The 135,577-nt window shown below is 45.9% G+C and overlaps 35 protein-coding genes across 35 annotated transcripts; 19 read left to right on the top strand and 16 right to left on the bottom strand.

Moving 5' to 3' along the window:
* Nucleotides 1-15,664: 15,664 nt before the first annotated feature.
* KVR01_004140 (uncharacterized protein) lies at nt 15,665-17,967 on the top strand. Its single transcript, XM_044791734.1, has 8 exons — nt 15,665-15,751; nt 15,815-15,840; nt 15,893-16,179; nt 16,250-16,349; nt 16,461-16,741; nt 16,846-16,936; nt 17,041-17,314; nt 17,416-17,967. Exons 1-8 carry the CDS (start codon nt 15,707-15,709, stop codon nt 17,776-17,778), a joined length of 1,467 nt encoding a protein of 488 aa, XP_044646304.1. The 5' UTR covers nt 15,665-15,706; the 3' UTR covers nt 17,779-17,967.
* A 123-nt stretch (nt 17,968-18,090) lies between these two features.
* On the bottom strand, nt 18,091-19,073 carry KVR01_004435 (uncharacterized protein; the record flags this gene model as incomplete). The annotated part of the gene is made up of 1 exon (XM_044782736.1): nt 18,091-19,073. One exon carries the CDS (start codon nt 19,071-19,073, stop codon nt 18,309-18,311), a length of 765 nt encoding a protein of 254 aa, XP_044646599.1. The 3' UTR covers nt 18,091-18,308.
* A 1,339-nt stretch (nt 19,074-20,412) lies between these two features.
* Nucleotides 20,413-21,769, bottom strand: KVR01_004608 (uncharacterized protein; the record flags this gene model as incomplete). The annotated part of the gene is made up of 2 exons (XM_044791036.1): nt 20,413-20,915; nt 21,016-21,769. The coding sequence occupies 2 exons, from the start codon at nt 21,767-21,769 to the stop codon at nt 20,413-20,415; spliced, it is 1,257 nt and encodes a 418-aa protein (XP_044646772.1).
* A 1,307-nt stretch (nt 21,770-23,076) lies between these two features.
* On the top strand, nt 23,077-25,255 carry KVR01_004198 (uncharacterized protein; the record flags this gene model as incomplete). Its single annotated transcript, XM_044790202.1, has 7 exons — nt 23,077-23,224; nt 23,289-23,930; nt 24,003-24,229; nt 24,503-24,619; nt 24,687-24,805; nt 24,897-25,019; nt 25,150-25,255. 7 exons carry the CDS (start codon nt 23,077-23,079, stop codon nt 25,253-25,255), a joined length of 1,482 nt encoding a protein of 493 aa, XP_044646362.1.
* A 523-nt stretch (nt 25,256-25,778) lies between these two features.
* Nucleotides 25,779-26,246, bottom strand: KVR01_004586 (uncharacterized protein; the record flags this gene model as incomplete). The annotated part of the gene is given in 2 exon segments (XM_044791556.1): nt 25,779-25,847; nt 25,866-26,246. The coding sequence occupies 2 exon segments, from the start codon at nt 26,244-26,246 to the stop codon at nt 25,779-25,781; spliced, it is 450 nt and encodes a 149-aa protein (XP_044646750.1).
* Nucleotides 26,247-26,758: 512 nt separating this feature from the next.
* Nucleotides 26,759-32,552, bottom strand: KVR01_004594 (uncharacterized protein; the record flags this gene model as incomplete). The annotated part of the gene is made up of 10 exons (XM_044783431.1): nt 26,759-27,290; nt 27,355-27,408; nt 28,253-28,822; nt 28,905-29,116; nt 29,182-29,569; nt 29,641-29,776; nt 29,858-30,162; nt 30,233-30,253; nt 30,772-32,255; nt 32,397-32,552. 10 exons carry the CDS (start codon nt 32,550-32,552, stop codon nt 26,759-26,761), a joined length of 3,858 nt encoding a protein of 1,285 aa, XP_044646758.1.
* Nucleotides 32,553-33,464: 912 nt separating this feature from the next.
* On the bottom strand, nt 33,465-34,948 carry KVR01_004059 (uncharacterized protein; the record flags this gene model as incomplete). The annotated part of the gene is made up of 5 exons (XM_044794541.1): nt 34,905-34,948; nt 34,195-34,846; nt 33,745-33,981; nt 33,653-33,675; nt 33,465-33,587 (listed from the first exon to the last, which is right to left on the bottom strand). Exons 1-5 carry the CDS (start codon nt 34,911-34,913, stop codon nt 33,465-33,467), a joined length of 1,044 nt encoding a protein of 347 aa, XP_044646223.1. The 5' UTR covers nt 34,914-34,948.
* A 13,122-nt stretch (nt 34,949-48,070) lies between these two features.
* KVR01_004303 (uncharacterized protein) lies at nt 48,071-53,506 on the top strand (the record flags this gene model as incomplete). The annotated part of the gene is made up of 4 exons (XM_044785181.1): nt 48,071-51,599; nt 51,810-52,126; nt 52,535-53,389; nt 53,450-53,506. The coding sequence occupies 4 exons, from the start codon at nt 48,071-48,073 to the stop codon at nt 53,504-53,506; spliced, it is 4,758 nt and encodes a 1,585-aa protein (XP_044646467.1).
* Nucleotides 53,507-55,231: 1,725 nt separating this feature from the next.
* On the top strand, nt 55,232-56,950 carry KVR01_004494 (uncharacterized protein; the record flags this gene model as incomplete). Its single annotated transcript, XM_044789791.1, has 5 exons — nt 55,232-55,445; nt 55,614-55,668; nt 55,955-55,991; nt 56,211-56,361; nt 56,493-56,950. The coding sequence occupies 5 exons, from the start codon at nt 55,232-55,234 to the stop codon at nt 56,948-56,950; spliced, it is 915 nt and encodes a 304-aa protein (XP_044646658.1).
* A 1,811-nt stretch (nt 56,951-58,761) lies between these two features.
* On the top strand, nt 58,762-60,655 carry KVR01_004018 (uncharacterized protein; the record flags this gene model as incomplete). Its single annotated transcript, XM_044789978.1, has 2 exons — nt 58,762-58,999; nt 59,085-60,655. 2 exons carry the CDS (start codon nt 58,762-58,764, stop codon nt 60,653-60,655), a joined length of 1,809 nt encoding a protein of 602 aa, XP_044646182.1.
* Nucleotides 60,656-60,824: 169 nt separating this feature from the next.
* Nucleotides 60,825-62,147, bottom strand: KVR01_004297 (uncharacterized protein; the record flags this gene model as incomplete). Its single annotated transcript, XM_044784460.1, has 1 exon — nt 60,825-62,147. One exon carries the CDS (start codon nt 62,145-62,147, stop codon nt 60,825-60,827), a length of 1,323 nt encoding a protein of 440 aa, XP_044646461.1.
* Nucleotides 62,148-63,803: 1,656 nt separating this feature from the next.
* On the top strand, nt 63,804-64,660 carry KVR01_004383 (uncharacterized protein; the record flags this gene model as incomplete). Its single annotated transcript, XM_044782626.1, has 4 exons — nt 63,804-63,822; nt 63,933-64,359; nt 64,435-64,522; nt 64,580-64,660. 4 exons carry the CDS (start codon nt 63,804-63,806, stop codon nt 64,658-64,660), a joined length of 615 nt encoding a protein of 204 aa, XP_044646547.1.
* Nucleotides 64,661-66,744: 2,084 nt separating this feature from the next.
* KVR01_004552 (uncharacterized protein) lies at nt 66,745-68,100 on the top strand (the record flags this gene model as incomplete). Its single annotated transcript, XM_044784126.1, has 2 exons — nt 66,745-67,291; nt 67,385-68,100. 2 exons carry the CDS (start codon nt 66,745-66,747, stop codon nt 68,098-68,100), a joined length of 1,263 nt encoding a protein of 420 aa, XP_044646716.1.
* A 572-nt stretch (nt 68,101-68,672) lies between these two features.
* KVR01_004183 (uncharacterized protein) lies at nt 68,673-70,510 on the bottom strand. Its single transcript, XM_044783669.1, has 5 exons — nt 69,790-70,510; nt 69,663-69,715; nt 69,436-69,587; nt 69,294-69,366; nt 68,673-69,196 (listed from the first exon to the last, which is right to left on the bottom strand). Exons 1-5 carry the CDS (start codon nt 70,503-70,505, stop codon nt 68,763-68,765), a joined length of 1,428 nt encoding a protein of 475 aa, XP_044646347.1. The 5' UTR covers nt 70,506-70,510; the 3' UTR covers nt 68,673-68,762.
* Nucleotides 70,511-71,079: 569 nt separating this feature from the next.
* KVR01_004716 (uncharacterized protein) lies at nt 71,080-72,970 on the top strand (the record flags this gene model as incomplete). The annotated part of the gene is made up of 3 exons (XM_044786128.1): nt 71,080-71,171; nt 71,626-72,721; nt 72,800-72,970. 3 exons carry the CDS (start codon nt 71,080-71,082, stop codon nt 72,968-72,970), a joined length of 1,359 nt encoding a protein of 452 aa, XP_044646880.1.
* Nucleotides 72,971-75,155: 2,185 nt separating this feature from the next.
* On the top strand, nt 75,156-76,649 carry KVR01_004139 (uncharacterized protein). Its single transcript, XM_044786992.1, has 4 exons — nt 75,156-75,363; nt 75,435-75,701; nt 75,800-76,201; nt 76,279-76,649. The coding sequence occupies exons 1-4, from the start codon at nt 75,283-75,285 to the stop codon at nt 76,507-76,509; spliced, it is 981 nt and encodes a 326-aa protein (XP_044646303.1). The 5' UTR covers nt 75,156-75,282; the 3' UTR covers nt 76,510-76,649.
* Nucleotides 76,626-78,806, bottom strand: KVR01_004668 (uncharacterized protein). The gene is made up of 6 exons (XM_044791529.1): nt 78,282-78,806; nt 78,007-78,223; nt 77,879-77,944; nt 77,419-77,795; nt 77,162-77,360; nt 76,626-77,109 (listed from the first exon to the last, which is right to left on the bottom strand). Exons 1-6 carry the CDS (start codon nt 78,471-78,473, stop codon nt 76,682-76,684), a joined length of 1,479 nt encoding a protein of 492 aa, XP_044646832.1. The 5' UTR covers nt 78,474-78,806; the 3' UTR covers nt 76,626-76,681.
* Nucleotides 78,807-80,049: 1,243 nt separating this feature from the next.
* Nucleotides 80,050-81,658, top strand: KVR01_004319 (uncharacterized protein). Its single transcript, XM_044781933.1, has 7 exons — nt 80,050-80,280; nt 80,341-80,377; nt 80,437-80,525; nt 80,601-80,769; nt 80,824-80,931; nt 81,019-81,204; nt 81,269-81,658. Exons 1-7 carry the CDS (start codon nt 80,134-80,136, stop codon nt 81,640-81,642), a joined length of 1,110 nt encoding a protein of 369 aa, XP_044646483.1. The 5' UTR covers nt 80,050-80,133; the 3' UTR covers nt 81,643-81,658.
* An 85-nt stretch (nt 81,659-81,743) lies between these two features.
* KVR01_004232 (uncharacterized protein) lies at nt 81,744-83,366 on the bottom strand (the record flags this gene model as incomplete). The annotated part of the gene is made up of 1 exon (XM_044794426.1): nt 81,744-83,366. One exon carries the CDS (start codon nt 83,364-83,366, stop codon nt 81,744-81,746), a length of 1,623 nt encoding a protein of 540 aa, XP_044646396.1.
* A 657-nt stretch (nt 83,367-84,023) lies between these two features.
* KVR01_004746 (uncharacterized protein) lies at nt 84,024-84,800 on the top strand (the record flags this gene model as incomplete). The annotated part of the gene is made up of 1 exon (XM_044783692.1): nt 84,024-84,800. One exon carries the CDS (start codon nt 84,024-84,026, stop codon nt 84,798-84,800), a length of 777 nt encoding a protein of 258 aa, XP_044646910.1.
* Nucleotides 84,801-87,879: 3,079 nt separating this feature from the next.
* Nucleotides 87,880-88,752, top strand: KVR01_004311 (uncharacterized protein; the record flags this gene model as incomplete). The annotated part of the gene is made up of 2 exons (XM_044781711.1): nt 87,880-88,089; nt 88,180-88,752. The coding sequence occupies 2 exons, from the start codon at nt 87,880-87,882 to the stop codon at nt 88,750-88,752; spliced, it is 783 nt and encodes a 260-aa protein (XP_044646475.1).
* Nucleotides 88,753-90,889: 2,137 nt separating this feature from the next.
* On the top strand, nt 90,890-93,594 carry KVR01_004801 (uncharacterized protein; the record flags this gene model as incomplete). The annotated part of the gene is made up of 2 exons (XM_044791690.1): nt 90,890-90,944; nt 91,895-93,594. 2 exons carry the CDS (start codon nt 90,890-90,892, stop codon nt 93,592-93,594), a joined length of 1,755 nt encoding a protein of 584 aa, XP_044646965.1.
* Nucleotides 93,595-95,340: 1,746 nt separating this feature from the next.
* Nucleotides 95,341-96,393, top strand: KVR01_004511 (uncharacterized protein; the record flags this gene model as incomplete). Its single annotated transcript, XM_044794692.1, has 1 exon — nt 95,341-96,393. One exon carries the CDS (start codon nt 95,341-95,343, stop codon nt 96,391-96,393), a length of 1,053 nt encoding a protein of 350 aa, XP_044646675.1.
* Nucleotides 96,394-96,837: 444 nt separating this feature from the next.
* Nucleotides 96,838-98,528, top strand: KVR01_004498 (uncharacterized protein; the record flags this gene model as incomplete). The annotated part of the gene is made up of 4 exons (XM_044794125.1): nt 96,838-97,468; nt 97,540-97,877; nt 97,975-98,113; nt 98,206-98,528. The coding sequence occupies 4 exons, from the start codon at nt 96,838-96,840 to the stop codon at nt 98,526-98,528; spliced, it is 1,431 nt and encodes a 476-aa protein (XP_044646662.1).
* Nucleotides 98,529-99,115: 587 nt separating this feature from the next.
* Nucleotides 99,116-100,447, bottom strand: KVR01_004397 (uncharacterized protein; the record flags this gene model as incomplete). The annotated part of the gene is made up of 2 exons (XM_044783023.1): nt 99,116-99,538; nt 99,569-100,447. 2 exons carry the CDS (start codon nt 100,445-100,447, stop codon nt 99,116-99,118), a joined length of 1,302 nt encoding a protein of 433 aa, XP_044646561.1.
* Nucleotides 100,448-101,422: 975 nt separating this feature from the next.
* KVR01_004726 (uncharacterized protein) lies at nt 101,423-102,028 on the bottom strand (the record flags this gene model as incomplete). Its single annotated transcript, XM_044782195.1, has 2 exons — nt 101,423-101,820; nt 101,881-102,028. The coding sequence occupies 2 exons, from the start codon at nt 102,026-102,028 to the stop codon at nt 101,423-101,425; spliced, it is 546 nt and encodes a 181-aa protein (XP_044646890.1).
* Nucleotides 102,029-103,456: 1,428 nt separating this feature from the next.
* KVR01_004192 (uncharacterized protein) lies at nt 103,457-104,659 on the bottom strand (the record flags this gene model as incomplete). The annotated part of the gene is made up of 1 exon (XM_044788676.1): nt 103,457-104,659. One exon carries the CDS (start codon nt 104,657-104,659, stop codon nt 103,457-103,459), a length of 1,203 nt encoding a protein of 400 aa, XP_044646356.1.
* A 1,414-nt stretch (nt 104,660-106,073) lies between these two features.
* On the top strand, nt 106,074-109,749 carry KVR01_004114 (uncharacterized protein). The gene is made up of 6 exons (XM_044788461.1): nt 106,074-106,293; nt 106,349-106,908; nt 107,013-107,303; nt 107,376-107,486; nt 107,569-107,735; nt 107,802-109,749. Exons 1-6 carry the CDS (start codon nt 106,092-106,094, stop codon nt 107,974-107,976), a joined length of 1,506 nt encoding a protein of 501 aa, XP_044646278.1. The 5' UTR covers nt 106,074-106,091; the 3' UTR covers nt 107,977-109,749.
* KVR01_004500 (uncharacterized protein) lies at nt 108,251-109,116 on the bottom strand (the record flags this gene model as incomplete). The annotated part of the gene is made up of 2 exons (XM_044793946.1): nt 108,251-109,022; nt 109,076-109,116. 2 exons carry the CDS (start codon nt 109,114-109,116, stop codon nt 108,251-108,253), a joined length of 813 nt encoding a protein of 270 aa, XP_044646664.1.
* A 1,633-nt stretch (nt 109,750-111,382) lies between the features above and the next one.
* Nucleotides 111,383-114,830, bottom strand: KVR01_004237 (uncharacterized protein). The gene is made up of 2 exons (XM_044790786.1): nt 113,501-114,830; nt 111,383-113,428 (listed from the first exon to the last, which is right to left on the bottom strand). Exons 1-2 carry the CDS (start codon nt 113,694-113,696, stop codon nt 111,540-111,542), a joined length of 2,085 nt encoding a protein of 694 aa, XP_044646401.1. The 5' UTR covers nt 113,697-114,830; the 3' UTR covers nt 111,383-111,539.
* An 827-nt stretch (nt 114,831-115,657) lies between these two features.
* Nucleotides 115,658-116,862, bottom strand: KVR01_004477 (isoamyl acetate-hydrolyzing esterase; the record flags this gene model as incomplete). The annotated part of the gene is made up of 4 exons (XM_044784347.1): nt 115,658-116,236; nt 116,467-116,591; nt 116,691-116,787; nt 116,857-116,862. 4 exons carry the CDS (start codon nt 116,860-116,862, stop codon nt 115,658-115,660), a joined length of 807 nt encoding a protein of 268 aa, XP_044646641.1.
* A 2,088-nt stretch (nt 116,863-118,950) lies between these two features.
* KVR01_004781 (uncharacterized protein) lies at nt 118,951-120,046 on the top strand (the record flags this gene model as incomplete). The annotated part of the gene is made up of 2 exons (XM_044782102.1): nt 118,951-119,533; nt 119,634-120,046. The coding sequence occupies 2 exons, from the start codon at nt 118,951-118,953 to the stop codon at nt 120,044-120,046; spliced, it is 996 nt and encodes a 331-aa protein (XP_044646945.1).
* Nucleotides 120,047-120,076: 30 nt separating this feature from the next.
* On the bottom strand, nt 120,077-120,926 carry KVR01_004486 (uncharacterized protein; the record flags this gene model as incomplete). The annotated part of the gene is made up of 2 exons (XM_044787657.1): nt 120,077-120,703; nt 120,777-120,926. The coding sequence occupies 2 exons, from the start codon at nt 120,924-120,926 to the stop codon at nt 120,077-120,079; spliced, it is 777 nt and encodes a 258-aa protein (XP_044646650.1).
* Nucleotides 120,927-122,721: 1,795 nt separating this feature from the next.
* On the top strand, nt 122,722-130,029 carry KVR01_004595 (uncharacterized protein). Its single transcript, XM_044784793.1, has 2 exons — nt 122,722-128,898; nt 128,961-130,029. Exons 1-2 carry the CDS (start codon nt 124,753-124,755, stop codon nt 129,549-129,551), a joined length of 4,737 nt encoding a protein of 1,578 aa, XP_044646759.1. The 5' UTR covers nt 122,722-124,752; the 3' UTR covers nt 129,552-130,029.
* A 290-nt stretch (nt 130,030-130,319) lies between these two features.
* KVR01_004735 (GTP-binding protein RBG1) lies at nt 130,320-134,374 on the top strand. Its single transcript, XM_044782022.1, has 6 exons — nt 130,320-130,487; nt 130,548-130,568; nt 130,713-131,524; nt 131,680-131,788; nt 131,880-132,000; nt 132,102-134,374. Exons 1-6 carry the CDS (start codon nt 130,467-130,469, stop codon nt 132,119-132,121), a joined length of 1,104 nt encoding a protein of 367 aa, XP_044646899.1. The 5' UTR covers nt 130,320-130,466; the 3' UTR covers nt 132,122-134,374.
* The last annotated feature ends 1,203 nt before the right edge of the window (nt 134,375-135,577 follow it).

Raw genomic sequence — 135,577 nt, 5'->3', positions numbered from 1 at the left:
TAATAAATTAAAGTTTTATTAAACTTAAAATAATAAGAATTTAATTTTATTTAAATATAATTAATATTAATATAAAAGTATTTAAGTTTAGAAAAGCTAAAAGTAATTACTTTCTATACTTTTAAATAGTTTAAAAGAATTTAAAGGTAATAAAATAATTTTATATATTATTATATATTTTTAAAAATTATTATATTATTTTTAAACCTAATTATTACCTTAAAATATTAAAAGTATATTTTAAATATCTTTAAAAACATTATTAATAATTATAATTATTTTTAATTATTATTTAATAACTCTATTATATTATAAAAAATAAAAAATATTTTTAAATTAGTTTATATAATAATAAGCTATATATTATTAATAGTTATTTTAGTTTTATTATAATTATATAAAATAGGTAAAACTTAAATATATTAAAATATATATAATTATTTTTAATAATATTTAAGTTATAAAATTTATATTAAGTATCTCTTTAAATACTTTTTTAATATTTAAGTAGTTAATTAATTAGTTAGTTAAATTAATAAATAGTAATAATAAATATTATAAGCTTATTAATAGAACTTTTTTATTATTTTTATATTATAGTATAATATTTATTTTATTTAAGTTAAATAGTTTTTAAATAATACTATATTATTTTTAAATAATAAAGTATTTATAATTAAGTTAATAATATATTTAAAATAATAAATATATTATTTATTATTATTAAATTTAAGGAGTTTATTAAATTCTTTTATTATTATATTATTATTATTTATATTATTTAAAGTAAAGTATTTAATTTTTTTTTTAATTTTAAACTTTTAAATAACTTTAAATATATATATTATAATATTTTTTTAATATAGTTATTAATAATTTTTAATATATTAAAAATAAACTTTTAAAAGTATATAGATTTATTAGAGCTAATGTCCACTCACCCAGCAATTGTGTCCACTCACCCAGTTTTTTTCGACCACTCACCCAGTACAAGAATTTATGTGCAGGGCCCATACAAAACTATGTACCTGACCAGGATTCTCCAAATTTTTGATACTTTCGGTACAAGCCCCTTCTGGCCCCCCTTCTGGCACCCCTTCTGGGACCCTTCGCCTTCGCCTTCTGGGACCCTTCGCCTTCGCCTTCTAGGCCTTCTGGGCTGCACGCATTCAGGTACCAACTGAGCATTCAGATGCCAACTGAACGCCAGAAGGCCAGAAGCCAAGAAGGCAAAGGCGAAGACTACACTCTTTCTGGCCTTCTGGTACCCCTTCTGGCCCTCTAGCACTCTAGACTTCTGGCCTTCTAGCGTTCAGTTGGTATCTGAATGCTCAGTTGGTACCTGAATGCGTGCAGCCCAGAAGGCCTAGAAGGCGAAGGCGAAGGGTCCCAGAAGGCGAAGGCGAAGGCGAAGGGGCGCCAGAAGGCGTGCCAGAAGGCGTGCCAGAAGGGGTGCCAGAAGGGGCTTGTACCGAAAGTATCGAAAATTGGAGAAGGAAATCGTGCCATGGGGTCTCTCGGTGCTGACTCAGAAGGTACTTATAAACGTGAGGGAGTTGCTTAGAAAAATTAGTACTGGGTGAGCGGTCGGCGGGAACTAGGTGAGTGGACACAATTGCTGGGTGAGTGGACGTTAGCTTATTTATTAAAATAAAATTATATAATATTATATATTAATAATCTATTATTTAATTATTATTTATTAAATATAATATAAATTATATTTTAAAAATTTTAAAAAACTTTTATTATTATAAATTTTAACTTTTTATATATTATAATAAGTTATAATTATAATATAATTTAATTAAATAATATATTTATTTTCTTAATTATAAGGTTTAAATATTTAAATATAAAATATAAAGTTTAAAATTTAATTAAATAAAAAAGGTTTTTAATAATAATTAAATATAATAATTTCTATTAAAAGATATTCTTATTAAAACTATTAATAAAATTATTTATAATTTTTATTTCTTTATATTATTAATATTTAAATTATAGAATTTAATAATATTTTTAATTTTAAATATAAATTTATTTTAAACTCTAACTATTAGAAAGGTTTTACTTTATATAAAGTTTTATAATACTAATATAAATAGATAATTAATAGTTAAATTCTTAAAAACTAAAAATACTTTTAAAAAAGTACTTTAAATACCTAATATATAGCTAATAAGGCTATATATTAATATTAATACTTTTATTTTTAAAAAGTAAATAAGTTTAAAAAAACTTATTACTCTTTATTTATTTAATTAAATAAATAATTCTTAAAAATAAAATATTACTTTTAATTATTTAATTAAATAAATAATTTAAAAATATTATTATTCTTTAAAATTTAATTTTAAAAGTATAGCTATCCTCTTTATTAATATAAATAGATACTACTTTTCCTACATTATATTAATAACTTTAAAGCTCTCTATACTTAGTTACTCTTTAATAAATAAATTTAAATCTTTTTAATAACTTTGTTTAAAATTTTATTTTAAAGTACTTTTAAAAATATCCTTTTAAAATTAAAGTTTAAATTATATACTTCTTTTAGTTTATTTTAAAGTATTAAATTAAACTATAACTATATTTAAAAGGAATGTTTTTATAAATTTAATAAAAGGTTAAAAAGTTATAAAAGTAAGTTTTAAAACTCTATTTTAATATTTTTCTTTAATATTTATTATTTTAATATTATTTTTAAAGAATTCTATTATTTACTATACTTACCTAATTATAAAATACTAAATAATTCTTAAAACCTTTAAAGTTAAAAATATTAAAAAGAAGTATATTATTAAAAAAAAAAAGTTTATAATATAATTATTAAATATAATATTTTTATTTAAATTATATTAATAATATTATTTTAATAAATTTATTAAAAACTATTTTAATAATAACTTAAATAAAGGTAGTTATTATATTTATTATAATTAAAGTAATAATATTTATATAAAAATTTTTAATATTTTAATTTTAATTACTTATTATTTATATACTTTTAAAAACTAAAAAAATATAATATTTTTAATATTTATATTTTAAACTAAACTATTTTAATATAAAAATTAACTATAAGCTTTATATTAATAGTATATATAATTACCTTTTATATATATTTATGAAAATAATAATTTTAAACTTATAACTATTTTAATCTTTTATAAAACCTATTAAAAGTATATTAATAAGAATATTACTTTTTAAATATTTTAATTAAATAATAAATATGTAAAAGTTATAATTAAAATAATAATTTTAAAAATAACTTTAAAAAGGTAACTTTAATATTAATTTTTAAAATATTAATTTAAATATTAAAATTAATAAAAAGTTATTAAAATTAACTTTAAAAAGTAATTTTAAAATTTTAAAAATAATTTTATAACTTAATTTTATTTTAAAATATTTTTAAAAATAAATTAATTAAAAATTAGTTTTAAAACTTATTATAAAGGTTTATTTAAAATTTAAACTTAAACTAATAAAATTAAATAATACTTTAATTAAAGTATTATTTTAAAAGTAATTATAATAGTTTATTATTTTAAAATAATCTTTTAAAAGTAAAGTTAATAATTTTTATTTTAAAATATACTTTTAAAAATAATTATAATAATTTACTATTTTAAAATAATATTTATAATAAATATAATACTTTATATTATTTAAAATATAATAATAAAGTTTTATAAAAAATTAATATACTATTTTAATTTTAAGTAAATTACTTTTTTAATATAAATTATAAGTTTATTTTTATTTATAAATTTTATAAAAGTATTATTTAATTTAACTTTTATTATTATATTAATTAAATTATTATTATTATAAATTTATTTTATTTTATTTATTTCTTATTATTTATAAAATTAATATAATATTATAATATTAATTATTAAATATTTTTAATTATAATTTTAAATTTAATTAAATATTTATATAATAATAAAAATTTATATAAATAATAAAAGAATCTTTAATAATAATAATTTTAAAATAATAAAATTAAAAGTAATCTTTAAAATAATATTAATATTAAATTTAACTATTATTTTATATATTTTAATATTAGAATATTATAAATAACTTTTATACTTTATTAAATTTTAATAAATTAAGTTAATTTATAATTTAAAGTTATTATTATTTAATTCTTTATTTTTAAATATAATAATAAAACTAATTTATAAACTTAAATTAATAATATTAATAAATGATTTATTTATAAATATATATAGTTTTAATATATTTATATTAAATAAAATATATTTTAGTTTTTAATTAATATTATTAATTTATTATTATAAATAAGTATTTAACTATTTATAGTTATCTTTTATAAAGTTTTATTATAATTATATTATTATAAATAATATAAATAAAGCTTTTAGTTAGAATATTATTATAATTTATACTATTTTAATATATTATAATTTATATTTATTTTTAATTTTAAATTTTATATTATATAGATTTAAATAGTATATTTTATTTTTAAATAAAGTTAATTATATTATTAAATTATATAATCTTATAATTATTAAAGTTTAAATTATTTTTATAAATAAAAGGTAGGCTTTTAATTTTTAACTTTATAATATATAATTAAAAATTCTTTTTTAAAATATTAAATTATAAAATATAAAAATATTATTTATTTATATTTTAATAAAATTAAAACTAATTATATTATTTATAATAATAAATAAATAAAGGTTATATAAAATATAATTATATATAACTTTTATATAAATAAAGTTAATAAATTATAAATTAATATATATTTAATTTTATAATTTTATAAAGTAATTTTAAAATTTAAATAATTATTTTATATAAATATTTATAAACTATTTTTAATAATAACTAAATAAGAATTTCTTTTAAAATTAGGTTTTTAATTATATATATATTTATATAATATTATATAAAATTAAAATTATTATTCTAAAAGTATATTTTTAAATATTAAAATTAAAATTAACTTTATATTTATATATTAAATTATTAATAATTAAATTAAAATATATATTTTATTTTTATTATTATATTTTTATATAATTATTTTATTTTTTAAATAACTTTATAAGTATACTTTAACTTTATATATAAAATATATTTTAAATATTTATATATTTTAATAAAAGTTTTATTATATTATTTAAAATTAATTATTTTTTATTAATTAATTTTATAACTTTATTATTATAAATATATTAAATAGAATATTTAATATTATAATAATATTTTATATTTTAATTTTAAAATGCTTATAATTATTAATCTTTTATATAATATAATAATTTAATTTATTCTTTAATTCTAAAGGTTTCTCTCTTCCTTACTATATAAGTAGTATTATATTACTTTAATTTTAAATATTTAAACTTATATTTATTATTTAACTTCCTAATTATTATTTTTATATTAATTTTTCTATTTATTACTTTTATATACTATTTTTTATATATTTTCTAATAATATAGTTTAATATATATTAACTTAAATACTTTAAATATATTTCTATTTAAATAATTATATTATAACCTTTTATAAAATTATTTTAAAAGTTTAATTTAATTATATTTTTCTTTTATATAAAAATATTATTTTAAAATAAAATTAAAGTATTTATATAATATTTAACTTATATAATAATTTTAAAGTATATTTTATATTCTATATATTTAATTATTATAAAGTATTTTTATAACTTTTTAAATTACTTTAATTCTTAAAGTTTTATTACTATTAAAGGTAAAGAATTAATTATTTTAGGATATATATTAAAATAAAAGTATTAATATTAATCTATTTAAGTTTATAATATTATTTACTACTTTAATAACTATTTATAAAATTATTTTTAATATAAATATATTTAATTTTATTTATAAAATCTTAAATATATATTTTAATAGTTTATAATATTTTTATTTTCTTAATTAATTAATATATTTTATTAATATTTATTTATACTTATTTTTATAATTCTAATTTTATTATAAACTTAATAAAATTAAATTAAATTTTATATTATAAATAATATAATTAAATAATTTTAAATAAATATTTACTTAAATTTATTAAAATACTTCTAAACTATTTTATAAATATATTTTAAAGAAAATATATTCTAAAAGTTTATTCTTTTATTAATAATATATAAAATTAACTTTTATTTAATAAATATATAATATTAATAATAATAATATAATTAAAATTATAATTATTTTAAATTATAAATTTAAATTATTAAAAACTTAATAAATATATTTAATATTAATAATAAAATCTTATAATAAATTTAATTATTTTTAATCTATATTTTATAATCTATCTATATAAAAGTTTATATAATTAGTTTATTAATAAATAACTAAACTATTTATATAAATATTAAAGCTTTATTTTTATTAAATAAAATATAATATATTTTAAACTATATTTTAAAAAACTATAAATATTTAAACTTTATAACTAAATATATTAAAAGCTTATCTTTAATATAAACTATTTTATTAATTATATTATAAACTTTAATATTTAATTAATTTAAATCTTTAAAAATAATAAAATAATATATTAAAATTTATAATATAAAATAAAACTATATTAAATATTATTTTAATTATTATAAATTTAATTAATATTATATAATTTTAAAAATAATTTATACTTTATTTTTATAAAATTAAATTAAATATTTAAATTTTTATTATAATACTTTAAATTATTATTTTTAATAATTAAAATTTTATTATACTTATATTTAAAATAATACTTTAAAATATTATAATAAAATAGTTTTAAATAATTATATTTATTTTTAAACTTTATTTAAATTTTAAAATATTAACTTTATTAATAAAGTAATAAATAAATATTTAATTCTTTAAATAATAAATAAAATAGTATTTATTATTATTATTTTATTAATTTTAATAGTTATTATTATTTTTAATTTCTTTTATTTTCATATTTATATCTTTTATACTAATAACCTATATTTTAAAGTATTCCTTTTAATTACTTTAACTTTATTTAGTATTTTTATTTTCTTATTAAAAGTTAAAAATTATTATTTTATAATCTCTTTTAAATTAAATAATTAATTAATTAATATCCTTACTTTTTATATATAATATATATTTTTAATTTATTATATTCTTATTATATATTAAAAATCTCTCCTTATAGTATAGCTTTTATAATTCTCTTTCTAAAATAGTTTTAAAATTATCCTTAAATCCTTCTACTTTAAAATAATAGTTAACTTTATTAAAGTAGTTAAAATAATTTATAATATTAATAATCTATATATATTATTTTTAAAATATTATAATATATATAAAACTTTATTTTAATTATCTAATTAAAGCTATATTAAAGAAAATTATATTTTATTCTATTAACTCTTTTATATTTAACTTAAATATTATTAATACTATTTTAAACTTTTATAATTTATAATATACTTTAATAAGGGTAATTTATAATTATTTATTTATATTTTATAATAACTTAAATAACTTTTAAGTTTTTATTAAAATATTAAATAAAATTTAAAGTAGCTTTTAAATATTTTATTAGTATTATTATTATTTAATTTAATAATATTAAGTATATTATTAATAATTTATTTTAATATTAAAATAAAATTAAATTTTTAAATAAATATTTTTAAATATATTACTTTTTTAATATATTAAATTTAATAATTAAATATTAATTTAAATATAATCTTTTAAAACTACTTTAAATCTTAAAAGTTAATTTTATAAACTTTATATATATAAAATATTAAATAAACCTTAATATTAAATATATTATATATTTATTTTATATAGTATTAATTTTATTATATAGTTTAATAAACTTTATTAATTTATTTAATAATATAATATTATTTTAAAACTCTTAAAAGGAAGTATATTATAATTATTTACTTTATATTAATTTATTTTAAAATATAGTTTTAATATTACTTACTTTAAAAGTAATTATAATAATAAAAGTTTTTCTAAAACTATATATATTTAGATTAATAATTAAAACTTTATTAATATTATATATTATTATTATTCCTATATTTTTAAGCTTAAAGTAGTAATTATCTCCTAATAATCCTATATAAAATTACTTTTAAAAGTACCTTTAAATTATAGCTTTTAAATAATATTATTTATCTTTATATACTATAAAGAGTAAGTTTAACTATATAATATTTATTTCTTATTTATTTAATTATTTTAAAAGGTCTTTTAAACTATAATTTCTATTAGTAATTATAATATACTTAAAATTAACTTTTAATATATATTCCACTTATCTAAATATATATTTTATTTTTATAAAATAATTTATTAATTCTTTTAAATACTTTATATTATAATTTTTAAAATTATTATTAAATTTTAAAATAAATTATAATTAAAATACTTTATTATAATATATTAATATAAATAATATATTATAAAATATTTAATTAATTAATATTAAAATTAAAATTATTAATAACTATATTAATATTAATTAATTAGTTAAATTATAATAAAGTTAAAAATTAAATTTTAATTATTTTAATAATTTAATTAAATTTATTTTATAATTAAGTTTTAATATTTAAAGGATTTATTATTTTAAATATATTTTATATTTTATAAAATATTAAAAATATAAAAGTAAAAATAGTAAAAATAAAATATTAAAAAAGTAAAAGAAAATATATATTTATTAGAATTAAAGTTTTTAAATAATAAAAATAATATTTAAATAAATAAATTACTTTTTTTTATATATATATTATAATACTTTTAAAGTTAATAAACTAATTTTATTAATTATTTAAAGGTTCCTAATTATTTTAAATAATTAATTAAATAAATTAATTAAATAAATTAATTTTATTAAGTATTTAAAGATTCCTACCTTAATAAAAATATTTTAAAAGTATTTAATTAATATACTTAAAATTAATATATAATATATAATTAATAAAGGGTAAGCTTAATATATTAAGTCCCTATAATAAATAGTTAATATTTCTTTTTTTAACAATTTATAACTATTATTAATTACTAATTAATATTAAAAACTTTACTTTATATAAAGTTTTATAGTATTAATATAAATAAATAATTAATAGTTAAATTCTTAAAAACTAAAAATACTTTAAAAAAGCACTCTAAATACCTAATATACAACTAATAAGGCTATACACTAATACTAACCTTTATAAACTTTAATATTTTTTAAATAAATCTTAAACCTTATATATAAATTAAAGGTAGATTTTAATATTTTAAAGATTATAGTTAATATAATTATATAATAAATTAAATAACTTCTTTTAAGTATAATAATAATATATCTATTTATACTTTTAACTTTTAAAGCCTTTAATATTATAATTATATTTTTAAAGTATATTTTAAAGTTTTTAATATATTAAAATTAAATATATTTAAGAAAAAGATTTAAAAAAGCTTTTAAAATATTTTTAATATAAATTATAAAAGTTTAATAAAATTATTATTTATTAATATTACTAATAATATATTTTAATAATAAAATAGAAGATTAGAATTTTAATAGAATATATAAAGTATTAAGTTTTAAATAAAATATATTATAAAGATTTATTTAAAAGTTATTTATTAAGGTTAATTAGTATATATATAATATAATTTATTATTATACTTTATAAAGTATACTTTTAATTTAAGTATATATTTTATAAGTATATAGACTTTATAATATATATAAGTAATTATATATAAAGTAAATTAAACTTTTATAATTTTTACTTTATATTATTATATAATTAATTTTTATATATTTTTAATATACTATTATTTTATATTTTATAAAATATATATATATAGTTTATAATTTATAATATACTTTATATATAAAACTATTTAATAAAGTATTAATAATAAGTAGATTTTATAAATATAGTTTTAATTTTTATAGTTTTAATATTTAATATATTATTACTTTTATACTTTATAAAGTATATATATAGTTTATAGTTTATAGTATATTTTATATATAAGATTATTTAATAAAATATTAATAATAAATAGAGTTTATAAATATAATTTTAATTTTTATAGCTTTAATCTTTTATACTTTATAAATATAATATAATAGCTTTATTTATTATATACTTTATAACTAAAATAATATAATAAATTACTATTTAATAGGTTAGAGATAGAGCTTTTTAATTAGGTTATTAAATATTAAATATTAATTATTATTAAAAGAATAATATAATATATTATATATATTAATTATAAAGTTATTATTATTTATATTATATATTTTAGTTAAAGAATTTATTTAAATTATTATTAATAAAGTATTAAGAGTTTTACTTAATTAAGTTTATATTTAATAAAGGCTTTATCTATTAATATTATTTAAATTAATAAGCTTTTATTAAAATCTATTAAAAAAGGTAATAGTAAATACTTTTAAATAAAAGTTAAGGTTTTAATTATTTAAATATAATTTTATTAGCTTTATTTATATAAAAGGTAGTTATATTACTTTTAAATATTATCTTTAAAAGTTTATTTTTAATTTTCCTTTTAGAAACCTTTAGGTTTAAGTTTATACTTATTAAAAATAATAATACTATACTTATATTAATAGAAGTTATTAGTAAAATAGTTTTTAGGTAGAGAAATTTACTTAATAAATTTAAGAGGTTTAAATTTATTAACTTTTATATTATTTATTTTAATATTATTAAAAGAATTCTTTTATAAGATTTTAGTTTTATAAGCTTTAATTTTATTATAAATTATAAAATATAATTTAAAAATATTTAAATTAAATAAATCTTATTAATATTAATATATTTAAAACTTTTAAAAGTATTTTTTATAATTAGGTAAATATTAATATAAAAGGAAAAGGGGGAAAAAGGAATAAGTAAAGAAAGAAAAAAAGGGAAGGGGGATTACTATAAAGTTAAGAATTAAAGGATTAAAAGGTATATTATTTAAATAATAAAATCTATTAAAATAAAATTAAATTAATAAGTTATTAATAATTAATAAATTTATAATTATATATATAGTTAGTATAATAATATATAAAGACTTTATATAAAGATTAATTATAATTAAATTAATTATATAACTTAATTATAAATTATAATTATTAATATAGTTTTAATATATAAATATTTTAATATAATTAATAATTTAAATTATAATTATAATAAGATTTCTTAAAGTTAGGAAAACTTATATATATCTATTTAATAGAATAAACTAACTATTAAAAGTAAATAATAAATAGGTTTTAAATATACTTAATATTTATATTATTAAATAGTATATTATTAAAATAAGTTTATTATACTTTAAGTATAATAATTTAAATAATATCTTAAATTATTTAAAACTCTATAAATATATTAATAATAATTTATAATATATATATAAAATAAGATTTATATATATTACTAAAAGCTATAATAATTATATTTTAAATAATAATAATATATTAAAATATATAAATAAATAAAGAATAATAATTATATTTAATTTTTATTTTAAAATATATAAATATAATAATAAAACTTTAAATAAAAGGTTTTAATATTTATAAAGATTATAATATAATATAATATAATATTAATTTTATAAATAAAATTTAAAATAATAAATTATAAGTTATAACTTTATTTTAATTTAAAATAGTTTATATTTATATTTAAAGAAATATATACTTTAATTAACTTTATATCTTCTTAAATATAAACTTTAGTTAATTATTTAAGTAATAATATAAAGTTATTAATACTTTAAAGTTATTAACATTTTAAAACTATACCTATATCTTAAAGTTTATTTAAAGTTCTTTATATAATAATTAATAGACTCTATTAAAGTATATAATATTAGTAAGTATATAAATATATATTTTATAAAGTATATTAATAATTTAAATATATACTTTATAAAGTATAAAGTAAGTATTATATTTAATTTTTATAAATATAATTATAGTTATTTAAAACTTTAAAAATCTAATAAATTTATACTTAAATATACTATATTATATATATTAAAATCTTTAGTGGAATGTAATGGAATTTAAAATAGTTTTAGTATAATATATATAGTGTACTTATTTATATATACTTAGTGTAATATAGTGTATTGAGTGTAGTGTATGGCTACCCTGCCTACCTAGGTACCTAGGTAATATCATCGGCTTCGAAGGTTCACACACTTGGACGAGAACAGCCAAGTACACAGCAGCTGGGCTCAACGCTGTTCCATCACAATATTCACTGCTTTCAGCTGCATGGCTGCAGCGGCGACAGAAATAAGTAGTCCAAGCCCCGACCACGGGACGCTACCACTGTGACCAAAGTCGTGTTGACCTTACCTGGGTCCAGCAAGGGACGCCCGAAGAGGAAGTGCAGCGAAACGAACCCAGCCGGCAGAGCGCTGGGTCTCCCCATGAATTCGTCTTCTCCAGGAGATTGGTCATTAGCAATCTTCTCAGACGATCACGATTCCCGAGGTCCTCAAGCGCCGTTCGTAGTCGTCCCCACAAACAATCTGGTTTCTGCTGACGTCGTGAGAGCGCTTAGTTGATTCCAAGGTTGCAATCTGACTGACCCAACATTTCTTCGCCGAAGTCAAGTATCGATCTCGTCAACCTCTCGCCATCAACCGGGAGACTTCAAGTACTAGAGGTCCGGGACCGTCGCTGATTTGGAAAAGCAGGTCAGCTGTATTTAGGGCTTGGAAGCTGTTGAAAGGAAGAATACGTGCGTCAGCCCGCCGGCAAAGGAGTGTGGATTGATAATCCGTGTGTGTCGTAGGGGGGAGAAGCTGCCCCTAAAGTGGCTAGAGAAGGCCTCCTACTTAACACCTAGCCGTCAGTCTATCGCAACCCACACTGTCCCCGTTATCATCACCTCGGTATTCACTTGGCAGCTTAGTAGCAGCAAACAAGTAGTGCAAATCAGCGTTAGGCGCACTAGTAACAAATGCAAACATCAATAGGACACAGCCCAGGGGTTTTGACAGCCGCACGGACAAGGCTAGTATTAACAAACGGTTCAAATGTTCTGCCCAGGTTGTAGATCGTTGACGCGTCTGGCCTTAACATTAATAGGCGCACATCAATCCGTTATAGTAAGGGGAGGATGGTCTAAAATAGTCTGGATAAAATCCATACCTAACCAGAAATGCTGCGAATGCAGTCCCAGCAGACACCTTGCCCCTCCCCACCCGGGCACGTCGAGCTACACCTTCTCCTCGAAAATCCGAGGCACGATCAACTCAATCGAACACTTTCTGAATTATAGTACACTGCCACCACACCTCTATTATTCCCAAAATAGCACCCCTTATCTACGATGCATTTCCCTATTTATATAGCTTGTGTACTTGTTCTTATTAGCTCCGCTATCACAAGCCCCATTGATGCAGGGATAGCCGATATTCTCACTCTAGACCATACTATACATTAGTAGATACTAGAGATAGTCATTATAACTACCTATATACCTTTAACTACCTCTTTATTACTATACTACTTTTCTCCCTTTAAAGCTATTATTATAATATTTATTTTAATTTAATAATTATAATAATCTATATTATTAAGCTTAAATAATTATTTAAAAATTATAAAGTTATTTTAAAGGTTAAAAATAATTTTAAAGAAAAAAAGGTTATAAAAGTAGAAATAGACTTATTAGAGAGGTTTCTTCCTTTTAAGTATCTCTCTCTTTATTTATTAAAAGTAGGTCTTCTACTTAAATATATTAATTAATTAAAAAATAATCCCTTCCTTTTTCTTTCTATTAGATCTTTTTTTAAGTTCTTAACTTTTATTAGCTTTTAATAGCCCTACTTTTAATAACTCTACTTTTAAATCTTTAAATATAATTAATTAATTAATTTAAAGGAGAAAGGTAGAGGAGTTAGTATTAAAGTTAAAGGAAGGAAGGAAGGAAGGGAGAAATACTCCTCTACTCTTTATATAGGGGAAGATATAAAGGCTTCTCTATAACTACTTTTTCTTTCTACAACCCTCTCTTTTATAAATCTATTTAGTTAAAAAAAATACTAAATAACTAAATAATTACCTATATTATAAGGCTACTATTCTCTTTAAATCCACTTAATATTAATCTTATAAATAAGGGATTTCTAATATAAATGATAGTTATAGTAACCATCTCTAGTACCTACTAACATACGGTATGGGACACTCTCAACCAGACCTAGGTCCTGGAAGTGAGAAACGTAGAACCAAACTGCACTTTCACGAGCAACATTCACATGTTCCCATGGTTGCGACGTCATTTCATAGCCACAATTCCCAATCTCCCAAAGGATCAATGGATCGCGGGAGTGTGCGACAAACTTTAGAAAGAACTGAGAAAGTGGGTTGTTTGTTCCGTCTCCTCGCCGCATGGTTGCGGGAAAGTGATCGGCAAAAGAGACCTCCGGTGGCACTTCAACGTCTTGGAGTGGTGTGACCCCGGAATCGTCTCGTCTGCATGCTGGGAGGCCACCGGCCAAGGAGCCATGGGAGACATTGCTCCATCCCCAACGAGTCTGTGAGGCTTCAGGCGGTGGACATGTTAGGGCAATGATGGGAGTCCTCAATGTCGAACGAAATCGACCCTCTACCTACCCTGCCTCGTACCCCATGGCATCTCAGGGCTACCAATTGGCGCTTCACAACTCCTCCTCACACTTCATCCATTGATTTAAGAGACTTACAGATTGCGGACTGAAAAAACTTGCGGAGATTGGTGTTGGCTCTGCTCCTTTGCTCCACTTTGTTTCCACGCAAAGAGCCCAAGGCCGATTTCGGAGACACATTTTTGGTTTTACATTGCAACGGAACGCGTGGAAATCGACAACAAGGGATAAAGCCAAATTTCGTACGGAAGGGCTAGGAAATATTGAAATGGTTGGTCTCGGGTCACATAGCCCCCCTCATTACACGCAATAGAGTAGTCACACTATCCTTATTTTACGTCTGGTCCAGTTTCACTTTTAGAACAAGGATCCAGCTGGCACTCAGCGTCCAAGCCCACTTCTGTCAGTTGTGCAGATGACTGTTGCTGATATTTTGTCGGGGCAACAGGTGCAGCCTAGGGGTTTCAAAATCAAAGTAATCACATTTGAGGTCACAGTTGGTCGTTAGTGTGAGGGGCTAGGCTGGCCACGAAGTTGTTAATGTGGGCTTATGTGCCAAGGGTTGGCACCAGGCATGCAGAATGTGGGTTCTCACGTCAGAACTTCTGCATGCGACGAAGATAAGGCATGTTTTGTGGGAAGAATCTGACTGCGGGGGTAATAAGATCTCCACAGGTATTTCCATGAATAGCATCAAGGATAAAGAGTGCAGGATGCATTTACTGCATTGGTCTTCGCACCGTTGGTACCCAAGTACCACACCAGGGCACCTGTGCATGCGTGAGTGAGGAGAAAGACGGCGAAACAACCTTGAGAGTGAACTTGGCAGCAGAGAAGCGAGAGGGGTTGCCGAGGTATGGATTTATGATCTGTCATCAAATTATACATAACCAGTGATATATCTAGACCTAATAGTCCGCAATTTTCCAGTTCTGCTTTTTAGTTACCTAACTCTGAACTGTACATTCCCCTGAAGCCCACACGAAGCTGTAACCATGATCGTCGAGCCACACCACACGCAGCTGTTCATTAACAATGAGGTAAGGTGGAAAGATACCGCGCCGCGTTGTGTATGACGTGAAAGGCGGCTAACGGTACCACAGTACGTGGACTGTAAGAACAGCAAGACGTGAGTCCCCACTATTCCCAGCGCACGGCACCTACTGAACAAAATATAATAGGATGTCGGTATACAATCCTGCCACTGGAGAACTTGTCAGTGACAAAATCCCTGTCGCTGGCGAGGATGATGTCAACGCTGCCGTAGACGCCGCCAACGCGGCGTTCGCTGCCGGCTCGCCCTGGCGGAAAATGACATTTGTCCAGCGGAGAGAGATCTTGTTGAAGTTCGCCGATATCCTTGAGAAGAACCTGGAGCGTCTGGCTGAGCTGACTCGGGTTGCTCTTGGTGCACCATACACGGCGATTGGCAGATATGAGGGAGAGTCGGGCATTGCGCAGTTACGATGTGAGCGACAGACTTGCGCGAGTGGAGTGGTCTACTCAAGAAACTTCACCTCTGACAGAATATGTCGCAGACTACGCCGGTTGGGTTGACAAGCACGCTGGTCAGCATTTTCCAGCCGATGACGGGTTCTACAAAATTGTCCGAAACGAGCCTTTGGGTGTCGTGGCGGCGTAAGTTGCGCTTTCCACATCATTGGAATAAAACGCCCGAAGAAGTCGGGTGAAGGTTCATCAGTCAGTGGGTGTACGACTTGAACTAATGATTCCTTTGATCAATCACAGTATCTGCCCATGGAATGGGCCACTGGCCTCGGTCGGCATGAAGGCTGGGCCGGCCTTGGCGACTGGCAATGTCTTCATCTTGAAGCCAAGCGAGAAGACTCCCTTTATGGCTGCGGAGCTGGGAAAGTTGATTCTAGAGGCCGGATTCCCACCCGGTGTCTTTCAGGTCTTGACTGGTGATGGCTCAACCGGAGCCTTGTTGTCTTCTCACATGCGAGTCGCCAAAGTCAGCTTCACCGGCAGCATTGCCACCGGAAAAATTGTCCAGACTCTGGCAGCCAGTAAGCATCACTTTTCACCTTCTACGGATCCCCGTCTTTCATGCTTTCGAATTCTCTAGAATACAACACTTTAGGACCCGTAGCAGGACTAACTTCACCATCAGAGAGCAATCTGAAGAGGGTCACGCTCGAACTGGGAGGCAAAAGCCCTGCGGTCGTATTCAACGATGCTGACCTGCAAAATGCGATCAACTGGTACGAAGACCCTTTTTAGACATAAGCACGCCCTGTGTGATGTTCATGAATTGTCTATGGTACGTGGAAAAAGACTTGTGGCTAACATCATCCTCTTCTATCAGGACAGTCAGGGCACTCCTCATGAACACTGGACAGGTCTGCATCGCGGCGACACGTGTTTACGTGCAATCTGGCATCTACGATGCTTTTCTTGAGGCTTATGCTAAAGCCATCGAAGAGAAGAAGAATAGCATTGGCGACCCAGAGAAGAGCGACACGGAAATTGGTCCGGTAGTGGACAAGGCGCAGTTCGATCGCATCATGGGCATCATCAACGCTGCCAAGGCGGAGAAGCAGGGAACCCTGCACTCCGGTGGAGGACGGATAGGCTCTGAGGTGAGGCAGAACGACTCCCTCGGTTTTCCGTGAATATTTGAGGACCATAGGGACAGGACTTCGTCTGCGAAGAAGTCGACTAACGTGCCACTGTCGCTTAGGGCTACTACATCGAGCCGACCATCTTCACCAGCACAAAAGACGACGCATCAATCTACAAGGACGAGATCTTTGGGCCGGTCGTCGCAATCAACAAATTTGAGACCGAGGAGGAAATTATAGCTAAGTCCAACGACAGCAAGTACGGCCTCATGGCAGGCGTCTTCACACAAGACATCAACCGCGCCCTGCGGCTGAGCTCCGCCTTTGACTCGGGCGTTGTTGGCGTCAACTGCATTAGTGCGCTCAGCCAAATTGCTCCCTTCGGCGGCACCAAGGAAAGTGGAATCGGTCGAGAGTGTGGGGAGCACGCTTTGCGAGCTTACACCGAGCCAAAGACGGTGCTCATCAACCTGAACTTCTAAGCATGGGACTTGGCCTTGGGGAACGAAGAGAAGTCGCTGGCAGGTGTGCCATGTTGACGAGATCTTGACTACCAGCAGCGGCACTCGGCGCTGACAAGCCATTCCTTTCGTTCCACTGGTCTGAAAGTTAGTCACCTCTCAATTGTTCGTAGTAGTTTCTGAGAATGGAAATTCCACAAGTTGACACCATCATGCAATATCGGCTATTTGTCTGCCCCTGAGGACAGATTTCCACTTTGTAATGTTTAATCTTGACATCAGATGTTGGACCTACGTAGGACATGACGAGCGGCTTCTCCCCTCCCCTTCTTTATTCCACAATCGGCCGACCAAGTCGCCATTGCCGCAGGTTCGATGGAAGCAAATGTGACCAATTGCATGTAATTTTTCTCATTAATCACACTGACCAACGGATTATCAACACACTCACTTCGATAGTGTTACATTTCATTTAATTTTGTCATGATTTATCTCAAAAGCAATTCCTTGGGGCAAATAGATGCACCCGGCATCCAAACATTGAAGGGACCTTATGTAGCCCCGGGACTAGCCCCGGTCCCTATTAGTGGCAACTCGACGGGAAGGTCGGTGGTACAAGTGGCGTTATTTTCCGCATCCCTCGTACAATGCAACGGAAACTCGGCCTGGTAGGTGGGATACACAGCAGCACCATTTTCACCCACACACGGAACGGCCGGCGCCACACGGTACCTTCCGCTAGCTCCTTCATCTTGGTTGGAATCCCCAACGAACAGCACCGGTGCGTACGACCCCGCGCCGCAGAACAAGGCCCCATTGCCAATGTCTGTGATATGCATGAAACTCGGCGTTGGATTCTGGTAGGAGCACAGGTTCGAGGTGAGGCGGTCAGGCGGTCCGAAGCCCAACGGCGCCGTCTGATCGAGGCCACCAGAGGCCGGTCCACCACATAATGGAAAACAGGCTGCGCACTCGCCTGGGCCTGGCGGTGTGCCGTAGTGGAGGTAGCGAGCGTCGGGGCCTACGCAGTTGACGACGGTGCCGGCATCTGTGACATTCCAGCACCAGACCGCGTCGGAGGGAAAATTGCGGTTGCGGCAGTCTAAATTGTGCGAAGAGTTGAACCAGCTGAAGCTGGTCAATGTCTTTGCCGGTTCGCAGGCCGAGAGGGTCGGGTCTTGAGCAGCAATAAGGGCAGCAAGGCCCAGGGGCAGCAGTAAGTTTTCCGGAGAAAGCATGATGGACGTTGTGGTCCTTGTGGAAGGGAAGCGTATCGAAACGTCCGTCTTCTTATTCTTCTTGTTCGGCTTCTGCATACTGCCATTGTATAAAACTCGTCATTGTGGCAATCTAGAAGAGGTGATAAGCTGCGAATACGACCTTGGCATATACAGGTTCTGTTAGTATGCGGGGACTATACATGAGAAGGATGCCAATAACGCATGCTCAGACGCACGTAAGGACGCTAAATGGAAGAAAGCGGATATAGCGCGTCTTACCCAATCGATGCCTTACACAAGGTCTTTCAAATTGAATCCAGAAATCCATAACGTCAAGATGCAATGGAACTGATTATATGTTACAAGTAACTAATTCGGCAATCGAATTTCCGCTTGGCCTCGTCTTTTTTTGTGCTTCGGGCAGCAGCGTGTTTTGTAGATACCTAGGTATTAACTGTATGGCATGTTCCACTGTCGCCCACTCCTTCGTATAATAATGATTGGGGAAACTTCCCCCCTTCAGCTTCCAATTGCAGGGTCATCGCATCGATAATCGGACCCTCAGAATCTGTGAAAATGGAAGACAAAGTCTACCCTCTATTCTCAAGCAGTGCACGGGTATCCTCGCACAGCTTAAGGTTTCTGGGAACAACTGATATTTGGGAGTTGATGATCTGTGCTGGAGTCACTTGGGTACTGTTATTTTCCTGGATGAGGCGTGTCTTGTATGATAGCACCCTGGTTGCCTCGGGCTGTGTATCTCGAGTGTTAGGTTGAGTCTGGTTGTGGTTGCCCTGAGCGTTATGGATGTGGGTGAGACCTGTTCTTTGGAATGTCACCAGGTAGTGATTAGTAGACTTCTGGCATATCATACAGGTAGGACTAATTAGTTTGCTTGGTGTTGTCCTTATGATGGTACTAAGGGGGTAGTGACCTGGTCGAGTGGCAGGAACTTGGAGTCCTCGCTATTAGCCCTATGTAGTAGTGTTGGTTCCTCGTTGTTGTTGATGTTTATGTTAGGTATGAAGGGATTCGAGCTTGCTATATAACTTGGAATACGGGGAGATGTATTGCGGGTATGACTACTATGGGTTGCTTGCCCGACTTGTCTTGCCTGGATGTCTACCTGCCGTCCGGTGCCCTTAGGACACCGACTTCCACATGCAATCGAGCTATTTTATGAAAAGATTCCTCTCATTGCATCCGGCTTTGGTATAGTTATCTAGATAGTATTGATCAAACTCTTTCAGATGGTAGCCAGCCGGTAAACCAGCATGGTCCCCTGCCCGTCTTGCAATACTCAGACTTAGGCTGTCTCAGCCCACCACTATTCGGTGCATGGGGCTGGTCAAAGGTCCTGAGCGTTCGCCAGTAGTGAACTGATTCCCTCAAGCCATCCTAGCATACATTAATCCAAGAAACACACTGGGCGTTATCACAATCTCCTCGCCATCACGACTTCGGCCTTGACCAACACCCTCTCTATTCCCTCATAAGATAAGGACTTCTTGGTCAGTGCCCCAAAAAGCACGTATGCAATATCATCCCCGGCCTCATCATTATTTCCCCCATCGACGGCATGTGGTTCAGCCCAGGTATCAAAATTCGATGTGGGGCGTCCCACCCTGTGTTGAATTGCATCACAACGATACTCGTCTTGAGCCTTGCGCATCATAATTGTCAATTTGAATGCATCTCTGCACAAATTCAATGCCATCGACTGCAGCCTTTCTGGCAGCGACCGGGATTGATTATTGAGTCCTTGGGCGAAGTAGGTAAATAGTTCTTTTGGCAGCGAACGGGATTGATTATTGAGTATTGGGCCGAGGAAGGTCAGCAGCTCTTCGGCGACACGGTCACTCAGCTGCTCTTGGATACCAAGTCCCTCGGCACACTCGATTGTGGCACGTCGCCAGTTGGACATCGAGACCAGTGATACTAATGCGGTTGTGAGAAGGTTAATTTCAATTGACGTGGCCGTTGATTCTTGTGGTTGTGAAAGGTGGTTCGCGATAAATCTGCTTCGCCTTGTACTCACATTTCTTTTCCTTCAACATAGCCTCAAAGCCACTGAGCCCTCGTGAGACACTTGTTACTTTTCCGTCCTGTGTGTCCGAGAGCCCTTCAATACCGAAGCATGGAGCATCAAGAATGCGGCGATAGAGTATTTCGAAAACTTTCTGGCGAACGTGGAGCTCGCGGTCCGTGTGACTCCAGGACGCCCATGTACCATCACCGTAAAATTCCCTCAGGTCATGAGGCGCATTCCTTTCCAGGGCAGGCACTTGGTCGAAACGAAGTCCTTTGAATTTGATAAGAGCAAGTGCTCTCTGCCGCATATTCAAGAAAGACTGGATGACCTCGTCGTCGCTGACCTTTTGCTTTCCAGCCTCGGCGAGAAAGATCTCACGAAACTCGTCGGCTTCCTCTTTAAACCGTAGAGCCATGGCTTGTTTCTCACCGACTTCGGCGTTCTTCTCAATCAATTGCTGTTGGAGAGTTCTTATCCTCGAATCAACATCGGTGCTGGCCTTTTGATTCCGAGTGTTGTTAGCGAGAAAAGTCTCACGGAACTCGTCAGCTTGCTTTTTGAACCGTGAAGCCATGGCTTGATTTTCAACGACTTCCGTCTGCTTCTCAATCAATTCCTCCTGAAGATCTCTGAAGGTCGAAACTAGATTGTCGCGCTCTTGTACCATACGCCGGATTTCCTCGAGCAGCAAAAGGTTCTCTCTATGACAATCATCACAGTTGGTTTTGTTTCCACACAAGAATCTGACAAACTGTGACATTTTTCAGTGAACTAGTTATAGATTATACTTGCCATATATCCAAAAACTGACATTCGGTGCGAGCTTGGCAATCACGGAAACGTTTTTCCGTGTGTTTGACTGCATCTTGGCTATCCTCCATGATTGCCATTGAGCGCTGGTCATATCGGACCGTTTTCCCTCTATGTTCGAGCCCTGCGACACTTGGTAAGCGTGGATGTCATCCCCAGTAGCTGAGTCGTACGTCGGCTCTTGGCCGGAATGCATATTATCCATCGCAGGCTCAAGTGTCAAAGTAGAAATCCGGACGCCCTCGTGAGGGGAGGGACGTGAGACTAGTTCGATGCTGGTGTGTGATATTAACGGGGAAGAAGAGCCAACAGGGTTCGAGGGCCTTCGGCTCTTTCCGTAAATTCAATATCCAAGGGATTTTGGGAGATTGACGTATTTAAGTGACATCAAGTCGAAGTTTCTCGCGGCCGCCCGCTGCTGGAAGATGCAATGCATTAATTCAATACAATATCTTTAAGGATGAAGTTCAAAAAAGGAACCACGTGGTTGAAACTTCAGCCTCTACCAGGCGAAAAACAACATCGGCGTCAGGAAGATTGATGCAAGACAAATCTTTCACAACAGCCTGAGGTTCCAATGCAAAATGGAACCACGTGTCCAGCAATTACCTTTCTTTCGCAAGACCCCTTTGGCCATAACGCCACCTTCGATTGACTTTGAGACATTGCAGACTAATGTAGTACTTGCTACTGCATTGTTTCATTCACATGGGTGGCTGCATGATCGGCTACGGTTTCGTCTGAGTTGATGTCTTTGTTCTGGTTTCGTTCTTATTCCGTATACCCATCCTGGGCAGGTATGCTTTGTTGCACTACTGTCGACTCTCCGTCAAACCGCGCTGCGCTTTTGTCTGCGGTGTTGACGACCGTCCTAGCATAGGCTGAATTCTATTCAGGCCTCAAGCTGTCTCAGCCCCGGAAGCCTCACCGTGCTGTAGGCGAACAGTGGTCACCATGTCATCTTCAATTAATGTCTTTCATGAGTTTCCAGGGTTGCCACTGCACGACACCGCTACAAACACTTTCTGTGTGTGGAGATGGAAATGAAACCACTCGTATTGATTGTTGACAGGCTATCCATTGATTTTAGCTGGAATATGAAAAGTAATATATTTCTATAACGTACATGTATCCCTAGCTTGATTTGAAACATCCATCTCTGAAATTTGGGCAACTCGACTTCTCAGCTCATTTGCTTCCAGCATTGCAGACAGTAAGACCGTCGATCAATCAGGCTCAGCCGATAATTGCAACATGATGAGTGTTTTTGGCTGGGGTTCGAGTCCGTCTGGAACGAACGAGAAGTTAATCATAGCTCTCGATTTCGGAACCACCTTTTCTGGCATTGCGTATTGTTTTGCGGGTCAGAAGGGAGCCAAAGTTGCTACAATTCAGCAATGGCCAGGTAAGATTTTGGACTCAGCGAATGCTGAAAACGCTTTGACTAACTACCTGCATTGCTTTGTTAGGAGCTCAAGGCGAGTCTGTACCAAAGGTTCCAACCCTCATCAACTACCCATCCGCAGACAAGACGCACTTCAAATGGGGTGCCGAAGTAGATCGATTCCAGGACAATATCGTCGGCGTCAAGCTGCTCCTCGACCCGTCTCAGGAGCGCCCTCAGTACTTGCCCACAGTCAACATGAAGGAGACCCTTGACAAGTTGCCAAAAGAGCCGGTATCCGTCGCTGCCGACTTTATCAGCGCACTTTACAAGCATGCGTTGTCCGAAATCTCAAAAGCTGTCCCTATCCAGTACTTTGAACGCTGCAAGAAGGAATTCGTCCTGTCGGTGCCGGCTGTGTTGTCCGATGCCGCGAAGTCTGCCACGATCAAGGCCGCTGAGAGTGCCGGCATGTTTCCGGTCACGCTCATAAAGGAGCCTGAGGCTGCAGCACTCTACACCATGCACTCGCTGGGCTTTTCCCTCAAGATCGGAGATGCTTTCGTCGTATGTGATGCGGGGGGCGGAACAGTCGACCTTATATCATATGAAGTCGTTGGCCTCGACCCGGAGTTCCAAGTCAAGGAGCTAGTGCCGGGAACTGGTAACATGGCCGGCTCTCTGGGCCTCAACCAACGCTTCGTTGAAGCCGTCAAGAAACTGGTCGGTGATAAACAGTGGGATGGACTGAAGAAGACACGGGGATTCTTGCTGGCCGAGAAACAGTTTGAGCGTGAAGTCAAGCGCTCCTTCCATGGCGATTCGGAGGAAGAGTACTTCCTCAACTTTCCAATGGCTAATCTGGAAGATAAGCCAGATCATGGACTGCAGTCCAACTGCTGGAGGATGACTGGGGAAGACCTGAAGAATATCTTTGCTCCCCTAGTCGATGACATTTTGGCCCTGATTAACGACCAAATCAAATCAGCGTACAGAAAGCGGCAGAATCACACGCGCCGTGTCACAGTAAGCCAGCAAAACTCCTCCATGGTTACAATAAACTGAAGATTGGTCTTTTAGGGTGTGTTCTTGGTCGGAGGTTTCGGTAGTAGCCAGTACCTCAAAGACTGCGTTGCAAAGGCGCACCCGCACATACAGATTCTGCAGCCCAACGAGGCTTGGGCGGCAATAGTGAAGTACGATATCCTTGGGCAACTGCTGGCACAAGAAATATTCCTGATAACAGAAATTTGTAGGGGCGCTGCACTCAGCAAACTCCCCCGGCAGGCCACGGTCAAGTCGACGTGCTCGACCAAGCATTACGGCGTGGCTTATTGGGCAGTCCACGACCCACTTGTCGACGTCGGCGTTCCTATCAGTAACCCCTGGCGTGACGGAACGAAAAGGAGCGAGAGGGTAAGCCCATCATGGTTCTTCCATGAGAACAATTATTAACCTGGCTTAGATGAGGTGGTACATCAAGATTGGGGACGACATCGGGCGTGATCAGAAGATCGAATTCCCTTTCTTCCGCGATATTGACGGGGACTATTCATCGGCTGACCTCATCTTCGTGGACGAGCTTTATCAGTGCGACACACAGTGAGTACCTTCAGTACCCAGAGTCGTCCTGGTTCTCTCGTGCATGTGCTTAGCATGCATTTCATGTACTAATCACGTATGACGCTCCTAGGGACGCCCCGTTGCACCCATCAAAGGGCCCTAAGCTTGACGTGAATTGCCGCCTTACATCTGACCTGCGTGGAGTACCGAGCCACCATTTTCAAATAAATCATGACTTGAACTGGAAGCCTTAGTGAGTTGCCCACAAACCTTGCCGGCAAACTTTTACGGTCGACCTGTATCTTCAGGGCCGATCACATCTCCCCTACCAAGCGCACAATCGGCGCGAGCACCTGTACCTCCAGCAATCTAACCCGTCCCAGTTATCGGGTCAATTACAAGCTCATCGTCTCACTCGAGTCTGCCTTGATGACCTTCTCCCTTGAAATCGGGGGCAAGCAGATGGGAAAGGTGGAGGCCAAGTTCTGAAGGCAACATGGTGTCGTAGCATTCGTACCCTGCCGCGCCATTCGAGGGGCACAGGAAGGGGGTGATTTCTCATTTCGACATCTTGTCAGTTGAGAGTTGGTCAATAATCTCACGACATTATTGTGGTCAAGGTTGCTCATATCCTAGACGAGTTTGAAAAGCCTGCATATCCACGCAGACTGCCTAGGAGGTGTGGAAACTGGAATGTCTTCATTGGAAGCAGAAGCAGGCGTCATGGGCCCAATGCAAGGGGCTGTGTAGAGAACAGCACAATGTGTATCTTCTTTCAAAGTAAAACATATCGTAGTTCTTGAGCAGTATTTGAACACACGCCTGACACTCACAAATTAGTCCTCACCATAACCAAAACACAGCGACCCCTGGCCGGAACTCAATCCTCCCCCTCGCCTTATCCCTTGTAGCTCTAAAAGCAGCAATCATGTCAAGCATCCACCAAAAAACACACAATCTCCCTCACCATCCCAACCCCCACCAGTCGCGATCCACACACCAACAACCACCCCTAGACCGTAAACTCAAGCCTATTCCCCGCGAAATCCCTGGCAAAGAACCTGCTCGGATACTCAGGCCCCTTGGCACCAGAACTAACCCCGGGCGCATCAGCCGCAGCAGGCGCGCCCCCGCCGCCCCGGACGAAATGCGCGTGCACCCTCTCCTGCAGCGCCAGCAGCGCCGCGGGCGACCCGACGCGGAAGCACGGGTGGCGCGACAGCGACAGCGACGCGTCCACGGAATCGTTCTCGTGCTTGGGCAGCGAGACGTGGACCTGCTGGCCCGAGGCGCCGATGTCGAACCAGGCCAGCTCGTGGGCCTGGGCCGCGGGCACGGGGCGCGGCGTCAGGCCGAGCGTCGAGCCGTAGAAGGCCGCCGCGTGGTGGAGGGTGCCGTGGGGCACGGTCAGGTTTATGTGGTGCAGGCCTGTTATGAGGGGCTCTTCTGTGCTGGTGGCCATGTTGTTGTTGGTCGTCATGGTTGTTGGCCCTCGGCGAAGGTTGTCTTGCGGCGGTAAGTGTCGATGCTTGGCTGGCTGGTGAGATGTGGTTGCTTGTGGTGAGGCTTGATGGACTTTTGGTGTGGGTCTGTCCCCTTTGCCAGGTATGCAAGGTATGGTCAGTTGCGGTCGTTGAATGCGGTTTGTCTGGATGACTGGGCTGTCGTTTTCTGCTGTTACAATAGTCACGTTGGTAATCCCACGGCGCTCCATCCGTGACGTGAGGGGAAGAATGAGCTTCCGCAGCGATGGCCGGAGTTGGCTCGGCCTAGGACCGGGGTGGTGTAAGTTGTGTGTGTCATCGCGGCATATTCAACCCACCTAGTATCTGGAGGAAGGGGGGTGTGAGTTGCGAGAATGCCACTGGCGTCTACAAATTCAAGACAGAATAACCATTTACATATTCATCTACAGGGCTATTCCTCGCCCTCTATCCCACTGTATCGTCTCTAGAACGTGCGAGTCGTAAACCAACCAAACCACTGGCAGACTTAAATCTTAGAAGCCCCCTGCAGAGGCGCAAGCGCCTGCAGCACCCTCTTCGTGTCAGCCGAGGTATCCTTGACAAGCCCAATAACAGCCTTGAACTCGGGCCTCCCGGCGTCCCCGACAAACTCGTACAGCCAGCTCTCGCTCGTCGTGACGACAACCCCCTCGGCCCGCAGCCGCGCCAGCGCGACGGGCACCTCCTCCCTGTTGCAGCTGCTGACCCCGTCGGCGAGGACGTACACCTCGTGCCCGGCGCGCCGCGCGTCCAGCGCCGTCTGCGTGATGCAGATGTGCGACTCGATGCCCACGAGCACGACCTGCGCCGGCGCCGGGCCGAGCGCCCCCGTCACCTCGGGCACGAACATGCTGAAGGCCGTCTTGTCGGCGTGCGCCCTGCACAGCGGGCTGCCGGGGTCGAGGTATTTGTGGAGCTCGGGGACCGTCTCGCCCAGCCGGGCGCGGTTCTGGGTCGTCGTGTAGATTGGGATGTTGAGGGCGTGGGCTGCGCGGAGGACCTTTTGGGCCGTGAGGACGCTGGTTGCGGCGGCCGTGTTAGAGGATGCCGGGGGTGTCTTTGGGGGTGGGTACGGGCACTTACACCTTGTCGAACTCGTGGATTGCGTTGCGGAACTTCTCTTGGATGTCGCATACACTGTGAGGGGGGGATTGTTATCGTCAGCGGGTTCGGTATCACGGTGGGGGTCTCGGGCGTGTCTGGGTCTACACTGACAAGATGGCGGGATTGTCTGTGACGTTTGGTGCGTATTAGCCAGTTGTGATGGTCAAAATGGGGCCAATTGGCATACTCATCCCTCGCCGCGGTGCAGCCATTTTGGAAAACGGTCGGAAGGCAGATCGCGTGAGTTGCGCCGCGGATCGTAGGGCAAGTGGCAGCTGGGATGTCGTGATACTTCGGATCGGCGCAGAGGCAATGATCATATCACAGACACGTTTGACGACCTATTCAACTATGTGCGAGAAATCGACAATGTCGTGTGCGAGCAGGCGAGAGTGCTCGGCAGCCGGGCTGTCATTGGCATTGATCGCAGGGACAGTCATAGCCGGGGCAAAGGAAGAAAGTAGGAGGGCTTCCCCGCGGGGTAGCATTGACCGAAGACGTCAGGCCGCCGATCGGAGCCCCAACTACCGGGGAGGCCCAGCGGTGGCTCAGGGGTCTGAACCGGGGAGCCGGGAGCTTTTCAGGTGGAGGTTGATAGAGGTTGGCAGCATGTGACACGATCCGTCCACTTGTTGAGCATCTAATAAGACTTCGAAGTCCCGACGAGCAACAGGAAAAGGAGAAGCATGGTCCTGGGAAGGCAAAGTGTTTGTGCAATCAACAAAAGTTTATCTCTTGGATAATAACACTCAAGTGATGTGTCAGTGATGAAGCATCTGCACCAAACACACGTGTGGTGTTCCGGAACAACTTGAAGCCCATCAAACATACGAGCCCACCAACCCCAGAGAAAACCTTCAAACTCGGGCTAGCTCACTAGACAAACTCCGCTTTCTTAGCTAGCAGCCATCCGAGATCCCCAGCAACAGTAGCCGTGCGGATGCGATACAGCGCGTCCAAGAACGCAGGCACAAACGTCCCAGGCCCCCGGACGCTGTGCTCGGCCGCCGCCTGTTCAGCCGCGATCTCGAACAGGAGGGTGCCCGCCACGACATACGCCAGCATGTCGCCACCAGGGGGACAAGCAGCCACAAAAGCCGAGATGGTCGTGCCGAGGGTGCACCCCGTGCCGGTGACCATCCCCAGGTACTCGTGCCCGTTCTGGTTGGCGACCACGCGTACGCCGTCCGAGATGACGTCCGTCTTGCCCGTCATCACCACGACGGCCTGCTCGCGCGCGGCTAAGGCCCGTACGAGATGGGCCTTGTCCTGGTCGGACAGCGTGCTGCTGCTGTCCACGCCACGCTGGCTCTCTGTGTGGCCTGCGCTGTTGTTGCCGCTCGCCCAGACTGTCTTGATCTCGCTCTCGTTGCCCTTGATCACGTCTATGTAGCCGGCTGAGAGAATGGACTTTACTGCTGCCCTGCGGACGGCTGTTGCCCCTGCGCTGTAGTCTCGTCGTCAATTTGAGCAAGGCTGAGATTCGGAGAGGGGAGGAGAGGGGGTTGGGATGGTTGCGCCAAACATACCCAACCGGGTCGAAGACCACTGGCCGGCCCGCCGCATTGTACGCCCTGAGGGCCTTCTTGTAGTTCTCGAGTCCTTCCGGCGTCACAGTCCCCATGTTGATGACCAGCGCGCCACCCAACTTCGCGAGATCGGCGGCTTCTTCCCCGTAGTTGGCCATGATGGGCGACGCCCCGATTGCGAGGGCCACGTTCGCCGCGAAGTTCTGGACCACCTAGATACATACAATATTGTTTCAGCACAGCAAGTTGCGTGCCCAGCCCAGGAAAGAACGCATACCAAGTTCGTCATGTTGTGCGACAGAGGCTTTTGGTCATGAACCGCCTTGATGGCTGCAGGAACGAGCGCCTCGAGCATGTCCTCAATTGTTGCGTACCACACCCCCCCAGTCCTCCACTTGGTGTGGCGCGACGCAGCATCCCGCACCAGCCCCAGCAGCAGGGCTGAAGCCGCCTCAGGGTCCTCGGCCGCCATGATGGCACTGACAACCGCGACGCCGTCCAGGGGGTTTTCGCATGGGCTACCGCGGAACATCACCTGTGGGATGTTGGACGCATTGATGCCCCCGATGCACACCGTTGGCACGCCGCGGTGGCCCTGGAGCAGAAGGGTGGTGAGGGTCTGACGGAGACCATCTGGTCCGATCACGTTCTTGGTGTTTGTCTTTCTGCGCGAGGGGGTCAGTGTCCAGCCTGGGGTTTGGGTCAAACAGAAAGAAAGGGGGGAGGGGCGACGTGCGTCTGAGTGGAGAAGACCGTCCCTATGCCCAGGTAGTCGGCGCCCTGCTCGCACGCCGTGACGGCCTCCTCGGCCGTGTTGGCCGTGATGCCGATGATCTTGCCGCTGCCGAGGAGCTTCCTCGCCGTCGTGATGTCTGTATGCGTGCTCGTGTCAGCCAGCCAGCGAATGCCTATCCCTGACAGCAGTGAGGTTGTATTCGGTATGTAGCACTGACCCATATCATCCTGGCCCAGATGCACGCCCTCGCACCCCACGGCGAGCGCGACGTCGACCCGGTCGTTGATGAGCAGCGGGACCCCGTGCCTCTGCGTGACGGCGTGCAGCCTCCTCGCCGTCGCCACCAGGTCGCCCGTGTCGCTCGTCTTGTCGCGGTACTGCACGATCGTGACCCCGCCCCGGATCGCCCGGTCCACCACGTCGCAGATGTCCTTGTCGCCGAGGATCGCCGGCGTCGAGTCCGTCACCAGGTACAGCGTGTAGTCAGCCATGATGCGGTCGGTGCGGGTTGGTGATGTGTACCTGGGCAGGTTGTTGCTTGGCTCACGCCGCTAGCAGGCAAGCAGCTGTTCAAAATCTGGTTATTGGGCACAACGTCCCGATCTCGCAATTTCTTGTTGCATGTCGATTTCGTCACCACACACAGGCGAGGCAGGCACTCCATGCCCAGACATGAATTACCTAGGTAATTTCAACCCGGGACCCTAACCACCATGACACATTCGTACCTTCCAATCATTTGCACCATACTTCCAGAAAGACCAAAGAACAACTTCTGAATTTACGATTAATTCGATTATTCACGACCCGATTTTCTCGATGCCGTGTTTTTTTTTTTTTTTTTAAAAAAAAAGGCTTGGGTTCCAAGCCTCTATCTCGTCACCCCAAACCGGGCAACGTCATTACTGTGACTACTCATAGGAGCGAACCTCGGAAGATCGCCACATGCATTAATACGATTTTCATATTGGAGAAATGGTATAAACATTGACTAAATTACAGCATAGTGTTGTACAAGACTAGACCTCCTACTGCCCCGACATTTTCTCATCATACAAACCGCCGTTCTTCTTGTCTTCATACAAGCTTGCATTCCGACAAGTGAACAGGTTGTCCTCGTCAACACTGCACCCAAGGCAGTATCGCCCGTAGCACTGCCACTCCTCGTTGCCAGTCGGGCCATGCCCGTCGGAGAGCGGCCTCGGCTTCTTTTCTTCAGGCTTCGCCTGGCCCATCATCTTGAGCGCAAGGGCCCGCGCCTCCGTGGCGAACTTTGCCTTTTCTCGTATCTGCTTGCCGTACCTGATGAAAAGGAACGGAAAGGGGATGCAGACGGCAGCCAGGGCCGCCGGCACGGCAGCACCGCCGTGCACGCCCAGCTTCTCGAACATGATCCTCGTGAACAGGGGGAACACGGCCCCGAATATGGAGCGGATGGCTGTTGCCGCGGCGATGGCGGAGCCGGCGTAGACGGTGTACGTGTCGACGAGGTAATTGAGCAGGCTGAGGAATATGATCACCATGCCGAAGCCGAAGGGCACTGTTGCCGCGACGGGGATGTAGAATGAGAACTCTGGGGAGTTGGTCACCGCGAAGATGGCCAGGCCAATGGGTGCCATGACTGCACCGATACGGGCTGGTCCAAGTCGGGTCTCCGGCGGCGCCCTCCCACCAGGCGATGCCTTTGCCACCTTGATATAAGCCTTGTTCTGGAAGAGAATAAAGACGAGAGCAAAGATCATCCCGATCGCGATCCCGAGGAAGGCAAGGCCGCTGAAGCCAGGTGACAGGCCGAACCCCTTCTGGAAGACGATTGGGAACTCGGCGAACATCATGTACATGGCGCCGAAGATGATAGCCATGTAGAGAGACATGATGCTGACGATGGTCTCCGAGAAGAGGAGCAGGAAGGGCCGGACCATGGACGTGCGGAGCAGCTCTGCTGTGGACTTGACCCCCTTGGCCTTGTCCATGCGCGACTGGAAGACCTTGCCCCGCGGGTCCGTCTTGGTGAGCAGCACGGCTCTCAGCCGCAGGAGCACAGGGGCATAGGTCTCGGGGACGAGGAAGTAGTACAGCATCCACAGCGCCCCCGTCAGGCCCGCGATGAGGACACCAACCCCCTTCCACCCGGAGCTCTGGCTCAGGAACCCGCCGGCGATGGGGCCCAGCACGGGGCCCAGGAACGGCGCCCCGGAGAACACGGCGCTCACCCGCCCGCGGTCCGCAAGCGAGAACATGTCCGCGACGACGGTCCCCGAGTTGACCAGCGCCGAGGACCCCAGCGCGCCGGCGACGCCGCGGAACGTGACTATGACGATGATGTTGTCCGGCAGCGCGGCGGCGACGTTGCACGCGACAAAGGCGCCGTACGTCGCCAGGAACACGGGCCGCCGGCCAAACGCCTCGCTCAGCGGCGCCCACACCAGCGGGCCCAGCGCGAACCCCAGGACGAAGAGCGAGGTCCCCAGGAAGGCCGTCTCGTTGCTGACGCCGAGCTCCTGCTGCAGGTTGGCCACGCTGCTCGTGTACGCGGAGGAGGCGAACGTCATGGCCAGGGTTGCGAAGGCGTTGAGGGCTGCGACGAGCCATCGCATGCCTGTTGGGATGTTTATCTGGGGGGGGGGGGGGGTATGTCAGTGCTACGGCATCATGATATCTCCAGTGGATAGTGCGTGAATATTGGTGGTGCAGATGAACAGCCGCGATCGACTGCCTCGCATCATGAAGAGGCTGTAGTTACTCAAATTACTCACAGGATTCCGTGGGTCATTAGGGATAAAGTCGATTAGGTATGGATCGTCAGCCGTTCCCTCACCCTTCCAGTCGTGAGTGACTATCTCGCGGGTCACCAGCGCAGGCTCGCGGACGAGCCGCCAGTGCGATACGCGGGCGGGCTGGTCATCGGCCATTGAGAATTCATAGCAGACAAGGAAAGCAAAGGCGAGCGATCCGAGAAGGAAGGGAAAAGTCCTGATTCACTGATTCAGGGGGAGACCAAGGTCCAGAGAGCCAACGTGTAAACCACGAGGGGCGAATTGTAGAGTGTGAGGGGGCCGTAATACTTGCTTCCTGTTGCCGAATGACCGACTTGGCAAATGAGCACCGTCCACCTCGACGAGGCGCAAGGCAGGGGAGGAGGACTATGAGGAGAGGCCGAAGCCCCTCCAGCAGGCCCGTAAGGCTGTCACATATCCACCCAGGCGGGGCTTTTAGGAGCGCCGACGTTGCCCAGGATCATGTGTAAGTCAACAACGGGCGGGCCAAAACGACATGGTGACCCTTGGTCAGTCATGCGGCTCTGGACAGGACAGGGGTCCCATTGAAACATGTCGATCACGAACAAATTGTGCCGTACTTGAGACCAGGGTTTCAAGCTAAGATCTACTGACACCTGTGCTCTTTCTTGCAAATCTGGAAATATTCGACTATAATTTTGAATAGTCCGGGACCAATAGGGAGCCAGCCTGCGGACTTATACGGCTGTTACACGGCCAAAGGCCGGCGGTCTCGCAGGGGTGACGAGGTGTCCAAATCCCGATGATAGGGCTTCAGCATTTGTGTATCACCTCGTGGATCTTCGCCTTGGCAAAGATCTTCATTGATCATAGATTTTATTGACCGTGCTCCATTATGCGTCGGCATGTATGAGCCGGCAGAAGCAACTAAGTCTGCCTTGGAATTCATGATATCGAAGACTGCATTTGAGGAGCACTGTATGAGTTCCACCGCAGCCAGTAGAAGACTCTGGGGATGTTGTAAAAGTTAAGGAGGAATTTTAAGGCTGCTCTATGGCACATGTATGTCATTGATTGCATATGCCATCAAGCTGAAGCTACGGCAGAATTTTCTATGGATGATTGTACGTCTAATCCCTTGTTTTGGGAATCAGGTCGTGAATCTGCAGCGTAATATTGGGTGAAGTCATGCTTCAGCTTTGTGGGAGCCTGCTCAAAATTGAATTATTAGTTAAATTGCCAGTACTGATAGGATGATAAGCTGATTCACTCACTCTCATGACATTAGCCAACATTGCTGTCTTTTCTGGGCTTTGTGCGGCCTCGCGACAGGCTCGGAGGAACTGATCCCCTTCCACGGCCTCACTCGAGTCTTGCATGATCCGCTTGAGATTGGCGGTTGTGATACCATCGACCACATCCTGGAAAATTCCCCTTCTAACGGAGTCATACTTGTCAAGTATCCCTTCATCTGTGAGGCCACGGTGAATCCCGACAAGACAATCCGCTAGCCCGCCAACATCGACCATCCCGTTCGTGAGCCCCATGCCACCCATGGGATTGCACAAGTGGGCAGCATCGGCGGCAAGCAAGACACGCCCCACTCGAAAGCTGGGTGCACAGCGCTGGTGGACTCTGTAGGGGCTCGAGGTGACCACCTCGAACTGGGATGGGTCTGATAGGTAGCCCGGCAAAATTGCCTGTAGTCGCTCCAGAGTTCTCTCCGGGGCGGCACATGCTTCTCTCGTCATGTCTCCAGGCTCGCCGTACGTGACCCGGAAAAGATTACCCGGCCCACCTACCTTAGCTACCATGCACCAGTTGGTCGGGTCGATGAGGAAGTTGACATCTGAAAACGCCTCATGGTACGCGGCAACGTCGTGTAGACGAACATTGACGGCGACCAGCCATGTGTCCCAGGTGTAGCCAGGGAACGACTTGCCAAACAGCGAATTGCGGACTGAGCTGCTTGCACCGTCACATCCAACAACGTATGATCCCTCTATACGAGAGGTCTTCTCTCCTTCGCCGTCCTTGACGATGTCAACCCACGCAGAGCCAGGATCTTGTCCGACGTCCACAACGCGGCAGCCAAACTCCACCTGAGCGGTGGGCTGAGCCCCGACAGCCTCCATGAGGATCTCAACAACGAGGTTCAGAGGAAGGCTAACAACACCATCCGGCGGTGCTGCATCACCAGTGGGGGCGGGAGGCTTGGGTAGCGCAGCCAGCAGAGACCCGTCCGCTGCACGCCATGACACACTCTTGGGCGAGAAGCTGCCCTTCTCCTGCATTGCCTCCAGTATGCCAGACCGGCGCAGCTCATGTACGGCAGCCGGGCCGTAATGCGTTGCTCGTGGTTGCCGATCTGGCTCCATTGCAGCCTCAAGGACTCGGACATTGATGCCTGCTCGTGATAGGTACAAGGCCAATAGGAGGCCAGAGGGGCCCGCGCCCACGATAATGACCTGTACATCCGCGACATTAGAACACGACTCTGGGCGGGCTCAGAGAGGTGGGACTTACGGTCTGCATGCTTGGTGCTGGGTAGCTTGAAAGTGATCGTGGGAGGGAGAACAGATCGACCGGTGCTGGCCGAAAAAACGTGGAAGATGTTCGTGATCACCTTGGACTACTTGGTTGTTGACCTCAGAGGGAAGTCCTAAACGACGTTACCCACAGCCAGGCCCCATGATCCTAGATTCTAGAGAGGGGTTGCAAGAGTCTTGTTGCATCATGGGCAAATCTGGTCGGCGGGGAAGATAATTACCAGCGCCGGATTTCCTTTCTCAGAGAGATATCCACCAAGGAGTATACGCCCAGTCGTTTCGTCTTTTGTTTTGAGACGACTTAAGCTTAACGGCCTATATCTCCGATCATACCCTCTTAAATCCTTTCCCCCCGAGGGCATCTGGAGCTAGGCAAGGTGGATCTTCCCGAACAGCTCCCTGTCGGCAGCTCCGTAGCATCAGCGGATGTCACCCTGTCCCTGGAGAGCGCCAGCTCATGTGTTTTCTGGCGTGTGGTTGGGGGCCCTCGGCCGAGCTAGGCCCAGATGGTCGTGTTGGTACCTGGGCACTGAATCATTCTGCCCGCCGCGGGAAAGAATGGAGTAGTATGGTCAAGTAACATTTATCCCTGTAGCTTACGCGATATTTAAATATAATATTTAAATGTTGCACTATTTTTTTTAATATTTAAATATTATATTACTTTTTTTAATATTTAAATAAAAAAAGAGTATTATTAATATTTAGTAGTTTTAAGTTTTTCTTTTTAATAAAATAGTTATTAGTTTAAATTTTAAAAGCTATTTTTTATAGCTCTTTTTTATTATAAAAGTACTTTAACTTTAATATTAATATTTTATATAGTTTAAATTTTTTATTTTAGGTACTTTATAGTATTTTTAAATTAAATTTTTTATTTTTAGTTAACTTATATATTAAATATATATTATTATCTTTTATTTTATAAGAGGTAATTATAACTTTAAGTATTATATTAGAACTTTTTTAATATTTTTATTATTTTAATATTATTTATAGAATTAATATTAAAAAAGGACTATATTATTATTATTTATATTTATTAACTTTTAAATATTAGTTTATTAATAATATAAAAATTTTTAAATAATATTATTAAAATATTTATATTATTTTTATTTTTATTTATATTATAAAGAATATTAAAAATATTTATATTAATAAGTTTAAGCTTAAAAGAATAAATAGTTAGGTTTTTAGAATTAGGGCCTATTTTAATAAGAAATATAATTCCTTTTTTATTTATTTTTTTAAAAATTAATTATTAAAAGAATTAAACTTAAGGTTTTATTTAAAAGGAATAAACTCTATTATTTTATTAATTATATTAATAAGGTTTTAATTAAGTAAAATATATTTAATTTAATTTATTTATATTAAAAATATAAATATATTAATATTTTTAAAATTTATATTAAAATTAATAATTATTATTATATTATATTTAAATATTATATTTTAATATATTAATTTAATATTATATAAATAAATATATAAATTTTATTATTTAATATATATTAAATAATTAACTTTAATAAATATTTTAATTAATATATTAATATAATAATATATTATTATTAATAAATTACTTATTTATATAATATATTTAAATTTAATATTTATTTTATATAGTTATATTTTAAGTTTTAAAATATAAATAAATTAAATATTATTTTTAAATATATATATTAATAAAATAAAAGGGTTTATAAATTTTATTAATAAAAGTAAAATATATTAAGATATTATAAATTATTAAAAATATACTTTAAATATTATTATTAATTAAAATTATTATTTAAATTAAATGGTAAATATAACTTTTTTTAATATTATTTTTATAACCTTTTAAGTTTTAAATTCTTTTTTTTTTTATTTAGCTTTAGCTTTTTACTTAATTTATTTAATAACTTATTTTTATAATTAAATGCTATACTTCTAGCTTTTTTTGCTTTTTATTAATAGAATATTTAAGGATTGGTAAGATAAGTTAAAACTAGTTATTATTAGTAAAGAGGAATTATAATAAGTAAAGAAGAAATAAATAAATTAAAAGGTTTTAATATTATAATAAAGTTATTATTTTTATTAATAATATTAGAAGGTAATAATTTTAATTTCTTTACTTTAAAGGATTTATTTAAAGGTTAGTATTATTTATAAAAAAATTATAAAGTTGAAGTTATTATATATTATGTTTTAAAGACTTTTAAACTTAACTTATATTTAAGCTAGTAATATATTTATTTATTTTAAGGAATATAATAGTATTAATTAGTAGTTTAAATATTATTTTTATTTTAAAATTTAATAAGGTTAATTTTTAATATTTTACTTTTAATAAAAGTTAATATAAATATATTATATTTAAATATAATATTAAAATATATATATATTTATTATATTTAGTGTTTATATTTAAAATTAGAAGTATTTAAGTATTAAGATGTAAATTGTAAATTAAATGTTTTATAATTAAAAGGAAGTAAAATTATTTTTATTTTATATATAAGAACTAAAAGTATTAAGGTATTAATATTATTATTTAAAAGACTTTATATTTTAGGTAAAAAGACTTATTTTTTAATAGCTTTTAAAAGTAATTTATAATAATTGTTAATTAGATAGCTATGTTGGTGTTATATTTTAGCTGGGTTAGATAAAGGGGATATTTTATTTTAATTATTTAGCTTAATTTTTGAATTATATTTATTAAAGTTGTATTAAATTATTGAATGCTTTTTTTGCTTTATTTATTTTAAAAGACTTTATTAAAGGTAAGGTTTAGTAGTATAAGTTTGTGTAAAATCTATTAAAAGTATTAATATAATAATTTATAGATATATTTAAGTTAAAATATATAATATATTTTGAATATGTTAATAAATCTTTAAATATTGTAATAAACTCTTTGTATTTAATAAAGCTATTATTACTTTATATAATAATTAAAGGGATTTATTTTATAAAGTTAATATTTATTAAATAAAATAAATAAATAAAATATATTTATATAATTTTGTTTTAAGATATGTTTAATATCTTTTAAAATATATTTTATAAAATTAAATAGTATATTTAATTTACTTTTATTAATTTTAATGCTTAATATTTAAGTTTAAAAGATATATTTTAAACTTTATTTTTATATAATTAGTATTAAAATATAATATTTTAATATATTTTTAAATTAAAATATTAAAAAATATAAGATTTATTTATAAGAAACTTATAGTCTTAATTAATAATAAATTTAATAAAGTTATCCTTATTTATTATACTATTAATTAAATGCTATTATTATATTTTTAATTAAATTATTTTTCTAATATATTAAAAATCTATTTAATAGATAATAATATATTAAAGGTAAATTTAAATTAGTATAAATATAAACTAATATAATATTTAAAATTATTTAATAAATTAATAAATATTAAATTTAAAAGATATAATACTTACTTTTTTAATTATTAGTTTAAGTATTATAAAAATAACCTTATTATAATTTCTAATAAAATGTTTAAAGTTTATATTAATATAATAAGAATATATTTTAGGAAAATAATTATTTAAGCTTTATTAAAGTAAATAATAAAAGAATCCTTTTAATAAAAATATTTTAAATATATTATATTATAGATTAATTTTAACCTTAAATATTAATATTATTATATAATAAATTAAGTATTTATTTATTATAGTGTATTCTTTTTTATTAAAAGTTATTATATTATAAGAAGATTTAAGTAATTTAGCTAATAAATTAATTAATGTTTATAAATAAGTAATTAAATTAAATCTTTATTAATAAAAGATAGATAAATGTTTATTAAGAATTGTACTTATTATTTTTAGCTACTTTTAATTAAAGGGTAAATATATAATATATTTAAGTAATATTAATAATTATTTAATATTTATAAATATTAGTTATTAAAATAAACTTATTATTTATTAATTTTAGTAAGTTTATTTATATAATAATTTCTTTAAGATTTTTTTAAATTATTAGTAGAATTTTTACTAGTAGGGGAATAGGGTTAGTATAAGATTTAAAAAAAATTATTAAAGCCTAGAATGGGTTAGAATAAGTATCCTAAATTATATATTAATAAGACTAGCATGTTTCTTTTAGTGGAGTAATAACTTTTAAAATTTTAAGGGTATATAATATTTATTAAAATAATATATTAAAATTTAAATATAAAAATATATAGTATAATTTACTTATTATAATTTGAAAATTAAGTTTTTATTTAAAAGACTTTTAATAATATTTTAGATTTAAAGTATAAATATTAGTTAGAATTTATAATAATATTAAGAAATTATTATAATACTTTTAAGGGATTATTATAAAATAATAGTTAATACTTTTAGTAACTTTTTATAGCTTATTTTATTAATAATATAGAGTAAATGTTAAATTTTTAGTTTATTTTATATATTATTAGTAATTTATATATATATATATTTAAATATATATTTATATATATATTTAAATATATATATTAAAATATAACTTACTTTTAATATTTTAAATTTCTAATTTATAATTATTTAAGTTAGGAAATAAGAATTAATATAATAAGGAAAACCTCTAAATATTAATATAGTAATTATACTATAAAACTATTTATATTATTAAATTAGTAAAGTATTAAACTTAAATATAATAAATTTAATTTTATTTTTAAGCTTTTAAATTAGGTTATTTTTAATTTTAATTTAATTTAACTTTAGATTTAGTTTAATATAGTATTAAGGAAAGAATATTTAGTACTATTATATAATAAACTTTTAAATTAGGATAAAGATATTTATAATATAAGGTAATTAAGTAATTAATTAATTAGTAATAAATAACCTAATTTTAAAAAATAGGTTATTACTAATAAGTTTATTATAACGTGCTTTTTATAAAGTTAAATTTCCTATAAAAGTTAATATATTATATAGTAATTAAATAAAAAATATACTTAAAAGACTATTTTTAAAGTTTTATTACTTTTAATTATTAAGTATATATAATATTATAATTTAAAGACTTTAGGTATTTAGGGAATTAATTATAATAATATATTATTTTAGTTTTAATTTTAAAGTTTTTATTTATATTAATAAAGGTAAAACTATCTTTATTATTATTTAGTGGAATATTAATTTATAATAAAATTAATTGTTAAACCTTTTAAATATATTAAAATATTATTTATAAAGATATTTTTAATTTGTATTTTTTGATTATTATTAAAGTAATTAAGAGATTTTAGTAATAAAAGACTTCCTTTAATAGAGTTTTAAATACTTTTATAATAATAGTATTTTGGTTTAAGAATAATATAAAGTTATATTTTAAGAAATTGAAAAAAACCTTATATTTAACTATATTGTGGTTTTAGAAATAATAAAGTTATATTTATAGGATTAAGGTATAATTTAATTTAAAATAAATATTTTAATATATTATTAAAATATATTAGAATTTTATTATAGTATTTTTAATAGTAGTTTAATAATATTTAGTTAATAATATTTAAATATAATATTTAAATATAATAATTAGTGGATATTTTTATAATATTTTAATTTAAATTCCTTACTTTAATAGGTATTTTTATTAAGTAGTAAGTTATTTTTAATTATATTTAAATATAGTATTTAAATATAATAATTAGTGAATATTTTTATGGTATTTTAATTTAAATTCTCTCACTTTAATAGGTACTTTTATTAAGTGGTGAGTTATTTTTAGTTATATTTAAATATAGTATTTAAATATAATAATTAGTGGATATTTTATGGTATTTTAATTTAAAATTTCTCACTTTAATGGGTACTTTTATTAAGTAGTAAGTTATTTTTAATTATATTTAAATATTACATTTAAATACTATATATTATAGATTTAGTTATATTATTTTTATAATTTGCTTATATAAATAAATTTGCTTATAAATAATTATTAAGTGGTGAAGTTTTTATCTAATAAAAGAAATTTTTATATTTAAATATAATAATTTATAAATACTTTTATAGTATTTTATTAAAATCTCTTATTTTAATAGAGATTAGTTAAATTATAACTATATAGTAGTAAATAGTTTATTTAATAATATTTAAATATAGTATTTTAATACTTATTATTATAGATTTTATTATATTCTTTCTTTTAAAATACCTTATAGTAAATTATATTTTATAATTCTTTAAATAAAATCTTAATATAATATTAAAATATAATATTTAAATTCACTTTTATTATATTTAAATATTCTTTCTTTATTTATATTATTTCTTTATTATATTCCTATTATATATTGCCTTAAATATTACTATTTATAATTCAATATGGTATTTAAGCTATAGGTAGTAAAAAACTTAATATATTTATTTATTTATTTTATTTCATATTTATTAATAAGTTATATAACTACTATATTAAACTCTTATTTAATCTAATATTCCATAACTAACTATCTTTCCATTATAGAATATTATAATAAAGTCGATAATTAGTAAGGTAAATATGCCATAATATTTACACCCTTAATGTTTAATAGTATATATTTTACTTTATATTTATATATATTTTATATTAACTTTTCATTTTAAACAATATTCTATAAGTTGATTACTACCCTTAGTAACTATATTTAACTTAAATATAAGGATTTTATAATTTTAGATAATAAAAAGCATGGTCCTACCTTAAGGTTAAAAGAAGTAAAGGCACATTATAAGTAATCTTTTTATATATTATTATTATATTTTTAATATTATATTAATTTATTAATATATAATTTAGTTGCTACTACTTCTAAACTTTTATAATTATAAAATACTAGATTTAAAATTTATAATATTAATCGACTTAAAAAGCTAAATATTTTATTTCTAGTAAATATTTTACTTTTATAAATAATACAAGTTTATTATAAAACTAAACTAATAATTACTTAAGTCCTATATTAAAGGGTATTAATAATACCCTAATATTAGATTAAATACTTTAATTTAAAATTTAAATTAAGTTATTTTAGACACTCTATTTTTATTAATAAATATATAATAATTAAAATAATGTTTTATATAATTATTAATATAAAAACTTTAATAACAATTAAAATAAAGTTCTATATAAGATTAAAATTCTATTACTAATAATTCTATTAATAATAAGGACTATAAAGATAATTAGGCTATAAGTATTTATAAAAGTAACTCTAAATTAGGTAAGTTATATTTTTTTATATTTAAATTTAAACTTAATTTAATTTTAATATTAAATATTTAAAATATTACTATTATTATTAAATAATAAAAAATAAAGAGCTATTTTTAATAATAATAGTAATAATAAATTTAAATTCCTCTTAAAATATATATATATAGTTTTATAATTATATATTATACTTTTATTATATAAACTAACTTAATATAGGTATCCTAATTTAAAGGTTAATAAAATTTTATTAATAAGGTCTTTTATTAATAAGTTTTTTATAATAAAATATTATATTAATATAATTACTAATATTTAAATAATAGTTTTAATAAAAGTTTATTATTTAATTTATACCTAAATGTTATATAGTAATTTTAAAAATAAATTAATTATTTTATTTAAAAGATAAAAGAGGTAATAAAAGTGTTAATTTAAATATAATTCTAATAAAATAATATATTAAATATTATACTAGCTTTTAAGGAATTTAATTAAAAGTATAACTAATATAAATAGTAAATTTATTTAAATTATAAATATTAATATTATAATATTAATTTATCTTTTAGATTTTAATAATATATGGAGAAGGAAAGTAATAACTTTTAAATGAAAAAATGAAAAGGGTTTAATATAATATAAGTTATAAGTTATAATTATTATTTAATATTTAAATATTAATATTTAAATATAGGTTTATATAAAATAAGGAGTAAGGTAAGGAGTAAAATAAGAAATAAAATAATAAGCTCCTTTTAAAGTAAGTTTAATTTAATAATCTTTATTTATATTTAAATATTAATATTAAAATATAGGTTCTTATAAAATAAAGAGTAAAATAAGAAGTAAAACAATAAGCTTTTTTAAAAATAAGTTTAATTTAATAATCTTTATTTATATTTAAATATTAATATTTAAATATAAGTTTCTATAAGATAAAAGTAAAATAATAAGCTTCCTTAAAAGTAAATTTAATTTAATAATCTTTATTTATATTTAAATACTAATATTTAAATATAAATTTTTATAAAATAAAAGTAAGTTAAGTTTATTTAAAAGTAAGTTTAATTTAATAATTTTTATTTATATTTAAATATTAATATTTAAATATAATATTAAAAAATTTAAAATGAAATTATAATATTTATTAGGTTATATAAAGTTAAAAATATAATAGTTTAAATAATAAATTTACTTAAAGCTTTATAAAAAATTATATTAAGCTAATTAGTATAAAGTTTTTAATTATAAAAGGTATAACTTATTTTAACTATATAAAAATATAGTTAATATTAATATAAAATTTATAATATAATAATAAAAGGCTATATAAACTTTTTATGTTTAGCTTTTAAGTTAAAAGATATATTTTAAGTATATTAGGGTTAAAAAAATATATAATTTTAAAAAGTAAATATTATTTTAATTTATTTAACTTTAATAAATATTAATTAAAAAATATAATATATTTATTAGTTTAATAGGAGGATTATTATAAAATATAGTTAAGCTTTAAGGATTTTATAATATAATTAGGGTTAAATAAATGGATAAAGTTAAGTATAAAAATGGTTTAATTTATTTTTATAGTTAGGGTAGTAATAAAATTAATTTAAAATAATAAACTAATAAGTATTTTTATAAATTATTTAATATTAAAATATTATATTTTTATATTAAATAATCTTATTATATATTAAAATATAAGTATTAAAATTAATAATATATATATAACTTATATATTATTTTATATTATATATATATAATTTATAAAATATATAATTAAAATTATAATTTTTATTTAACTTTTAATAAAGTTTTTATTTTAAAATTTATTTAACTATTTATTAAATTTTTACTTAATTTTTATTTAAGTATTTTTATTTTAATATATAATAAATATAAATATTAAAATAATTATTTTATTATTTTTAATAATTATAAAACTTAAAAACTAATAATTTTATTTTATATTTTTAACTTTATTTAATTTATTACTTTTATTTAATTTATATATATATATATTTTATAATATAATTTTATTTAAATTAATTATAAATAAAATTATTAAATAAAGAAAATTATTATTTAAATATAAGTTTTAAAATTTAACTTATAAAATATATAAATATATAAAAAATATTATATTACTTTTAATTTAATAATTTATATTTTATATTTATATTTTATATTTTATATTTTAGTATATTTATATTTATATTTATATATTTAAAGTATTATTATTAGTTTAATATTAAATATTTAAATATTTTTATTATAATATAAAAAATTTATATTAATATATATTTTAATATTTATTATAAATATATTATAAATACTATTTAAATATATTATAAGTATTATTTAAATATATTATAAATATTATTTAAATATAATATTTTAATATAAAATAATATTTTAATATAAACTTATAGAAAAAATAATAAAAGTAGTAGTAATATTAAACTTATAAAGTAAGCCTTATTTATATTTAGTATTATATTAAAATATAAAGTTTATATTTAATATTATATTAAAATATAAAGTTTAAAATAACTTAATAAATAATAACTTTATAGCTTTTAAAACTATTAGTTAATAAATAATAATATAAAATTAAAATAAATAAATAAATAAAAGGTTTTATATTTTATAATATTAAAATATTAAAGTATTAAAATAAATAAACTAATATTAAAAGTTTAAAAATATTTTAATATAAAATAAATTATTTTAAAATATTATTTATTATATATTAATATTTTATTACTCTTTTATTTAATATTATATTTAAAATTAAATTATAAAATTTAAAATATATTTATTTTTAATAATATTTAAAAGTATTATTATATAATATAAAATATAATATAAAATTAAATAATATATATATATATATAATATATTTTAAAGTATTTTATAATTTAATAAAATATTTTTATAAAAGATATTAATATTATTTAATTTTTTAATATAAATAAATTAAATTAAATATATTTTATTTAATTAAAACCTTATTAATATAATTAATAAAGATAGTAAAATTTATTTTTTTAAGTAAAAGCTTTAAGTTTAATTCTTTTAATAATTAATTTTAAAAAAGAAATATTATTTTAAATTATTGCTTTAAAGAATATAAAAATTAACTTTAATTTTAAAACCTAGCTATTTATTTTTAAGTTTAAGCTTATTAATATAAATATTTTTAATATTTTTATAATATAAATAAAAATAAAATAATATAAGTATTTTAATAATATTATTTAAAAATTTTAATATTATTAATAAATTAATATTTAAAAGTTAGTAAATATAAATAATAATAATATAGTTTTTTTTAATATTTATAAAATAATTATAAATAAAATACTTAAATTATTTATAATTTAACTTAAAATAATATTTAAAGCTATAATTACCTTTTATAGTAAAAAGATAAAGGAAATATATATAAAGTATAATAAAACTAAGTTTAAGCTAAACCTTTTTATTAGCTGCTATAAGGTACTTAAAATAGAGGATTTAGGTTATATAAGTTGTGTAATATTTAAGGATAATAGGAAATATTATAAAAAGTAGTTTTTAAAAATTAAACTAATAACTATTTTATTAAAAAGAAAAACTTAAAACTATTAAATATTAGTAATACTTTTTTTTTATTTAAATATTAAAAAAGATGGTATGATATTTAAATATTAAAAAAGGTAGTATAATATTTAAATATTATATTTAAATATTATGTAAGCTATAGGAATAAATATTACTTAACTGTATCCTATAAAAGAATGACAACCCTGCTGAGACTTGGTTGTCCAAATATATCTTGGCAAGCATAAATAAGATGACACCAACCAAACGAGCATCTAACATCTGTCAAGCGGGCTATGAGACGGCACTAGTTAGGCGAAAATTGGATGAATTAGACGCGCCTCATGTGCCGTGGGGGCCATCTAATAATACACGTCGCTGGCAGTATCTTGGGGGGGGGGGGCAATCTGCTATGTACACTCTTGCACGCATCCAACACTTGATCCAATATGGCCGCGCTTAAGTCTGTAGGTTGACGCGTGAACTTTGGGCTTGGGAAATATGCCCAGTGCAATTCGATGCATTGCTTTGGTAATGACCTAGATAGACAGCCAAGATTGATAGTACATATGAGCACCATAGGATCAGCTAAAGTTCCAAGGTTGGCCCACAGGATCATCAATCGATCAATAGCATCAGTGCAAGGTCCATCAGATCGCTATATTGAATTTGTGTCTTCTAATATAGGAGATGGGTGATCTCGGGCTCCACTGTTACACCGTTTTCTGTCACAAGTCATTCCAATACCATTTCATCCCAAAATTGAAACCAGTATCATGTCTGCCAACCGACAAAAAATAGGATGCCAACGGCGACAGACCAGGGATCCCTGACCCCGAAAAGGGACCTGACCGCAAGGCTCCAAGTCTCACAGCCTTACCTCGAGCCAGCTCATGCCCTGAAGCTATGCCTTGTTCCTGCTTTGGCGGGTGTCCACTTTTGAGTAACCCATGTTGCCTCCTGAGGAGAATTACGGCGCCGGCCATAGCATATCTATCAAGTGAACTCCCGTCGTAGATGACAGGAAGTGCAGCATCAAGCAGATCACATCGTCAGAACACCTCGCCGGCCAAGTGTTCCCGACCTCACCATGGAGACCTCATCCCAGCCCCAACGCATTGTCCTTTTCGGGGATCAGACCGAGAGCGTGCTCCCAGCCCTACAAACTCTGTACAAGCGGGCGCCATCTTCCATATACATCCAGCATTTTCTTAGAGTTTCCATTGACGCTGCGCGCCGAAGCTTGGACGAGCTGTGCTCCGGCTCAGAAAAGACACGATTTCACTTCGATTCATTTCTTTCATTGGCTGAAGAATCTTCACGTCGATCATGTCCAGACGTGGTTGTACAAACACTTCTATTATGCGTTGCACAGCTGGGGCATCTCGTGTTGTAAGTGCAGCAAGCTTTGGCAGCAGGAATTCATGAATTAATAACGTGGCAACAGGAAGCTCGAAGATGACCCAGAATGCTTGCACAACTCCGTGGCCGCAGGATGGTGTACGGGTCTTTTGCCCGCTGCCGTGGCCGCTTGTTCGCAATCCTTGGTACAGGTTCTCGAACTCTGTCCCGAAACAATCAGCATTGGAGTCCGATTAGGTATTGAGGCCTACAAGAGAGCAGAAGCGATAGAGAAGAGCGATTCCAGCTGGGCGAGGGTTGTCAGCGGGCTGACAGAGAGGGAAGTCGACGATATCTTGACACACTTTAATTCTACACATGTAAGTCTGGCTCAACTGCCCTTCTAACCGATCCCAATCAAGAGATCACACGCTAAACTCAACCTTAACCAGAATATTCCACCCCTAAAATCTGCATATATCAGCGCCGTAACTTCGACATCATGTACAATCAGCGGACCTCCTTCAACGTTAGACCATCTCTTCTCGTCTCAAGCATTCCAAAATCGAGGCCGCCGGCAACTGATCATCCCTCTTCAAATCGCTGCCCCATTCCACGCGCAGCATCTTGGCAGTGTAGCATGCACTGTTGCCAAGAGCGTACACTCAAGCCACAAGATAAGGATGCCACTACTTTCCTCAAGCTCAGGAAATGCAATGGATGGACAATGCTTTCAAGACCTGATCCCTCAAATTATCGACGATGTTTTCCAAAACAGGATCCAAGAGGGGCAGTTGCTAGAGTCTTGCAGAAAGACATTGGACAATGCACTTCCGATACAACTAGTCCCAATAATCGGAGCCGGTCTCCACCGCCGCCTCGAATCCCATCTTGGCGCGACCGGCAGCAACCTGCTCAAATCTTCTTCTCCTTCAACCCAGAGAGACGCAGCCTCACCATCTGAAGGCGTTGCTATCGTGGGGATGTCCGGAAGGTTCCCCGGCGCCGATTCTCTCGACGAGTTCTGGTCGGTCCTTGAGAACGGCGTGGACCTCTGCCGCCAGATACCCAGCGATCGCTTCGACATCAAAGCTCACAACAAAGATTCTTCCACCACGGCTGCCACAGCTCCATATGGATGCTTCATTGATAAGCCCGGCATGTTCGACGCCCGCTTGTTCAACATGTCACCTCGGGAGGCAGCCTCGACAGATCCCGGCCAGAGGCTACTGCTCATGTCGACATACGAGGCGCTCGAGATGGCAGGATACACACAGGCTCCACGCGAGGAAGAACGCGACACCAATGTGGGAACTTTCTTTGGTCAGACCATTGATGACTGGAAAGAGTACAATGCCGCCGAGAACGTGGACATGTACTACGTCACCGGTGGCATCCGGGCCTTCAGCGCGGGCCGCGTCAACTATCACTTCAAGTGGGACGGACCATCCTACAGTGTGGACAGTGCCTGTTCCTCCAGTCTTCTCGCCATTCAGCTCGCATGCAACTCTCTGCGTTCCGGTGAGACCAACATGGCCGTTGCAGGAGGGTCTAACATCCTGACTGGGTGCAACATGTACGATGGCCTCAGCAGGGGAAGCTTCCTCTCCAAGACAGGGTCGTGTAAAACCTTTGATAGCGGTGCCGATGGGTACTGCAGAGGAGAGGGTGTTGGTGTCGTTGTCCTCAAGCGTCTCTCAGATGCCGTGGCCAACCGCGACCCCATCCTCGCTGTCGTCAGGTCTTCGGCGACGAACCACTCGGCTAAGGCAGTGTCAATCACACACCCACACATCGAGACCCAGGAGCGGCTGTACCGGAATGTGCTTTCCCAGGCAGGGTTTGAGCCGGCTGAGGTTGACTATGTGGAGTGCCATGGCACGGGCACACAGGCTGGCGATGGTGCCGAGTCCATGTCTGTGTACAACTCCTTGTGCAAGACAACACGCTCACAGCCACTGGTGTTGGGGTCAATCAAGCCTAATGTCGGCCATGGTGAAGCCGCAGCAGGGGTATCATCCCTGATCAAGAGCATTATGATGCTGCAACGCGACACTTACCTACCGCATGTCGGCGTCAAGGGCGAGATCAACCCCAAGTTACCTCCATTTGAGGACAAGTATCGCATTGCCACACTCTCCCCATTCCTGCGCCAACAAGGCCGGACCAGGAAGCTTATGGTCAACAACTTCAGCGCCGCCGGCGGGAACACCAGCATTGTCCTCGAGGATGCGCCTCTCGCAGCAGGAGAAAAGTTGCTTGAAGGCATCCAAGACCTGCGCACCTCCCATGTGGTCACAGTATCTGCCAAGACTCCTGCATCGCTCCGGGGAAATTTGGCGCGTCTTCGGGAGTACATGGTCACATCCACCTCATCCGCCCGTCTGGCAGACGTTGCATACACCACGACTGCCAGGAGGCTGCATCAACCCCTGAGAAAGGCATACGCTGTAAAGTCCGCTGAAGACCTGATCACTAAGCTGGACAAGGACTGTGCAGAGTGGGATGAATCCAGCTCAGCAGCCAACGCTCACAAATCACCACCCATCGTATTCGCCTTCCCAGGCCAAGGGAGCAGCATTGTCGGCACCGCAAAGGCTCTATACCACAGCTCTGCATTGTTCCAGCGCATCCTCGGCGAACTCGACTCCTTGTGCTCCACCCAGAGTCTCCCATCCATTGTGCCAACCCTCCTCGGAGAGCCGTCTTCTTCAGATCCCTCGCCGCTAGAGAGCCAGCTTTGCATGGCTCTTCTTGAAGTAGCATTGGTGAGACTCTGGAGATCCTGGGGAGTCGAGCCAAGCCTTGTCATCGGCCACAGTCTGGGAGAGTATGCTGCACTGTATGCTGCTGGTGTCATCTCCGCAGCCGACGTGGTGTTCCTCGTTGCCAAGAGGGCGTCGCTCATGCAGGAGATGTGCACGCGTGGCACGCACAAGATGCTCTCCCTGCGGCTGTCGGCTGAGGATGTCAAGGCAGCTCTGAATACAGCTGGCTTGGCGTCGCTCGAGATCACTTGCATCAATGGCCCCACCGCTACAGTTGTTGCTGGGCTGGAAGCCGATTTACAAGCTTTCATGGAACAACAACGAGCTGCGGGTGTTACATCGGTTTTATTGGATGTTCCGTACGCTTTCCATTCGGCCCAGCTGGATCCCATTCTTGATGCATACCAAAACAGCACAGCTGGTGTCCACTTCGTGAAGCCAAGGATACCCGTTGCATCCAGTCGCCTCGGCTCTGTAGTCGAGCAGGAGGGAACTTTCAACTCCTCCTATCTCGCGCGACAGGCCAGAGAGCCTGTTCTGTTTTCTCAGGCGGTCACAGCTTGCCGAGAGGCGGCAAAGGCCGACCAAAACACACTGTGGCTGGAGATTGGCCCAGGTTCTACCTGCGTGTCTCTGATGAGACAGTCGCTTGGCGCCTCCCCAGCCCACGCGTTATCTACTCTCGACAGCAAGAAGGGCATCTGGGAGGGCATCTCCTCCACGTTAGCTACGCTTTACTCCAGTGGCATCAACGTCAACTGGACCGAGTTCCACCGGGATTACAAGCGCAGCCTGTCTGTCGTCAGCCTTCCACACTATGCCTTCGACCTCAAGAACTACTGGCTAGACTACACGAGCCGCAAAGACCGCGTGGCTGCTTTAGTTGAAGCTCCCAAACCAGCCCACCAGTTCACCTCGTCATGCTGGCAGGAAATTGAGGAAGAGAGTTTTGGCGCTTCGGAAGCATCGGTGAAATTCCTCAGCGACCTCAACAGGCCTGAGCTCGCCAGCATGGTCCACGGCCATGCTGTGGGAGGCATAAGCCTGTGCCCAAGTTCGGTGTACGCTTCAATGGCCTTTTCATGTGCCCTGTACATCTTCCAGAGGCGCGACTCTACCCTCGGTGCTGATGAGGTGCCTCCCATGGATCTGTCGGACATGGAGATTTTCAGTCCCTGTGTCGTCTCAACTGATGCCGACCAACCACAAGTGTTGTTGATCACAGCCACGCAGCACTCCCCAACCAGCCCGGTGGAGCTTATCTTCAGCACATCGTATGATGACGAAGAGACATATCGCCAGAACGCGCGCTGCGTCGTTCACCTCACCTCGAAGGCAGGTGCATTCTCCGAGGCGAACAAGAACCTCTACCTCATCCAGGACAGGGCTGAGATGCTCCACCGCAAGGAACCGGAAGGCGATGTGCACAAGCTCAAGAAGAAGATGGTTTATAAGCTGTTCAAGACAGTGGTGGACTACTCGCCGCGTTACTTCGGAATGGAGGACCTGCTTTTGAGCTCAGATCGCCCAGAGTCATGCGCCAGGTTCTGTTTCGATACCCCAGCTGAACCGGAGAACTTTGTCCACAATCCATTTTGGATCGACAACTTGGCCCAAATCGGAGGTTTCTGCCTCAATGTCAACCCACCCTCCGGTAAGGACGATGTCTACATTTCCCACGGCTGGCAGAGCATGCGGATCCTGGGCCGCCTGTCGGATCAAGAGAGTTACAACTGCTATGTGTGTATGCAACCTTCGGATTCGCAGCCTGGCGTCTGGTCCGGTGACGTCTACGTGTACAGCGGCAACTCCGTCGTCGCGCTGTGCAATGGTCTCAAATTCAAGCAAATGAGGAGGCCGCTGCTCTACAATCTGCTCGGCCATGCCTTGCCAAGCAAGCTTTCGCCATCAGCGCCACCAACTCCACCGACTCTGTCCAGGTCGCCATCGGCAGCGCCACTTAGCCGCGTTAACACTGCCCGCTCTACTGGCATGACCCCATTCCCTGTCCTCGAGACTCAAAAGCCTCAGGTTAGCTTTGTCGATGTACTTGGTGTCATTACAGAGTCGGCAGGGCTAGAAGCGAGTGATGTATCAGACGTCTCAACGGAATGGTCCAACCTCGGCATCGACTCACTGCTTACCATCACGATCCTCGAGCAGCTCAGGAAGCTTACCAGCATGGACCTTGCCAGCTCCTTGTTCACCCAATTCCCAACCGTTGGCGACTTGAAGGTGTACTTCCAAGGCCAGCTTGAGGCAAAGAGCCCGGTTGAGCCAGAACTTGTGCGACCCTGCAGACCCAGGGACACTTCATGCTCAAGCAGGGCAAGGTCAAGATCCTTCCTTCCCGCTGCTGTCAGCAGGCTAAGGACATCGACATCTGTCTCCTCAAGCTCGAGGGCATCTGAGGCTGACAGTGCAATCGACGTGAGTAGCAGGAGCGGCGGGGCCTCAGACTCTACTGAGCTTCTCATGTCCATCATAGCGAGGGAGGTGGGCATCAGCCGTGCTGAGCTTTCGCCATGGACAAAGTTTGCCGAGCTTGGTCTGGACTCACTGCTCACCATCACTGTCTTGGCCATGTTCAGAGAAGAGTCTGGAACCAGCCTTCCTTCGTCATTCTTCAACGATCACCCAACTCCCAACGACGTCGACGCGACGCTCAACTCGGGAAAGCAATCGCCACTCACGTCGGTTGCATCCGAAGATTTTGAGCACAGCCCAGAGTCGGGCAAGGAGATGGCGCCTTGTGTGGAAGAAACACGGTATGAAAGCAAGCCAATCCTGATCCAAGGCACACCACGTCCTGACGGCCAAGCTCTTTTCCTTCTACCAGACGGCTCCGGTTCCGCACTGTCGTACATTAACATGCCGCCAGTGACCAAAAGGTCGTCTCTCCCGGTATACGCACTCAGCTCGCCCTTCATTTCAAACCCAGAAGCCTACGACCTGACCCTACCGGAGGTTGCAGGGATCATGCTCCGCACCGTCCGTAACCTGCAGCCATCCGGGCCCTATCTCATCGCAGGCTGGTCAATGGGCGGCATCCTGGCGTACGAAGCAGCGCGGCAGCTCCTTGCCGCAGGGGAGGCTGTTGACCTCCTGGGACTGATAGACAGCCCATGCCCGCGGACGCTCCCCCCGCTTCCTGCGCCGACGCTTGACGTTTTAGACAAGGCGGGGCTGTTCTCCGGCATCGACGGGAAGAGCACCGTCTCGGTGCCCACGAGGAAGCACTTCCTCGCTAGCGTCCGCGCGCTGGAGCACTACACCCCTCAGGAGATGCCTGCCACGGCGCCACTGGGGAAGGTGATCGCAGTGTGGGCCAAGGATAGCGTGCTCGAGGGCGTCGTCGACCAGGCTAGGCGTGATGCGGTTATGACTGGGGATGAAATCGCTGGGGAGGCGAGGGACTGGCTGTTGGGGAAGAGGAAGGACTTTGGCGCTGCTGGGTGGGACAAGATCACGCGAAGAGACGTGACGGCCAGGTCCATCCCTGGGAACCACTTCTCCATTATGTCGCCGCCATTGGTAAGCATCATCTTCAAGCTCGTACAGCACTTTACAGTCACACTAACAGATTTCTTACAGATTAATGACGTGCAATCTGCCCTGACTGATGCACTGGTGGAACTCGGGCATCACTGATTGTATCCAGATGTCGAGAATATCTGGCTTCCTGCATGTGACAGCACTGCTACTTGAGAATACTGGTACTGTCGTTCTGAAGGTGGCCTTATGGTCAAGATGTTTGCACTGTCGCTTCTCTAAACTTGCATTTGATCTTTGTACGAATAAAAGGCAGTCCTCTTCAACGGTGTCGTGGCGTTTGCCGGCGGACGGTGGCATATGATTATACCCAGATCCATAGACTAGCTTCTTCCATATACAGTGTCCAGATCATCCTCAGGGAGTCGCTCGAGAGCTTTACCGAGATGCAATCCTACGTTGGACAGAAATTTAGATGGCGCAGGGAACTTGGTCAAGTCCTTGACAAATCCTTTTTGGGCTCAGCCTCGTTAGCAGCCTTGGTAAAAGTCCCGTGAAAAGATCCCACTTCCAGTGACCACACCGACAGCCTCCATGTGAGCAGCAGGGATATTCTCCCGGCTTTTGAGATGCCGAGCGCGATAATCACCTCGAACGATTGCCTGGAAAATACCTGGGTATTGTTCTCAGAGGGTAACGACACCAGACTTTAGCCTCCAAGATGCAGCCGCTCACATGCCGCTTTGGATGGTGTCCAGCATTTTTGTTGTTGACCTCGTTCAGTTCATGTTCCGACCAGCATCCAATCGCGACTATGTGAGTATCGGCGTGTTTGGCGCCTGACCGCCATAAGAGCCGCGTGGACTAAGACGCGTTCCAAGCTCGCGCTTTGATGATGAGGGGATGCGCTTCGATTGGGAGGTGGGGGTGGACAAGGACTAACACTAGTACAGTGAAACTGTCGACTCTCAACGTTCAACGTTACGATCAAGCTTGTGTGGCTATGATCGCAGGTCATCCGGGGTGTTGCAACTCGAATCAAGCTATGCAGCCCAGAAACTATGAATGATTGTTACCTGGTGTCGCTTGTATTCCGCATACGTCCGAAGACATACAAAACACGATAGATTTCCACACGTGGTAATAATTATTAAAGTACCGGCATTCCAAGGTTGGTGATTGAGTGATGCTGAACAACCTTGGAACACACAGGCAGGTAGAGTAGAGTACCTTAGAACTTAATACGCATTTTTGGGTTCAGAAATAGTTGTGTAATTTAGTAACACAGCGATCCCAACAGTTGACGAAGCCTTATTCTTCCAATGATTTGAATTGACCTCCTTGTGAATGTGATAGTCAATCCCACTCCTCCCAAACATACCGCCAAGCCTCTTGCGGCTAGCCCCAGGTGACCGCAGTCTGCTCCCCGCAATTCTATTCCGACTAAAAGATATGCTGAACTACCAAGAGTTTGCGCTGGAAACTTAGTTCCTATGGGACCGGTCCCTGCCGCTTCCAAATAGCGCATGATACTATGAGCTAGGGGTCCCCAAAATTGGCCTCATATCACAACCGGACTCAGGACGGCTTGTTCACGAGCTATACCGATGGAATCAGACATATGTAAGGACTCTCAGTGTACTCAGACACGGTGAGAGGCAGCGCGGGCGACTTCAACGTCTGATCTGAGCATGTGAAGCATAGATGACAGAGGGTCCGAGCAAACCACTGGCAGTGATTAAGTGTGCGATATGTATAAGGGCGGCTCCGTTTCCATCCAAAGTAGTATGTCTTGGAAAGAGAATGGCAGAGTCAATTCTGATTAACCATCCTTTTACGGCCCTCTTCTGAACGAAGCCTCAATCAAGGATAAACACAGGGAACATGCCCACCGCCCTCGCCGTCGCCCAGGGCGTATTTGCCCCTATCTCGGTGGACCACACTGCTTTTGCCCCATTTACAGTTCCTATGGGCGTCCCACTGACCAGGAAGAAGAGTAGAGTCCACTTTTGGGATTCATACTTCAAGATCTATACTGGCCTGGACCACGGAGACAATGGTATAGGTGATTCTGGCGGCGATCTCCCCGACATCCAGAGTAAGTAGCTTCTGCTCACTCTCTTAACTCCATGGAAAGCAGCGTTCTCTTGTAATTTGTTCGTACTTGGAGGACTGTTTCAAATCTAATTCAGCAAGATCAATTGCTTTCCCTACCCTAAGCCGCGATATTTCTCTATAGAATGATGGCTAATCTCGGATGATGCAGTGTTCGACTATTATGGCCAATGGCTCGGAGGGCATGCAGACCCAGCACTAGGACAGTATGTTTCCGCATTTGTTAAACCTCATAGAGATTGGGGATTTCCTTGATCGAGATTTGGATTCTCGCGTGAATCACGGGACTGACTGTGAGATGTGATGTAACAAAGATGGCTTGCGCCGGGTTCATCTGCAATCGTGAGGGTCGCAGACAAGGACCGACAAGGACGGCAATCTGTCTATACCCTATTCACTGGCAACAACAACGCGATATGTGTTGCTCTGATCACCACGAGCTTTGCGGGCCTGGGAGGCCAGTATGCGTGGCTCGGAGACATAGCCTCTGAGTGTATCGGCGACAAGGAATGGATGGGCTCATGGTACTGTAAGTCTTCCGGAACACGGGATGGACGTATGCCCGTCCCACTTCATTTCTTTAACTATCTCGTCGATCAGGCCAGTTAACAAATGAGTTCAGTTGGAGGGATTGTGGTGCCTGGGACTAACCATTATGTAAGTAAAACTCCCCGAGGGTACCAGTAGAAATCCCTCGTTTCACTTGATCTTTTGCACCTAAACTTTCGTAGCTGATACCGCGAACCAGCCAAACTGCCTCTGGATCGACAGAGACGGTGGCCAGCCTGCGACAGCATTTCAAGTGAATTGGCCGGAATTGCTCCCAACCAAGAATGATAGTCGCATCGGGAAAAGTGTCAACAGCACTGGCATTTGCCAGACGCCTGCTTTCCACATCCGTGAGTCAATTAAAGGATCTCTCTCACCATTCGAGCGGTTTCGCTGCCTACAAAGCAGCGGTATCACCGCATAAACCTCTCAGGTTGGTCTAGAAACTGTTGGATCACGTGCTGAACGCCTCTTCACATAGACCAACGTCACGATCCCACTACAATCAACTATAACAAACCGGAAGTCGACTCCCACGGCAGGCCTAAGAAGAAGCCAACAACGGCGTCTGATCCTGGTCACGCGAGATCGCGACGCGCGGCCGCCGCCGCGGCAGCCGCCAGCCTTCGTTTCCAGCGGAAGTACAGTAACATGCTGGTGATTAACGACCTCGATGAGCATCGAGCCCATGACCTCTGCGGGTCTACTTCCTCTGCCGGGCCAAACTTCTTGAATCCGAAGGACGGCTTTTTCTGTGAGATGCAGACAAAGACTGTTTACCCAGTGTGTACTGCACAGAACCACACCAGTGCCTGCTTCGACACAGAACAGGGGCAGCTCGGTAAGATGTCCACCAGAGTCTTTGCTTTGAACTTTCAATTTCCCGACGGAAAACTTCCGATCTCCACCGCCGCAACAACACGAACTTCCTCTTGCTAACAAAACTTTGCAACGTAAAGCTGGCCCTGGAATGCAGAAGCGGTCAGTTCCGTATGAAGTCCAGGACTGGAGAATAAATAGAGGCAAGTGGACCACCGTCGATGTGGAATACGCGTAGGATGATGCCGAGAACAATGGAATTCCAGCCAGCCGTTAAGCATCCTAGGGTACATGAAGTTTGTGAGTATGTTAGGTGACTGGAAAACAAGGCTTAGCTACGTTATTTCTTTTGAGTTCTGATGGTTCTTGTTGCTTAATTCCTTCTCTATTTGGTCCCCGTATACGACAGTGACCTTTAGTAATTATTGCTTGGAAATGTGATAGTTCTAATATAAAAATTTTTTGCTGCAATTTGGCTGAGTGTTGACAGCCTCGGAACTGCGCTGAAGGTAACAAGACGTAGACAATTATTTTAATGGGGACAGGAAGGACAACCCACTCTGCTAGTAAGGACTAAGCTGTTAACCTTAAAAGGATCATGGTTTGTCTGTGAAATACCAAGAGCCTTTGTCACCTTGACAGATTTCTTCGAAAGTCTTAGTGCCAACGTCGTGTGCCGAACCGACGGAAATTCAGGTCATCAAGAGGTGGTTGGGAGATGTGTATTTTGGTAAAATTTCTCACTGCCTTTAGTTGGAACTATAAAGGAACATGGCAAACGATGCGGACGAGCAGGACCGCCTGCGGAATCCTGCATCAGATCTACATCAACATCAACAACCTGAAGTTGACGACGATCCCGCTCAAGGGCCCAACTGCGGTGCTGGACGTCGGCACAGACGCCGGCGACTGGCCCATGGCCATGGTGGAGCCGTGGCCCGAGTCCATGGTGACGAGGGTCACAATCTTGAAGAAGGTTGTCCGGGCTGGATTGTCGAATCGCATCAACTAAACCAAACCACTTCGGAAGAATGAAGGCGACCAGGAGCGCACCAGCTGCGATGCCGCCATCGTCGCTCAGAGAGCACACATAGGAGATGAGGGGAGGGAGATGAGAAGGTCAGCAGCGACCCGCTTGCCACACGCGGCGCAGTCCGAGTTAAATGTCATTACTGACACCGCTGCCGCCGTCGTTGATTTGAATCTACCAGGCTTGGGCACGTTCCTGGCCACCATTGTGTGGGTGCTCCGCCACCGCTACCTGATGCAGTTCAAAGATTCAAATGTTATCAGATTGGTATGGTTCAAAATGGAATTGGCATCGCAATGGGCCTGGTGCCCTCTTCCGCTGGACAACGAGGTCCACACCGCCGCCATGGCATGTCTCCTTGGCAGAGCCACAGCAGGTGCCTGTCTGGGTCTTCTTGGCTCTTTTTGTGGGCAGAAAGTTGTACTAGCGCTTTGCGCAAAGCCAGGGGACTGACTCCCACGGAGGCTGCGGCACATATTTGGGTTCCGCAATAACAACTCCCGCACTCCCTGTTGATCCGGATTTTCTCGCCCAACATTGATTGGTACGCCCAATCAGTTTAGTAAGCATCCTTCAAACGACTGATCTCAGAGCACGCCAGCCGGTTTCTAGGCACCAGCTTTAGTGTTTTTACACCCTGTACATCGCGACCACTAGCATATAGCCACAGAGGAAGGACTATTGACTACTTGCTATATGTAGACCGTGCGAGCCATTTTCCTCCGCGTGAATATCCGAATTCCTCTTTAGCGTCAACAAAGAGCGCCCTCATACCACGCGCGAAAACGCGACACAACGTACACTATCTAGGACACCCACTCGAGCAAGCACATCTTCAGGGGCTCGAAAGCTGTCAGCTACGCATGCACCTGGTCAAGAACACGCAGGGAAGACTTAAATCATGTCGTATTCTAAGTTTCAAAAGCTGGATCGCGACCGGGAGCAGATTCGGCTGCTGCACCTGAAACCAGCGGAATTGCACGAACCCATCTCGGCCACCTTGTCGCTCGCATACTTGGATGAACAGCCTAGCTACGAGGCGCTATCCTACGTCTGGGGAGACGGAGAGGACCCCCTAGAAATAACCCTGGACGGGGAAACCTTTCCAGTGAAAATCAATCTGTTTGCCGCCCTTCGTCGCTGTGAGTCCCGGGCCTGTTCTTTTTTGTTTTTGAGCGTTCCCGATGCTGTCCAGGTTCGCCCAGGTCGCTAACAGGTATCAAGTGCGTGACCGTCACGAGATTAAGGTACTCTGGGTTGATGCACTCTGCATAAATCAAGAAGATGACGCCGAAAAATCGTATCAGGTACGATTGATGACCGAAATTTTTAGAAACTCTAGGCGGTGTTTTGCCTGGCTGGGAGAGTTTGAAGAGGATGTAGTCTTGAAGCAGGGTGTCACTTTAGACGCCTACCGAGGCGAAGGAGTGACTATGGACAAAGAAAATGCGCGCCTGGCACTGGATTTGGTGACGAAACTATCAGAGTTATCAACTGACGGGCACTTCACTGCCGACGAAGCCTGTGTTCCAGCAGGCTGGGTTAGTGTTTCACCGCGGGAGGTGACTGCGTTGAACAAGCTGATGAGCTTGAAATTCTTCGATCGTATCTGGACGGTCCAGGAGTTCATTTTGCCATCCCACGTGGGGATGGTGCTCGGCACCATCCGATGTGAAGAAGCTTTGGAAAGACTGGTATCCATGGATGAGCGGGACTTGTGGAAACATGATCCCGTATATGGGGGTTGTTGCAAGGCCGCTATCGAGAAAGTGCCCGATTTGCCGGCCTTGATACTGGATCTGTATGAGAACACGGTCACTTTAAGACATATGCGGAAGAGGCAGCTCACAGTCCACCAAGCCTTGGAACACTTCCGAACTCGGAATGTCAAAGACCCCAGAGACAAAATATTCGGGTTGCTCGGCCTCACAGACCCCTCGACCAGGCAGCTGATAGATTACAAGCTCAGCAAAAAGCGAGTATACATCGGATCTGTCCGCTACGGCCTTAGGACCACAAACTCGTTGCGCCCACTCATGAGATTACCCGAGAGCAATCATGACACGGCCTTGCCATCATGGGTGCCCAGCCACGAGGTAGATGCCCCAGACACTCACACCCGAAACATGATGAAAATGGAGGCCAAATACCTGTATCAAGGTCCTTTACTCTTCAGCACCGGGACTCAGCGCGATATGGAACTGGGGTCCGCGGGCGCGGAAGACGAGTTGCGGCTTGGTGGGCGCAGGTTCGACACCGTCAGGCGCGTTTTCGAAAAGCCCCCGCAGAGTCTGTGGCAGTCTCAGGGCGGCTCGGTTCTGAGGCGCCGCTTGCGGGAGGAATGGCTCGACCTCCTCGCGTCCGACCCACGTCTGGACTTCGGCAGCTATCCCAGCGGCGGGAGCTACACGACGGCTCTGTACCGAACGTTCACCAGCGATACTCTTGTGCCTATGGACCGCAAGATAACGCGAATCACGGCAGACGATGAAGAAATCGTGACAGGGGGTCTGTCTGAGCAGGGCTATGCCGCCCACAGTGGACTCTTGCCCACGAAGACGTTCTTCGTAACTGAGCGAGGCTACATCGGAATTGGACCGGATACCACTGAAGCCGGAGACGCAGTATATGTGCTATTCGGAGGTCATCTACCATTCCTTCTGCGTGATATACCGGAGGGGTTGGAGGGAAGAGGTTCCCACACGTATGTCGGACACGCTTATGTGCATGGGATCATGGACGGAGAAGTGCTACTCATGGATGATATTCAGGATGAAGAGGTTAACATAGTATAGCCAATTTCACGGAACCCTCAACCACCATGAAGTGTGAGCAGCAAAAACAGCTAATCAGAATTGGATGTTTGCCAAGGACTTCTCGGAGTTGGTTAAGATTTGAATCCATCAACAGCTGCGATCTGTGGCAAAAGAGAGAAAAAAACCTTGGTTTCCAAGGCTGCCATTCTCATGCCGTGACCGATTTTTCTAATAGGCTCTTGGCCTCGACCCCAACATCGTACTTGAAAAACCAGTCGTTGTACTCCTCCGAAAAGACCTGCGCCTTCGGACTCGGCAATGGTCCATCGTAGTACCTCCTGCATTCCTCCATCATGACCTCAGGTGGGCCCATCATCTTATTAGAGAGGGTCTGGGTTGCTTTGACACGAGGGCCACGCAGGTCATCAAACATCTGCACCCGATCCAACACCAGTTTCTCCGACAAGCAGCTGCCCTGCATAGTGCTGCCGAACAAGACCTCTAAAGCAGCGGCGTCCTCGATCGCCTGCGACGCTCCCTGCCCATGAGTCGATAACATCAAGTGTCCAGCATCTCCCACGAGAACAGCCCGTCCTCTTGTGAGGTTGGGCACCGGGTCCCGCCTCATGATGGTGAAGACATTGATATCCCGGGCGCCCTCGCAGATGACCTTGACGCTGGGGTGGAACTCGCGCAGGTCCGCCACCAGGTCCTCGTATCCCGCCTCCGCGTTCCAGTTGTCCCCGATGTCGCGCTCCTGCGGCTTGGTCGGGTGCATGAAGGCGCAGTAGAGCAGCTGCTCCCCCCTCACGGGGTACGTGTTGAGCAGGACGCCGGGCCTGCCCACCTGGCTGACGAAGAAGGCTGTGAATCCGGACGGCTGGTCGCGGTAGAAGTGGCCTGCCTGTGGGTCCTCGAGGATGGATGAGATGGGCTGCATGAAGCGGTAAATGGAGAGGGGGGACTTGATGATGGGCTCCTCGCGGCCTGTCACGCGTGTGATCAGCTTTGAGTGGGCGCCGTCGGCGACGATGATGACGTCCTTCTGGAGGGTGCGTCCGTCTGCCAAGGTGATCGTCCCGGTGTCAGGGTCGGCGTCGGACACAGCTGTGCCCAGATTGATCTTTGGTGCAACGGTATACGGCACCGCTGGGTTTTCCACCAGCTCGAGCAGGCCTGCGTGGAGATCGGCACGGTGGAATATCAACCATCGTGACCCGTACCTCTCCTCGATCCCACTGTACTTCTCCGTTGAGACCAATTCGCCGGTCTTGGCGTCGAAACGTCGAAGCTGGGAGTAGTCCATAGCCCCATACTTGTGGGCATCGAAGCCCCAGCCGGCCAGGACGCGGGTGGCATTCACTCCGATTACAAGCGCGGCTCCATTCTCATGTGTGAAGCGGGACCGTTCGAATACCTCGACTGCGTGCCCGGCCCTAGCTAAGGCGATTGTCGCTGAAAGCCCGGCAATACCACATCCAATGACCCCGACTTGCAGATTTGTAGGAGCGACTTTGCCACTGGAACCCATGATGAACAAAGTAGCCCTCAGATGATGGATTGCGGGTGCGAGAACATGTTGACTGAACTGGGATTCGTTTCGAATTCTCGCAAATGGGAAGGTTTATTTATGACAAAATGGATTCCCTTCACTTGGGGGCGAGTTCGTAAGTGGCTGTCTCTAATCTCCGGGCTGTGGGTGAAGCCAGTACATTCACAGACCGGCCGGACATCCCCATCATTGAAGGAAGCTGTTGATGTCAGCTGCATGAATCCGAAGCGTCGGAAATATTGTGATAAGAGGTGGTATCTTACGCGTCACGACAGAGTTTCATAGCACCGATGTTGTGCTTACCCCACCGGCCATTGCATATTATGTACTGTGTCAGGCCACTATTGTTCGGGGGGAAGGACAAGGCTTCACAGTCATACATTCACGGCACAGGATCCGCATAACACCGCAGCTTTGTGGTGTTGCAACATGTCCAACTGCTCTTGAAGAGTTCCCGATTGGCCACATTCTACCATGCAAAAGGCAGGGTGATAAATGTCAGCAGGAATACCTAGATTAGGGTTCAAGGAAGCCTTACATGCCAATAAGAAGGGGCGGACGGACTCCTTGCACAATGATATCACCTTTAGCTCTTACGATTAATTTGTGCCAACCGAAAACTCTTCCATAATGACACTTGCACGATCTGCATACCGATCAATGCGATCCTATAATGGCAAAAGGTGTCCGGGACGTCAATTATACCACACAACTTTGGGACAGTCTCTAGAGTGATCAAGTGTTGGATGCGTCACTTGGATGGGCAGATCCATCTGTGTGAGAATAGCACAAACAAAGCCGCCCAGGTCACGTTACTGGCTGATTGCGACCTGGATCTAGAATGTGAGGCCAACAGGCGTCGATACTTCGTGGTATTTGTGGCGGTAAATTGAAAGAAATGGGGGGCCCTCGATGCAGGCTGCAAGACTAGCAAGATGGACTGTTTCTGGGAGGTGAAACCATCTGTCAGAAGAGCTTGAAGCTGAGGGCGCCAGTAAGGTTTGCATATTAATTTCGGACTGACTGGTAGTTGTGTGCCTGTGCACGAATTTCGAAATCTCATTTGTCCTGAGTTGGCACAGAATGTGCTCTGCAAGTGGTTTTGATTGCGGGTGCAATTGATTCTCTTCCGTTCTCCAGTATCATGGGCAGCCCTGGAAAGCTGGGGTAGACAGCAGATTCCAGCTACGTTTGTCTGTCCGATACCAACTGACAGCAAGCACATCCAACAGAAGTGTCTAGTGCTATGTTTGCCAACCGTTTTCTACGGAACTCAACAACCACCCGGGCGTGGACTGAGCTGGTCTCGGCTGCCGGCAGTTACCGTTTGCCAATATAACCCAAGGAAAACGGGTTTCGACCAGTAGGGGCAGGAAGTGGAAGGTCTGCAGCGTTTTGGAATCGAAGATGAGGTAGGTGCGTCACTTCCGTTTCTGTTGTAAGGTACCTTCGTACTTAAGTACCTTGGCTCCAGGTCTTGTTTCGCTCTTGCACCTGCAACAACCGACTCAACACATGATTGTGTCGAAAGCAAACGGTCAACTCACACATACCACTGCCTGACTTTGTATCTTCTCACTCCAATCCCCTATCGATCCGAGACTCTAGGCCATTCGTTCCATCTATCATCTCAACATGGGCCGCTGGGGAATGTGTGAGTCCTTCTTGCCGCCTACTAACTCCCACGAGGCCTTGTCTCTCGACTCTGATGCCTGCCAGGCCATGCAAGCCACATTGAAGCGAAACTGACAGATCCCATCACAGGCCTTTTCCAAGGCGACCAGGACCTCGACATCCGCAGCGAGACCGAGCATGACATGGGCCTCACCAGAGATAACGACGACGACTACATCCCCGACGAGGAGCTCCAGTCCCTCGCCTTCCGGTGCAAGCTCGACGCCGGCCTGTGCGACAAGCTCTTCAAGGACTACCGCAGCAAGGAGAACACCTTCTGGATCCCCGACCGCAAGATGTACACCGTTGTCCTCGCCGCCATGGTCATGCAGAGCGGCGCCAGGATCAGCGACGACAACATGCAGCACCTGCGCGAGCTCGTCCCCCGCATCCACTCCAGCCCGGGCTACGCCTCGCCCCTTGCCGACGACGGATTCCGCGACCCTGGAAAGGTCCAGTTCCTCGCCGCACTGGAGTACTACAAGCCAGGCACCCCACGCACCTTCTGCGAGCTGAGGCAAGCAATTACTTCACACCCTCGTTGGCACCTCCTAGCAACGCGAGCTTTCCTTCACTGACCACAGCACACCAGCTGCTACCACTGTGGCAAGATCCAGGCGGACCTCGGCGAGGCGCTGAACCGCTGTGCCAGATGCAAGGTGGCTTCGTACTGCAACAAGGTGTGCTTCCGCCATGCACCGGTCTGGGTGATGCTTCTTCTAACTCAAAGCATGTAGGACTGCCAGAAGGCTCACTGGAAGGCCCACAAGCCTTCCTGCTTCGACCACAAGAACCCTCCCATGTTCTTGAACGTGTAGGCATGCTGGGCTTCGCAATATCACAGGCCACCGCTCTCAGAACAACGGACCGGTGAAGATGTGTACCAAGAATGGGATCAAAAGCATGATTGCTGTTACCCTAGGGTAGGTTAGGAGAGACGTGACCAACTGGAGTCTATGTTCGCCTGAATTGGGTCACTATACCGACAGAATGTTCGGCACATGCCCGTGGCATCTTTCGGTCGACTGCATTGTCGAAGGTGCCATTTGGGAGCATACCGCAGTCATATTTGGGAAAAGCTCGAGACAAGATCTCGCTATTCCAACTTGCTTCCCAGGTACTCACCCAAATAGTACAATCTCGTTGGAACTTGCCATGACTTTGCGTTGACTCCGGTACCGTGATGCTGGATTACCTGGTTTCGCTTCTATTCTGCATACGTCCGAGGACATACATGGCGCCTTCACACGGTGGTAAACGCTCAAGACCCAGCGTCGTCATGATTCTCAAGCCACCTAAGTAATAGTGTTTTTGGCTGGGGTCAGAGACGCGTGATGCCTTCTTCGCTCCAGAAAAAGGGTTTATGAAATTCAAAATACACGAATAATACTTGGCCCACAGCGCGTCGGTTGTCTATAGATCACTGGCGACGATCATCCTCTCGGGATGGCCTGCGCTAGCATATTTTCATTCTTTGACAACGCGACAGAATGTAACAGTAGAAGTGGACTTCATAAGCACTAATACACGTTGAAGCACGAGTCGAACGCCAAGGTAGACGCGACCAAGCAGCTCCACAACCCCATGGGGATCCGGGGTAGAAAACCTGGGGAAGTGCGCGATTTACTGCTTCTCAAGGGACCACTCCTTGGCAAAAATGGAGACATCTAATGCAGTGCTGGGGTTGAAGGATATATGTCAGATCACTTGCCGACCTGTAGCTCGGGAGGTAAGCGTAATTTCGTCCTTTAACTGCGAGTTACCAACTTTGCCAGACTCCTTGACAGCGAGACCAGGTAGGTTTCATGGTTTCCATACGCGAGCAAAGCTCTTTCATCTTCCTCGCTGCGGCCCATCATCCCAATCAAACATTCAAGAAAAGAAACTCGTAGCCAAATAGTTGTTGATTGAGGGTTGTTATCATTAGGAAGCGATAGTTCACACCTGGGCATCCGGTATTTTCCTTAGACAGCTCCTATTCCCCGCGAAACCCCGCCATATGGCTGGCCTTGGCCAGCCTTGGTAGCGTGTCTCGTGCAGCCTGTTTGCTTCCCTTTGCCAATCATGGTGTTCTGACCTACGCCTTGGCAATGTCTGCTGACAAGCTACTCTTACCCCAGATTCGCTGTGCTGCCCCTTCCATATGTACCAATTACCCAGAGAAGGAAGGTGTGCTAAACACAAGTGGGACATGTCGGCATGTTGGCCTGCTTTGTCTCCCCCGCATTGTAGGACAATAGCGGCCTCAAGAATTGAAGCCGGTACTATTTTCGGGTCCCATGTAACGAGGTCGATGATATCGCGAATCTAGTATAAGGTCTCCGGGCGCGATCCCCTCTGCTCATGATCTCCTCGTGTTGACTTCAACGCTTGCTATTATTCTTACAAACATTTTCCAGAAAACATCACCCCTGAGACCATCCGTACTAGAATGGGCTGCTTTAACACTCATGCTACTGGCACTCTCGACCCCCCAGAAGTGCGCAATTGGCGTATCCATGTCATCGCACTAATCGCTTCTATGTCGGCCCTTGCCAGTAAGTGTCACTGAGGTATGAACCGACAACAGAAAGCTGAACATAGTGACAGTGGGGTACGACACTGCCGTTATTGGCGGCACCATGGCATTGACTTCGTTCATACGCGATTTCAAAATGGACGGCATGGCCAAAACTATGCGCGACACCACCCAAGGCAATATTGTGTCTACATTCCAGGTGAGCTTCGAGACCTGATATCGTAGACCTGTACATGCTGACTCTTCGAGGCTGGCTGCTTCTTTGGTGCGCTTTTTGCTTTTCCCGCTGCCGAAAGACTTGGCAGAAAGAAGACCATGATCATCGCATCCTCGATTTTCCTAGTGGGTGGCACCCTAATGACTGCGTCACGGGGTTCCCTCAACATGATCTACGGAGGACGTGCAGTCGCCGGGCTCGGCATCGGGGCATCCTCCATGGTCGTCCCGGTCTACATCTCCGAAACCGCCCCGCCGTCCATCAGGGGCCGACTCGTGGGCATCTTTGAGATTGCCTCACAGGGCGGTGGGATGCTTGGCTTCTGGATCAACTACGCCTGCGACCGCACCATCGACGTCAACGGGCAGAAACAGTGGATCGTGCCTCTGGCGCTCCAGCTCGTCCCCGGGCTACTGCTCCTTCTCGGCGTTACGTGGTGTCCCGAGTCGCCCCGGTGGAAAGCACGTGGGGATGACTTTGAGGCTGCAGAGCGGATACTGACCAAGATCCGCGGCCTTGACTCCAACCATGCCTATATTCAGCATGAGATGGCCGAGATCCGCGCTCAGGTCGAAGAGCGTAGTACCAACAAGCTTAGCAAGAAGGCACAGTTCACGAAGCTTTTCCAGAAGGGTGTGCGCAACCGTATGGCTATAGGCCTTGCGCTCATGTTCTTGCAGTCCTTCACTGGTGTTAACATCATCACTTACTACGGTATGTAAGATATCTTATTGTGCATAAGCGTGCAGCTTATCCATGGATGGGGGTCTGTAAGAAATCTTATAGTCTGTCTAACCTGCTCACTAGCACCTCGCATTTTCGAAACTCTCGGCATCACTGGCACTTCTACCAAGCTCTTCTCCACTGGTTTCTACGGAATCGCCAAGACACTCGGCATGTTCACGTTCACCTTCATCGTCGTTGAACGAGTTGGCCGCCGCAAAGGCCTCGTATGGGGTGCTGCTCTGGGCTGTATCCCCATGTGGTACATCGGAGGGTACGTGATGAAGAGCGATCCAGCTGCTGCCGCCCTGCGGGGAGTCGTCAACCGCGATGGTTGGGGCTATCTTGCCATGGTCTGCGTCTACATCAATGCCTTCATCATCTGCGCAACCTGGCAGGGTATCACTTGGACCTACGCATCTGAGATCTTTCCCCTCGACATCCGCATGCTCTGCGTGTCTCTCACCACCGCCGACACCTGGCTCGGATCCTTCATCATTGCGCGCAGCACGCCCTACATGATTTCAGATCTTGGCTATGGCGCATACTTTTTCTTTGCGGCAATCCTCGTTTCTATGGGTGTTTGGGCATTCTTCTTTGTTCCAGAGACGAAGGGTATCTCCCTTGAAGAGATGGATGCTCTGTTCTTACGGCCCATGCACAGAGCAGTATGGGCGCAACTACGCGGAAGGCCCATTCTATCGGAAGAGCAAGTTGTCGCAAGAACGAAAGGGATAGACCCCATAAGAGATGAAAAAGAGATTGATATTGAGGGCGTTAAACATGTGGAAAGGAGGTAGACCTTTCGGTTGGTGTGGCTTGAGGCTCATTGTGAGGCAAGCGAAATGCTAGCACCTAATACTTCGTAAGAAGTGAGTGTCTGTACGAAATAAGAGATCTCGGTGCTGATGAATAAAGCTCAGTACATCACAGAAATACATCAAGTCACACCAAATTTGCTACCGTAGATCTGATGCCGACTTCTCAGGTTTGATAGTTCAAATCGGAGTGATACTTGGAGTATATGTTGAAGACAGGCTTCACCCGGATGTCCTTTGCTGGCCATTCGATCAAGCACTCTGAAACAGTACTATGGCAACCTGTCGCAAGTTCTTGGAAACATTGGCCTCGTCGCCGCGGACTCCAGCAGTGCTTCCGCAGGCCCCTCAACCTTGTTGTGAACGGCAGGAGCTTTCATCAGTGACTGTAGCAAATGCAAAGATTCTTCCTCTGGGGACGTTTATTTTCTAATGTCAGGTTGCATTCCATTCTGCAGCGAACTTGTGTAACAGTACTATCAATTGCCTCGCTTTTAAGAAATGGAAAGCTCCAGATGTCACAAACCTAACGCGGCATTGGTGTGTCTATGTAGCGTGCAAGTAACCCCCGGTAGAGAGGACTGTGTTGCTTCTCGATAGGTGCATAATATGACTTCAGCAAATTTGGAGTCTCCGAACAAGCACTACATCAACTCATCCTTAGTTGACAATGCTGCAACCGCCATTGCGGTAGTGACGCCGCGATTTCCAATCTTCACGCCCGTGGACCCGTACCGATACATCCAGCCAGGTTCCCAGCTTCCGTCATCACATTGCATGCTCAGCAAAGTCTGCTTGTCGTCCTGGCATTCAACACCCACCTGCGTGCAGGTGATGATCCGCATGGCCAGATCTAGTGCACTTCCATCATGACCGAGGCGTTCGCGCATTCTTGACTTCAACAACGGGCCCAGGGTCAAGTGGAGATGAGGATCCTTCGAAGACCGTAACAACCGCCCTATGAACCCCAGACAGCAGTCGGCCGAGGCATAATATCGTGTTCCCTGTAGGTAAGAACTATTTGAGAGCATCGAATACACGAGCTTGAGGGTACCAGGGAATTCGTGCCCACGACCATCTGGAAATTGTCAGAACCGCGGTTTGTACCACGAAACCTAAAGTTCCAGACGCGCATAAATGGGGTGGTCAATGTGCCGAGGCTTATTAATACTTACAGTAATAAAAGCAAGCCAAGATGTTTGCGCTGACGATGGGATCAATTCGTGCCCTGATACGGTCGAAATACGTCTGTCTACATAGTTAGCCAGGCGGTTCCTGTGAATGCAATGTGCGGGAATCAAAGGGAACGTGGCTTGCCTGGAAAGTTCCATCCTGATTGACATATTCGGCCATTTCGTCAAGGAGGGTCGAGACCATTTCTTTGGAAGGTGGTTGCAGAACTTGCAGAGCAAGCGAGGTGGTGTCCAAGTCGTCCGGGAACAGTCCTCCCGGTACGAGCACTGTTTCGCCTATCAATATGTCAGTTACATCCCCAAATACTAAGGCTTTAATGGAATGTCGAGAATGCAATACAAAGTTCTTACCATTGAAGAAGTTCCAGGTTGTCTTGGATCCCCATTGGAGATCGATGAGGCTTCTGTGCGCTGATAGTTAGTCACCTGAGGCCGTTCTTCCTTAGTCTCCTGAATAAATCTAGGTAAATCAACCCACTTGTTGTGCAAGGTGTCTGCGATCAATAGTTTGGCGAAGTTGTCTGAGAATACGTCGCCGCTATTTGTGATTGAATCACACGTCTTTGCGTTTTGGAATAGGTATGTCCATGCCCTGCCGACTGGACTTTCGAGTGTCATGCGCAAGGACTGTATCCTCGAATGCTCAAATACATATCCACGAATACCCAAAGATTTCGCAGCGCGGATGTTCTCTTCTCTGTCGTCAATGAAGACAACCTCATTTCCGGCCAGGCCGATGTGATCAAGGACATGTTTGTAGAACCCGAGCTCTGGCTTCCGCATGCCAGTGGCTGCGGAGGTGAAGACTTGGTTGAAAAGTGACCAATCAATGCTGGTTGCAAGTTCCTCAAAGTCCTCTTTGCCAATGTTGGACATTGCATAAACTTCGATTGCAGGATTCTCATTCAATTCACGAACAACAGCAAGAATCTCTGGGTCAGGCTGCAGAGATTTGCGCGCCTGTGTAAATGCTTCCGCAATCTCGGATGCTGAAAGGCAGAACTTTTCAGCACTTAGCTGATAACAAACATCTCGAGTGATTTCGCCACGATCGTAGGCAAACCAGATAGGGGTTGAAAGGATGTCTCTCAGCTGACGAGCTGGGATGAGTGTAGTCGTGCTAGCGGACCAGGTGAATAGCACATCACCGAGGTCGAAAATGACAGCTCGAGGTGGTGGAAGCGGGAGATCCATTCTTCTTGCGTGACTAATCTTTCTACAACCGAAAGTTCTCACCGGATGACACTGCACGTTTATATATTCCTCAAAACAGATGATGCTCACTCATCCAATATGCCATTCTATGATGACCCTCGGGATCTGGTTCTGTCTAGATCCTGAAGCCTAGGAGGAGCCGATTGGACCTCGGGACATAGCAAAATGTACGCACCAATCTGCAGGAGTTGGTCTTGATGTGGCTGGGTCCGTTTGATCTTACCTGCATCATTCCCCACCATTTTACACTTCGTTGAATTTTCGTTGGTGTCCAGATGATGACCCCCCTCGCCTTCCTTTTTCGGCCACAGGTTCCCTTATCAACTTTGCTTTGGGACCCCCCCCCCCCGGGAAGAAGAATCTGACAACACCCCCCTCTCCCTCTTCTCGTGTGCTCCGGATAGAAAGAAGCCAACAGATCCAAAGGATCAGCCCCCAACTGTCGTGATCGGATGACTCACTTTGACGGACTACCAACCGGCATCCACTATCAGCTTCACCTTTTCCCGCGAGAACCGCGTCGCAGAGCCGCATGCCTGCAGGAGACGATATCATGAGGGTTGTTAGTGCTGACGAAGGATTTGATAAGAAGGAAATGCTGTTCCATGGAGGAGTCTACAAGATCTGGACCGGTGAATGGTTCCGGTACGGATCTTGGTACCAACCTTAAGCGATATGCAGTGTGACAAAGCCCGCAGGATCTTGTCTTCAGCATGACTGTGAAACCGTGTATCCCTGTCAATTATTAGTGTTGCTGGTGAGCTGCATTTTACATCGCGAGCTTCCATCATCGTGCACGAGCCTTCCTTTGTATATTCCCAAAGCTCCCAGGAGACCTTCCAGGCCCCCTTTTTAAGGTCATGAAGACGCGATCCTTCAGTGTGTTTATCAGTTTGTTACAAAGTATCTGTCTCTACGGAATCTCAGTATGGACTACGACAGGAGCCTCTCTTACTTTGGCAAGGGTGATCTGATGCCCAAATCTGTCTTCTCGAGTTTCGTTGGCTTTGTATGGCGCATATTCAACCATACGTACAATGACGATAAACAAATGCTAATAGTGTGTCACATTCTAGTGTTTTCTTTTCATTATAGCTAGGCTTGTTTACAATGTCTACTTTCACCCGCTGGCACGATACCCAGGCCCGCTATACCTTACTGCCTCCGACGTCCCCTTGGCCATCCTGTCGCTTTTAGGCACGAGTCAATATCCACTCAAAGCCGCCCACGATCGATATGGTGATATTGTTCGCATTGCTCCCGGCACGCTCTCATATATCAAGCCACAGGCCTGGACCGAGATCTACGGATACAAGAAGAATGGCGGGGGTATTGCGAATTTCCCAAAAGATCCGGCCTTCTACAATGAGATGATGCTCGGCAAAGAGACCATAACTCTTGCCACTGACAAGGATGCCATCCCTATTCGGCGCTGTCTCAACAGCGCCTTCGCGCATCGCTCACTCCTCGAGCAGGAGCCCATGATGCAAGCTCATATCGGCCGTCTCATGGCACAATTCGAGAAGTACAGCCTTGGGGAGCGCCCTGTGGATGTGCGTGAATGGTTCACATTCTCTATGTTTGACATGAACAGCGACTTTGGTTTCGGGGAGGACATGGGGTGCGTGAGGACCGGTGTCTACCACGAATGGGTGAAGTTCGTGATTGATTATTTCTATGCCGCCACACTGCTGCACCAATGCCACAAGTTCTGGCCGCTCAACCGCCTGCTGGCCCTCTGCATTTCGCCCTCGACACGAAAGATGCAGGCCAACCACAACCAGGCCTCGCTGCAGCGAGTCCGAAAGAGGATGGCTCAAGAAACGGATCGGCATGACTTCATGCATTATTTTCTAAGACAAGCCAAGAAGGAGGGATTGTCGAAGGAGGTGACAGAGGCACAGGCTACCGTGGTCATACTCGCCGGCAGCGAGACCTCATCCGTGGCGGAGACTGCAGCAGTGTACCACCTGTTGACACATCCGAGCATCTACGAGAAGCTGCAGGCCGAGATCCGGACCGCGTTTGACAGCCTTGAGGACATCACCCTGCAAGACGTGCTGTCCAAGCTACCTTACCTGGACGCCGTGGTGCAAGAGACGTTGCGCATCCATGCGCCGCTTGCCAACGGCTTCACTCGTTGGGTACCTGACAGGAACGGAGCGCTCATCTGCGGGAAACACGTACCACAAGGTGTGCGTATCATTTCTCCCAAATCTCCTACACAACCCAAGATGACCACTACAAATCGACTGACAAATAAATTTGTTTAGACTGTGGTTACGATCAATCACTACTGCTCGAACACATCAGCTTCGAACTTCCGCGACCCCTTCAGCTTCATACCCGAGCGATGGATGGGCGATGCCGCTTACGCTGACGATAACAGAGACGTTCTTCAGCCATTCTCGGTTGGCCCGCGGAACTGCCCCGGTCAGCAGTGAGTCCAATGGCCGCGTTGTGGAGATGCATGACTTCCAATACTGATCACCGCGCAGATTTGCCTTGTACATTATCAAGCTGACGCTCGCGCATCTTTTGTGGCGATTCGACCTCAGATTGGGCGACGGTACAGAGAAGTGGGCTACGGGACAAAGGATCTACAACGGCTGGATCCAGCCTCCACTGCCGGTTGTGATGCATAAACGAGACCGACCCTGAATGTGGGGCGCTGCTGCCTACCTAGGTAGACGATGCACTCGTCCAGATTTGTATTTGATCAGTTGTAGAGTCTAGCTAGCTGTGTAGATAGATTACACAACGTTGATCTAAACTGCTTCTTCCTCGGGCTCCACTTTCCATATCATCTCGTATCTTGCATTTCAAATATTCTCCTTGTCATCGAAGCCTGTGCAATCTGCGTGATCATTGATATCTGCGGAAGGATGACCTTGACCCGGCTCCACCTTGATACAGCCCTGGAGGCTGTACTGCGTGGTCATCACGCCACATCATTGACAAATTCCGCCGGCACACTACAGGAAAATATTGCAGGTACAAATTCAGGAGGCCGACCGATTGTAAATCACCGTGGCTCAATCGGGTTACTAACTCCGGCTACTCATCAATAGCTGCGTCTGGAGACTGGTTATAGTTAGATGCAGCCTACATGGTACATCTCTAAAAGTACGCTGATGCTGCCACACCTACCTGCAAGGTAAGCTTTACCAAGATGCATGGAATCTGTGCCGAGATTCCGGCCAACAGGGTTCTTTAACCAATGCCGCTCCGTCAACCTCGCAGGATTCAAAGAAGGCTGGCTCACGGTACCATGGCTCACGGTACCATGGCTCACGGTATCATGGCTCAAGGATGTGAGATGCAGAGCTGATGTTTGAGAAACCCACACGCACAACTTTCACAAGCCCACTTGGGTGATTTACTTAAAGGTGCGGCCTTGAGGCGAAGGAATAATACTTGCTGAATTTACTCGACCCTTGCCGAGCTAGCGGTGAAACTTATCTCAGATCGGTGCAAGCTCAAAGTGTGCGCAGAAAATCGGACTCCGAACGAACGCACCACTGCCCCTTGCTGAGAATGAGACCATAAAAATATACAATTTCTAGATGATTCTAGTAAGCTTTCCGATAGACTTTCTCTACCTATAGCCTAATGGCTAAGTTTCTATTAGACTTATTAAGTTTGAGATATATATAAGGAATATCTAGTTCTTTTAGTTTAGATATCTAGTAGGGATTTAGAGACTAAGTATTTATATATAAGCAACGGGCCTTCCTCCCTCATTTTTAAGGATTTTAGTTAATAGAATTTATCCCTATTTTCATACAGAGACAGCCCGTAGGACGGCGGCAGATCGCCGGATGCTGGGGTAACGAGGCCACTGCAGCCATCACATCGAAATAAAACGTGAGAGGTCATCCAAATCGGGCCAACGGCTGCATTGTGCCCCTGCACATGAAATGACACAGACCTGGAATTTGGGTGGCAGGCTGCGTCTTGTGACCAAACCAGTTGGGATTTGATCCGCGCATCATTCTGTCAAAAGCCTTTGGGAGCCCACAGTCGGTAACAGGTTCCTTGTATTTCTGAATTTTATGAGGCATCTGCGGGATATTAACTGAAAGGCGTTGCACGCATTTCTGTACGTTCACCACGCGCAGGATATATTTTGCCATCTGCGCAGGGCCACACAGATCTACAGGTGTCTTCCTGCCATTTGACTGAGCTGCTGACTATATCGCATCAAATTGTCCCACCGACCCGCAGGATCAGTGCAACCTCACAATCTATATGATGAATCACCTTCCCTAGCTAGCCTGGGTCGATCAGATGCCGTCAGCTTGATTACTATATTGTGGAATCAACTTGAACGGCTACATGTGGACCTCGGTAATGTCCCAATCACACATCGGTCTACGTACTTAAGATGTCTCAGACTTGTCTTAGCGCATGCATACGAAAATGAATTCCTACGAGGCTCTGGGGCTGTCCGTAGCTCTAGTGGGGAAAGGGTTTGAATCGGAACAAGGGTTGGTGGCTGGGGGGGCTGAGAGGTGTGCCAACACCATTTGTACCCCGAGGTACCTCACAGTCCACCCAGTCTAGTACCCATTCGGGGTAGCCTGTATCTAACCGAGAGCTTCTCTTGCGCTCGAGTTCAACGTCAACCGAACCGCCCTCCCCATCAGGTCACTGCGCTTTCCCGACAAATTATGAAGACCGTCTTGCGTCCAACCACAATAGCCAGGCACTAGTTCTCGTTCATCGTAATCCATTCTCCTGCGTTGATTGCATCATGGGAAACGTCTTCAGCCAGTTTTTCTTCATCCCCTCGCCGACCGTCACGGAGAAAAATTGCCCGGATCAAAAAGGACGGGTCAGTAGCAGATGGGCTGTTTCTGTTCCTTCAATAGCCCCTACGACACGGATTCCTGATTGGTGATATAGGTCTTTCTCGTGACTGGCGGTTACGCCGGCGTGGGGATTGAGTTGTGCAAGATACTCTACGCCCACAATGCCATCGTTTACGTCGCAGGCCGCTCTTCCTCTAAAGCAGAGAAAGCTATCACCCAAATAAAAGAGGCGTCTCCTGAGAGCAGCGGCCGGGCCGAGTTTCTGAATCTTGACCTGTCCGATCTCTCGACTATCAAACCCGCGGTCCAGTCCCTGACTGCTCAAGAACAGCGCCTTGATGTACTTGTGAACAATGCAGGCGTACGTATTCACTTTAACATTCCCGTTCCTAATTTACAGAGTCTATCTCGAACTAGAACCTGTCTCCATGGATCTCTAACAGATCTGTGAGCCCACAGGTTATGTATCCTCCCGAGGGCAGCACTAGTGCCCAGGGACACGACCTACAGATAGCAACCAACTGCCTGGGTCCGTACCTGCTGTACCAGCTTCTCCTGCCTCTTCTCACCAAGACCGCCGCCTCGTCCACAACCGGGTCTGTGCGCGTCGCCTGGGCTGCTTCTATTGCCGTTCAAGTCGCCAGCCCGAAGCCTCATGGAATCGTCATCGACGAGAGCGGCTGTCCCACGGACCAAGGGGTATCGGACAATTACGGCCAGTCAAAAGTGGGAAACGTGTTTTTGGCGAGACACTTCGCCAAGACGACGCCGGAAAACGGCGTCGTTCATGCGGCTTTCAACCCGGGCAACCTGCGCACGGAGTTACAGCGGCACTGGACCGGTGTGAGTGCCTGGATCACCGTAAGTTGCCTTGTTTTGGGTTTTAATGCTCAGCGGAATCGACATGTATATCAGCAACTATACTGAACTGACTACAGGACAAACTCATCGTGGGCCCGCCAATAAATGGAGCATATACGGAGCTGTGGACAATCCTCACGCCCGAGTTAACACCCCCTCTCAGCGGAGCTTATGTGTACCCTTGGGGGAGGTTTGGCAGTCTGCCAGAAGGAATCGAAAATTCTATGAATTCAGAAGGCGAAGGTGGAACGGGTGTCGCAGCCAAATTTGTGCAGTGGTGTCATCGGCAGACAGAAGCCTTCGCATAGCCCAAGTACTGCTCTGCGAGTCTGCCCTCTCTAGCAATAGGCTATGGGCCTAAAAGCAGGTTGTCCTTTTCGCGGCAAAAACTTGAAAGTATGGTAGGCTTAGAAGTAGTATTTTTCTAAAAGATGTTGGATACCTTTCATCCCCTGTGCTTGAGTGCTACAATAAGACCTCTCATACTGCTCCCCTCTTCTTTAGAACAATCTTCTGCTCAAAACTTGGATGAACATCCGTATCGTACTTCCCGTTGCGCGGCCGCTCTTTTTGGCCAGGAGGGAATGAGAGATCATAATCCAGGAGTAGCCTCGCTACAATCAGCTTGATCATAACGGCTGCGTACCATCTCCCGGGGCAGGTGAATCTCCCGTTTCCCCACGACAAATTCCCGGGCTCGATCCCGGTGTAATCGTGTATACCCGATGAAAATGTGTCTTCATTGTCTCTCGAACGGTAGAAACGTAAACCATCAAATCTCTCGGGCTCGTCGTAGAACTCCGGATCGTGAGACATTGGTCCTCCAGGGGCAGCGATCTCAGCCCCACGTGGTAGGGTTGTGCCGTCCGACAGCGTGATCGGTGACATGACTTTGCGGTTAAATCCAACTAGAAACGGTAAGTGTATGGACGATGTCGGAGTTGGTCCGATCATACTTACGAAACGAGGTATGATTCATGCGCTGAGATTCCTTCAAAAAGCTGTCTAGCTGATGAAGTCTCTTGATAGTCGACATCTTCCACTCTCCACTGTCTTGATCGAGAGCGGCCTTTGCTTCGAGGCGCAAAGGTTCTATGTATTCCGGCATTGCGCAGAGGTCATATACCACATGAGCTATCGCCATGGACGAGGTGTGAAGCTGATGACGCGCTTTTGGTCAAAATTTGTCATCCATGCTCGTCGGTCGGCAGACTTACCGCAGCCCCAGTCAAGATCATGAGTCTCGCAGTTATACTGTCGGGGCTCTTGTCCTTCCCGCTCTCGACAAGCAGTTTCATAACGCTTGGCTCCTCACTAGACACCATCTCTTGGGACGAGGGAAAGAGCATATTGCGTACTGCAATACGCTGACGAAAGACTCGGTTTCTCTGTGGAATCAGCGGTGCAATGAAGCGACGAAGAAATTTTGGGAATGGCAGCAAGATGAATTTCGTTATTTCGACGTCAATTGGCAATATTGTGACAGCATGGTTCCATATCGGGTTCCGGCCGTGCGCTTTGCCCACAAATACGATGGACGTGATCCGATGTATGAAGTCGAGTAGTAGATCATAGGCGTCAAACACTTTTGAGTCTGAATAGAAACTCACGAGGTCAGCCAATTATGAATCCATCTTTTGTATTGGTGGTCAACAAGGGCTGCACCACGCAACTTGCCGTCAAATTCAAGCTTTTCCGCCATGGCAGCTTCAAGTTCTTCAGCCATGACAGGAATAAAGTTCGCTTCGCTGTCAGCATCCATCATAGTCCTGAGGTATGACTTAGTATTGTTAAGAGGAAATTACCTAGATGTCTTGTGAAAGGTCCTCTGCAAATATCTGTAGTCAAATGGTCCTTCAATAGATGATCTACCCCAGTGTATTGACCCAAAACGCTGTCTACCAAAGCGGCGGTCGAGTTCAGTTTCGATTCAGGGAGCATGTTGAACTCATTTACGAATTCCCGGCCGAGGACGATGGTGTCACCCATTAATGTCTGAGTGCAATAATTTTGGAAGGGGGACTTTGTGACTGCACTTAGTATCAACGCTCTCGACAAGTGTTTTATTGCATTCATGTACCTTTTGATACTCTCGCACGACGTTTTCATGTCCGTGTTGGAGCCATTTCCATCGAGCCCACCACTTCAGAAGATTGAAGGGTCCCGGATCTGAACCGACTCTTGGCAAACTAGCCTTTGGCTCAGTCTGCTCATCGATGATGATAGCGATAAGGGCAGTCGCCACAAGAAGGACTATGGCCTCGAAAATCATGGTGGGTACCGTTAAGGCAAAACAATAGCTCCCGAGGTCAATATGTGGACTTTCGCAATGAGCTATAGATCGATGAGATAGCTGTTTGAAATTCGGATTCCGTCTGGTGGCTATGATTTAGCGTGAGCCCGAATCCGGGCCTTTGGGAACACACACTTGGATGGGCGCGTCTATGTATTTCTTAGCGTGTTGTGCTAAAAAGTCTTCTTCGAATTTCCTGGAAAGGATATTCAGATATCTTAGGTACGTAATCGCGGGAACGGAAATTGACATATGGCCGTCTTTTCTCGTTGGCGAAATTCAAGGGCAGCATCAATCACGGGCAAAATGGGAAAACGTTGAGCATTGCTGACCGTGGAGGCTGCGAAGTTTGGTCCCAGCGTTGAGCCGCACGAATCCCCCGCTCCAGCAGCTTGTGGTTGCACCAACACTGGCAGTCGGACCCAGTCGTACAAAGTCGTACACAGTCGTTCCCAGTGCTGCCTGCACGTTGTTGCACAGCTACAAGTGCCTGGTCGACGCCTTGGTGCCGTGCCACCAAGCTGCTCCATATCGCCCAACGCGGCCTCGCGGCGTAGCACAGGCAGTTCCAAGGATTGCGGCTATCATTTGGTGCTCCCAAAGTCTAACGTTTCAAGGTTCGGAAAGAGATGGGAAATATGCAAACCCTCCGCTAACACTAATTTAACTCAACCACCTACCGCTAACATTTATTAACTTAAAACAATAAATAGTATAAAATTCTAAAGAAGATTATTATATATTCTATTATATATAGTACTTAAAGAGTTATATTTTCTTATATAGAAAATATAAATAAAGTATAATCTCTTTCTATTAATTAAATAAATATTAAAGATATATTTAATAATATATTACTATTAAAAGTAGTTAAAAGTGTACTTATTATAGTTAGACTTATAGTATATGAATATATGCGGTATATACATTTGTATATGTGATTAAAGCTTGGCCGTGTATTTCGAAAAAAAAAAAAAAAAAGAAGGGTGCCGGGGGTGGGGCTGCGAGTTTCTCACCTCTTCAGGAAAATGGTGATGTGTCTATGCGCCGGCTGCAGCCCTTATCTTCAAGGCGCCATGGTTGCTGACCAACCTCCAGGGTTCTTTTGCTGGGGGCAGGCGGTTGCATTCTGGCCCCTGACATGGAGAGATAAGGCAGAAGATGCAGATCTGCTGTGACCTGTTTGTAAGCTGTTCGCGTCTGGGTCATTCCGACATGTTGGGCCGCAGGACTGCATTAGTGCTGATTATATTGATGATGAACTTCAGGATCCTCTCAGTTAGCGCCGAGAATGCTGATGCGGACTTGCGTTGTGGTACTGCGATCGTCATGTTGGTACGGAGCCTTGTCAACCTGCAGCATCGATTCGTGCCGGGTTCTAGCTGCATAGAGCAGATGTGAAGGTTGCACAATGAGATCCTCCACTCTCAGCTTTTGAATCCTTAGCTGTTGATGTACGAAGCTTGCATGGATATTTTTGGCGTGATTTCGGGGAGACGTGCTTTTGGAGTGCATAATAGACATACTCTGTGACATCCTCGATCTCCCGAATAATGCTTGGCTTGCCGCGTACAGAGTACGGTCTCCCTGAATCGACGAAGTTGACGAAGTCTTCCCTGAGAGCTGCCATTGCAACGACATGTCTCAAACTCAACAGCCGACAATATGGGGCTTGAGTATCAGCTTTTCCATAATTGCTATCGCAGCGGTGGCGCTTCGATTCTATGCTCGTCGGATCAAGGGCCAGAAGTTAGGAGCTGATGACTGGACTGTTCTCGTGGCTCTGGTATGAATGACAACGAGTCAAGGCCTCTGACTCCGCTTTCTGACACACAAGACCTTCCAGATACTCTCACTTGGCGTTTCTATAAACCTTCTCATTAGTGAGCCTTGACTCTATGTCTGTTCTGGTCAAGATATGGACTCTGACAATCCTCATCAGTGACGCAAGTTGGTGGTCTCGGTACTCATCTAGAGTACAACGATGACGGGAGCCTCAAGGATGTGGAAGCTTTCGATGTTTTCATGAAAGTCAGTGACAATCTTCGCTTTAGCCGTCTTTACACTTGTTCCACAGTATCTAGGAAGTTTCTCACGCGCAGACAGACAATTTTTGCCTTTGAGGTTCTTACGTGGCCAACAGTCGGAGTCACTAAGATCAGCGTCGTCCTCCTGTATCAACGAATCTTCACAACCCAAAGATTCAAGATGCTCTGTTGGATACTCATAATGATAAATTGCGCATGGACCATAGCATTCACTCTCGCACTCACATGTATTTCTTTCCTCCTCTCAGATTCTTTTGCCTGGCACTGATCTGAAAGTTTAGTCTCTTGTATACCGGTCGCATCGAGTTGGGACCTGACCCTTGATAGCACCTGCGTCGACCTGAAAACCCTCTTCACCACAGCACTGGCCACAGATGTTGCAACTGACTGTAAGGAGATCCAAGCGCCCGCGTTGCTATTTTTAAAGATTCCAAAACAGTCATGAGCGCAGGCAGTGAAGCTGACTCAAATGCAAGTTCTGGTACTGATACTGCCAATCTATAAAATATGGCAGCTTCAGATGTCCACGGCACGGAAAATTATGGTCATGTTTATTTTTCTCCTTGGCGGGCTGGTCAGCATTGTAGGCATCATTCGGATCCACTATTTGACAGAAGTTTACGACATTCTGGAGGTGGATCTTGAGCTGGCGGACACAACTTGTATGCAGCTCCACAATTGGACTTCGGATGAGATTTGTTTGCAAAATGCTGACACGAGTATCAGGGATCTACTCACAAGTCTACTATTGGCAAATCATCGAGGTCAACGTTGGTGTGCTCAGCGCATGCCTTCCCACCCTGCGGCCGGTGCATGAGCGCCTGACGCGCAACTTGTCCTTCACCCAGCTCAGGGGCTCATTCGAAAAGCTTCTCATATCCTCTAGAGGGACTCGCGAAGTCGAACAAGTCCGCCTCAACTCGATGGAGCAAGGCGTGTCAGACAACTTCAACAGCAAATCCTCGAAGGGGTCGTCCGATCAGATGCAAACACGACGGCAAGATCAAAGAGGACATTGGCCTCCTCAATCTACTGAGAATTTTGTTGACGGACGCGGTCCAAACGGTGTGAATAACCACTGGCGGGCTGAACATGTGTAAGACATACAGATGCGGGGGACTCTCAGGTCCTGTATTAAAATATCCAATTATGAATACGAATTTGTTGATATGATGTTCACGTCGTTTCGGAGATCACCATCTCAAAGAATTGTGATTAACTGTTCAACAACCTCTTGACGTTCTAGCATCCCTTGAATCTCCCCATTCATGACTCCGTGTATGAATGCTTCGCCTACCAATTTGTATTCAGAACCGTCAGAGACCGGTCGGAGCACAAAAGCAACGTCGGCCCCAAATATTAGGCCGCATACATCCCCCGGCCGAGTGATCAGCGGTCCTACACCAAAGCCACCCTTTTCAGTTGCGAAGAGACACCGATTGATGCCGACATCTTTAACCTGATGCTCAAATCTTTCTTTGTTCTCTGGGATACGCAGCTTGGAAGGGTCGAGATCGTCCCGCGCACAAAGTGACTTTAGAATCGCATCTTTGGCATCGGGTCTCTGAGGAAACTCGCCGAGGATGTTGGACCAGCTCAGGTTTCGCGAGGTGTTGGAAACATCTACGAACCTCAAGGAGACCTCCGGCCTTGCTCTCACGTCGATGCAGTAGGCCTTGGAAACTCTGTCCAGTATCACGCCGGGAAGCTCGAGCCTTTCTCCTGCAAATTCGGACAGATCAGGTGCCCACTCAGGAGGTGTTGCACGATAAAGTCCTGGATACCGGGAGATATCGTTCAAGACCACTGAGACATTCCAGCGAACAACCCAGGAAAGCACGTCTTCCTCTATAGTAGACTCTGTATGTTCGACTGATGATAGTAACCGCAGCCCAAATCGTCGCAGAAGGCTGCAAGAGATATCAAAGTGCACTTGTTCCACCGACCTGGTGTAATCTGGGAACACCATCGGGCTCCCGTCTTCATTTCTCGCCAGCGGGTGGGCAAGAAATGCATAGACGTGGTCTCTTGGATCTATGCAATCCAACAACGCACCGTGGTTGAGAAGATCGATAAAGGTAAGTGGATGCGCAGGCTGGGTCCAGTCATGCCAAGCTCTGTGGACAAGAAGCGATGGGATCGCGAACTGAAGAGCCCATGTCTGCCCTCCTTTCCACCTCATGACCTTGAGCATCTCGCGGTAGCTGAACTCGCAGCGGCCATAGAGAACCCGTGGGTCGCGAGCGAGGCCGACTTCTTGGATGACCCAGGCCCGGCGAAACCACGGAAGACTCATAAAGTTCGCGACACTTCGCCAGCGAGAGTCGTCCCGTAGTGGGTCGTCTTTCCTAAGGGCTGGAATATTGGGGTGCCGGCCCCAGAGGAACGCGAAGCCGTTAATGAGCGACGCGACATCCTTGTCCTCACCGGCATTGGGCGGGTTTCCCGTGCATATCAGGACCTTGCGCGAGTGGCTGAATATGATGCCCATCATGGCCACCTGCTGGCTGCGCTCGTGGAGATCGAGCTGGTTGATGCAGATCGCGTCGGCCCAGATCACTCGCGTCTGGTGAGGATCCCGCGTTCTCAGAAGCGCCCAATGCAGGTTGACGGTGATTTCAAATGGTTTTCCATCCAGAAGTATCGTGGCCTTCTGCTTCTGGTCACCCCAGACGTACGATAAAGCGTCGTAAGGTCGTGCAGACTGCGGCCGGCAGTGTTCAAGACGGACGGAAACGCTCAAGTCCTCGGGTAACCCAGGTTCCAAGACGAGCAGCCGCGTTTCCCCTTCCTTGAGAGGTTTGTAAATTTGTTGCTCCGTCATGTCTTCAATCTAATTACCAAAGCACCCCACAGGGTGCTCCTTGAAAATTTGAAATTCTAGGCCAGCAAACTTGAAGCGATCACAGATCTTGTTGTGATTCAGCTTCACCGGCTCGATGTTTGTACCCCACACCCAACGCCAAGCAATTTCTCAGCTGTACTGTGCCCGCAGTCCCTGGTCCTTGGTAGACGCTAAAAGCAATTAGGCAGGTTCAATAAAGGACATGGGTAGCTCAGTACTAACTAAGCCTCCCCGTCCAGCAGACATATCCCCAATTAAGACAGCTCGGCTGAGGTCGTTGTTGATGATAACCTCAGAATTCACAGAGGCTGACCTATACTTCAGTCACATTGAACTCCAATGGCTCCGTATTTTTACAATTACACGCCACTACTTCTTGACGCCGATCAGATCCGGCTGTTGACGCTGCTACCGGCAAGCCACGAGAGTGGAGAAATAGTCATCAGCTTGCGTAATATCCCCACGGGGGAAGCAGCGCGTCAGTACGAAGCTCTGTCATACGTATGGGGCCCCGAAGACGACCCGGAGACTATCAGTGTTGTTGCCTCTACCACGACCGGGACAGAGCAGGACGACGTGTCGTACTCATCAGATAGTGCGGCACCTCTTCACGTGACAGAGAATCTCGCCAGCGCAATGCGTCATCTCCGGTTGCAGGATGCTGCCCGTACACTCTGGATAGATGCCATTTGCATCGACCAGCAAAACGTGGCTGAAAGGAGCGAGCAGGTGGGCAAGATGGGGCAGATATACAGCTCAGCCACGCGGGTGCTGGTCTGGCTGGGGCCAGCATCGCTGGACAGCGACTTGGCCATGGGGCTTGTGGACCACCTTGGCAAGGTTTTGCGTTTCGATCCTCTATCTGGGACTTTCATGTCGACATCGGTTGGGGCGACCGAGCCTCACTGGGCTCATATCACTGAGCCACTTCCTTATGAGCTTCCTCAACTCTGTGCCTTGGAGAGTCTGTTCGCAAGGCCGTGGTTTGAGAGGCTATGGGTGGTCCAGGAAGTCCTCACGAGTACGGAAGCCATAGTGATTTGTGGTAGACAACAGACAAGTTGGCAATCTATCATCGTCACTGTGTGCTGTCTGGTTAGGAAGGACAGCAAAATGAGGCGAGAAGGGCGGACCTCTCGTCTCGTGCAAATCGATACTGTCTTCGACACAAGCTTGGATCACAGGCTCTTGCACCTGGTAGATCGCACACGGACGCTACAATGCACAGACGACAGAGACAGGATATATGCAGTACTAAGCCTCGCCAAGGATAAGGTGCAGATCAAGCCAGACTATTCCCTATGTACGATTAAGGTCTTTGGGGAGCTCGTTGTCCACGTGTTTAACCAGCGCAACGCGGCATTCCTTGCTTATTGCGATCTAGGCAGTCGAAGGCTTGATGGCCCCAGTTGAATCCCGGACTGGACTGCGGAACGCATGACACAGATGATCATCGATTGTAATGCGGCAAAATTCGCATCTCAACAAATCCGTGAGCTACCATCAGATGAATGCATCCAAGTCGCTGCCGTTCACGTTGGCAGGATTGTAGATATCGACAAAGTGTCGATTCCGTCGTTGAGCTCAAGCCTTATCATTGACGAGATTCTCCGCCTCTTACCGGTCGACGTCGAGTCCTCGACGTACAAAACTGGATGCAGCCTGCTAGAGGCATTCTCAGGCACCCCCGTATGCTCGGGCTTCAGACCGCGAGTGCCACACAGAACCGATTCCCTAACAGTACAAAAGAAGATGGATGCGGTTCGTGCCTGTTTGAGATACAGGGACGGGGCTGGCTTTGACCAAACCTGGGATAATCGCGTTTACCTTGGCGATGTCTACGCGGTTACAAAGAACAGAGCCTTGTTCAGGACAGAGGAAGGATACATAGGCCTGGCACCCTCTGAAGTGAAAGTGGGCGACACAATCCTTGCCGTTTTGTCCTGCGAGTCCTTTACAGTGATACGACCCGCCCCGGGATATGAAGGCCGCTTCAATGTGGTCGGAGAGGCCTTCCTGTACGGGTTGAATAACGCGGAGGCTGTGCTAGGGCCTCTGCCAGCGGATGTACGTGTCGAGGATCATTACCATTCCGAATCTCGTGGGTTCTACCCAGCATATCACGATACCAGGACAGGTGAAACGTCATGGATAGACCCACGCCTCGAGGCACTGGGCATCCCAAGCAGAACGAGTGCGAGAGGATTGCCTTTAGTCGTTGAAGGGGATGAGTTGGAAAGGGCGGGCATTCATTTGTCTCGGTTCGAACTAGTGTAGATGCATTTACCTTTCTGTTTGAAATGACAGTTGCCCAGTTTCATCATTCTTCGACCTTCTTCTTACGAGTTGCTATCCGGTCTCTGTCAGAAGACAGGCGGCCAGCGATATCGAAGACCCTAGGGTGGGTGACTCGCGGCGGGCATCTGGGTGCCCCGTGGGATTGCAGAAAAAATAAATTCAAATAGCACATCACGAGGTTTCTCCGTGTCGCATGTCCGTGGTGCTGGCCTTGTTAATATAGAATCATGAGTTCCAAAACAGGAGCTTCGCGATTACAGCTAATCGATTGCTGCCTTTTTCTTACCGCGCCCTGTCGAATAGAATAAATTATTGTAAAAGTTTTGATCATTCAGGAGATCATAGGAAAATCACGTTGTGTCGGACACGATGTGATTCACTAGAAACGGTTGCGCGTTCCTGGTCCGAGACATCATACCTGGGGGACGCACCGTCTATCACTCAACTAGTTAAAGCGTGTCTGACTAGTCTCTAGACGGCTACAACTGCATTCGTAACTTGGGCTTTGCCACTACAATCTTCTCTCGATCTGATGATCCCAATTCGACTTTTTCACTCTAGCTCCCAATGGCGAGGAGATTCCCATGAGTTTTGGTTTTAGTACCCTGACTGGCCCCAACCATCAAATCACGAACGCCGATCTCGTGAGACGTAGCCTCAGCCCGCCCCCTTCACGCGTTTTCTCCATTCTGAGTATATATAGGATGATTTAACTTGCTCATGTTCGGATATGGGCTGTCTCATGGAATGCTGGTTTTGCCTCTTTGCTCCGTCCAGTGCCAGTGCTTTCCACCGGGAGAGCTGAGTTGCTCGATTTCACTTAACGTTTTCCCTCTCTTTCTTTCAATATAATTTGGGTCACAATGGCCAGCATGAACTCATTCTCTTTGCATAGGATAGCCCTCTACCTTCCACTGCTCTGGAAGGCCAGCAGCGCATATGAGGGAACGGTGTGCGAATGGCCGACTGAGATCGAAAAATGTTTGGCCTGCCCGGCAAGCAACCCGGCCGATTTGAGTTGGGGGTCCGGTGGTTACGGTCTTGGACCTGATGGCCTGCCTTGTGTCGTCGAAGCAGGTCCCGATGGATGGCAAGGCTCGCCTCCCCCCGGACCTCCTCCAAACGGGGGGCAATATCCTTCAGGGCCACAAGGGCCGCCTGGGCCGCCGGGGCCGCCTGGACCGCCTGGGCCTCCTGGACCGCCCGGCGGCTCAGGTTGTCGTGTCTTCTCATTGACAGCGACGTGGACGATTGGAGCACCCGATGGAAACGGACGGGAAATGTTCATGATAAATAACCAGTTCCCGGGACCCAAACTTGAGATCAACGAGGGAGAATGCGTCGAGATTTACTTTCAGAACAGCTCTCCATTCAATACAAGCATTCACTTCCATGGTAGGCTGTTCCCAGTGTATTCTCGTCCAGTGATCATTCTTCGGATTAACACTTTTCCACAGGAATTGAACAATATCGCACGCCATGGTCCGACGGCGTACCTGGTATTACCCAGCGAGGTATCCGGCCAGGAGAAAAGTTTGTCTACAAATGGACAGCAACCCAATACGGATCCTACTGGTATCACTCACACCAAACGTCCCAAATTGATGACGGCTTCTTTGGTCCTATCGTGATCTATCCAGCCAAAACTCGGCAGACACCATACAGCCTAATATCGAGCGACCCCAATACGCTGAGCGCGATACAGAAGGCCGTTGACCGTGTACGCCCACTCATGCTATCTGACTGGAACAGGTACACGACCCAGCAACGTCTCGACTTCACCCTCAAATCGGGGATCATCGACGTGTGTTACGACTCATTGTTGTTTAACGGGAAAGGAAACCAGCGCTGCTACAGCCCGGCTGAGTTACAATCCGTCATTCAGCCGGCACAGAGGGGCGGGTTATCTGCAGTCAATGCCACTGGCCTCACCGCGAAAGGGTATTTTCCCCCTGAGAACCATGTTTTGTTCTACACAGTCGTCTAACACCAAAATTCCAGATGCCTTCCCGCGAGAACGATCTCTCTGCAGGCACCACGGGTGGTCAAGGACTTCTCCGCCTTACCGAGCGATGTATACGATGTCTGCACTCCTACAACAGGCTCTCGGGAGATCATTGACGTGGTCAAAGACGGAGACGGCGAGCAGTGGCTCGCTCTAGATCTCATTGCTACATTTGGAGTACTGGCCATCATGTTCTCCATCGACAGCCATCCGATGTGGATCTACGCCGTCGACGGCGCCTTTGTCGAGCCGATACCCGTGGACGCCATCCCGATCCAGAATGGGGCACGATTTTCCGTTCTCATTAAGCTGCAAGATTTCGGCAACTTCAACATGAGGGTGTCCTCGATCGGACCATCACAGTCCATCAGCAACTATGCTGTTCTCTCATACCACGACGTGGGCCAGCCAGCCCCAAACACGCCGTCTGTGGCATACATCAACGACATAGGAGCTAACACCACAGCGAGTGTGAGGTTCTTCTCACAGAGACTGATGAGGTCGTTCCCGCCAGCCCCTGTTTCGCAGACCGCCGATAGCACTTTCGTCCTTACCATGATCGTGGCCGGGCAGACGTACCTCTGGGCTCTGAACAACACGATTTATCCCCTGACACACCAGACGGAGAAGCCTCTACTCTTCAACCCACAGCCATATATAAGCAACAATGTGACCATCTCCACACTGAACAACACCTGGGTTGACCTCGTGTTCGTCACCTCGACCTTCCCACAGCCGCAACACCCGATGCACAAGCACGGCGGAAAGATGTTCATGATCGGCTCAGGAACCGGGCCGTTCCCCTGGGCCACGGTAGCCGAGGCGGCGGCGGCCCAACCGGCAAGCTTCAACTTCGTCAACCCTCCCAGGAGAGACACGTTCGCCACGGCTTCCACATCCAACAACACGGCGTGGTTGGCGGTCCGGTACTACAGCAACGACCCCGGAGCTTGGTTTTTGCACTGCCACCTTTCATCGCATCTTGACGGCGGCATGTCGGTGGCCATCCAGGATGGTGTGGATGTCTTCCCCACCGTGCCCGCCGAGTATCTGAACTTCTAAACTCGGGGTCATGATTTCAGCTTTACACCAGTGGTATTGGACAAACGAGTCTCAGCCAAGTTGATCATTTTGGTGTATGGTGTAATGGATGCCTAGAAGGCAAGGAAACTGGACATCAATTGGTGGAACTGTGAATAGTAATTACTGGTCATAATTGACCTTTCGAGTTTCAACTGGCCCCGTGAAGTATGTAGCCCTTTAGATAGCAGGCCATTTTGGCATAATCTTGAGCAGCCGAGGTATTTTGTGACTGTGCAGCCCCTGTCTTACTATTGAATCAAGATCAGGGAGAACATCCTGACAGCACACTCATGGCATGATAGAGATAGGTGGTTTCGTTTTTAATCCCCATACATGTAAAATGTACGTGGCGCCTTTATATAGTGGTAAACGCTCAAGACCCAGCGTTTAAAGAAATACAGTGCCAATAACAGTGGAAAGAGAATACAGTACCGTAATGGGACTCGCAGGCACCCTATAACTGTTGCGCACCTGCGCAATGGTTGTGTTCTATGTAATGGTTAGAGGTTTGCGTAATGGATAAGCTATTTTAGGTGTAAAAGTTATGTAACGCTTTAATAAAGTGGTTTGTTTGCTTCGGTGTGAAGTTTGGCTGAGAAGGAATTTACTTTTAAGGTTATTCTGACCTTTCTGACTGCCTTTTGGTTTGGTGTCTGGTGTTTGGCGTTTGGCGTTTGGCGTTTGGCGTTTGGCGTCTGGCCTGGTGTCTTCTGGTGAAGGTCTGATTACCTCTTCGTGCTTGCCTCTTCGTGCCTGCCTTCGCGACTGCCTTCGTGACTGCCTTTGTGATTCCTGAGTAAACTTGTACTGCCGTACCTATTGAAATCCCGTTATGTGACCTTTACACCTTAATTGAATAACTGTTGCGCACTGCGCAATCGTTGCGTATTAAGTAAGGCTTAAAAACGATGTAATTGTTGCGTGCCTGCGCAACTGTTATGGGGTGCTAAGGGGCCCCGGTACGGTACGTCTGTTGGTACGTGGCTGAGCCTCGTACCGTATGCATGATAGAGATAACTAACTACATTTGAGCACTAAAAAGCAACCCTAGTATTCAGGTATGGGGTATATATATATACCTTATAGCTGGCCAGACCTGCTGTACTACATAGTAGCGCTATGTGGGAAGAGAAGTAACCCCCCACCCCCGGTAAATTAAACTTCACATACACACCGCAAACAAATTATGATATACTTTCTAAATGTAACCTTAGTATAGTAAAAATTAGTATAAAAAGGATGAGGTTCTTCTAGGGTATCTTTCTATTTTTTTATGTTTTTATTTAAAAAAAAGAATTCCAATCCACAGGCCCGTGTAAAGAAATCTGTGTTTCAAAGTGGGGTTTAGAGGTCTTGTACTAATAAAGGGAAGTTTGTGGTGAGTGTTGGTGTGAATGTGAATTTGGCCCGGGGGAACCGACTCTACTTCGTTTTTCCCGGACCGCGAGTCGTCGTAGAATGCAGGGGTCGACCAGGGTCAACAGGAGTTAACCGCGGCACGCCGGGCGGGGGTTGGAGCCCGATGAGGAGGTGTACCGGGCGGAGTTGGACAGCCTCCGCCGGATGGTGCCGAGGTAGTATTGATTACGATCCCAAGGTTTGCGCTTTTCGAGATTGAGTTTTGCAGCGCCAGTCACCTATTCTATCTCGAAGCTGGATTGATATGCCATGGTATTTACGTACGGCAGGGTCATTTCAGGGTCCTCGACTGCTCAACGAGTCTCCCACACAATCAGTCTCATCACCCGCCAGTGCCATCACATCAAGAACAGTCGGAAAGAGTCCACGGTCCGTATCGCGGTATACTCCCCGAACTTGTGAATGTGCCCGAGACTCCCGTCCTGTGTCAGCCACCCTGAAGTTCACCTTGGCTTGGCATAACGATAGTGAAGTAACGCTGTCTATACTGCGATGAGAATTTTCCGGGTGCTCCGCGAATTTGTCATCTACCTAGGCGCGATATTCACAGACGGACCAAACTCGGACGACCATCTATGAATAGTCACGTGGTCACTCCAGGCTCGCATTGGCTCGATGCTGTTTGTTCCGAATCAACATCGGTTAGTCTGTCCAGCGCCCCGAACTCTCCCCTAGACGATTATAACAGCGCTTTAATATGTCTCCAGTAGACTGCTATCATAGTGAGCATAAGCCAGAAGAATTCACAAGCTGTTGACGGGAGGGGCGGCGGTACTGCTGGCCGGGGTGTAGCACTCCCTTGCCGCGGCAGGGCACGAATTCATGGATAGGGCGACGCCCAGCAGTCAACCTGTATTATTAAGCATCCGTAAATGGCAAAAGCGTCTACCGTCCCAGGGTTTCCATTGGCACCCGGTACTGTCCACGTACAAAGAGAAGGGCATTCTACTGCGCTCATGAGTTGCCCGCTCACCCCCCCCCCTCCCCCCAGGGGGATTGCTTACTAAATAAGAGTGCTTGTGTTCTTCTTCAGGCAGCTGCCAGCAGTGCGGATCGATTTTGAGATGTGTCACGTCTGTGGTTCTCGTCCCCTCTTTGGCATGACAAAAATTCTTGGCCCGTCCAAAAATGCTGGGCAAAGTCGGCAATTCGAAGTTTCCGGGGCGCCGATGAACCTGAGAATGGGGCTAATCAGCCGTTCTAGGCTATCTCAGCCGCAATTCTTAGATTAGCTGGTCCCCTGGGATCCGTCAGCAAGCACCGCTGACGCAATATGCCGGCGCCACCACTGTCGCTGAGTCGGTCACGCTGTCTAATACTCAAACCCGAATTCCGAAGGTGCTTTTTCCCTATGTATGGCTTTTCCTTTGCATGGCTTTTCCTCTGCTTCCACGATGTGGATCTCTTCTATTTCTCCCAAGACTATAATGTTGGGGAGTTTCGTTTCTAACCTCCAAATAATCCTTTAATTACAGCCTCTTTAAGCTGCTGGAGGAGCAACAGTCTTTCCTGCCTAATCACCTGGCTAACGACTTCTTGATAAAGTCACAGTTCTCGACCGGGACTGTTTCTGGTTCTTTAACCCTTCTCCCTCACATATCCCACAGCTGCAGGACGCTCAACATGGACGCCAAAGATGGTGGAGAGGACGTTGGCCCGAAGAAACTGTCATATTTTCGCACAGTCACCGATCAATCCGGAGTCACTGCAGAAGTACTCAACTACCCATATGCCGGCTCTGGCACCGAAAGCGACCCATACCTGATCCAGTGGATCCCACAAGACCCTCGAAACCCCATGCTATGGAGTAGGCAGAGAAGATGGTTCATCACAATGATAGTGTCCTTGACAACACTGGCAGTGTCCCTCCTGTCATCTGCCTACAGCGGAGGTATCCGACAGATCATGGAGGAGTTCAAGATCCCCCAGATAGTCGCCACTCTTGGTATTTCACTCTTCGTGGTCGGTTTTGCCATAGGACCGATCCTATGGGCTCCTCTCAGCGAGCTCTTCGGGCGGCAGAAGCTATTCATCGGCACGTACGCGATGCTGACGGCATTCAGCGCCGGCTGTCCCGGGGCGAACAACGCTCACACGTTGTTAATCCTTCGCTTCTTCGCAGGTGCATTCGGGTCGTCCCCACTCTCAAACTCGGGCGGCGTCATCGCCGACATGTTCCCGGCAGCTGAGAGGGGGTTGGCAATGGCATTGTTCGCAGCCGCCCCTTTCCTCGGTCCCGTTCTTGGCCCTATAATTGGAGGTTTCCTGGGCCAGGAAGCAGGCTGGCGGTGGGTCATGGGTTTCTTGGCCGCATTTTCGGGAACACTGTGGCTCCTGGGAACCGCTCTGCTTCCCGAGACCTACGCGCCATACATACTTCGACAACGAGCAGCAAAGATGTCCAAGATGACGGGAAAGAATTATGTGAGCAAGGCGGAACATGAACAAGGCAAAATCAACCTGGCAGAGTCGTTCAAGACTGCACTTCTGCGTCCGTGGATCCTGCTGTTCCGCGAGCCTATTGTTCTGCTTCTGTCGATCTACATGGCGATCATCTACGGAACCCTCTACATGCTCTTCGCAGCATTCCCCATCGTCTACCAACAAGGACGAGGGTGGTCCCCGGGAATTGGTGGCTTAGCATTCCTGGGTGTTATGGTCGGAATGATCTTCGCTGTCATCTATACGATTCCCGAAAACAACCGGTTTCAGCGAGTACAGGCCAGAAACGACGGGGTTGCACCCCCAGAAGCCCGTCTTCCCCCAGCAATGGTAGGAGGCATCGCCATTCCAATCGGTCTATTCTGGTTCGCCTGGACAAATCAACCCTCAATCCATTGGGTGGTTAGCATCCTCGCTGGTATTCCGTTTGGTTTTGGAATGGTTTTGCTGTTCAACAGCGTCATGAACTACCTCATCGACGCCTACACGATTTTCGCGGCGTCCGTTCTGGCCGCTAACGCGGTTATTCGCAGCTGCTTTGGGGCTGCGTTTCCACTTTTTGGGCCTTATATGTACGCCGGTCTTGGAACCAATTGGGCGTCGTCGGTCCCGGCTTTCCTGGCGCTTGCGTGTGTGCCTTTTCCATTCCTTTTCTACAAGTATGGACGCGCCATCCGCTCTCGGTGCAAGTTCGCAGCAGAGTCCGAGGCTTTCATGGCTCGGCTCCGAGAAACCGATTCTTCTGAATCAGAGGAAGAAGAATCCGAACAGTCAAACTCTTCAACGTCTGAAGTGAATAAGGAGGAGACTTTAGAGAGACAATCCCATTCAGAACAGAGAATGAGTCGACGACATTCCATGGCTAGTGGCGCAGCAGTCTCCACGCATCGTAGATCTTACGATGGTAACCCATATAACGTCGATAGGGTCAACACCAGGGAGTCTTTTCATGCAAAATAACGAGCGATAAACGTAACACATTTAGGGAAATCCAATATCTACACTGGAATCAGAGAAAAATGGAAACATGTAGCCAGTGTCGCTTGGAGTAGGCAGAAACAAAATAATTTGCATACATCTGTGTTCCCAACTGCTAAGACTGTGACATCCACATGGACTGGCCAACTAAGGCGGTGTCACGCAGAGACCCATTTGCTTGCCCGAGGCTACTTAATCCTCAGGGCAAGATGGCGGTCACGAATATTGGGTCCAAGATTTTTGACACTAGAAGGAGAGCCTAGGGGACATTTAATTACCTTGGTACCGATCAACCTACCGTTGTAAGAACTTGGAAATCCCTCATCAATTCTGTGGAGGGCCCTGCACCCCCGGTTTCAATGTGATCAATAACAATAATTGGCTGCAAACTTCATCCGTTCTATAGGACAGTTAAAGGTTCCCTGTATGTACGTAGGTAAAGACGGACACGAGCCCGGGAAGTCTGAAAGACACGTGGTTATACTTACTAGTTCAGGACCAAGCAGGTTCAACGGGGCTTTCTTTAAGGAACTTGGACATACGTAGGCAAGTAGCATCAGCTTCCTGCCGCAAAATTTAAGTCTTATCAAGGCAGCGGACAATGGCGGGCGTGCTATAGTACGTATTTGCTTGACCGAGTCGATAAACCCCTATCTTCCCCCTCGTCCAGTATCATAGCGAGGAGTATATTCTACAGTCAAGTAAAAAGACGATAATGTTGGATGATCTGTACTATTCCGGATGGTTAGTCTTGGAGCTCCTTTTCGTGATGGCTGCAGGGTCCTATCTGCGTTTTAAGTGGATGGAGATGGTAGGAGGACGTTGGGAGGCAGACAAATAACAGTCGCCTCTGGTGAGAACGCGGCGGACTAAAATTTGGAAATAATAGATGATAAAGAGTTTAGACCACTACGTGGCGTTGGCACCGCTGTGTCGATGCATATGCTTGATATCGCAAGACGCGTCATGTTGCTCGTTCAGTCTGTTGGTTCGTGGCGCTGCAATGTCCACTTGGCAGATGATATCGCACACCGTGACAGGGACATCCCAACCGGTGAAAATCCGGGGGCGCCAAGACTTTTAAATGGATCGGCAAGGGAAAGTGTACGCCCCGGCTCCGACCTCCAAAGTCCGAGTCGGCGTCACATCCACAATTTAACAATAAACCATATTTCTCAGCCTCAAACCCTTAACCTTTAGCCATATACGCTGATTATTAGCGCGAGAGCAACGGGGTAAATTTCTAGCTGCCAAAAGCCAACAATACCAAAGGACAGGCGCATGATCAACTCTTAGTGAAAGACTAAGACCTGTTAGTCCAAATCTTGAACCGAAATTGGTGCACGCTAGAAACAGTTGGCACAGGTCCTGCATTACGCTACGCCGATCTGAACGATGTTTAGCAAAAGTACTTAGGTTCGATTGGCCAAGCTTGTCCTTAGTCGTCAGCGCTGAAACAGAACTTGAACAGACACGAAGGATGGCGCGCTATGGCGTTGGGGCATATATGAGTTGGTTGATGGCACCCAACTTTTTCCAACGCTTCGAGCTCTCTCGAACTTTCAAGGACCTAGGTACGTAATCATACTAAGTGCCTAGGTCACTGTACACCTTAGTGAATATTTCACAGCTCGGTGAACAACACCTTGATGATAGTACCGGTAGTCGTACTTCATCAGAGCCAGGACCGCCTTCACTCAGAGAGCACGAGCCGACGAATTTCACATAATGGCTCCCACGAGGTCCAAATCGGTGCAGGCCCACCTCTCCGAGAGCGGAAGCAAGTTGCGGCCTATACTGACGAATTTAAACGGCGACAACTCCTGGCTTGTGTCATTTCCACTCCCAGAGAACGAGAGACAGGCCAACGGGAAGGCCTTCTTCCACATCGTCTCCGATCCATGGTTAACCGGCCCAGCGAGTGCATTCGGATCCTATTATGCAGCCAACGTCTCCCTTCCCCACCCTCCCGCCTACAAGAGTGGCGGTGAAGTTGAAGCCATCGCCTATGAGATTGAACAACTAGCCCGGGACACCGGACACACCTCGACGGCTCCGACTACTAGTAGCTGTGACAGTGTCATTGACCTCATCTCGATAGCCCATCAGAACACCGATCACAACCACGAGGATACCCTCAGGACCTTCCGGAGGAATATCCCAGTGGTAGCAGCCCCGGCTCCTGCGACAGCCATCCGGGCCATGAAACACTTCGAGACAGTGGTGGACTCAATGGAACTCGTTACCGGGACTCCTTCTTTTCAATCGCTGCACCCTGGGTCTTCCGTCCTGCCAGCCTGGCTCAGTATATTTGGGCTCACCGCGGCCTCCGTCGTGAACTTTGCCACTGCTTTCGTCTGGTCGCACCCTGAAAACGGCACCACAAAGCACGAAATCATTATTAATGCCCCTCATGGTATCAAAATTGGGGAGCCAAGCGTCCAGAAGTTTATTTCTCTCCTCAACCAGGACCACGACACAACAGTCTTGGCACTGCTACATAGCCTCAAGTCGAATTTCGCCCGGATCGGACAGTTCACGTTTGGCGTGCAGGGGGGACTTGAGCTGGAGAGACCGATGAGGCCGAATTACTGGATTATCACAGATAGCTCAAAGCTCATCTATGGGGGTGTCTTGTTTTGGTTATTAGGACCGTATGATGTGTTTCACACGATGGAATGGGCCCTTGAGAAGGAAGCCGAGAAGAATGGTGGGGTTCAAGGCAGGCGGCCAAACCACCTTGAGGTGGAAAATGGGGATTGGTTTGTGCTCAAGCAGTGATCTATGGAGGCCTTTTTTTTTCAATGTTTATTCTGCCATAATCGTCAAGCTACGCTATTCATAACCGAATATCACTCATTGGAGATACTCGCCCTCAACCCATTGACGAATCTCAATCAGTCCATTCCAGGTTGCGGCTTACCCGACCCACTTTGTGTGGCCGTTTGCTTAAGCGAGTTTTTGCCATTTGCTTGCCCTGAAGGACTTGCATTCTTTCCACATAGCCCGTGAGCCTACTCGAACGTCTCGAAACGATCCGCACATCCAACTGTATTATAAGAGTACAACAATATCCGACTCCTCTTCTCAGAAAGCCGCCAGCACACACAAGACGTATGCATGCAATCTCTCGCCGTTGCCTACTCCCCCGCTCGTTGGTCATAGCCCACTGTTCGCCCCAGGTGCCGTCAAGCTACAGCACCAGCCCCACGAGACTGAACAAAAATGGCCTCCAACGACCAGTTTGAAGCAGCAGCACCTACCTCTCAGCCTCGAGCCTCCAATCCATTCACGGTAGAACATGCCCACTGGTCTATGTACGATGACGATACCGGTCAGATACATCCTCACGAACCACTCGAACATTACGGCCCTGGGGGCTATCATCCAGTGGCCCTAGGGGACACATTTCAAGACGCTCGTTACACTGTTCTACGCAAATTAGGTCACGGAGGTTACTCTACCGTTTGGTTGGCGTCCGATAGTCAGGGTATCCAGTCCGGTGTACCGAGAAGAAGATTCGTTTCCATCAAAATCAAGAGGGCTTCATCCTCAAATATGGGTCTGTATGCTGATCCAGAAGTTGTCAAGTTGAGAGCCCTGGAGAACCACTATCTGAAAGGCCCACAAGACAATCCGAGATCGTTTGTTATGTTGCTCGACTGTTTCGTCCACAACGGCCCCAACGGAACACACAATTGCCTTGTCACAGAACTTCTGGGTCCTTCACTCAGTAATGTGATGCGTGTATATCGCGACCTTGAGCAAGTATTACGACCAGACACTATCCTGCGAGCTTCGAGACAAATTCTTGATGGCGTGCACTTCGCCCATCAAGCCGGATTTGCACACGGAGGTGAGAAATTATTCAATTCTGGACCCACGTAGACTAATCTCAAGCTGTTTACTGAATGCTTCATTAAATAGATATATCCGCAGCAAACATTGTCTTCACTTGCAACGCAATCCTGGATGACAAAGATGATGACCTCCTCGAAGTACTAGGTGATCTTTACGTAGCTAAAGCTAAGACGTCTCTTCCTTCGCCTCACGCTCCGAAAGAGCTAGTAGCGACGTCTCGATGGGGGCTCTGGAATGACGGGCCTGAAGAGGATATTCGGTTCATTGACTGGGGGGCAGCTTTCCCGGTAGATCAAACTGTGTCTCAGGAATTCATGCCTCAGCCCATCGACCTTCGCGCGCCCGAGACCTTTTTCAATGGCCATCTCACCTGCAAAATCGACTTGTGGCGAGCTGGCTGTGTGGTATGAATTCAAACTTCCTGCTTCCCTCACCTTACAATTTCCAGAAGCTCATTCGCTCACAGTGCTAAAACTCTAGTTATACAATCTATTTTACCAGGAGTCAATATTTGGTGCCCGTTACAATGACAGGCATTTCTTTCTCGAGCAGGTGATCAAGAAGGTGGGACCGCTTCCAGAGGATTGGCAGTCCAAGTTTGAAGAAATCCGACAGGAGAACAAGGATGCAGACGCTGATGGTAAGTTGGATGCTGTTCGACCTGGCGCCTTGAACACCTGCATTCAAACTTTGCCTGCCTTTGTGAGTATGCTGATGGCCCCCAAAACGCAGAAGCCAATACCCCGTGGGAGAAGTTCGCAGACACATTCGAAGATCGCCGCCAGAGCCTTTTCAAGACATATACCGACGACGACGAAGACGTTTCCTGGAAATACGAGCGAGACGACCACACGGAATACGATTTCGAGTGCCTAAAATCTATCCTTTTGCCTATGCAACAGCTGCTCCAACACGAGCCGGAGAAGCGCATTTCTGCGAAGGAAGCCGCTCACCTTATCGAGTGGACAGATCATCGCCGGGTGGGTGGCGAAATTTCAGTTCCAGTTGAGCATCAAGGTGAACTGGACCCAGAGTGTCGGGAGGATAACCAGTAGAAGCTAAACGCTCCGATATGTTGCGCGGAGTTTCAGTACTTCGCGGCCTGCATCCTGTGGATGGGTATCCTTGTTATGTTGACTGGGTGGAGGGGAGTTAAGATGCTGGCCACCATCCCTGCCAGTGAGGGCTGTGAGACACTTGCGGGGCATCAAGTCGAGAGCGATGCTTGACAAGTTGGCTGATGTATCTAGCATGTGTTATGGTAGCATTCTGAATGGTGCCACTATTTCGTATCCACATGAGTGAATTCAGACTTTAAACGTTGATAATAAGGAGCCGAATCTGATCTTTCGACACAACTGTCAACAACTCATCGAGACGAGGAGAGGCCGCTTTCCCTATGTGACCTCGTCCCAAAGGCAGGGAGACGCGGCTTCGTGCAGGGTACCTGCATGTGGGCCAGGTTGGCCACTCACCACACCCAGTACACTGAATGTAGTGCCATTGACTTGACAGCCGATCAAAGCACTGAAACAATTGAAATTGGTGCAGTTGCGACGAGATGCAGGTCAATATGTGCCTAGGTAGTTTACGTATGGAATCTTCCGCTAAATATTTACATCTTGCAATACCACGCAGAGAATCATTGACCACCAGGTCCGGATAGACTCAAAAGAGTGGATGCCGGAGCCTTCCCAGGATAGAATGTGGTAGGAACTGGGGGAATGGTGAATGATGCCGTACTAGGGAATGCGCTCTTGAGGTCATTCGGCATTGTCGATGCCGCGTAGGCCGGCGCCGTCTTGATAGTCGTGTAGCTTGCGGCATACGACGCACTGCCTGAATTGCGCAGACAGGCCCCAGTTCCATAAGCGCTCTGGCATACCCAGGTAACCTCATTGCTTCCATCGCTGGTCCAAAGGTTGACATTGTCAACGGTGAGGCCAGTGCAGGGCACAGAGTCATCGCACTGCAGCCTGATCGTAGGGCGCTTTGAATCACTGTTGTATCCGTGCCAGTTCCTGAATGTGAGGTTGCTCAGTTGGACGCCGGCCCCACCGCTGTCCTTGCCCCAGGCTTCGTTGACTGCCAAGACGTATGAGCCGCCGTTGTTGATGATGTTCTCCCAGGTGATCGAGTCCACCGTCCCGCTGCCGCCGTTTGTCTTTACATACGCTCCGTCTGCTTGATTCAAGTAGATGTTTTTGTATTGTACAGTGGAGATGTTCGTATCAAGACCGAGGGACCCAATCGCACATCCACCACTTATATTGCAGTGGACGTCCTCCACAAGAATGTTGTTGGCCGGTGACTTGATAGTGACACATTCGTCTCCGTTTGTGATCTCGACGTCGTGAACCCAGATATTGTTGCCCCAGATGTCAATGGCATCAGTCATCCCAACCGTGATGCCCCGTAGGATCATATTGTAGATTTCCCCATTGCTGGAACTGTCGAAAACCAAGTAGTATGAAGGTGAGTCGACCAAGGCGAAACCATGCATAGAGAAGTTCGTCACCCCCGTCAGGCGTATGAAGCGAGGGCCATAGTTTCCTTGCGAAAGGAATTGGTATCCGAAGCCCTGGATTGCGCCTTTGGAGTTGCCACTGAAGATTTCGAGGTCATCACAGCTTTGAAAAGAAATCATGTTGCCACCGTCGGTCCCGGTTCTTTGGATGATACCATCGAGCTGCAATGCTGCTCCCTGGCCACTTCTCAGGGACGCCCAGGTACTCATGGCAAAGGTACCTGGAGGTATATAGACCAGGCCGCCCTTCCTGCAGTCGACCCAGGCACTTGTGAGAGGTGGACCAAGATCTGTCTTTCCGTCGGCCACGGCACCGTAATCCAGGACATTGCAGACTTTCTTTGCTGCTTTACTCGCAAAGTCGGTGGTCGGCCCGACCTTGCCAGAGAGCTGGCCTCGCGCGAGGCAGCCCAGGAGGGCGACAGCAGTAATGATGGAGTGAAGCATGATTGAATAGTTAGGGTCAGAATGATAGTGTGATGTAGGAATGTCTCCCTAGTCACGCCAAGGAAAACGCCATTTCTATATTCTATCTGCTCGAAGTCTCAACAGGCATAGGGGCACAAAATTTGGATTGGCTCGGACTTGAACAAGATTAATCCATCACTCATCAGGTCCGCCTTTGTGCAATCACGCTGCAGTCCTTCCCCTGTAACACAATGAAAGTGCGCCTGGTTTAGTGGATGTAACGCGTACCCACCTCATTATAAAAGTTCCGGCGTCAAGCTCAGTCCTTCACTGAAGATTGATTAAGTACTTCAATGTGTTTGTAAATAGGGGGTAACATCATGCTAGGAGTTTGCCGTGAAAATCGCACTAGGTCCAAAGTCGCCTGACGCCCCGTGGAACGACATTACTCGGGCCGTGAACCCCCGCAAAAGTTAATATATCTGGCACCGGTGGCACGCTATATTCGGAGATCTGTGATTCAAGCTTTCCGGGTTGACTGTAGTGTAACATTCTACCACTAGGATGGTAAGGATATGTACGCGGTGTACCGACATCCAACGGCCAACAAAGGAAGGCACAAAACATCGCAAGTAAAGTAGTACGTCGCTTGTGTCCCACCCCTGTCTCTACCTACCTAGGTACCTGTTGCCATCTGTCTTTGACCAATCTTCCGAATAGGCAGACGGTGGGATTCGAATTTACAGAAAGAATTCAATGCTACCGCCCCTTCATATGCCCCCCGAGGTCTCAATTCTGCAAAGAAAGTAGCATTCCTCACCACGACTTGGAGAATGCCACGACACACGTGAGTAAGGGGGCCAAGCAAGTCCGATTCTATCGGTAATGTATTACCTCAATTCTTTCCAGCCATCCATACTACTGTTTAGACAAATTCCCGACGGAGCAATAGTATTTCCAAAACCCTGCAGCTGAAATGGCTACAGCTGGCGTCAATCGTCCCGGGGTCTTGACCTAGGACTTGGTTGCAAGGACAGTCCACCGGGTGAATGCCCACCAGGCTCCACGCTTGGTCTCCTCGACCACCTCGGCCATCAGGGATTGCAGAGCTTTTGCTACCTCTTGGTTCCCAGTCTGCCTCGCAACCAACTCGTGGATCATCAGACCACACTCATGCATTAAGAAGGCCATGTAGGGGGGTGCATCGCGAACATCGGAAATTGTATTCTTCAGACCAGCGTCCACAAACAGCTTCGGCATGTTTGGGACCCAGGTGGGAGCTAGCCGCGAGTCCTGGCTTTGGGACAACTCCAGGAGACGGCGCAATGAATCGGTCTTGGAAGCCGAGTCGACCGTCTCGATTCGGAAGGATGATACATCGGCCTCGCCCCATTGGAGATAGCCGCCGGGTTCTGCATTTCCCTTATCAGATCTTCGAGTATTGTAGTTTGCAGGGATTTTTTTCTACTCACTTAGCAGATCAACGACGTTGCGCAGAACGCGCGGAATATCTGGGTCCTGCAAAACAAAGGCGAAGTTGCGCACATGGACGATGTCGTATTGCCCAACCAAAGCACCGGGGGGGGGGGACCTTAATATCCCACTGCTGCAGCGTAACATTGGGCGGAAGAGACGCAGCAGGGGGTGTTGCATCCAACGATACATCTAGCCCATCGAGACGGACCGTGTCGGGCAATTTTTGAGCCAGATCCATCAGCCAGATACTGTCGATGAACCAGCTGTCAGCTCATTTGAGCACCCCAAAAGCCACGTCCAACTCCTTGCTCGACCGCTGTTCAAAGAGGATGGGGGCTGATCCTTTCAGTGTTGCACGATGGGAAGAAGAGGATACACACCCAGTTCCGGTGCCAACATCGGCAATTCTGACGGTCGAAGAAGCATCTATAGGAATGCTCGGATGAAGGTGGTAGCCAAAAAGCTGAACCCACATGTAGTGCTGTAGATTAATGCTATTACAAAACAGTCAGGTCCCATCTAGTATTGACGGTCAGGAGATACCAAAAGTCATTCTACGTAGTACAGACCGGTTATCGTCCCAGACATCTCTTGTGAACACATATTCTGGTGGTGAGGCCATGGTTTCGGTCAGGGGAGGCAAAGACGTGTAAATCTGTAACTGAAGATAAGTCTCAAGCATATGTCACCACAGAGCAGTTTATGTGGCCATGCCCTTCTTTACTTATGCTTGTGAGATAAAATGGCTTTCGAACTCTCCAATCTTGGTCCATCCGAATCTCAATCGACTGGCCAAACGAGCTCAAGTCATTGGTGTAGTCCAATCTGGCCTCCCTCAGATCCACATTTGCATGAAATAATGACACTGCCAACAGGACATGATAAGCAGATATTCCTGCCTGAAGCCTTCCGGGTCTTCCCTTTCTGACGTAATGTTGTTGGCCAACAGACCGATAGCAAATGCCGGGTTGCCACTGATGCACTACAATGTGTGCAGAAGTACCTCATTCTTCGTGTCCAAGACGTCGTTTCAACTATGTGAACTAAGTCAAACCCTGTTCGATCACACCACATACGCAAAATGTCTTCGCTATGTCCGGGATACTCCCGTCCTGCTGATTGCATCCATGCATGTGCACCCTACAGTTGGCCTTCGTATCACGCGCCGAACACCCGTGGACCGGCCATCCCTTCATGCAGTTGGTTCTGGTTACGAAATGCTCCCGCAGATGAAAAGTGGATTTTAACCTGTCACATGAATACTGTCTCCCAAGCCGTCAGGTAACAGAAATGTGGCACTCGGCAACGCCGAGAAAGAAACTGACCACGGGATCGTATAGATAATGTCCTGGTGGTATATTCCAGGGATCCGAGTATCATTGCTGGAGGTATGCATTTTTCACACGAATGGAATGAGCAAAAGCGGCACATTAGCCAATTAGGAAACGTGGAACAACCTAGAGATGAACAATGAAAAAGTCTATTCATCGAGAATGTCGATGTTACTAAGAAATGCGCCAGAAGCAAATTGAAAGAAGAGTCGGGAATACCAGTAGCAGCCGTGGGATGAAGTTACACTTCATCCCATTGAACGTAAGTGGCACCGGGCAGAGTATAATTAGCCACAAATTGGCCGATCTCACCAGTTGTACTGTTTCGCCGCATCACGACAACGCGGTTGTTGGCCATGCATGCAGCGGCAATGAGAGAGCCGTCCTTATTGGCCTGGATCTGGCGGGGGCTTTGGCACCCGACCGGGTAGAGGTTTACAAAAGAAAGCTCGCCTTCGTCGCCGACCTTGAACACGGCAAGAGAGTCGGATTGTTCGGAATCAGCGATGCTCGGGTCAAGGCTGGGGATGGTGAAGGAGTTGTCCAGGCGGTTGGAGACCGTGATATACCCACCTGAGAGAATGATCTCACCTGCCAAGGCCCCACTCGGAACAGCCTTGTTGCCAAAGGTGCTGACCTTACCAATTTCGGTCATGCTCATGCGGTTCTCACCATCGTAGGTGACATTAAAGGAGGTGATGTTGTTTGCCAGCTCACTCACCACGTGGAAGAAGGTGTCCTTTCCAGAAGTTTGGAAGACGCCGTGGCGAGGCCCCGAGCCAGGCTCGAGGCTCACGTCATCGAGTTGTGTGAACAGGTTAGAGGCGTTACGGAGGCTGAAGACATGCACGGAGTCATAGCCGAGGTCCGGGGCCACCATGAAGTTGCCAGTCGGGTCGAGAACGACCTGGTGGATGTGCGCTGCACTCTGGCGCTCTTTGTTGGGGCCTGAGACCGGGTAATGCACGGTCATATTGAACCGGTGCCGAAGGACTCCGTTATCCTTTATCGTGTATGCCGAGATTCCTGCGGGACCGGGCGGGCCTCCATCGGGTGAGCCGTAGTTCGCAAACGCGATGGCTGGCTGGTCTGATATATTGAAACGAGTACTGGCCACTGGAGCATAGGATGTGCCCATCTCCGTCAAAGCCTCCAAAACACCAGCTGTCGGAGAATTTACGGCGGGCACCCTGAAGATGCCTAGAGTGCCGGCTTCGTCGGAGCAGTACAAGATACTGTTGTTCTTATCGTGCTCAAGCCAGACAGGATTAGCGCCGCATTCTGTTGCGACGGAAACATTCTTGAGTGTGTAGCCGGACGCCGCGTTGGTCAACTCCAATGACGTGATGCCACCAGAATAGGATGCAGCATATAGAATCGCAGGGCTCGCAGCCGTCGTAGCCGCAGCCGCCGCAAGAGAAACGGCTGACATGTTGTAATACATATCGATTGAAAGTCGATACCGAAAGATTGCTATGGGAATGCGAGGGTGTTTTGTTTGAGTGTGTGGTGTTTCTGGATGCGTCGTAATGTTGATGTGTTTGGAATAGACACGGAGGGGGAGAGCAGACCTGATGTTGATATACACCATGTGTCTGAAGCTTGAACCAATCAGACGAACGAAAAGTACGAAGTTGGTAACAAAAGTTGAAATTGCCCTTTGTTGTTCTCAGTATGCTCTCACTTGATATCCGTTCATTAAGGCTGTCGGCGGATCCCGTGTTGTCCGTGTCATTGCATTGTTAGGATGTGCAAACGGCAGGCTGATCCTTTAACTGATTATAATTCGATAGCGGGCAGAACTTCGGCACAAGTTATGAATGGAACAAGGCAGTGAAACCTGCCATTATATCCCTCCAACCAACGCGTCTCCTCACTCAAGCAAGGTGCTGTGTTAAAATTTGCTGTTACATGAATGATTTCCTTTGTGACCCAAGACATCGAAATCTGCATGACACTTGTGCCTATATTCAAGGTCATGAAAGCAAATTCAAATGACTTGCAAAACCGAGGTAGACCTGAATCCGGCCTTTGTCTTCAGGGAAAAAGGTTCATATCGGCGCGGGTGTGATACAGTAGGGCGGAGGCGACTCTGCCTTGATTTCTGACTTCAAACTAGCGCTCAATAACTAGCATCGTTTCTATTCTGTATACGTTCAAAACCATGCATGGCGCCTCCGTACAGTGGTAAATGCTCAACACTGAAAGACTGACCCTCAACAATTTCAGTGAGAGGCAATGCAGAGATCTGTTGTCATGTACTCCAGAACTAAGTAGATAAACTACCCCATACACTGAAAATGTCATTCCGGGTGGGTTGAGTGCGCATCAAACGAACGTCTGTAAGGATGGTGAATAGAACCCGCTTCACAGCCACAGCCTTCCCCTTCCTTATTATATCCCACCTGAGATAGAGACAGAAGAAGAATAATATCCATGCTTCCATGGCTGAAGAATTTAGCAGTCTTGCGGAACTATATCATCAACAGGATCCATCTTTGTTGATAACAAGAAGACGGCGAAAGTTATGCATGAGAATCAAGGTCGTCGGGCGGCGACGCATTGACCCGCGACTGGAAGGTGACACAAGATAATCTCACGTCAGAAATGATATCACAGACCAAGCATATTTGATTTGCAGATATAGCTATCCTCGCAAAGCATTGCCAGATCTTGCATGCGATACGACACATCCGGACGATGTTGAAGTTTAACTAGTACAATTACGGTGAAATACATATGTAGGTGGGCCTTGAGTGCGGGGCTTGGTTGAGTGTAATGGCTGTGTGTGCACATAAATGACAGCGGACATGTGCCTCGATTGTCAACAAGCAAGACCAAATGTTTCACCCGTCAGTGTTTACCCTTATATCATCATGTTGTCTGTCTACTATATTTCGCTCCTGGCGTTTGTGTTGTACCGCGCTTTGAAGGTAGTCTATAACCTGTATTTCCACCCTTTGGCCAAATTTCCTGGGCCTAAGCTCGCCGCCGCATCGCACTTGTATGAGTTCTACTGGTTGGTGGTTCGGGATGGAGAGTTTATCTGGGCGTTAGAGAGGATGCATAAAAAATATGGTGCGTGCGTCGGGCAAACCATCCCAAATTTTCGTAGTGAATTGACCGTCGGTAGGCCCCATTGTGCGGATCACGCCTCGCGAGCTTCATATCAGTGATCCTTCGTTCTACAATGAGATATACGCCGGTAACCCAAAAAGGGTGGATGGTGACTATCGATTCACACGATCCCTCGGTACCACGAATTCTATGTTCGCAGCTGTCGACCATGACCTACACCAGGCACGCCGCAACAGCCTGAGTCAATTCTTTTCAAAGCGGTCGATCACCAATATTCAGCCCCTAATCCAAGACAAAGCGGAGCGAGTCATCGAGAAGCTTCGAGAGGCATCTCACAGCGGGTCTGTGGTCAACTTAAACATCCTGAACTCGGCGTTTACTGCCGACACTATCTCGCATTATTCGTTCGGGGTTTCCATGGGTTGTTTGGATGGGGACGGGTCTGAGAACCTCCTGAAGGATGCAACGCAAGCAGTGCTAGCTTTGAGCCACTGGCTTAAGTTTCTGCCCATTAGATTCACAAACGCCAAGAAGGTCCCTCCTTCTATCGTGGGGCGCTTCTCCCCCAAGACAGCTGTTATCTTGAAGACTCACCGCACCATCCGCTCAATGGCCGTTAGTCTCACTGTTCTCCTGTTACGGATTCCCGTCTTTCATATTTGGGAATCTTTTACGAGGCAATACCTTGGGATTCTTACCAGCGCTAACCTCACCATTAGTTGGAAGTGCTCAATGCCAAGGAGCCCAAAGCTCCTAACGAGAACATGTTTGCGGCGCTTGCGGACCCCACGCTTCCAGCCGAGGAACGAACCCTTGGGCGCCTAGAAGACGAAGGATTTGTGTTTCTGGCTGCCGGAACAGAGACTACAGCCTGGAGCCTCAGCGTTACCATGTTCTATCTGTTAGACAGCCCTGGCATCTTCTCGGCACTCTATAAAGAAATTGAGGAGGTTATGCCGAACACAACGGAGTGTCCTCCCTTGGCAACTCTTGAGAATCTGCCGTTATTAGTAAGACCCTGGTTGTCAACGCAATTCATTTTTGATCAGATGGCGTCAATTTCGACTAACCACTTCGAACAGCGAGGTGTCATTAATGAGGGCCTCCGTTTGTCTCTGGGTACATTATCACGTCATCCTCGCATCGCACCAGACAGAGTATTGCAGTACAAGGACTGGATTATTCCTTCAGGAGTAAGTCCGCCCTCTCCCTGCATGTTCCTAACGACAGGTGATTCTATAATCGCGAAAATATAATCACTGATACCACTAGCAGACTCCATGCAGCACTGTCACTTACTTCATCCATATCAACCCAGAGCTGTTTCCAGACCCTTGGTCGTTTGATCCATATCGCTGGATACGGGCTGCCGAGCAGGGTGTACACCTCGAAAGCTATATTTCGCTGTTCACAAAAGGAACCAGGTCGTGCCTTGGAATCAAGTATGTCATACAAATCAGTCGATCAAACGCACTGGCATAGTACACTAACACACGGTGAAATTACAGCCTGGCCACAGCAGAAATGTATATACTCATTGCCAATATGGTCCGACGTGTCAAGATGAGATTATCAGAAGCTACTACAATAGACTGCGTTCTGCCGGCGAAAGACCACACCGTTGTGGTGCCAAAGAAGACTACTGGTATTCAAGTCACTGTGCTAGGAATGAACAATGCGTAGAGCGATACATAGACTGTGATTTGCGTTGGATACGTAAGTAGTTACCCGTGGGTAAACCATATCGACCAAGAGGGCTGGCTGGCTGAGCGTGTATACATTGTACATGTGTCCTTACTCACTCATATACTTATATGTTGGTTGCATGTAGTAAGATTGATTACACAATATTTAGTACACATTGTATACTATAGTGTTGTGAATGAGGCCTAACTGATAATGTCCCAACAACATTTAATTCTATTATGATTGCTGATATCCAATAATGACAAATCATTCAAGAAATAAATCGCCTAGCATACGGGTCAACATCAATGACCACGCAATCATCTAGCATGTGTCCATTCCTCACCGAATACACCTCCCGAATGACTCTGAAGTCTTCCTCATGGAAATTCAGCAGGCTGTGATAAGGAGTGCACATGATGGTGTTCCGATCGTCATCCGTCGTCCCAGGCCACAATTTTGACGGTGCCTCTTTCTCCCCATCGTCAGACCCCGCGTGCCAGTGGCGGAAGCCCAAGATGTGTGTGAACTCGTGCGCGAGGACACGGCGAATTTTGGATAAATTTCCAAATCTGTACGCCGAATACATCAGACTAGAGGAAACGAGTACCTGCCTGTCCCTGGGCAGGTCACTAGGGAAGAAGAACTGGGCAAGGATGCCCTTGGCGAGGGTGCGGCCACAGCGGATGCTGAAGACCTCATGACCAGGAGTAGAAGTGTAGACAAAGGTGATGCCCAGCCGCTGCCCCGTGAACACCTCGGCCACCTTGCGCGCATCACAAATGAGGAGCAAGATGTCCTCTTCCGGTATGTCTGCGTCCAAGAAGCTGCGCACATCCACGCTGAAACGGATCTTACGATCGCGAGGCATGAGGCGGTGGATTTCGCGATTGGTGAGATTCATGCGAGCCTGCCGCTCGGCACTTAATACCAACACCGTGTTGGGGTGTGTATGTACCGGCTCCTCTATGCCAAACCCCGGTGTTCCAAATGGAATTCCGAAAAAGTCGTAGTCTGGGGCTGCCGCGTCGCGTTGCTTGACCCTGTCGGGGGGTGGATCTCTCCACGTTCCAGTCTGGTTGAAGCTAGAACTGACGTTGACACCCGATCCCAGTAGTCTATCGACAAGTGGTCCATCAGAGTGGATGAATGGAGCTATGTTTGATATGGTGCTCCCGAAGATGGTAGACTTGCTTCTGGCGGAACTGCCAACATCCCCAGAACACTGAGGCTGGAGGTTGAGTTTCAGGTCCCAACAGAAGGTGACGTGACAGACCTCCGAGTCTGACTGTTTGTGCGGGTGGGCTATGATTTCTTACATACTAAGCACCTTTTGATGGACTCGTGCCGTGGGAATGCATTGCATTGTGGGTGGCATGGTTGAGTAGTGCTGTGCAGCAAGGGATTGTGGACTGTATGAGAATTTCGCAGACTCCAGGTCGGGTAACCAGAAGCCACACCAACGAGATAGTAACCAGGTTCAAGCTGTATGCGTGGTGGTCACAGCAGACGGATGTGTGGCCGTGGATATCAAGTGGCAGGATATAGACGGGGAGTGTTCTGGGCTGCTCCGAACCGTATCGGTGCCTTTGAGACTGGATCCTGATTGAGTGATGGTGTGTGAGGCTTCGTGAAGGTGAGGCAGAAAGAGAATAAAAACTCGGTAAAGTATTGGAAAGATTGAAGATGGAAGCTTGGAGGGGGTCGAGAGCATAGGGTTAAATAGAAAAGAGCTCGGCCCGTCTGGTTGCTAGATGGGGGGCACGAAGCATCAAATCGGACGAACAGCCACCTCACCATGTCATGAAGCTGGAATGGACCCAATCACAGCCTCCATCGGTAAACAAGTGACTTTCCAGCCCATACAAATGACATGGTGTTGGAGGTATCAAAAAGTGTGGTTGGAGCCTGCCCCGGCCACTCAGAGCTGCAGATTACCCCCTGCAATTGCTTACAGCATAGCCCCGGGGACTTGCATCAGACGGAAGGAGTCAGGCCAAGTAAAGCGAGAGATCTTTGACCTGTACTTGCAATGCCTGGCCATGCAAGGTCAAGCCATAGAAGACCTTACTGATCGAACGGAACTCTCTTGCATGGTTTCGACAGAGTGCGTAACGGCTGGTGGACCAAATGAACAAACACCCTTTCCCATCCGGGACAGAAACATAACAGAAGCGCAGTGAGGCCGTCTTCCTGGCACTAATCAACCAGAACTTAGATAAGCAGACTGCCTGGACCTCTGCTCTGCTCCATTCACATCTGCTGTACTTGTAACCATCATCGTCTGGACGTACGTAGTGTTGAGGGAAGTCAGCTTTGAGAAATCTCACCCTGTACACCGCGGTTGTCTTCGTCAGGTTTCAGATCCCGGTGTTCCAGCAAAGGTGTTAGGTCAATGGACTGTCACGGTTGCTAGAAAAGCCATGAAGTAGTCAGTCTTGAGTTCCAAGTCTTCCGAGGTCCGCTTCCCTTCAGTTGCCAGTGCCAAATGAGAAAGAGGCTCTGCAAGCATGTGTCACTAGTAGATAATTGCCAGACATCCCATGTTAGATGTCAGTCAGAATATGGATATGCATACAAGCTACACTTGTCAACTTGAAGTTGGTAACCGATGGAATCCCTGGGCTTACCTATCTCTACACCATGCACTTATGCACTATTTCATTTTGAAATATCCTGCAAGTAGGGGGGGTATCCTAAATTGAATATATCTTCCATCTGTCCATCTGTCCATCCCCTCTTAAACCAGACAGAGTAATGATATATGTAACAAGTAGCCCTGCACATACCATGCCAAAACCCCACCCACCAAGAGGGCAGCCCAAATAAGCACAAGTATAGAAAGGCTACCAAATCCTGTCAGTGCTTGTGTTGTATTGTGTTGTGCTGTGCTGTCTGCAATAGTATACACACGTATAGAGAAAACAACCGCCCACATAATTGTAGGAAAGCAGGGTGGCCTGGCAATACTAACACAAGCAGAATAGATAGGTCTGAACAGCACCAGCACATCAGCACAACACGGACCAAAACCTACCTAACCAAATAAGTATCCCCCAGCACTGCCTGACTGCCTGCCTGCCACAACAAACACCACACAAAAGTATCTCTCTCCCCCAAAGCTCTTCAAGCGGGTGTGCCAAAACAGCACAGTCTTGAGCTTGAGCGTTTACCTCTGCATGAAGGTGCCATGTATGTCTTCGAACGTATATGGAATAGAAGCGAAACCAGGCAGTACAACAGCACGTGGGATCGGCCACACATAGCAGCTCAAATCATTCAACGGCACACACACACACACACACACCCTGCGGCAGCCACGGAGTAAGCAAGTCACCAAACAGGACTCACTCAGATGGAACCACCACCACCAGCAGGCAATCACTCAAATAAATTACTCAGGTCAAAGCGCATAGTTAAAATTTGAACCTATGTAGGTAGAGGCAGGCAGGCAGGCAGTAGGCAGGCAGTAACTAAGGCTATGATCCACCACCCACCATCCACCACCATCACCATCCACCGCCATCAATGGATCCTTCCTACCAACCACTCCCACCCACTCACACAGGCGTAGCAGGAGCCTTGTGCTTCTCCATGGGCTTCCCACCACCACCACCGGCACCACCGGCCCCAGCACCACCACCAGCCATCCACGAAAACGCAGACGCCCCTCCCACCGGGTTCGACCGCGTGGCAGGCGCCTTGGGCTTGCTTTCCTTGTCCACAGAAGCGGCAGACGTCGGGGTCGGCGGCGGCGGCGCCCCGCCCACATGCACCGTGCTGCTGCTACCAGGCGCGGCGGCACTGACGCTGCGCCGGACATTGTCCCAGCGCACGGGCGCCGGCGCGGAGGAGGAAGTGCCGTTCTGCTGGTGGTGGTGGTCGAACGCGGCGCCCTGGCTCTTGCGCCGGCTGAACTCGCCGCTCGGCCGGGACGCGGCCGCTGCTAGCTGGTCGACGAGCCCCCCTGCCCCCGTGCCGTTGCGGGTCGCCGCCGCCGAGGAGGACGAGGATATCGAGACCGACTTCTGGGGCTTGAGGATCTTCATGTTGCGCCCGCCCCTGCCTGCCGGCTGGTACCCGCTCAGCCCGTTCTCGCCGCGATGGGCGGCAGCGTCGCCGCCGGCGCCGCCGGCCGATGCGCCCCCCTGCCGCCAGGATCCCCATATGCCTGCCGTGGAGTCCCGCCGTGCAGTTCCTCCTGCGTCAGAGCCTGCGGTGTTGTTTTCCTTGCCGCCGCTGCTTTCGTCTGCGCCCTCTACGCCGCCGGAAGCAGTGCCCCTCTGTTGTGGTCGCTCGCTGCCGCTATCAGACGGGACGCTGGTAGCCGTGTTCTTTGACGAGTAAGCCTGCTGATTTGTGCTCGACGAGAAGGGGCTCGTGATTTCAGACTCGCCCACATCGGTTTGAGAGGCAGACGTCTCTGCCTGGTCAGGGACGACCGCCCCCATCTGCGGACGAGCGTCGCCAGACACGAAGGCTGGTGCGCTGGCATTGAGCTTTGGCTTGTCCGGCACGACGTTGAGCGTGGTGATGTGCTTATACGTAGCCTCATCTTCAGGGCGCACAAAGGGCACGGAGAGTCTATCACGATCACCACCGTTGCCAAAGAGTGTCATCCGATTCTGGGACAGGAGCAGGTCGGCACTGTTCGCGGTCAGGGTGTCACTGCCGACGAAGATGCGAATTCCTTGCTTCTGGTCACCCGCCTCGGCGTTTTCCCCTGTGATCTCGAAGTCCACATTGATGTAAGGAACCTGTCGGCGAGACGGACTGGAGGACCGGGAGCTTGACTGGGCCACGGTGGCCTCTGCAAAGTAAACGGGAAGACTGGCGTGCAGGACACCATTGATGTTTCTGTGAGCCTCGTTCACAAGATTCAACTCGTGCAGCAGCGAGTAGTCAAGGGTCGATTTCTGCGACCCGGTGCAAACAACCGCGTATTGGAGCGTATCATGTGCGTACTGGGTTGTGAGCCAGCACCGGACAATGGACGGGACGGGCCCTAGAAACATCAGGCCTGGGGGCGGCCGGGTGATCTCAATTGGCGAAGAGTCATCATCATCGTCATCCCTGCTGCTGCCCAGGAGCAAGTCAAGACCGAGACTACTAGTCCTGCCGGAGGCCACCGAGTGGAATGAATGGACCGAATGACCCGCCGAGCTATGTCGTCCATCGGACTTGTGAGAGAATGACCGTTCCATCAAGGTCGGCCCTCCCAGACCACTTCCAGGCCTGGCAGGACCGAATTCGCCGGAGTGACGCGCACTCTGACCCCAATTGGACGAGTGAAGAGTGGCCTCATCAAAGCGGACACTATTTGCCCTTGAGGCAGCGCCCCGACGGGTGGGCTCCTCGTCTGCATCCAGGTGAAGCGAGCCCAGGAGGTTCTGACCCTGCTCATCGTCGAAGTCGTCGAAGACCTCGTTGTTGGGCATCTGCACTGGCCCTATGGTCTGTGTCAGCACCGAAGCCCTAGACTGAGTGAAAGGCAATTACTTGTAGGCAAAGAAAGGCTTACCGTGCTGGGGCGTCCCCCCCAGTACGCTTGGGAAGGGAGAGGGGTTCCAGACGGACTTGACGGCATCCTCGGTCTGGCGTCTCTCGAGCCTCATCAGCCTCTCGGCATGGCTGGCCTGGATGAACTGGACCTGCTTCACTTCCATCTGCACATTGTGGAGTTCTTGGTGGAGCTGAGGGGTCAGGCGAGAATCCATGCCAGAATGGAGCAGGTCGGGCGGGTGATGGGCTCTGGAGACTGCCGTCCGGTCGAGCGAGGCAAGGGAGGCGGCGATGAACGGACGAGGCCAGCAACTGCGTCGCTTAAGGAAGAGAGCCGGTGTGTTTGTTGAGGTCCTCGGTGTTCTCCCGTTACGCGTGCGTGCACAACCGAGACCGACGTGTTAGCCAGCCCAGAGGAGCCGCCCCCAGAGGGTGTCGTTTGCGACCTCGATCGTCGAGAATCAGACCACTAGACTGTACGCCCCCCACATCGCACGCAAAGACCAGTAGGTCTTTTCTGCGATGTGTCCTGCCGGGCGTTGGGGGGTATTGGTAGCAGCAATGTTGGCTCTGTTGTGGCGTACGCAGCAGCACTGACGCAGAGGCAGGGTTGGTCGGGGGTTGCGTTCGCGTGTAAGCCGGGAGAGCTGTGGGCAGCACTGGGAACGCGAACGTCGGCAGGGTGGGTTGAGCGGCGGGAGGCAGCGTCGGTCTTGTATCTACTAGTGCTGGGGTCGTCTGCCTGAGTTGTAATCTGGCTCGGGAATTGTTAAATGGATCCGAAGATGGCCGCCTGGGGCCTGTTGTTGCTATTCACGGCGGAGTGGCCAGGCGGGAAATCCTGTGCAGCGTTCCTTCGAGGGGGCACAGACACGTTGGAGCTTCTTGGTGCACGGTGTGGATGTTTCGACGGAAGGGACAGACCGAGGCGAGGTGGCAAAGGCACAGCTGCAGCGGCGATGTTCGTGTTCGGATGGTGGGCTGGGTCTGGTCGTCGTGGTCTGGTGGTTGAGTTTCGTTGACGGAAAGGGACGGCGAGTTGTGGTGGACGTTGAGGGGGAGCCTGTTCGAGGGCAAGGGCGGGAGAGGGACAGACAGCAAGGGCGGAAGTTTGGCTCGGGCAGGACACGACAGACCAGGTGCGATCGACAGGTCAGAAGAAACAAGGTTGGACTAGTATGTAAGATAAGGAGTCGGTAATCACTCGCTGGTTGAGACGGAGTTTTGTTTTGGGAGGAAGGCCAGGCAGGCAGAGAGGCGAGGAGATGGTCTACTGCAGGTTGCTGATGATGATGATGATGCGTGGCATGCAGTGCGGTCGGGCAATTTGGGGGAAGGCTGGAATGGAGGTTGGAGGCTGTGCGATGATGATGTGTGTGATTTATTATCGATTGCATGATCCCAGCCAGGTCGGTCAGGTCGGTCTGGCCTGCCCTGCCACAGTAAGGAACCACCTAGACAGTACCACCTACTCCAACAGCACTTTCTGCCAGACACGAGTACGGAGCACCTACATATGCGTGCAGGTGCGTGTGTACGGGTTGACGGAGTACGTACCACGGCCGCCAAGCCAGTCCCGTTCTCGATTTAGTTACGGATGCCCGACGGAGCGAATCGCTTATCTAAGCTGCCTCCCCGCCAGCCCGCCCGTCTGGTCTTGTTTCCGTCTCCAGGTTTCCGTCTGATGTTCCCCATGCCGGTCTGACAAGGAGGGGGGGACGGCAACGGGGGGCAAAAGCTGGAGATCCAAGACACCGGAAAGGCTGCTTCACGTTTGACCGTAAATTAGCACGTATGGAATGTTCAAAAATAAACCGTCTCTTTTTTGCTCTGTCTCTCTCTATGCCGCTCAACTCACCACTGTGTTGCTTGCTTGATGACCATGCTTTGTCTGCTTTGCCACGCATGTAGACCAGACCAGACTTTGCGCATGTTCATATGTATATGCTCGCTTGCTCACAGCCTACACACACTCTCTCTCAACAAACACCATTGAACTCCATCCATCCATCCATCCATCCACCCCCAGACCTGTGTAGGCGTTCCCCATACCGACTCTTTCTCGCGATGAACCTGCCTGGACCAAAGAAACGAGGGTACAAAAATAAGAGGAAAAATAACAAGAGAGCAAGGCAAAAGACAGACCAAGAAAAGCAGAGCATGTCTCTCCCCTCCCTCACTTGCTCGAGCTCTTCTCCAGGACAGACATCCCCGGCTCCGACCACGGCGCATCCCTCCAGACAGGCCACGCATAGCCCACAGTATCCGCATTGGGGAACCGCGGCTCGATCTCGGGCTCGACCAGCCCCCAGAGCACGCGGTACGCCTCCCCGCTCATGTGCAGGCCGTCGGGCAGCAGCTTCTCGAGGTGCCCCCGCCGCCCGCCCGCCGCCGACCCCAGCGGCGGCTGCGACGCGTCCCACCCGGGCGTGTTGGCCACGGCGTGGTCCATGAGCGCCTTGGCCAGGTCGACGCACACCACCCCCAGCTCCGCCGCGACCTCCCTCGCCGCCGCCGAGTACGCCGCGCTGCGCGCCTGCTCCCGCGTCGCCCGCCCGTGCTGCGCCACGTCCACCTCGGTCCGCCGGATCTCGTCCAGCGGCGGCGGCGTCACCAGCAGCACCTTGCACCCGTGCGCCGCCACGCGGGGGTGGCTCGCCAGCCGCGCCAGGTTCGCCTTGTACTGCTCCAGCGGCACGTGCTGGTTGTCGTCGTCCAGCGGCAGCGCCGCGTCGTTGGCGCCGAGGAGGATGACCTGTTGTGTGTGAGCGTGAGCAGATGGTGCGTGAGTCAAGTTTGCCTGTCTAGCTCTTAGGTTGGTAGGTAAGGCAGGCAGGCAGGTATATTTTCTGTGATGACCATTGATCCTCATCATCTTCTCCCTGAGCCTTCACCATCTGTGGGGTTTGCCGTGTGGTACAAGGCAAGCAGGCAGGCGGGCAGGCGGGCGGGCTGTTGGTTCATGGGGGACCTTGCCGGGCTTACCAGGTACTTCATGTCAGGCGTGCCGGGGCCCGGCTCCGGGAAGAGTTGTTCGAAAATGTGCAGGGCCTGGGACGTGTTATATCCCGAGAACCCCCGATTAACGACATCATACCGACGGAGGCAATCTGTCAAAGTTTCCCGGGTCAGCAACCCGAGTGTAACATCGGAGGTCGGTCTGGAGTGAGAGGCTCCGCTGGTTGGTTTGGGGGGGGGGGGAGACAAACGTTTCTGGAGGGCGGCGTAGAAGGAGAAGCCATCCTGGACGTCGACGCAGCCCTCGAACAGCGAGTCACCAAATAGGACGACCTGGGGATACGCTGCCTGGAATTCTCATCTGTGAGTGAAAAACGTTTCTGTGTGATGCGATGCTGTCGGAGATAAATTGCATACCGCCATTGTGGACCGAGTGGCTGATCGTTTCCCGTGATTTCGCTTTGACCGGACACTGAACGTTATAAACTCCTCGCCCAAAATCCAAAACTCCGCAGAAGCAAGGAACCCAAGAATGAACGAAGCAAGGCACTCCGTAGAAACAGGTCGGGCGGCGCTTTGTGGTCTTGTGATAAAATTTATGCAAATGACGTCCTGAAGCGTGGGGGGGGGGGATGTCAAGAGAGATATATATATGTTTTGAGAACGCCGCATGTGCTGTGCTGGCTGGGCCTTAGATGACAAAAGAAAAGGGTAGCGTGAGTTTAGATAGAGCCCCGGCACGAAGTCTGGTCTGGCGCAGACACAACCGCTCGGGTAGCGTGAGTTCGTGGCCGAAGCGAAGGAACCCCACTCACATCACACACATCACACACACACATACACCGCAATCTCTTAACGAACTACTTACAACAGCACCAAGTTACGAACCGGGGGGCCGGGGCTGGTCTGGTCTGTCCTACATCGCGCCCTCCGACCCAGCCCGACGTTAGCCCCAAACCGAACACATGGGTTCGATGAGAGCCAGTAGGCGGCAGGGAGAGAGTGACCGGGGAAGAAAACAAATCAAAATCAAAATCAAAAAGGGCAAATAAAAGAAGCAGGAGCCAGGGGGGCAAGGGGGGTGTGTGTGTTCCGAGGACCCGTTGGGGAGGGTCAAAACAAAACAAAAAAAAAAAAAAAAGAACGTTGGCAGGTCGGTCAGGACTCCGTTGCACATACCGGCCCAGGATCTCACGATATGCCGGAGCAGGTCACAGCGGTTGCATGGTTCCCATAACCCGGCAGCAACCCACGATTCGCGACCCCTTCCTTCCGCGTGGGCGATCATACCGTCAACAGGCCGGCTGCGTGGCCCTGCCAGCCAGCCCATGGGAGGCCAAGCCGGCGGGCCGCAGTGCAATGCAGAATGTGTGGTGGGTCTGCAACGGCTGTCCTCTTTGTCTTCTGCTTCTGGACAGTCCTGGTCGTGTACGTGGTACGTATACATATATGTGCCAGAGTGCTGTTTGTAAGTGACTTACACACACACACAACAGGAATGAGTACGGAGTAGGCTTGAAAAGTTGTTGCTGCTGGCCGGATGCTTTTTTTTAAACGCCAACTAACAACAAGCCGCGGCCGCACGACTCAAATCGCCGCTGGTGCGCCCCAGAGGCGGTGAAACCGGTCGAAAAACGAAGTGCTAGTGATATCCAAACCGCTTCTGCCTGGTCGACCAAAGCCAGCCAGCCTGGGCGGGCGCGCGCATGTGAGAAAAACACCGGTTCGGTTCCTGACTGCGGCATCCTGCGGTTTGTTGTCGTTCAACTCGTGCTTGCTGTGTGTTGTTCGTCCGGGTCGCCGCTCGTCCCAGCCAGCCTAGCCAGCCTAGCCACATGTGCATACTGCCACAACGCAGATAAAGGTTGGGTCGGGTCGGCAGGACCGGCCGACGGCTACCGTACCCAGCCAGCCAGACGCATTGGACGATCGCGCCTGCATGCAGGACAGAAGTGCCAATAGTGTAGATGAGGCAGGCGGGCAGGCAGGCAGGCAGGCACACGCTCTGGCGACCACGTTGAAGCTCTCGTGTCGAAAAGGTGTGTTTTTGTCCAAGAGAGGAACCACCCAACCAGAGCTGAAAAGTTTCGTACACAGACTGACTGACTGGCATCAGCCACGCACACGCACACGCACACGCACGGCGGCGGAACCTCCCCTAGTGCGCTGCAGTTACAGTGTGCATAGACAGTGCAAAAGCAAAGGCCAAGCCGAGGAAGACCAGGGGTGGAGGAGGGCAGAGACAGGAGACAGGGGGAAAGCATAGGCCAGCCAGCTAGCTTTATTAGTGTCGCAGTTGTAGCTGCCAGCTCTCCGGGCCGAACCACAAAGGCCCTCAGATGATCTGATAACGGTGTCCTCGCAGACTCCGGAGATGCTGAGGCTGCATTGAGCTGGCTGCGGGTGGCGCTATCCTCGATCCGATTGAGCACACGCACACACCCACGCACGATCGAGACCAGCATCAGCAGCAGCAGGCGGGTGTTGCACAACAACGGGCAGGGCGAGAAAATGGACCAACTCCTTCCCGCAGCTGTCGCCCAGCTGCTGAACTCGGTGAGCCCGGCACGTCTCTGCCAGGCCTGCTTCACGCTCGCATCATGCGCCGTCCTGGCCGTCGCCATCACCCCATCCAGGGAGCGGAAGCTCCTGGTCAACTACGGCGCCCGGGGTGAGGGGCAACAACCCAACACGCCGGCCGCGGGACGACAGGGCGACGGCGGCGACGTCCTGCTCAGGTCGGTCCGGAAGCTCACGTCGCTCGGCCAGGTCCCGCACATGTGGTTCTTCACCTTCTACGCGACCTACATCCTGTGCGCCGCCTTCTGGGCCGGCCAGTACCTCCTCGACGGCTCCGTCATGGCCTCCATAGCCCGAAGGCAGGCCGAGCTCGCCCCAACATCATCATCCGAGCCCAACGGCAACGCCGCCGTGGTGGTGGCGTGGTGCCTGATGCTGCTCCAGGCCGCCAGGCGGCTGTACGAGTCCTGGGCGTTTTCGAGGCCGTCCAGGTCCACCATGTGGATCGTCCACTGGCTACTCGGGCAGCTTTTCTACGTGGGCATCAGCGTGGCCATCTGGATAGAGGCACCCGGTATGTTTTGCCCCCTACACCACCACCCACCCCCGCCCAAACCCCGGCACGCCTGATTTCACAGAGTTTCGGTTCGGTTTCCTGACTATTATTGTGGCAGATGCTGTCCTCCTGCAGGACCAGTTGCGCCCCTGGACAACAACACTGGGCGCGCTCACGCATGACGCGCTGCTCAAGCTGGCCGTCGCGGTGCCGCTCTTCTCCTTCGCCTGGGTCTCACAGTACCGCTGTCACAAACACCTGGGAGGCCTCAGGAAGTACTCCCTGCCCGAACAAGGCATGTTTCGGCACCTCGTCAGCCCCCACTACACCTGCGAGTGCCTGATCTACTTGTCGTTGGCAATTGCCGCAGCCCCCGAGGGACATGTGTTCAACCGGACGATGCTATCCGCGCTGGCCTTTGTGGCGGTGAACCTGGGTGTGACGGCCCGGGGGACCAAGAGCTGGTATGCGGAGAAGTTTGGGTCGGACAAGGTGGCGCACAAGAGGATCATGATACCGTTTGTGTACTGAGATTTCCATAGAGGACCGGCGAGCGGACTGTCACCGCTTGAGGAACTTGCCGATGTTGTTCCCCAGCTTGGAGACCTTGAGAACATCCCGATATGTCAAGCTTGTCCGGACCGAGCGTTGATTGACACCACTGGCGAAATCCTCCGGGTCCCGTAGCATGTCCCAGTTAGCGACAGTCTCACGCGAAAGGCCGACGTCGGCTTCGATATCTGCGATGCCATGGAGGTACTGCGTGTACAGGTCGCCGGTCGTGACGAGTAGGCTCCGGGGCTCCTGGAGAATCCTGAAGGCGGGTTCGGGATCGAGGGCGCCGTCTGGCTTGCTCGAGTGGATGTTGAGACAGAGGCTGGCTCCCAGGCTGATGGTACAGACGACCGGGTGGTAAGCGGCCCCGTCCTTGTGCGGCATGATACCTACTCCTGGGGGATACTCATTGACGAGGACATGATTTGGGCGCTTGTGAGGGCTGGGCGCGAAGAGGTTGGCAGAATCGTCGTCAGCGGAAAGAGGCACTGAGAGCAGCCTCGACACGACTGGCTCCTCAAGCCAGGCTGGCAGGGGTGCCTCGAGGAGCCTGTCGTGGACCAGATCGGACGGCCATGTCTGCAGCCGTCGATGAGAGAGTTGCTTCCACCTGGGCTTCGGCGCGCCTGAGACCTTTGTTCCAATGTGAGCTATGTCGCCAGTCGGGCTACTAGAAGAAGGGCGGGGGAAATGGTGATGCGCGCACCTTGTCCAGAATGAGACGCTCTTCCTCTTCACTTATGAAGTCTGATATGTAGTACGCGGTTGCCGGAAGGCGTGGTATCCTGGCTTCGGCTAGGGAGGAGGGGAGTGAGACTCGTGTTATGGGGGAAGGAGCTCCACAACCCGTGGCCATGGGGGGCGAGAGATGCCAATGCAACCCCAAAAGGAAATGTTGCGAGCCGGGTCTGTTCTGGTCTGTCCAACCCTTCGACTCAAGTTCTAAGTTTGGGTTGCCGAGGAGGTCGAGGCGCGTGCAAGGGGCCCTTCGCCTCGTAAGCGTGCGACTCGATTAGCCCAATGCTCGATCCCAAAGGGCCCTCGTCTGCCTGTCCTCTCGCCCAGGTGTAGAGGCGTCCGACCGGTGGCGTGCCCAGACAAAGGTGCAGGAAAAGTGAGCAGGCTGAGAAGAGGACGTCAACGAGTGTGAGAATGACTGCGGAGCCGCGTAAATATTACCACAGCACTCTCCGCTACACTAGTCTCCGCGGGGCAGCACAACGCACAGCTGCGGGCATCGATGTTGGCACACGGAGTCGGAGCTGGGCTGCCTCGGAGCTGGTCGAGACCGTGGAGCAGGCTGGCAGGCTGGCAGGCTGGCAGGGTGAGCTGTGTGATTCGTGAATGAAGGTTGCTTTTGGTAAGGCTGGGGCGAGACTAGCTGGGCCCAGGGCCAGAGAGGCGGACAACCACACTAGGGAGCTCAGACCAGCCTGACCAGGGAGCTCGGAGGTGGGAGCTTAAGAAGAAGGACGGACGATGACTGCAGGAATGCCACAGGGATCGAACGAGTCAGGGAACCTTGGGTATGTCGTGCGACGACGCCCGCACAAAGCTTGAAGTCGAGGTGGTCCAAGCAGCCAAGCCAGGCTTCTGTCTAATGCGGCGGGTACGCGGCTGTACGGCAGCATGTGCGGATAGGACAGGATGTGATGGGACGGACGAGCCTGACGAGGTGAGGTGGGTTGTGTGACAGCTTGGCTGAGGTTGAGGCGAGGCAGAACCGGCTAACACACCTGGGCAGTCGACTAGCCAGAAGAGCAGACCGGACGATGACGACAGCCTTGGGTCTGGGTACGGAGTGCTGTGTCTGTGTGTGGACAGCAGTTAGCCGGGTGAGCAGGCGAGCAGGCGAGCTAGATGCCTAGGTCGGCAGTCGGTCCAGTCAGTCAGGCTGTCCTTTTATTACTATGCCCCCACCCTGCTGCCACCTTGCCTCCTTCCACTTGCAGCCGCCTAGCCCAGGGTTGAATCCACGGCGAGGGCAAAGATCCTGATAAGCCGGCGTGGCAGCATGGCTGGCAATTTATTGTCTCGACGGTAGCCATAAGCCACAAGAGGTCCACACTGGTCCCATTGACCTGATGGTCGTTTCGAGCGATGGCATGCGAGTCGCCGAATATTGCCAGATGCGACCGCGGCAAAAGATGGCTCGAGCTGTGAGCCTGTGACTGACCAAAGCCTGGTAGGTTTTACTAGGTAGGTTTTACTAGGGAAACAAAAGGACACGTGAAATATGCTGTAGTAGTAGGTTTGGTGGCGCTCGGGAGCTTATTTGCTATTCCTGGCCTTGCGCGTCGAAGCGTCGAAGCGTCGACTGGGCGGGGAAGGTACTCGGTACCCAAGTATCGCCTCGCCTCGCCTCGCCTCGCCCTTCTGCCTGGCATCCCGGGTGGGTAATGCGAACCCGACGAGACAGGCAGATAGGCGACAGAGACAAGGGCGCACAGAACGAGGCGCAGCCAGTCTCAGCAACTGCAAATGATCAACCGATTTACTTGGAAAGTGAAGTAAGCAGCAGCAATGTGGCGAGTCGAGAGGCAGGCTCTCGGGCAACCAGGCAGCAAGCAGCAGGCAGGCTGAGACTGGCTGGCAACAGACGGACAGACAGTCTGGTAGATAGGACACAGTATTCGTACTTAAGTAGTCAGTCTGGTCTGGTCTGGTCTGGTGTCAAGTCAAGCCCCGTCTCGTGTAGAGGGCCAGGGCCGTCTTGCCGTACGAGGTGATTAGTATGTATGGACGGAGTATGTACAGTATACAGGGGAGCATATGGAGGTACGGAGGTACATGCAGAGGCACGGACCAGGGGAGTGAACACATCATCCTTGGAAGTGATGAGTGAGTGCTGTGGGAAAATGGGAAAACAGGCAGAGCAACCGCCTGAGCAAGAGACGAGGGCTCGAAACGGCAGCACAGGGCGTTGTCGCCCGCCGTATGCGAGGTCGACCCGCCGGCCAATCAGGACAAGTGGCAATGAGAACACGCAGGGAAGGCGCGGTGCGAGATCAGACTTGGGTCACTTCGAGCCCACGGGAGAGGCAGGGGTCTGGAGGCACCCAGTCGGAGCTAGACAGGGGGGGCCACCCAGCGAAAATCTCCATCTCCCGTCCCTGCCAGCCAATGGCAGCCTCTTATCTGTGTCGTCCTTCTCTAGCCGTCTTGTCTTGATCTGGCCCTCGTGTCTGTTGTCTGTCTGTTTCTGCGACTGACGAGTGAGTGACTGTGACTGATACTGCCAGCCTGTTCTGTTCTATCCGTGCCTCTCAGTTTCTGTGCGTGTCCATCTCTCTTCTTTTCTTCTTTTTCCGTCTTCCCTCTTCCTCCTCCAAACTTTACTGTGTATACTGTAGGTAAGGTACCTAGGTACTTACCTAGATGGTGGATGGGTGTGGCACCCCCCTGGACCTCCCCCTCTCACCTTCCCTCGTTGCCCAGTCGTAGTCAATTTTATGTTGTGGTGCCTACAACAGTCAAGTAGCGTAGGTACTGTGGTAGGCAGGCAGGTTGGAGGGAGGTAGTCTCGCAGCCTGCCTTATTTGTTGTGTCTCTGTCCCCTACCAGAGGTACTCCGTACCCAGCTGCCCAGCTGCCCACCTACCCTGCCAGTCTGCCAGTCTGCCCACCCTGCACACCCTGCACACCCTGCCACCCGAACCAGGCCCTCTCTGTGGGCTCCGTCCGTCCAGTCAGTCGCGGCCCAGTCCCGATCAGACCCAGTCCCCCCAACCCAAGCTGGTCCAATCTGGTCCTTCCTGCCAGGTCAATTCAGAAAATAAACCCCAATCTCTCTAGCCTCTCCTAGAATCTTTCTTCTTGTTCACTCACGCTCCGTTTGGGTCCTCCCACTTCCTGCGTAGTCTTTTTTTTCCCCTTCCCAACCCTTCCCCCATCCTACGATCTCGAAACGGGGACAAGTCAAGCAACTACTGAGACATTATTATTATTAGTTTCTCAGTCTTTTCCATCCATCTTGTACACTACAACCCCGACCAGTGCCGTCCCGCACCACCGCAGCACCACCGCGCGCCCGTACCACATCGTACCTCACCGCATCCTCTGCAAACCCCCGTTCGTCGCCGTCGCCGTGGCCGTGCCTTGACCCGTCTGTTCGTTGGCCCGTCTTCTGTGCCTCGACCCTTGCCCCGGGCCTCTCTCCCTCTCCCTCTCCCCCTCCTTTTCCAGCGCGTGGACCTGAGAGGGCCTTTGTTGCACCCCCAAAGGAGCTCCCACCGATTGCAGATTGGCTTCCCCAGCCAGCCTCCTGGATTTTCTCCATCGGCCGCGACGAGTCCTCGTGACAGTTGGCCTGGTTTCAGTCCACCCAACAACCCCCGACCGAGTTGCTCGAGGCAACAGCGCCCGGACCATCCTGTCCCCATCCACGACCCTGACCTGACCTGGCCCGGCCAAGGTTCAGTCCCGTCCTGTCCTTGTCAGCTTGCTCTGCTGCTGCTGTTCCGTCCTGTCGTGTCCCATCACCCGGGCACTCTCTCGTCTCTCCTCTGGCACAGCACACCAGACCAGACCACGCCACGCCACGCCACGCCACGCCACCCCATCTTGAAACCACCTGGCTCGAAGCGGTTCATCAGGCCTCTCGTCCCCCCCCTCCTTCAACTCCGTGGTCCAGAGGTGCCCATGATGGTGCACAGGAACAGCTCACCTTCGAACTGAATGATATGGATGCGCAGAATGCTGCAGAGTCCGCCGCTACGAAGCTACCTGCTTCCACTTCCGCCTCTCCTCGGCCAGGCAAGGCTACCGAGCCGGATCAGGCCACCAAGCCGCCATCCTCTCCGCCCTCCTTGAACAAGTCGCCACCAGCCCCAGCGTCGACCTCGACACCACCGCCGCCGCCGCCAGCAGCTCAGGAGTCAAAAGACCCCAAGGACAGCAAGGAACCCAAGGAACCCAAGGAGCCTAAGGAGCCCAAGGAGCCTAAGGATCCAAAGCTGCCCAAGGAATCCAACAGTCCCAAAGAGTCTAACGAGCCCAAGGTCAGCCTTCCAGCCGTGGCCGCCACTCAAAATGATGACGAGACGGGCGCCGAGAACAACTCAGAGGCCGAGACGATTGTTCTTCCGGGCAAGGATGGCTCTCCCATCAAGAGCCGCAAGGTGATCAAGCGGGAAGATGCCAGTGACGGCGAGGACCGAAATAGCGTCATCAACATATCTCCGGCGAAACGGAAGTCCTCTGGTGGCAAGAACGACGGCCATGGCTCTAAGCAAGGCAGCAGCGGTGGCACCGGTCACTCCACGGACGATGCAAAACGGAAGCGACTGCTGGATCACCCCCGGAGTAAGGACTCGAGCGGGTTGAGCTCGGCGCCAGCATCTCCTGTGCAGCGCTCCCGCCAACAGTCGAGTGACATTCGCCAAGAATCCGAGGGCGACTCCGTCCACGCGAGGTCGACCAAGGTCTTCCCCAAGGAAAAGGAGCCCAGAGACAGGGACAGGGACGCCTCGAGGGCAAAGTCCTCAGACAAGACTGTCGTGCACAAGCGCAAGGTCCCCAAGGTCGAGTCTGACGACGAGGCCGATAACGAAAGCCACAAGAATCGCCGACGGAGGACATCTGCCTCGATAGACGCGTCGTCAACCCCACGGCCTCAGCACAAGGACCGCGACCAAGTCAAGGCAAAGTCAAATCATGACAGCATTTCGTCGCTGCGGCAACGTTCGACTTCACCACATCCTCGGACCCATCGTCGAAGCGCGTCCACCCAAATCGTTTCGCAGTCATCCAGCGGCCTCAGCCAGAAGAAGAGGCGTGTCCCTCCCCCTCTCACCACCGACTATCACTCAGACGAATCCTCTGCCAGTGGCAGCCCTCACATTCGAAGTTCCACAATGCGCGGCCTTGCGACACCAGCGACTGCCGATTCCAACATGTCGTCCGCCAAGAACCCCGCTCACAAGAAACATGTCGATGCGCATGGACAAACGCAACTCGCAAAGGCGTGTTCTCGCGGTGAATATGACAACGTAAAGCGAAGGCTCCAAGAGCGCCCGCAGGACCTGAATTTCCCTGATTACGCAGGCAACACTCCACTCCAGATTGCGGCCATCAATGGGTACGACGACATTGTTAAGCTCCTTGTCGACGCCGGCTGCGATATCGATTGCGTGAATCATGACAAGGACACCCCGCTTCTGGATGCTGTAGACAATGGCCATCTCGATGTCATCAAGGTCTTGCTTGAAGCTGGAGTGAACCCACGCAAAGCCAACGTGAACGGCGAGGAACCGCTGGACCGGGTGGACGATGAGCTTGAGAATTGTGAGGAAATCCGGCAAGCACTGATGGATGCCAGGAAAAAGCAGGGTGACCGGCGGCGGACCTCTGAAGAGCAACAAGATCAACAAGACAACCGATCACATGGTCCCGATAGCCCGCGACGCTCGCCCGCCCTGGCAGACTCTGCCGCGGGAAACAGGAGAGGGGCTAGTTCCCGGTCTCACAAGCTCAGCAATCATCTGTTGTACATGCACATGGACGACAAGACCCTACGGTCGGCGGCCGGCCGAGGCGACTTGGAAACCGTGGAGCGCATACTCCAGGTCAGGGATAACTTTGACGACGCCGAATCCATGGTCGCTGCAGCAAGGGGAGGACATGAAACGGTCATGAATCTGCTTCTTGCACTTGGAAATGCCAACCCGGACCCTTCCCCGGTGGATTCTGAACGCCCAGAAATTGCAACGCCGATTTTGGCAGCGATTGGTCAAGAAAATATTAGGGTTATAAAATTGCTACTGGCTCAGTCAAACTTCGATCCCACCAGGAAATTCCGAGGGAGGCACTACTTCGAGATTGCTCAAATCCGGCAGGGGCCAAACTGGAAGGAAGAAGAGCATATCCTCAAAGACGCCTATGACGATTATAAGCGCAAGCACCGCGATGCTCACAAGAAGTCTCCGAACCGGCGCGAGCTAGAGGCCAAGCGAACAGCCCGCGCGGAGTCTAAAGACGACCCGGCTAGGAGCTTGAAACGCAAGGCCACTAGCCCCACACGTGACGGCCAACGTGTCGCAACCGGAAAAGGGCGCACGTCCGACAAGGAGCCTAGAGCAACAGCCTCTGTTTCCTCCAAAAACGAAGAGCTGACCTCACCCAAGCGCGGACCTGGAAGGCCAAGGAAGGACGACCGCGGGCTCCCCACAATCGCCATATCCGACGGCGAGAACTCGCCAGCCAGCAAGTCGACTTCAAACAAGCAGAAGCGCCCAGACATGGACACCGCCTCGTTTTCTTCCGAGGGCGAGTCCAAGCCACGGAAGAGGCTCATGTCAGGCAGGGACCTTAAGGAACAGAGGGAGAAGAATCGGCGCCACAGCATGGTGTCGAACGCTTCGTCTCTTCGGGAGCCTTCGAGCCCTCGTGACAATCGCACCGATGACCCACATGAGCCCCCTACCGAGAAATACCACGACCGCGCCAAGGCACTCAAGAGGGACGAGTCGCGAGACAGATTATCCGTCTCTGGCGAGCATTCCAGCAAACGTAGCCGCACCAGTGCCACTCCTGACCGTGTGTCCGAGAAGGAAGGCGAGCCTGTTAAGAGAAGGCGACTCGATGCCGAAAAGAAGGAGCGACTACCAAAGCCGAGCTCGTCGCCAGATCGCAACCGCAAATCGACCGCACCTCGTGACACGTCTTCTTCATCAAAATCGGACGAGAAGTCCTCTCGCAAGCACGGTGATCAAGCCGACAAGAAGGACTCGACCAAGTCTCGGAAATCTGACTCGGCCTCCGATAGCAACCGGCGGGATTCTAGCAAGTGTGCACCGGCAGAAAAGTCTTCGGAAAAGAGCATCCATGTCAAGGCAGAAGATCCCGATATCGTGATGCGTGACGCAGACCAAGCCCAGGAGGAAGAGAACCAGGCCCGTGCGGCACGCGAACGTGAACGCGAACGCGAACAAGAAGAAGAGAAGAAGCGCCGCGCCGAGCTAGAAGCCAGGAAGAAAGAGAAAGAGGCCGAGGAGCGAAGACGTCGTGAGGAGGAAGAGCACAAGCGTCGCCAAGCAGAGATCAAGCAGCGCGAGGAGGCCGAAAAGGAGAAGAAGCGCCTGGAAGAAGAGGAACGTAAGCGACGAGAAGAGGAGGCGAGGAAGAAGCGGGAGGAGGCCGAGAGACTGCAGAAAGAGGAAGACGAGCGACGCAAGGCGGAGGAAGAGAGAAAGCGCCTCGAAAGGGAGAAGGAGGAAGAGGAGCGCAAGAAGCGGGAAGAGCAAGAGCGGATCCGCAAGGAGGAAGAGGCCGCTGAGCAAGCTCAACGCAAGCGCGAGGAAGACGAGCGTAGGGAGCAGGAACGTCGCGAGCGCCAGCGTGCTCTTAGAGAGGCTGAGCTGCGTAAGCGCGAGGAGCAGGAGAGAGCTCGCCTCGAGAAGCTTCCAGCGTTCCTGCGCTGGCTCGATCGTGGTGTCAACATCAGGAGTCCAGAGACGGCCAAGAGGTTCCGAATCCTTACAGGCGTTCGTTTCGACAGCATTCGGCCAGAGACAGCCGGCACCGACGAGGGACGCGAGCTGTGGGTCCTGAACACACAAGCTGCTCTTCTCTTGGGCGAGACCGATCTGCAGCTCAGTCGTTTCTCAGGCTGGGCCCACGTGCCAGCATCCGACGCGGCAAAGCATGTCATACTCGGCAAAAAGAGGCCCAGCTGCGGCCTTGTTGATGCGGACGAGTGGGACCTGGGCAGACAGCTTCCTGGCTACTACTTCGGCAAAGAACCGGAACAATTGAGCTTCAAGGAAAAGCGACAGCTCCAGGAGGAGTCCAAGTTGAAGTTCATGGCTATGGACTTGTTCTTTGTCAAGGTAAGCAGACTTCCCATGGTGCAATCTTGAGACGGTGGGACTAGGTGCTAACGCGGCTTTAGTTGTCTGACCTTTTGTTCTCTGTGCCGAACATGACGCACCTCCGCAATCTGGAGATCGTGGTCATGTACGAGGAGATACCGGAGACGGTGAAACAGTACGAAGATGGGGAGTACCCGTCCCGTTGGAGAGATGACCCCGACGCAGACCGGTACATGGGATTCTGCCCACGACCAAAGTACTATGTCAACGGTCTACTCGTCCGCGAAGGCAAGGTCGACGTCAACACTGTGAGCAGGACGCCTTGGCCGGAGCAGCGGGTGCCCAGGAGCGGGTTGACTGCGGTATCGCCCACGAACCCGAATTATGTGCGACTGGCAAAAGAGCAAGGCCTCAGCCACCTCTTTTCTGGCCTTAGAACACCTCCCAACACCACTGCCGCCCGTGCATCCCCTGGCCAACTCTTCTCGCAACGAGGATTCCAGGGTGTAAACGACGACCTCTCCCCTCCACAGTCCGATGCCACGACTTTCGTCAACGGCAGTGGACACCAGCCGCGCTCTTCGACCGGGTCGGCCGGCGAGCAGGAGAAGCCACTGGTCAATGGCACCGCTGAGCGCATTCCCCCCAACGGTGATGCAATGGATCACTGATGTCGGATATGTGTGCCTGCAACAGACGGCGCGAAACATATCGCCAACCCACGCCGTGGCGGGGTTTGCCTCCCATGTCCAATTTTAAATGCAGGAGCAGCTGGCTGGATCTCTCGACAAACATCTAAGCGACAAGATGTTCAGTGTGTGCCCTGTACGTAGTTACTGGGGGCAGTACGAGTTCCACTTTTGCTCCAAAACAGCACGATTAGCAGAATCGACCAGATGATATAGCTCTGGGGCTTTTGGATGGTTGTTGCGGTTTTGTGTGGAGGGATGGCTGGAGCGCATCATCACCTGAGAATCCGATCAGGAGAACTTTGCCCAGATTTGTATGCTGCCACCAACTGAAGGCAAGTTGGAAGAAGATGGCTTCACAGCTACGGGGTGGCTAGCCATCTTATACAATTGTGTAACTGCATCAACATAGCATGGCGATCAGCAATGAATTGAGAGGAGACAGCCGATTTGGCTGTCGAAAGACAAAAAGAACAGCGCTACGTAGTGACAAGGTGACATGGTTGAATGTGCCGTAGGATGGATGCTGCCACTCAGCGTGATTGTAACAACGGGTAATATTGGACGATGCGGAGGGTAGAAGCTGTCTGATACTGTCTTGATAAATGTCCCGATTGAATGGAAGCATGGTAATGTGATGCGCCTGAGGCGTCTGACGAAGTGGTGATCTCCCGGAGGAAGGCGGTGACATCAGCGGGGCAGAATTTTGCTGAGAGTCCTCTCTCTCTTGGTCCCCCCCGGCACCCAAAAGTTGGTAAGTACTTCTCGCCATCAAGAACAATAAACGCAGGCACCAGGCACCAGACGCCACACAGCACTCAACACCACCAAATCGAACCATAAGGCAACTTGATTTAATTCTATTAGTGGCTTTTTGCCCGCAAAAACACCGCCAAGATGTCGACCACGGTGGAGAAGGTCAGTAGTGAGGCCTCGTTTGCGACAAAGACTGCCCATGGCTGACAGCAACAACCACAGATCAAGCAAATCGAGGAAGAAGTGCGTTCAACCCCCGGGCAGATCCATACTACCCGAAATCCAAGCTCCTCGATGGACGACGACTGCCTCCAACCCCGCCCCGTCGCCGACCAACGAGACCGCGACAACTGCGGACGGGCGATGCGATGCTAACAGCATGGACAGATGGCCCGAACCCAAAAGAACAAGGCGACGTCGTTCCATCTGGGTCAACTCAAAGCAAAACTCGCGAAGCTCAAGAAGGAACTCCTCACGCCCTCGGGCGGTGGCGGCGGTGGCGGCGCCGGCTTCGATGTCGCCCGGACAGGTGTCGCGAGTGTCGGGTTCATCGGGTTCCCCTCCGTAGGGAAGAGCACGCTGATGAGCAGGCTGACGGGCCAGCACTCTGAGGCGGCGGCATACGAGTTCACGACCCTGACGAGCGTGCCGGGCCAGGTCATGTACAACGGCGCGCCGCTGCAGATCATCGACCTTCCGGGTATCATCGAGGGGGCCAAGGACGGCCGCGGGCGAGGGCGGCAGGTCATCGCGGTGGCCAAGACGTGCCACCTGATCTTCATCGTGCTGGACGTCAACAAGCCGCTGACGGACAAGCGGGTCATCGAGAACGAGCTCGAGGGCTTCGGGATCCGGTGCAACAAGTCGCCGCCCAACATCACGTTCAAGAAGAAGGACAAGGGCGGGCTCAACGTCACCAGCACGCTGCCGCTGACGCACATTGACCACGACGAGATCAAGGCCGTCATGAACGAGTACAAGATCTCGTCTGCCGACATCGCCATCCGGTGCGACGCCACCATCGACGACCTGATTGACGTCCTCGAGGCCAAGAGCCGGAGCTACATCCCTGTTGTCTACGTGCTCAACAAGATCGACGCCATCAGCATCGAGGAGCTGGACCTGTTGTACCGTATCCCCAACGCGGTGCCCATCAGCTCCGAACACGGGTGGAATATTGATGAGCTGATGGAGGTTATGTGCGTGTCTCCCGGGTTCCTCCTTTTTTTTGTCTTCCCCTTTTACTTTTTCTCAATCTTGTCTCCTGGCTTCCTCCTTTGTTCCCCTTTTACTTTTCTCAATCTTGTCTCCCGGCACTTCTTCGGCGTGCTAACGAAATGGGATTGCAATGCAGGTGGGATAAGCTGAAGTTGGTCCGGGTCTACACCAAGCCCCATGGCAAGATGCCTGACTACTCTGCACCTGTCGTGCTTCGTTCCACGAGGTGCACGGTGGAAGACTTCGTAAGTTCCAGAAGTGGCAATGCAAATTTCCTCAGCCGTTGCACCACGTCAGGTGGTGGCCCGATTCTCCATTCTGACAGGACGCCAATAGTGTAACGCTATCCACCGGAGCATAGTCGAACAGTTTAAAACGGCCATCGTGTACGGAAAGTCTGTCAAGCATCAGCCCCAGCGGGTGGGTCTGGCGCACGAGCTTGCGGATGAAGACATCGGTGAGTTTTTACCCGAGTGTGTAGTGTAGTATCATCGACAGGCGGCGGCAAAGCGTGGTGGGGACAGACCTCCAGGTTGCTAACTCGAGTCTTCGGTCAAGTCACGATCCAGAAGCGATGATTTGTTGTCTCGGCGACAAATTTCTAACGGAGCCACAAGGGCTCCAGCCGGACTGTCAACCGCCTGCTGCCGGTCGTCCGCCCCCTACGCGAGATAGACGCGACTCGCCGTGGGGGGCAAGGACCGTTGCGCTTAGACGGGGTCATCTTTGACAGCGATCGTACTCGCCAATTTCGGGGAATTTCAGGTTCAAGGTCGGGTGGAGACGAGTCGCCATAAAGCTAATCCCAAACACTCCTGTCCCTGCAACGAAACCTGACCGTTGGCGGCTCTGTGTGGGCATTCGATCGCATCCGCCAGCGCGGCCGGGGACCGACAAAAGCAACGAGACTCCACAGCTGAGCTTTGAAACGAGGGAAACGCCTGCACGACGTGAGACTTTATCAATCAGATGCTGGCAGACGCTGGCGGCATGCTACTTTGTCGAAACCGGCAAGGACGACGAGGCCACAAGGCCCCAGGGGAACGTTCCTTTGGAGTGGGGATCGATAAAAATGAATTCAAGATTCGCAAAGCTTTACGTTGTTTGCTCACCTTCCCTGACCTTACTTCCCAGCCATGTTTTTTTGCCTCCCCGGTGTTACATTGTTGGACATCTAACTTCCCCTTCGATTCCTGCGTCTTGTTGTAGCGGCCTCCTAAGACCCCCCAGAGCGCGGGAACGGCATCCGAAGTCTGATACTGGGAGACCAGACGGATTTGGGCGCAGCTCATGATTCCGTCTCAACACGCGATCTGCTCCTCGGCCGGCATGTGCTCCTTGCCTTGCCAGTGGGCAAGCATCAGCAGTGTTCAAGCATCAAGGATGTTTCCTCCGTTCTTGGTCATGCACGCATATTAGAGCCAGCGGCGTCTGCTGCTCTAATGATTGCTATCGCATATGGGCGTGGGCCCTTCCTCTTGGGACTTTTAACACACACAGTGGCCAGGCGCAGTCGGCCCTGTGAATCGAGCATCAAGGGGTGTCTCTTTGACTTCATGCGCGCAGATCGGAGCCAGAGCAGCGTCTGATGCTTTGATGATGATGCTCATACTGATGGACAATGCCGACGGGCGCAGGGCCTTCCTTCTCCTGGGAGAGGTTCAACACACCCACTCGATCGACCAAGACTGGGCAACCTCGACGGCAAGACGGGGATGCCATTCCGGTTTCTTGTTACACTTCTCCACGCTGGAGCAGGATGGTTCTGCGCGATGATACCGCGGGCACCGAGCTGCCGTCCACTTGCGCTACGCGGCCTACGGGATTGTCGTCTGGGCGAAGGAGCCATCGCTCTGGCCGCCTCAGAGTCTTCGGAAATACTGTGTACGACCCCCAAGCAAGGGGCTTCAGCTGTCCTCTCTCTCTGCCCGCCTCAGTGTTTTTGTTATTCCTGAACACGGTCCCCGGCCCCTGGGGGTAATTCAGCCAGCCTCTCGGACCACCGTCATGCCTGTGAGCCGCCTGTAGTCGACTGGCTTTCCGTGGCCAGAAATAGACTCAGGGGCATGAAGTCAACTCATCTTCTCACGGGTGCGCGATACTAGAATAGCCCAGAGGAGGAATCATGTCCTGGTGTGAATCAAGATCACGCCGGGAAATCAGAACAGACGAAAAAACCCTGCCGAGGATTTGCAGCCGGCAACGGCGACGGCTCGATCATGATGGCAGCAGGGACAGGTAAAGCTTGGGGAAGGCCCAGAGGTCGTCTCCACACACCATTCGGAATGTTTCGACCAATGAGACCGATAGCCGGCTCTCGCTTGTAGGAGCTCTGCTCACTGCCTACACCACCGGCGGATTTGGCCTTTCACAGGGAACCTCTTACCGCCGCAGTTGAGCTGCACGGCCTGAGTACCTCGCATGAGTGGTCGTCTCCTCACGTCAGAGGCGGGGGAGAGGAGACCGCAAGTTCTGGGCTCTGACCCTGCCTCCCCTGTCAGCCCGCCCGCGGCGTTCCTCGATCCGCTCGTCACCAGCTTCGACGAGCCGTCAGCCTCAGTTTTTTTGTTCATTTTCATTTTCATTTTACCACACTAGCCGCGATGGCATACCCGCAACGATAACGCGCGTCTCGGAGCTTTCACCCTAAGCTAGGCGAATTACTGGAAACGGCCATGGCTGGGTGCTCGGGCCCCGGCCTCCTCTCAGCCGTAGCAATGGAGAGAAGGAGGTTATTAAACGTCGACGCGTGGGTGTAATGCACTCGCGTGTCCGCATATGTCTGTGTGTGTGCCTGGCTGGACCTAATAGAATCCACAGAGTCCGTCTCGCTTAGCGTCTTACGGGAAGCACGTCAAGTTGCGAGACCAACGAGAAAAAAAAACGTCGTTGTTTGGTGCGAAACAGGACCATCGCCGTCCGTGCTCCGATCCCCTGATTTTTTTTTTCCTTCCCTTCGCGCCCCTTTGTCCGTGCCTGGCTCCTACCCGGGGCTACCTTACTGCCTGATAGCGCGGCCCTCGTCTGTTGGGGGGCTTGGAGGCTTGGACAGCCCGTTGCCAGCGTGTGGAGAAGGGCAGCAGTGGATACAATAACAGTACAAAACAAAGCTGCTGTGGATACCAGGGTCGCCAGGTACCCAATGGTGGATCATGCGCTCGTACCGTGCCTAGCGGCCGCGGCTTTCATGGCAAATCCACAAGCGATCCCAGCTCGTGGGCTTGTAATAACTGACTGATCTCGAAGGGTTTCACCTCAGCCGCTCTGGTTCACGTACAATCAATCCCCAACCCAGAGTGTCGGGCGCACCAGCTTCCACGAGGCAATGCGAGCTTGGACACCGGGTTCTGTCCGCAGGTACTCCGTACCGTGGGGCGATTCCAGCTGGGCCAACTCGGCCGGTGTCAGCACGCACCTGCTCGGCGATCCTGTGTCGGCCGGGCCCTCGGGGTCTGCCCCAGGCAAGGGAAGCCTGGATAGCCTTGCTACAAGGTTCTTGACAGCAAGCTCATCTGTTGAGCGATTGGCTCGTCAGATCCTGACCCGTTCAGAGAATCCCACGCTGAATCGACGCATGAGTGCAACCTAGTGATCCATTCTGGTCGAACTTAGATGACTTGATATCGAAGGAGCACGCGTTGTGAGTGTCTTCGTTTCGGCTCGAGGTCCACCGCCAAGTTCGTCCTGCTGCTCGCGGCCAAAGCTAGATTACCACACAGTCCTCGCCCACCCTCCCAAGCCTCCTCTCCTGGCCGCCCCTCTGCCTCTCCGGGCCACCAGCGGGCCCCCGGACGGCTGGTTTGAGAAGCAATACGCAGACACTTCTGGGTACGATTCGCGGGGAGCTTACCGCGCTAGGCCCTAACAGTTCCCTCCCTCCACTAGAATGTACCTGGAAAGGCTCCCGTCAGGCAGGGGTCGCGATAGCAGCCGGCGAACTGGAATACAAGCCGGGCCCGTCTCGAGTCGCTAGGCTCACTCTGGCCTGTTCTGGGTGGCCTGACTTCTGGCAAAGCAGGGCCCAGCCCCGACAG

The sequence above is a fragment of the Diaporthe batatas genome (genome assembly GCF_019321695.1).
Source record: "Diaporthe batatas strain CRI 302-4 chromosome Unknown Contig00004, whole genome shotgun sequence".
NCBI classification, from domain to species: Eukaryota; Fungi; Ascomycota; class Sordariomycetes; order Diaporthales; family Diaporthaceae; genus Diaporthe; species Diaporthe batatas.
This window is presented reverse-complemented; position numbering and strand designations above follow the sequence as displayed.

Excerpts from the sequence above, each read along its gene's own strand:
- KVR01_004140 (XM_044791734.1), top strand. The coding sequence starts at position 15,707 with ATGATCGTCGAGCCACACCACACGCAGCTGTTCATTAACAATGAG. Across the intron at positions 15,752-15,814 it reads AGCTGTTCATTAACAATGAG|TACGTGGACTGTAAGAACAG; the intron begins GTAAGGTGGAAA and ends ACGGTACCACAG. Across the intron at positions 16,180-16,249 it reads GGGCATTGCGCAGTTACGAT|ACTACGCCGGTTGGGTTGAC; the intron begins GTGAGCGACAGA and ends AATATGTCGCAG.
- KVR01_004183 (XM_044783669.1), bottom strand. The coding sequence starts at position 70,505 with ATGGATCTCCCGCTTCCACCACCTCGAGCTGTCATTTTCGACCTCGGT. Across the intron at positions 69,716-69,789 it reads GCAGACACCTTGCACAACAA|AAGCCTCATCGATCTCCAAT; the intron begins GTGGGTTGATTT and ends ATCAGCGCACAG. Across the intron at positions 69,367-69,435 it reads ATCAGGATGGAACTTTCCAG|ACGTATTTCGACCGTATCAG; the intron begins GCAAGCCACGTT and ends CTATGTAGACAG.
- KVR01_004139 (XM_044786992.1), top strand. The coding sequence starts at position 75,283 with ATGGGAAACGTCTTCAGCCAGTTTTTCTTCATCCCCTCGCCGACCGTC. Across the intron at positions 75,364-75,434 it reads GCCCGGATCAAAAAGGACGG|GTCTTTCTCGTGACTGGCGG; the intron begins GTCAGTAGCAGA and ends TTGGTGATATAG. Across the intron at positions 75,702-75,799 it reads TACTTGTGAACAATGCAGGC|GTTATGTATCCTCCCGAGGG; the intron begins GTACGTATTCAC and ends GTGAGCCCACAG.
- KVR01_004668 (XM_044791529.1), bottom strand. The coding sequence starts at position 78,473 with ATGATTTTCGAGGCCATAGTCCTTCTTGTGGCGACTGCCCTTATCGCT. Across the intron at positions 77,945-78,006 it reads ACCTTTCACAAGACATCTAG|CGAACTTTATTCCTGTCATG; the intron begins GTAATTTCCTCT and ends CTGACAGCGAAG. Across the intron at positions 77,110-77,161 it reads CATGAATCATACCTCGTTTC|TTGGATTTAACCGCAAAGTC; the intron begins GTAAGTATGATC and ends TACCGTTTCTAG.
- KVR01_004319 (XM_044781933.1), top strand. The coding sequence starts at position 80,134 with ATGTCTCAAACTCAACAGCCGACAATATGGGGCTTGAGTATCAGCTTT. Across the intron at positions 80,378-80,436 it reads TTCTATAAACCTTCTCATTA|TGACGCAAGTTGGTGGTCTC; the intron begins GTGAGCCTTGAC and ends AATCCTCATCAG. Across the intron at positions 80,932-81,018 it reads CACAGATGTTGCAACTGACT|TTCTGGTACTGATACTGCCA; the intron begins GTAAGGAGATCC and ends CTCAAATGCAAG.
- KVR01_004114 (XM_044788461.1), top strand. The coding sequence starts at position 106,092 with ATGTTGTCTGTCTACTATATTTCGCTCCTGGCGTTTGTGTTGTACCGC. Across the intron at positions 106,909-107,012 it reads GCACCATCCGCTCAATGGCC|TTGGAAGTGCTCAATGCCAA; the intron begins GTTAGTCTCACT and ends CCTCACCATTAG. Across the intron at positions 107,304-107,375 it reads TTGAGAATCTGCCGTTATTA|CGAGGTGTCATTAATGAGGG; the intron begins GTAAGACCCTGG and ends CACTTCGAACAG.
- KVR01_004237 (XM_044790786.1), bottom strand. The coding sequence starts at position 113,696 with ATGGATTCTCGCCTGACCCCTCAGCTCCACCAAGAACTCCACAATGTG. Across the intron at positions 113,429-113,500 it reads GGGGGGGACGCCCCAGCACG|GGCCAGTGCAGATGCCCAAC; the intron begins GTAAGCCTTTCT and ends CACAGACCATAG.
- KVR01_004595 (XM_044784793.1), top strand. The coding sequence starts at position 124,753 with ATGGATGCGCAGAATGCTGCAGAGTCCGCCGCTACGAAGCTACCTGCT. Across the intron at positions 128,899-128,960 it reads TGGACTTGTTCTTTGTCAAG|TTGTCTGACCTTTTGTTCTC; the intron begins GTAAGCAGACTT and ends ACGCGGCTTTAG.
- KVR01_004735 (XM_044782022.1), top strand. The coding sequence starts at position 130,467 with ATGTCGACCACGGTGGAGAAG. Across the intron at positions 131,789-131,879 it reads GGTGCACGGTGGAAGACTTC|TGTAACGCTATCCACCGGAG; the intron begins GTAAGTTCCAGA and ends GGACGCCAATAG. Across the intron at positions 132,001-132,101 it reads GCTTGCGGATGAAGACATCG|TCACGATCCAGAAGCGATGA; the intron begins GTGAGTTTTTAC and ends TCTTCGGTCAAG.